Raw genomic sequence first — 144,179 nt, forward strand, 5'->3', positions numbered from 1 at the left:
GATATTAAAATGTTAAAAATTTATGTAAAATAGAACATTTAGTTTCTAAAATTTTGATTCTTTATATCTTCTATCTTATAGATAGATGAAACTTAAAAGATTTTTAAAAATTGAAAATTTAAGCAAAATAGAACAATTTTAAAAAATTGAAAACTTAGGTAAAATAGAAAATTTAGTTTCTAAAAATTTGATTGTATCTCATAGAAATTTTTAAAAATTGAAAATTTCGGTAAAATAGAACAATTTTAAAAAATTGAAAACTTAGGTAAAATAGAAAATTTAGTTTCTAAAAATTTGATTGTATCTCATAGAAAGTTTAGTTCCACATTTAAAATTTTTATTACGTATAATTAAAGTTAGTTTAATTACACATATTTAAATTTTTTATTACATATATTTAAAGTTTATGGATACAAAAATCTAAAATTTAAATAATTAATATTGACATTAGATTGTGTTTATGACATATATTCTAGATCCACCACTGCCTGTACATTCATCATCCAATTATCAATGCATAATTGCACAATAATTATTCTTCTACGAACCTTCTTCGATATTTCTCTAAAAATTCACTTTTTTTTTCATAACCTTTAGATAATTATTATTTTTTAAATTTATACTTTTTTTCATAACTTTAATATAATGGATGTTTGTTTAAAAAAAATAATCTTAACACATATTTAAATTTTTTATTACATATATTTAAAGTTTATGGATACAAAAATTTAAAATTTAAATAATTAATATTGACATTAGATTGTGTTTATGACATATATTCTAGATCCACCACTGCCTGTACATTCATCATCCAATTATCAATGCATACATGCACAATAATTATTCTTCTACGAACCTTCTTCGATATTTCTTTAAAAATTCACTTTTTTTTCATAACTTTAAGATAATTATTATTTTTTAAATTTATACTTTTTTTCATAACTTTAATATAATGGATGTTTGTTTAAAAAAAATAATCTAATAAACAAGTCACAAAATTTCGTACTTAAAGATCTGTTTTTGTTTTGTAAAATTTCATAAACAATTTAATTTGTTATTTAAAAAAAAAAAATAGAGGTCATCACGCAGATATTAAATAAATATTGAGTGTAGCACAAAAAATATAACAAAATTTATATTAAACTCTTGTAATCTTATTTACTACCAGCTATATAAGTATGAACAATAGACTATAATTAATAGTTTATATTGTGTATATATTACTATACACTTAATTATTAATTTTAACCGATCATGATATCATTCTTCAACTAGAATATATATTTTTAAAATATTTTAGATTATTTCTGATTAAGAAAAAGGTGGTGTCTGAATTGAAGGATTTTGCTGCTACTAATTTGTCATAGCTAGTGACTCATTATAGTTGTCGAATAATATTGATGCAAATTTACAATACAATACAGCATATACCTTTAGCGTTCTGAGGCTGCTCTTGATTTCCTTCGGCAATAGCAAGGACAGCTAAGATTAAGAACAACAGACACGCAAACACAACAGCTTTGGACTTCATTTTTTTTTTTTTAGTACTTTGGAACAAGTGTTTTTGATGAGTTGGGATGTGGGGTAAGATTTGAGTCCATTGTATGGTGATGTATTTATATGTAGTGGTTGGCTTATCGCTTTGGTTTGGATGGCAAGAACCTAGGCTATGGGATATGGAAGCTTAGACGACGTGTAGAGTTTTGGGCTGTGTCAAGGGTTCCAACATTGCCAACTGGCAAATAAGAGCTGCCAAATGTTGCCAAGTGTTTCATCCTCTTCTATGTTTCGGTCAGATTGATTTGAGCGACGAATTTCGTGTTTTTATTTTCCTTGTCCTGATGCAGTGTTCAAAGTGTTCAGAAAATTCAAAGTCAAATTTGGTGGGCATGAGCAAATCCAAATAAATATGTGCATAAAACTAAATACTTTTAGATAATTAATTTGTGTAATAATTTGAAACGTAAACATTAAATGAAGATTAGCCCAAAATGTGTAGACCAAAAGTTTTTTTTTTCTTAATATTTTTTTTTCATCCGTTGAATCAAATAAGATTAATTTGACCCAATTTGATATTATTATTTGGGTTCTGAGTCCAAAAATTGACTGAATTTGACCAAAATGTCAAATCAAGTCCAAGTCCAACTAATCAGGCCCATAGACCAACCAAGCCCAAGTCCAACTAATCGGATCCAAGGACCAGGCGCATTGACCAACTAAGCTCAAGCCCACAAGGTCCACCAGAGAACTTTATAAATAGAGGAGCTTTTCTCATTTGTAGGGGTCAACTACTCTACACTCCAGATGACCTAGAGAGAATTCTCCAACGATCAGAACACGCCCTAACTCCTAAAACTGACCACATTTGAAGAAAGTCCTTCGAAGATAGAAGCATTCTTCCAAGACTCCAAGCTCAAGAACATCCACACGTTACGCTTCTATACATCAAGCGTACGCATTCAACCGAGAGAGAATAAGAGGATCAACTATTAGAGATCGTACCACAACGCATCAAATCAACATCTACACCCACAAAAACTCAAGTTCAACTCCATGAAACAAGCTTTTCCAGAAACCTCGTGCGAATAAATTACAAGCACAAAGGTCAATCATCCAAGAAGATCAACCAATTTAAATAATAAAGTTTATTTTGAATGCATCAAAGAATTATTGTGTTAGATATTGTACTTGCTATACTGAAATTGATACAAATATAAAGTTAAAATTCCACGAAATAAGTGTCTCTAGAAACCTCATGCGAACAATAACCTTTGGATGATGTGACTAGACAAAGAGAATCCGTCAAGGACAAGCTTAGAAATCCTATTAGATTTAGGACTATGTTTGACGTCAATCCCAGAACGTCATTGTTGAAAACGGTGTTCAAAGCATAAACAAAAGTAAGAAACATGTGAGCGAACAACCAAGGCCTGTGACCTGGCAAGAATAGTCGTAAACAACTAGCTGAGACGGTGGAATTCAAGGAAGGGCTACTAAACGAACGACAATGAGATTTATGAGTTTCTGTTATTTTGTTTTATTTAGATATATATGTATATATATGTGTGTGTGTGTGTGTATATTCCCGACGAAACTTTTCCTGATGCAAAAAAAAAAGCATCGGACGATCTCATTTCCCCCCACAGTAAATGGAGATGTCGGGAGAAAACCTAATACTGACAGAAAGTTCACTAGCGTCGAGATACAATCTATCTCAACGGTCGATAAACCCAACTTCGGGCTTGTTGAACTATCCTGACGGTCCCATGATCGTCAGAAGATGTTTAGTTTTTTAAAAAATGAGAAAATTGCAGTTTAATGTTCTCTCGACAATCAGAGCAACACCGTCGGGGGAAAGTCCCTTCGCTCGACGGTTCCAAACCGTCAAGAGGTAGCAAAATAGAAAACTAAAAAATATTATGGAAAATTGTAAAATTATCCCAACGGTCCTCGAGCGACAGACGGGAGTGTCTACTTCCACCGACGATGATGCAATTGTCAAGTTATTCTTAATTTAAAAAAGATATTTTTTAGATTTTTTGTTCACCTATCTTCAATTTGGGGAACGCTGTCAAGCGAGATATAAGTTTTAAAAAATAAGAAATATAAATAAAAAAAAATATGGAAAATTTTCAAGTTTTGCCTGACGGTATGTAAGCACACCGTCGGCATATAGTTAAGTTCGTCCGGTGGTATTCAAGCGATTTTCGGGAGTTCGTATTTCAACTGATGGTATTCGAGTGACCATCGAGATATGGGTATTTAAATGGAAAAACTTATGGATAATTGTAAAGGTATGTCGACGGTGTGTAAGAACACAGTCGGGATAAGGTTGAGTTCACTCGATGGTACTCGAACGACCTTCGGGAGTTCGTAATTAGGTCAAGGGTATTCGATTAACCATCGAGATATTGGTATTTATCCCGAAGACTGGCCAAACGACCGTCGGGAAAAGTTTGTTAAAAAAATCCTCCCCGCCTCCATGCCGCCCATAGTTTCTTTTTTTCCTTCTTCTTCCATTTTTTTCTTCTTCTTCGTTCTTTCTTCTCCAAAACCCACAGTCGAGATTCTCCATCCGCTCGTCATTTGCTCACCATCCGATTTTGGTACCATGATTTTTTCCCTCATTTTTTTTCTTTTTCGTTTTTCATTTTCCTTCTTTATTGAGGGATGTGGATGAATGTGATTTTAACGTCATCGTCCACTTCTCGCCGTCCATTTTTTCCGTTTTCATTCTTTGTTTTTTGTTTTTGTTCATTTTCTTCTATTTTAATGATGTTTTGCTATAATTTTTTTATTTGGGGATTAGGGATATCAAAATTATACGACATTTGGCAATACATAGCCTATTGGACATAGCCTATTCAAATTTTTTCCAATTTGTAAATCTTTGGACATAGCCTATTCAACGCAACAAGCTAAGATAATATACTCAAACCTAACCACATCAAATATGAAACAATTGAATATTTGTTTTAGTCACTATTTTTTTCTTAACCGAAGTTGTGGAGTTCTATGGTTAAAAAAGTGAATGAGATTGGGTATGAAAATTGTTATAGTAAGAGTGATTATTTTCTATGGTTTGTTCATATTCAAAATACATTCATGTATTTAGTGATTTGGTTTGTTTATATTCAAAATTGTTATAGTTAAAATAATGTCGGAAATTAACGAAGTTAACTATCCTAATATTTATAATTAGAATTAATGGAGTAGACTAAACTAAAGAGAAATAAGAAAGAGATCGGGAAAGAAAATTATAAGATACAAACATATTATAAAATAGATACCTGTCATTATTTTAGTTTGGCTATCCCATTTTCATATATAAATAAAAAAGAACAGCACAATGTGCTTGTTACTTATTGAAATAGAGGGCATATTATTGTGAAGTAGGGAGAGCCTTCCTTTACTAGTTGTATGTAAGGACAAAGACGTTCAAGGATGTTGATTTCTTTAATTACTTCATTAAGTCATACAAAGGTTTCTATGAATTATTGTGTTATTGACATGTTTAAGTCTAAAAACTATAATCTAGTTGGCACACAACCTACCCTCCATTAAAGGGTTTACTATACCAAAACTAAAATTTTTTTTGGTGGGATTGAAAGACATAAAATAAGAAGCTTTTAGGTTTCATAGACCTTTTTTTATTATATTATTAAAATTACAACTTATTGTCTAAATCATGTAGGTTCAACTTATCGCATATATTATTAAGAATGGATGAAGAATGAACTAAGATTAGGAACAAGTTATCAACTGAGTATACAAAAGGAGAATATTGATATTGACCTACCCAAACACCATCTGTTAGGGGGACACGCCAAAGGTGCCTCGAGGCCGAGGGTAGATCTCACGGTGTGGACTATGAGGGAGAAACGCTAGAGGTGAAAATGAAGCATCAAATGCTCCAAGAATCTCCCACTGAATGTTTTACCTAGGGGTTTATTAACCTAGACTATCCGGCTACTGATAATGATCTAAGTCATTTATTAAGTTTGTTCAAAAAAACAACTTTTGTCTTTGAAATTAAAAAAAAACAAAAAAAAGATCCAAATAGTCACATTAAACTCTTTAATGGACTGGCCTTAATTTGCATGCATGCATCAAATCTATCTAAATTATCTTTCCAGGTAGGTTTCCAAGTAGGGGTGTTCCGTTGCTGTTATCTTAAATACCCCAGCCTAGACAGAACTCGTCTTCGACAAAAGATCTATTGTAGATAGACTTGCTACATATTAATCTTTTACTAATTATTTTAGTTCTAATTTCATTTTATAACCATTTATAAAATAAACAACTAAAATACTCATGCCACATAACGAAATATTTATAACGCATATAAATATAACGTTAAATAAATAAAGCATACATAAATATAACCCTTATATTATATGATGCATGCACTTATGTAAATTAAATCATGCTTCACTAAATCATAACACTTATAATAAAGAGAATATGCATGACCTAAGGTGGGATATATCTATATGTGCATACCCTATGACAAATATATCTATATCTACACATCACATGTATAAAACCATGGATTAATGGACCGAGATGAACCAAAACAAAACCGGAATGAGAAAACAATCTACTTACATAATTCAGCTAAGCAAACCAGTTCACAAGCAAACCGGGTCTTAAACCACCGAGTGAAGCTCCCATCGTATAATAAACGTCTCTAGGTAAATGATCGTGTAGCGCACACTAGACGATGGCGTAAAAGCTAAACGATCGCATAGACAATAATGAGGTCGTGAAGCCTAATCGTCTAGACAATCGCTTAGCACGCTAAAGGTAAACGATTTATCATGTAATTACTCTACAATCGTATAGTTAGTAACTAAGCAATGAGGCTTGCTGAGCTATACGATCGTCTAGTGCGCACGTGCATTAAACGACAGCCGAGCATCCGATACTCAGCCATCCTTTACCTCATCATTTACACGACTCGACCAACATTTGATCATCTTCTTCCACGAAGAAAAGTAACCCTTGCTCCAAACTTCATCAAGAACGACTCAAGACTCAAACCCATCGTATAATAGATGTCTCCAGGTAAACGATTGTGTAGCGCACACTAGTCAATAGCGTAAAAGCTAAACGATCGCATAGACAATAATGAGGTCGTGAAGCCTGATTGTCTAGACGATCGCTTAGCACACAAAAGGTAAACGATTTACCATGCAATTACTCCGCGATCTTATAGTCAGTAACTAAGCGATGAGGTTTGTTGAGCTATACGATCGTCTAGTACGCGTGCGCATTAAACGGATCTTTCCAATTCATTGTGACAGAATTACTACATATACATTCAAAACATACTAATATGCATTCATAATGCTAAAGAGATCAAGAGATCATATCAGATGAAGATTTCTTCTTCACAACTAGTCTAAAACCCAACCGTCTACCTCGAACAATCACCACTCGAACAGAAGAAAACGGAGATGACACCACCACTCAGAGCCCTCAGTATTCTTAGAGTGAGAATCCAAATTATGGCCTTTGTTCGGATTTGGTAGAGGGAAAAAGGAAGAGAGACCATACACAACAATAAATCAAGTGGGAGATGAAATCATCTATCGCGTAGATAAGATGCTTGATCGTTTAGGTGAAGTATACGATCATGTAGGAAAAAGTAAGCAATCGTCTAAATGATCGTGTAGGAAAGGGTAAGCGATCGTCTAAACGATCGTGTAGGAAAAGAGTGAGTGATCATCTAAATGATCGTGTAGGAAAAAATAAGCAATCATCTATACGGTCGTTTAGTAAATATCGGAAGCTAAACGATCACTTAAGAAAAGGTAAACAATTGTTTAGTTAATAGCGCGCAAAGGTGTAATCAGTAAGCGATCGCTTAGCACTATCGTATATGTAAGCAATCGTGCACGCACTATCGTATAGGAACTGATTTTCTAAGCGATGACACTCTCTTTAACACAATGTCCGTGCCTCCATGCTTAACACACCATCAGCTATTTATGCATCTCAAAGTGATCTTTCAATGCACTCATCCGTTATTTAGAACAGAAGAGACGTCATCCCATTTTCTTTATAATCGTCCAATGAATGTGATCTCTTCATATTCATAACAGATAAATTAATATCATATATTAATTATAATATTTTCCTCTACTAGATATAAATCATATTAATATCCAATTTTCTCCAAATTAATGTATCTCATACATAAAGTTAATTATATCATATTTAATTAACTCGTTCAATTATATCATATATAATCGAATTCCCTCTTGTCAATTTGAACATTTCAAACTGACCCAAAAACTGACTCTCAACTTATATCTAAGCTACCAAGTGGACCTTATGGACCTATGGCTCGAAGCTCCAACGGTATGTGAATAGCTGATTAAACTCTTTAGTCACGATATCCACCATCCGTTAACTGCCAGGCATTCCACTAAAGACCGACAGTTGAACTCTTCTTGCCATTGATATATTTCTATGTCCATTGGATATAACCAATCATTAGTACGATGACCCTTTACAGATACTCGTAATTACAATAGGCCAATTTATCGTTTTGCCCCTGTAATTACATCTTCCTCCTTAAGTACCACGGATCCCTCTAATGAACAATACAACATAGTCCTACTATGTGTGAACACCTCTCGGACCATGAAAAGATGTGTGGCACCACATCGTTCAAGCCTCAGGATCAGCTCTTAAGAGAGCAATCTATCTACTTACCCCTACTTTAAGGAAGGAGTGAACTCAATCTTGTGAAGCTGAGTTCCCAGTTCCCAAATCAGACAAATCCCCAAAGTGGTAGGTTTGAGTCGACGCTCTGGCCAGTCGTACCCATGAAAATCAAAGAACCGTCCTCAATGGCAGAAGTTCCCAACTCACTCAGGATTGAGGTCATGTTACCTATGGTCATCCTAGTGAAGTGAAGTCTCTGTCATGAACGGTGTTATACAACGAGACGTTAACACTTCATGGTCAGGTCTTATACAAACTCTTTGTATAGGACGCCCCCGCTCGCATGTCCCCAACACGAATGATCAAGATCAGACCATCTGTGACAAGTCATAACACTTGTGACCATTCCACAAAGCGGGCCACATCCATAGCGTTACCAGGATAAGGTTTCCCTCCTATATCCATATACTACAGACCATTTTGGTTATCACTCAAGACATGATCCACTTGTATGTTAGCACATACATGCTTGAGTCACATATAGATAACCAGAGATTTTATGTTTATTGGTTTGTGGTAAAACAAATAAAATAATTAACCGAGCAAAATACAAGATGAGAAGTAAATATCATATATTAACAACACAAGTGTTCATGCATACTATTTACAAACTACAAGACATGAGACTTTAGGGCATCAACCCCAACAGTGCTATCGTATAGCAGAATTGCTTATCGCATAGAGGATTTACATGATCATGTATGAAAAGCTTAACGATCGTTTAGATAAATCATGAGGTAGACGATCGTTTAGACGGAGAAACAACTATTGTATAAGCTCTCGGATGATCGTTTCACGAATTCTTTTGGGTGGTCGAAGAAATATTGAATGCACGATACAAAATAAAAACTTTTTTCATTTCTAACCCATCGGTTACCATACACTGCCCACTACCCATGTCCGAACGTATAAAAATTGATTAATTATCATATAATTAATCAATTAATTAATTAATTAATATAATCATATTATATTTATATCCTATAGTTTGATATCACATATCTACTATAGTATTTTCTCCTCTACTTGATATAAATCATATTTATATCTAATTTCCTCCAAAATAATGTATCTCATACATTTAGCCAATTATATCATATATAATTGAACTTCCACTTGTCAATTTGAACATTTCAAATTAACCTAAACACTGGTTTTCGACTTTATCCAAGCTACCCAGGGGACCTAATGGACCTGTGGGTTGAAGCTCCAACGGTACATGAATAACTGACTAAACTCTTTAGCCACGAGATCCACCATCCATTAACTGTCAGTGATTCCACTAAAGACCAATAGCTGAACTCTTCTTACCATAGATATATTTCTGTGTCCATTGGATATAACCAATCATGAATACGATGACCCTTAACATATGCTCGTAAGTACACCTGGGCCAATTTACCGTTTTGCCCCGTACTAACATCTCACTCCTTAAGTACCACTGATTCCTCTAATGAACAATACAACATAGTCCAACTATGTGTGAACACCTCTCGGGCCAAGAGAAGATGTGTGGCACCACATCGTTCAAGCACCGAAATCAGCCTTTAAGGGAGCCATCTATCTACTTACCCCTGCCTCGGGGAAGGAGTGAATTCCATCTTGTGTAGCTGAGTTCCCAGCTCCCAAATCAAAAGAATTCCCAAAATGGTAGGTTTGAATCGGCGACTTGGCCACTCGCACCCATACAAATCAAAGGATTGCCCTCAATGGCAGGAGTTCCCAACTCACTCAGGATTGAGGTCATGTTACCTATGGTCATCCTAGTGAAGTGAAGTCTCTGTTATGAACGGTGTTATATAACGAGATGTTAACACTTCGTGGTCGGGTCTTATACAAACTCTTTGTATAGGACGCCCTCGCTCGTATGTCCCCAACATGAATGATCAAGATCAGACCATCTGTGACAAGTCATAACACTTGTGACCATTCAACAAAGCGGGCCACATCCATAGCGTTACCAGGATAAGGTTTCCCTCCTATATCCATATACTATAGACCATTTTGGTTATCACTCAAGACATGATCCACTTGTATGTCACCACATACATGCTTGAGTCACATACAGATAACCAAAGATTTTATGTTTATTAGTTTGTGAAAAAACAAATAAAACAATTAACCGAGCAAAATACAAGATGTGAAGTAAATATCATATATTAACAACACAAGTGTTCATGCATACTGTTTACAAACTACAGAACATGAGACTTTAGGGCATCAACCCCAACAGTCACAACATTTGTAACAATTCCACAAAGCAGGCCACGTCCGTAGTGTTACCAGGATAAGTTTCCCTCTTATATCCAAATACTACAGACTATTTTGGTTGTCACTTAAGACATGATCCACTTGTATGTCACTACATACATGCTCAAGTTACATAAAGACAACTAGGGATATTAAGTTTATTGGTTTGTGGTAAAATAAAAAATATCTAAATGTGCAAAGTCAAGTAGTGAAGTAAATATCATATATATTATACATCACAAGTGTTCGTACAAACTTGTTTTCAAACTACAGGACACAAGACTTTAGGGCACAAACCCCAACAATCTCCCAATTGTCCTAAAACGAAGTGAGGAGTACAAGTAAACAGGTACAAAACAATAAACTAGGGCATAAAAACCTAGTGCAACAAAATCTCCCACTTGCCCTAGTCCAACCGCCGGTGGTTCCATAGACCCATGCTCTGAAGGTAACCCTCAAACACTGTAGCCATGAGAGTCTTTGTAAACGAATCAGCAACATTTTCCTCCGAGGCGATCTTCGTGACGATCACGTCTCCTCGATGCACTATCTCGCGGATTAGATGATACTTCCGCTCTATATGTTTATCACGCCTATGACTCTTGGGCTCTTGGAGTTCGCCACAACACCATTATTGTCACAATAAAGGGTGATGTGCCTAGACATATATGGAACAACTTTCAGCTCTATCAAGAACTTTCTGAGTCAGACGGCCTCTTTAGCAACTTCACAAGCCGATACGTACTCGGCCTTCATCATGGAGTCGGGAATGCATCCCTACTTAGTGCTCCGCCACACTATATCTCCTCCATTAAGAGTAAATACTGACCCTTTAAATGGACTTTCGAGAGTCTTTATCAGTCTGAAAGTAAGAATCCGTTTATCCAGTAAGGATCAAATCCCTAGACCCATACACGAGCATGTACTCCCTCGTTCTCCGAAGATACTTGAGGATGTTCTTAACTGCAGTCCAGTGACCCTGGCCTGGGTTAGACTGATACCTACTAACTATTCCCACAGCATACAGATGTCTAACCTAGTGCAGAGCATCGCATACATTAAACTGCCAACGGCAGATGCATATGAAACCTGTCTCATGTCCTCAACCTCTTGAGGCGTCTTTGGACACATGTCCTTAGACAAAGTGACTCCATGCCTGAATGGTAGTAGGTCCTTTTTGGAGTTCTGCATCGAGTACTTGAGCAAGATTTTGTCAATATACGATGCCTGAGACAGCGCTAGCACTTTGTTCTTACGATCCCGAAAGATCTGTATACTCAGAATAAACTGAGCCTCTCTCAAATCTTTCATTTGGAATTGGGTCGTTATACAGTTTTTAATTGCAATCAGTAGACCTACATCATTCCCAATGAATAGTATATCGTCTACATACAATACTAAGAAAGCTACTGAACTATTGACTATTTTCTTGTAAATAAAAGGTTCATCAATGTTTTGGTCAAAGCCATACGATTTGATTGCAGCATCAAACCAAATATTCCAAGATCAAAACGCCTGCTTCAGCCCATAAATGGACCGATTCAGTTTGAAAAAACTTTTGCACTTGACCTTGGGCAATGAATCCTTTGGGTTGCACCATATAAATGGTCTCTTTAAGATTGCCATTTAGAAAAATTGTCTTGACGTCCATTTTCCAAATCTCATAATTATAATAAGGTGCAATGGATAGGAAGATGTAGATCGACTTTAACGTGGCAACAGGTGAGAAAGTCTCCTCATAGTCGACTCCCTCCACCTGGGTATAACCCTTTGCCACAAGTCGAGCTTTGAAGGTTTGCACCTTCCCATCAGCACCTCGTTTGCGCTTGTAGATCCATTTACAACCTATAGGTCTTACCCCATCAGGCTGATCTACAAGATCCCATACCAAGTTGAAGTACACTCGACTCCCTCTCGAGATTCATGGCTTTGACCCATTCATCCCGGTCAACATCCTCCTTTTCCTTTTTATAGGACAACGGATCCTCAACGTCGCCATTTGTCACCATAGCTAGGATTTTCATGAAACCTAGATAGCGATCAGGTAGGTTTGTGACCCTCCCACTGCGTCGAGGTTCCCTTAAATCTTGAGGTGGAACCGACCTACCAGATGAACTATCATCAACAATTCTGGTTGATGAAGCAAGTCCTTCAATAACTCTTGTTGAAGTTTCAGTAGTTTCTTTGGAAAGCTCACTTAATACGACTTTACTATATAGACTGTGCTCCCTGATATGATCCTCCTCTAGGAAAGTAACGTTCGTGGAAACAAACACCTTGTTTTTGGACAGATCATAAAAGTAACCTCCTCGTGTACCTTTAGGGTAACCTACAAAGAGGCATAACCTCGATCGTGATTCCAACTTCTTGGGATTTTCCTCAAGCATATGTGCTGGGCAACCCCATATGCGGAAATAACGTAAACTAGTTTTACGCCTGTTCCACAACTCCAAAGGTGTTTTTGCAACACTCTTAGAAGGAACACAATTGAGAATGTATATCACAGTCTCTACTACGAAACCCCAAAACGAGTCCGGTAAGAAAGTGTATCTCATCATCGAACGAACCATGTCCAACAAGGTTCGGTTTCTCCTCTCTGCTATACCATTTTACTGAGGTGTACCCGATGCCGAGAGTTGGGAAACGATTCCATGTTCTAATGAATAGTCCTGGAACTCAGAATCCAAAAACTCTCCACGTCGATCTGATCGAAGTGTTTTTATTCGTCTATCCAAAGCGTTCTCAACTTCGGCCTTAAATAATTTGAATTTTTCAAAAGATTCAGACTTTCGTTGCATCAAATAGACATACTCATATCTCGAGTAATCATTAGTAAAACTTATAAAGTACTCATAGCCTTCTCGAGCTCGCACATTCATAAGACCACAAAGGTTAGAATGTACTAACTCAAGAGGCTCTTTGGCTCGATAACCTTTTCCAGTAAAAGGTCGTTTAGTCATCTTACCTTCAAGGCAAGATTCACACACTGGTAAAAAATTTTCCTCTAACTCGCTTAGAAGGTCATTCTTCACCAATCTCTCAATCCTATTGAGATTGATGTGCCCTAATTGAAGGTACCAAAATCGAGAATTTTCTTTTCGAGAAACTCGTTGGCATTTAGATTGAGTTACGGCATATTTAAACATCTCTATATTGTGGAAGGAACTTAAGGCTAAAGGTCTTAGCACATACAAGCTATTTTCCAGTTTAGCTGTACAAATATCAACACCATCCTTATGAATAAATGCTTTATTCAATTTAAAAGAAATAGTGTAATTGAATTGTAACAGACAATTTACAGAAATAAGATTCCTTTTTAGTTCAGGAACTACAAAGACATCTTTTAACATAAGAAACTTATTCTGTAAAGTAAACTGGATGTCTCCAACTACCACAGCTGAGACGATGTGCCTGGTGCCTACTTGCAACGTCATCTCACCAGCCTCCAATTGTCGCTAGGATCTAATCCCCTGAAAAGAAGAACATATATGATTAGTGGTGCTCGAATATACTATCCAAGCAGAATCATCATTCTCCACTAAACAAGTTTCTAATACAAACAAATCATATTTATCTTTGTCTGCCTTGGCCTTAGCCTTGGCAACCTTCTTTTCCTTTAGATAACGAGAACAATTCCTCTTCCAGTGTCTGTCTTTGTTACAGTGAAAACATTTTCCTTTTTCAACTGGCAGTGGACACTTCTTCTGGGCGACAGATGGCGGTTAGCAGGCACATCCCCTTTCCCTTTATCACCCTTCTTCTTCTTCCCCTCTCCAGAGTTAGAAGTTGAAGGTACAGATTTTGTTCCTGAGGTCAAACCTCGATATAACTTTTTAGAAGACGAGACAACATTTGCCTCATCTCTCTTTTTCTCCTTACTTTTTAGCAAGGATTGATAAGTCTACAACTCGTTGAGGAGAGTGGTAAGGGAGTAGTTCACATTGTTAAGAATCGTATTGCTAACAAAGTGGAGGAAACTCTCCGACAATGAATGCAGGATAATGCTAACCTGACTACCCTCATCGATTTTAGACCCATTCATCTCCGCCACGTTAAAGTGGACCATCATATTTAGTACGTGTTCATGAACAGAGGTGCCTTCCTCCATTTTGGAACTAAAGATGTGTTTCAGAGCCTCATGCTTGAGCTATCTAGACGGCTGTCCAAACATTCCCTGCAGGGACTCCATGATCTCACGAGCTGAGACCATGGACTCGTGTTTCTTGGCCAACACATCACTATAACTGGCTAGAATATAGGCCCGGGCCTTCTTGTTTGCTCGAGTCCAATGCTCATACGTCGCCCGAACATTTCGAGTAGTGTCCTGAGGTGGAATAGGAGGACATTCCTCCGTAAGGACAAACTTCAGATCCTCAATGATGAGTATCATCGTGAGCATATATTTCCAACTTGAATAGTTTTGGCCATTCAGTTTTTTGGCGCTAAGTAAATTGATAGTGGTTGATGCCATTAAAAACTGTTGCTGAAAAAAATGAATAACTTTTTATAAGACTTTGCAAAAACCACATTTTTTTAACCAATTAATTTTAGCAAAACAGATTCCAAGTACCCTAAGTGAAAAGGCTTCTATTTTGCAATGATGCCCTAGTGAGGCAAGACAAACGTCATTGGTGGAGTGATCAGATATCCTTTCACTAGGATGAGAAATTCTCAATCATTAGGCAAAACCAACTCTTCGAACTAAACCTAATAGCCACCATTTGTTCGGTCCAGAATAGTTAACCCTTAACAATCCTGCATAAGTGTAACCCCTCGTTTTCGGCCTCAGAGTCCCGCTCTAATGCACCCCACTATAGGGAAAAAAGCATATTAGGAAAAGAGACTAAGTAACCTTATCCTCTTACAGAAGATCAAATAAAGAAACGCACAAAACAGCCATCCTATAAGGGGACACACCCAGGGTGTCACGAGGCGATGCACAGAAACTTTATTCAATCCAATGAGGGAGACTGAAGGATATGTTGTCGCACTTCTCGCTCCCACTTACTATGAACACTCTCTCCATCCACCTTGATATTGACCTACCCAAACACCATCTGTTAGGAGGACACACCAAAGGTGCCTCGAGGCTGAGGGTAGATCTCACGGTGTAGACTATGAAGGAGAAATGAAGCATCAAATGCGCCAAGAACTCTCACTGAATGTTCTACCTAGGGGTTTATTAACCTAGACTATCAGGCTACTGATAATGATCTGAGTCATTTATTAAGTTTGCTCAAAAACAACTTCTGTCTTTGAAATTTAAAAAAAAAAAAAAAACAAATCCAAGTAGTCACATTAAATTCTTTAATGGACTGGCCTTAATTTTCATGCATGCATCAAATCTATCTAAATTACCTTTCCAGGTAGGTTTCCAAGTAGGGGTGTTCCGTTGCTGCCATTTTAAATACCCCAGCCTAGATAGAACCCGCCTTCGACGAAAAGTCTATTATAGATAGACTTGCTACATATTAATCTTTTACTAATTATTTTAGTTCTAATTTCATTTTATAACCATTTATAAAATAAACAACTAAAACACTCATGCCAAATAACGAAGTATTTATAACGCTCATAAATATAACGTTAAATAAATAAAGCATACATAAATATAACCCTTATATTATATGATGCATGAACATGCACTTATGTAAATTAAATCGTGCTTCACTAAAACATGACATTTATAATAAAGAGAATATGCATGACCTAAGGTGGGATTTATCTATATGTGCATACCATATGACAGAATATATATATATATATACATCACATGTATAAAACCATGGATTAATAGACCGGGATGAACCAAAAAAAAATCGGAATGAGAAAACAATCTATTTACATAATTCAGCTGAGCAAATCAGTTCAAAAGCGAACCGGGTCTTGAACCACCGGACGAAGCTCCCATCGTATAATAAATGTCTCCAGGTAAACGATCATGTAGCGCACACTAGACGATAGCGTAAAAGCTAAATGATCGCATAGACAATAATGAGGCCGTGAAGCGTAATCGTCTAGATGACCACTTAGCACGCGAAAGGTAAACGATTTACCATGCAATTACTCCGCGATCATATAGTCAGTAACTAAGCGATGAGGCTTGCTGAGCTATACGATCGTCTAGTGCGCGTGCGCGTTAAATAGATCTTTCCAATTCATTGTGACAGAATTACCACATATACATTCAAAATATACTAATATGCATTCAAAATGCTAAAGAGATCAAGAGATCATGCCGATGAAGATTTCTTCTTCATAGCTAGTCTAAAATCCAATCGTCTACCTCGAACAATCACCACTCGAACGGAAGGAAACAGAGATGACACCACTACTCAGAGCCCTCAGCATTCTTGGAGTGAGAATCCAAAGTGTGGGCTTTGTTCGGATTTGGTAGAAGAAAGGAGGAAGAGAGACCGTATACAATGATCAAGCAAGTGGGAGATGAGGTCGTCTATTGCATAGACAAGATGCTTGATTGTTTAGGTGAAGTATACGATCATGTAGAAAAAGTAAGCGATCAACTAAAAGATCGTGTAGGAATGGGTAAGCGATCGTCTAAACGATCGTGTAGGAAAAGGGTGAGCGATTGTCTAAACGATCGTGTAGGAAAAACTAAGCGATCATCTATACGATCGTTTAGTAAATATCGAAAGTTAAAGGATCGCTTAGGAAAAGGTAAACGATCGTTTAGTTAATAGTGCGTGAAGGTGTAATCGGTAAGTGGTCGCTTAGCAATATTGTATATGTAAGCAATCGTGCAGGTACTATCGTATAGGCACTGATTTTCTAAGTGATAGCACTCTCTTTAACACAATGTCCGCGCCTCCATGCTCAACACACCGTCAGCTATTTATGCATCTCAAAGTGATCTTTCAATACACTCATCCGTTATTTAGAACAAAAGAGATGTCGTCCAATTTCCTTTACAACCATCCAATGAATGTGACCTCATCATATTCATAACAGATAAATTAATATCATATATTAATTATAATATTTTCCCCTGCTAGATATAAATCATATTTATATCCAATTTTCTCCAAATTAATGTATCTCATACATAAAGTTAATTAATCATATTTAATTAAATCATTCAATTATATCATATATAATCAAACTTCTTCTTGTCAATTTGAACATTTCAAACTGACCCAAAAACTGACTCTCAACTTGTATCCAAGCTACCAAGGGGACCTTATGGACATATGGCTCGAAGCTCCAACGGTATGTGAATAGCTGACTAAACTTTTTAGTCACGATATTCACCATCCGTTAACTGTCAGGCATTCCACTAAAGACCGACAGTTGAACTTTTCTTACCATTGATATATTTCTATGTCCATTGGATATAACCAATCATCAATACGATGCCCTTCACAAATGCTCGTAATTACAGTAGGCCAATTTACCATTTTGCACCTATAATTACATCTTCTTCCTTAAGTACCACTGATCCCTCTAATGAACAATACAACATAGTCCTACTATGTGTCAACACCTCTTGGGCCATGAGAAGGTGTGTGGCGCCATATCATTCAAGCCTCGGGATCAGCCCTTAAGAGAGCAATCTATCTACTTACCCTTACTTTGGGGAAGGAGTAAACTCCATCTTATAAAGCTAAGTTCCCAATTCCCAAATCAGACGAATCTCCAAAATGGTAGGTTTGAATCAGCGCTTTGGCCAGTCGCACCCATGCAAATCAAAGGTCCGTCCTCAATGGCAGAAGTTCCCAACTCACTCAGGATTGAGGTCATGTTACCTATGGTCATCCTAGTGAAATGAAATCTCAGTCATGAACGGAGTTATATGACAAGACATTAACACTTCGAGGTCATGTCTTATACAAACTTTTTTTATAGAACGCCCCCGCTCACATATCCACTACACGAATGATCAGGATCAGACCATCTGTGATAAGTCACAACATTCGTAACAATTCCACAAAGCGGGCCACGTTCATAGTGTTACTAGGATAAGGCTTCCGTCCTATATCCATATACTACAGACTATTTTGGTTGTCACTTAAGACATGCTCCACTTATATGTCACTACATACATGCTTAAGTTACATAAAGACAACCAAGGATATTAAGTTTATTGGTTTGTGGTAAAATAAAAAACATCTAAATGTGCAAAGTCAAGTAGTGAAGTAAATATCATATATATTATATATCACAAGTGTTCGTACAAACTTGTTTACAAACTATAGGACACGAGACTTTAGGGCACAAACCCCAACAATGTACACCAATGTCCAAGAAAGAGAAAATAATACAAGGTTATTTGAAGACTTAATAAATGAAGCATGCAACGAGTTGTACCCTGCTTGTACAAATTTCTCTTCGTTGTTGTTCTTGGTAAAGTTGATGCATATTAAGGTTCTTAGCGATTGGACTAACAAGTCATTTGATTTGTTACTTGAATTGTTAAAAGAAGCATTTCCCGTTGGAGCATCCATACCTAGTTCATTTTATGAAGCTAAAAAAAAATTACGTGAATTAGGACTAGGATATGAGTCTATTCATGCTTGCAAATACGATTGCATCCTATATTGGAAAGAATTTGTCGATTTGTAACAATGTCTAGTATGTGGTGAATCTCAGTACAAAGTTGAATCTAGAAAAAAATAAAAAGATTTCAACATAAAATTTTACGACATTTTCCTTTAATACTAAGATTGAAGCGATTATTTGCATCTAAACATATTGCACCTGAAATGAGGTGGCATAAAGATAAACATGTTGAAATTAATGGTGTGTTGTGACATCCAACTGATGTTGAAGTTGAAGCATTTTGATTGTGAGTTTCCTCAGTTTACTTCAGACCCACGAAATGTTCATTTAGGACTAGCTACAGATGACTTCAATCCATTCGGGAAAATGAGTATTTCGTATAGTACGTGGCCAGTGGTGTTCATTCCTTACAATTTACCACCTTGGAAATGCATAAAAGAGATAAATTTCATTGTCTCCCTTCTTATACCTGGGCCAAAATCTCTTGGAAAAGAAATTGATATTTTCTTACAACCATTGATTGAAGAGTTAAAGGAGTTATGGAATGATGGTGTGCACACTTATGATTGTGTTAGCAGCGAATACTTTCAACTACGTGCGAGCTTAGTGGACTATTAATGACTTTCCTACATATGGTGACCTATCTGGATGGAGTACCAAAAGTTACCAAGCATGCACTATTTATAAAGAGGATATATCATCATTGAGGCTGAGAGGAAAGCAATGTTTTATGGGGCATTAATGCGTTATTTTATGATGTGGATTTGCGGATGAAATGCGATGATGAAATTGCATTGAGCACTCAAGTTTTCTCAGCGGAATCCAAGTGAACTCCACTGAGTTTCCTGGTAAGTCCAGGGTCGAATTCAGAGACTTTGGAAAATAGGTTGCGGTGGTAATTTTTAGGAAAACTTTGCAGTAACCAAATAAATAAATAGTTGTTGAGGTTGTTATTTGCGGTAATGAAAAATAAACAAATGCGGCGGAGTTTGAAAAGAGCTGAATAAATGGAAGATGCGATGAGTATGCGGTGAACGGGTTGAGAAAAGTTCCAGCTAACACTTCCTAGGAGCATTCATGTTATGCGATCATGCAACATGCATACAACAGTAAACCACCTCTCGGTGCGAATGCCACGGCTTCTAAGGCTAGAACGCATGTGATATATGCGATATTCTATAGGACCTACACATAAGCCTCTATTCTTATTTATGCAATGACAAAATGACACACACACAAATAAGGCGAACACATAATATCATTCCCATCTCTAGGATGCATGCGATGCAGGTTGACAAACAGAGCTTATCTCTAAGTCCCTATCTCTTGTTTATGCAGTTTTAATCTTGCTCTCTCGAGTCTAGATTCTAACCTAGCTCTCTCGAGTCTTAAGTTTTTTCTTCAGACTCTCTCTCGAGTAGCTCTAAAGGGGTATTTGGCACAGCATAACACAAGATAATCGCAAGCAATGAACTTCCTAGGTCATGTTAGCTTAGTTCTTCTCAACCCATTCGACTAGTTTAGCTACTCATGCGTGCTAAGAGAGTGAACAGATGTGGAATAAGAACTTCCATTGTATAAATATAAAGATGAAGTCCAAAATAACAATGCAATGATAGAATAAAGAGCCTGGTAGCAATCTCTTGCTGCCCAGGCTTTTACATTGTTTTTCTACTCGTGTTCAAAAAAATAATCTCGCTCTCGCGAGAGTCGGCCCACCCTCTGCTTCTACGCCTCGAGGTTCTCTCTCGAGTTGCCCTGAGCGATTTCCGGCGTTTTTACTCTTCTCATGCTCCGCCTTAAAATAAGAAGGAAGAACTATGGACAAAGACGTGCTAAGCTAACTGGTGAATTTTCTAACTGGTGAACCCCTTTTCTAAAGGATGCCTTTGGTATTTATAGAGCTTTGAGGTGAAGGTGGCTTCTCTCTTATGATTGCTCAAATGAGATGGCATTAATTCCCTGACTGATGCGCCGATCATCGAAAAGCTAAATGTATTTGTTATCGTTAGCGGCTGTCAGCTTAATTCGGATTCGACCGTCACTAGCTTTTTGTCCCATCGCGATTAAGTATGCCTTTCACCCAGATGCACCCACCAAGTTGCGCCCACTAAGTTGTGGCAATCCTTCTTGAGAAAATGTTTGCGAACACAATCACCGTAAAGCCTTGCGATAATGCTGCACTCGACCAATGATTTCCTATAATCGCAATTTTTGCCTTGCGTCAACACATATTCTGCATAAAAATACAAAAATCAAATGTTCATATGCGATGAATGCATGCAGCCGCAATATAATAAACTTAATGCTTTTTGGACGCAATCTAACACATTTTATCAACACAAGCCAGCATTGTTTAAGAACTTAGCACTATGATAACGTGCATTTCTGCCCATTATCAGGCATTGACATTATCTTCTAGATAATCACAGTTGGCACAAGAGAAAACAATATGATGGAAAAGTGGAACGCAGACCTCCTCCAGTTTTCATGGATGGAGAAGATATCTTATGAGAGGTGAACTTGTTAAACTTTTCCGTGCTTAGCAAACATCCAGAGAAACGTGATAAAAAATGGAAACAAAGTTTAAATTGGAATAAAAATATATATTTTTCCAACTTTCATATTGATCGAAACTTTTATTGAGACATAAGTTGGATGTTATGCATATTGAATAGAATATTTGTGATAATTTGGTAGGCACATTGTTAAACATTGGGTGAAAGAATAAGGATACAACTAATGCTCGTTTGGATTTAGAAGATCTAAATATATGAAAAGAACTACACCTGCAAAAGGTAGGAGATAAAGTTGTAAAGTCACACGCTGCATACATATTGACTACTAATGACAAGGTTGCATTTTGTAAGTGGATGAAATCAGCAAAATTTCTTGATGGGTTTGTATCAAATATATCAAGATGTGTGAGTGAGAAAGATGGAAAACTATGGGGGCTAAAAACTCACGCTCGCATGTTCTGCTTTAGAGGCTTCTTCCATTTGGTGTTCGAGCATACTTAAAAAAGGACGTGTCCACTGTTGTCGTTGAGTTATGCAAATTTTTATGTGATCTATGTGCAAAAACAATATCAACAGAGGACTTGGATCGATTACAAAGAGACATTATAATCATACTTTGTAAGTTAGAACAAATATTTCTACCGGCATTTTTTTGATGTAATGGTGCACTCTGCCGTCCATTTTCTATATGAAACAAAAGTTGCAGGTCCAGATAGTTATAGTTGGATGTACCCTATCAAAAGAAGCTTACAGACATTGAAATAATATGTAAAAAACAAAGCACGTCCTGAGGGTTCTATAGTAGACGCATATATAATGTCATTGGTATTTTGTTCTTTATACATAACTGGAATTGAGACGAGGTTCAATGGAGATAAAAGAAATGATGATAGACTTCCAAAGAATAAGATATGTGGTGAATTCTCAATGTTCAGACAAAATGCGCGACCATTAGGAGCACCAAGAGTAAGGACATTATTGAGAAAAGAGAAATGCAGTGCACATTGGTACATCTTGAACAATTGCATGGAAATAAAATCTTATCAAAAGTATGTTTTGAACATTCTATTGTAATTGATGATTTTGATACAAAGTGTGAAATAGAAATTTGAGACATGTCTCTTTCTTATAAGCAATATTTGAGACTAATTTGACATAAAGCTCAAAGTTATGATGATTTATACAGAAAGCACCAATGAGGCTTTCCTAATTGGTTCAAATCTCATGTAAGCATGGGTTTAAAAGACAAGTAAAACTTCATTTGAATTAATTCAGGTGAAATTAGATTTTAAGATATACTGCGTTGTACTGAATTAATAGGCTCTTTCATTGCGTGAAAATGGAGATATGTCTGATGATATATATTCACTAGCGATGGGGCCAACTTCAGAAGTGCGCTCATATAGTGGATGTATTGTTAATGGAATACAGTAGTGAGCTTGATAATTGTCGGAGTACACAAAATAACGGGATCATGGTGCTTTCAGAAAGTGAAGGTGGAGGTGATCTCCATAATTTCTATGGTGTTGTCATTGAAGTATTGGACTTCCAGTATGCCAAGAGAAGACATGTAATTATGCTTAAGTGTACCTGGTTCGATATAGACCTTAAAAAGACCAATAGAGTATATGTGGATTTGGGGTATATATATCTATTAATACAGCTTGTCATTGGTTTGTTAACGAGCCTTTTGTATTTGCCAGTCAAGCTAAACAAGTGGTGCAAGTAGTCTAAAACAAGCGTCTGTGGGACATGCCAGACGTAGAAGAGCGTGAGAATGACTAACCTGAGTTATTAGTGTTGGGATTAGTATCCTATTTCTCCCAGAGTCTCGTAGTTTATAAACATTGTACACATTGTTATGAATAAAATAAGATTTATTTTATTTGCATTTACTCATATCCAATAAATAGAGATCCATGGTTATTGTATGTAAACTTAAGCATATATATGAGATATACAAGTGGATCATGCCTTAAGTGATAGCCTAAAAGGTCTGTAGTATAAGGATAAAGAAGGGATACCTTATCCTGGTGACCTACGGATACGACCCACTTTGTAGAGGTTTACAAGTGTTGTGAACTACTACAGATGGTCTGATCCTGACCATGCATATGAAGACATGCGAGTAGGGGTGTCCTATACAAAGGGTTTGTATAAGATCGGACCACAAGTGTATAGTCTCGTTATATAACGTCGTTCATAACAGAGACTTCACTTCACTAAGATGACCATAGGTAACATGACCTTAATCCTGAGTGAGTTGGGAACTCCTGCCTTTAAGGGCAGTCCTTTGATTTTCATGGGTGCGAGTAGCCAGATAGCTGACTCTCAAACCTACTACTTTAGGGATTCGTCTAATTGGGGAGTTAGGAACTCAACTACACAAGATGGAATTCACTCCTTACCCGAAGAAGGGGTAAGTAGATAGATTGCTCCCTTAAGGGTTGATTCCGAGGCTTGAATGATGTGGCGTCAAACCTTCTCATAGCCCGAGAGGTGTCCACTCATAGTAGGACTATGAGATATTGTTCATTAAAGGGATCAGTGGTACTTAAGAAGTTAGATGTAACTATAGCGGCAAAATGGTAAATTGGCCCAGTTGTATTTACGAGCATCTGTGAAAGGTTATCGTACTGTTGACTAGTTATATCTGATGGACACAGAAATATATCTATGGTGAGAAGAGTGCAGCTGTCGGTCTTTAGTGGAGTGTCTGGCAGTTAACAGATGGTGAATCTCGTGACTAAAGAGTTTAGTCAGCTATTCACGTACCATTGAAGCTTCAAGCTACAGGTCCATAAGGTCCATTTGGTAGCTCAATGGATTCAAGTTGAGAATCAGTTTTTGGGCCAGTTTGAAGTGTTTAAATTGACAAGAAGGAGTTTGATTATATATGATATGATTAAACTGGTTCAATTATATATTATATAGATGACATGATGTATGAGATACATTAATTGGAGGAAAATTATGTAAATATGATTTATATCAAGTAAAGGAGAAAAATGACTATGGTTTAAATGTTGTATATGATGTGATATTAAAACTATAGGTTATAAATATAATTTGATAAGTTATTTATTATATTTATTTATAATTAAAACAATTATGAGATAATTGTCAGTGATTTTCTCTATAATCGTGCATGAAACTGTGAGGTTGTATTCAGTTATCATAACTGAACGATGAAATGAAACTTTTTTTCATTTTGGAAAAGAATCGGACTATTGCTTCTTTGGTTGTTCACTGTCTATCGTTTAGCTCACAAGAGCCTACACGACAACTTCAAGTGTTGACTAAACAATCGTGTACGCGTGCATTTGCCTAAATGATCGTATAGCTTTTACTAAGTGATCGCGCGCCTAAGCGAGATTCACTAAACGATCGTGTAAATGATCAAGCCACATTACCTAAATGATCGTGCACCTTTTCTAAACGATCAAGCACAAGTCTATATGATAGGCACAAACCTCTTCCACTTGCTTGGTCCTTGAATACGATCATTGTTTCCTCCTTCCCTCTACCAAATCTAATAGAGCCCACACCTTCTGTATTCTCACTCTGAGAATACTTACTAAGTGATGGTATTCTAGTTGCTGGTTGTTCGTGGAGAAGACTGTTTGTTTGCTAAGCGACAGTGAGAGATTTGGGTAGACGTTCGCAGCGATAGCGAGAGGTGTTGATCCAAACGAGAGCAAGAGAAAGACAGAAGAAGAGTTCTTCAAAGGTGAGTCTCTCGTTCTTTTGTATTTAATTTATTGAAAGCATGCCGTAATTTGTTCTGAAATGCATAACTTGTTTGTATGTTTGTGAATGCTTGTGTTTCTGTCACAATGAATTTGGAACGATCTTGCTTCCGCTCATAGATTCTCTTTGATAAGAGTTCCTTCAATTGGTATCAGAGTCAGGTTCTGATCTTCCAAACCCATTGATATATAGAATAGAATTTACACTCTTTGTGGGTAAAGCATGTCTACATTCTGTTTAAGTGTTGAACATATGTTTGTCGATGTGGATTAATGAAATTTTCTGAGACGGTTGCCTCTGGTTATTTAATTCTTTTACATATAAAGTTGATTGTAAGGTCCACTGTGTTTTTGGGCATATTAACTTGCTATTGAGTCTGTAAATTCAAAGTGTTTAAGTTAGTGAGTCGCGCGTGATGAAGCTTCAAGGCAAGAAGTTGCACTATACTTTGAGGAAGAAGAAGACCAAGCGTTGGCCAGGTCATGTAAACGATAGGGTAAGCGATCATTGAGTATGAGATACTCGGCAGCAAGGTTGAAGCACGTGCACTAAACAATCGTGTAGCTCAACCATCGCTTAGTCACTGACTACACGATCGCGGAGTAAAGGTTACTTAAGTGTTTGCTCTATGATTGTCTAGACGATCGTGCTTCACAGCAACGTCGTCATCTAAACGATCATTTAGACTTGCGCGTTTAATGTTAAAGCACTAAATGATTGAGTGCCTCATGCTTCATTGCAATGTAAATGATACTCGATCATTGCTAAGCGATCGTGGATACTTGGCTAGTTTACTAAACGATCAGGAAGGCTTCGCTCGGGTGGTTCAAGACCCGGTTTGCCTGTGAACTGGTTTGTTCGATGGATTTATGTAATAGATAGAATTTTAACTTTCGGTTTTGAGGCTAATCATCCCAGTCCATTAGTCTTTGGTGAATGTAAATAGGATGTATGTTTGATTATATGCCATATGGTATGTCATATAGTTGAAATCTCACCTTAGGTTATGCATTGGTCATGCATCATCTCTATATTGTTAGTGGTATGATATAGTAGTTTGCATGATTTAAATTACATAAGAGCATGCTCATGCATCATATAATATAAGAGTTATATTTATGCATGCATTAAGCATAGACATGCATCATCTTTATATTATAAGTGTTATAGTATAAAGGTGTATGGAAGCATTACCAAGTATATAAAAGTTATATATAGTAATGAATGGACATTGCATGAAGCATGACTCATAGGTTAAATTTATAAGAGTTATAAATACCTAGTTGTGCATGGTAATGTGAATGGGTTTTGGTTGTTTCTTTTATTAGTATTATAAGGGAAATTAGAACTAAAATCAATAAAAAGACATGCATGGGAACTTAGGCTGGAATCATGGTTTAAAAGAGTTTTAAAACTTGGTGGAGATAGACCTAAGATCACAGTTCTAATGAATTTAATAGGATTAAATTGACTAATAAAAGATTAAAAGTGTAGCAAATTTATCTATAAGGGACCTTTTGTATAAGGCGGGTTCTGTCTAGGCTAGGGTATTTAAGCTGACGGAGACGAAACACCCCTACCTGGGAACCGTCCCCATCCCCGTTTAGCTCACGGGGAATTTTTTTCCCCCACTCCCTCCCCCATTGCCCGCCTAATCAAGGAATCCCACCCCGTTCAGGGCGAGGCCCCATCCCCATGGGGAAATTGAACATCTCTAGTTACATCTAACTTCTTAAGTACCACTTATACCTCTAATGAACATAAGTCATAGTCCTACTATGACCGAGTCCTATCTTCCAAAGAGAAGTTGTATCCACTATGTTCAAGCCCCAGAATCAGCCCTTAAGAGAGCAATCTTTGGGAAATGAATGAATTCCATCTTGTGGATTGAGTTCTCAGCTCCCAAATAAGACAAGTCCCCAAAAAGGTAGGCATATTGAGTTGGCAATCTGGCCACTCTCACCCATACTAATCAAAGGACCGCCCTCAAAGGCAGGAGTTCCCAAAACATTCAGGATTGAGGTCATGTCACCTATGGTCATTTAGGTGAGATGTAAGTCTCTAGTATCAATAGCGTTATATACAGATCAGGATCTACCATCTGTAGTAGTTTACAACACTTACAAACCTCTACAAAGTGGGTCGTATCCGTAGTGTCACCAGGATCAGGTGTCCCACCTTAATCCTTATACTACATACCTATTTAGGTTATCACTTAAGGCATGATCTACTTATATATCACATATACATGCTTAAGTTCACATAAGATAACCATGGAACTTTGTTTATTGGATATGAGTAAATGCCATAATGAAATAACATTTATTTTATTCATCAAACAATGTGAATCATTACAAACAACTAGACTCTGGGAGAATTAGGACACTAATCCCAACACTCTAATTCATGACAAAATATAAAGCACTCTAATTTATTAATTTTGGCAAAATATAAAGCATACTCTTGCAGAAAATAAGTGAGTTTCATGATATACCTTTGTAGAACCTCTTCAAAGCTCATTCTCCAGTTGCAATCTTCTTCAAATCTTGTTGTAGACCCCTCAAGATCTTCCCTACTATTCGTGCTCTAGATTGAGTTGTGGTACTCAAAACAAGCTTGAATCAAGGACTGAAGGAGAATTGCTCACAACAGTAATCTTATTGAAGAACACTTTCTTCAGCACGAATTTTCTCTAAAATTCTCTCTTGATTGCATACCCAAAATTCACTACAATCTCTTCAATATATTGCAACTCATCATGCATGGAAGAGAGCTGCATGAATTGCAGCTCATGCTTGGAGTAAATGGAGAAGAGCAAATGGAAAGTGTGTAAGCATGAAGAAGATGGATAATGGAAAAAGTTGTTTTCCCATTTTGTGTATTGTTTTTCCAATTTTTCAATTTTATCTCAAAATCAAAACTTGATTTTTTAAAATCCATTTTGATTTTAAAACTGAAAATTTTAGTTTTATAAAATTATTTTTTAAATAAAACTTAATTAATTTAATATCAAATATTAAATTAATTTTTACACACATACATCTTTATATATTTAAATCATATTTAAATATAAATTGTCATATTCCGTTTAATTCTCAAATTAAACATGTAATTATATCTCATATAATTACTAATTCCCTTAATTCTAATTTGAACATTTTAAATTAACTTATCACGCTAGTGGCTAAACTCATTAGACTAGATTAATCTCCATTCGTTAACTAATGGGTCACTCCACTAAAGCTCATAGTTGCACTCCCCTCATTGTAGATATATTATGTCCACATGATTTAACCATAATCAGCAAATCGACCCTTCACAGGTTGTTCATAATAACGACTGGATCAAATATTTATTTTACCCCCGAGATTACGTCTTGTTCCTCAAGTTCTTACTGATCCTCTAATGAACAACTGGTTTGTGATCCAATCACTAAATCAAACTCTCTCAACCCAGTGAGATGACGGGACCCTTTGTTCAAGACCTGGATTCCGTTCTTGAGATAACAACTTTTCTCCTATCCCTAAATTGGGTAGGCATGAACTCGTCTTGCACCCTATGTCCCCAGCTATCTATTAGGTCTTACCTTGAAATAGGAGTCTTATTGAGTCGGCACTGTTGAGTCAACCCTCAACTATGCAAATTTAAGGATAATCCCGAATAAACAAGCGTTCATAGTTAGCTCAAGATTAAGATCGAGTCACCTAGGTCATCTAGGTGAAACAATCAATCTTATACAATAAACAGCGTTATAAAGTAAGAGTGATTTATTTCTTGGTCCGAGCTTGTGCAAACTTATTGTATAGGACGCCCCCACTCCTCATGTCATAACATGTACGAACTAGGATCACATCATATGTAGCACTTTACAACTCTTTGTAACAATTATGGAGTAGACCGCATCCAATAGTGTTACTAGAATAAGGTACCCAACCTTATTCATGTAACATAGATCATTTTGACTATTTACTTGAACCTGATCCACTCTTATGTCTCCACGTAAAGTTCAAGTATTCATGCAATAGTCTTAGATCTTAGTTTATTGGATTTAGACTTTCCTACAATTTATGAAATCAATAATAAGTAAATTATTTATAGAAAATGTTTATCATTTTACAAACTGCGAGTTTCAGGACATAAAACCTAACAAACATTAAAGCCCAAAATTCTTGTAGTGAGAATATCATGGATAGCCCCATTGTGTAAAAGAATATCTACATCTCTTTCGATTATGTCCAAATCGTCCACAACGACTACATTCCGTGCGCTTCTTGAACTCTATTTGTAAAGGAATTCTAGTCTTCTAAACAACCAAATGGTCGCTTCTTGAACTCTATTTGTTAAGGAATTCTAGTCTTCTAAACAACCAAATATTCGCTTCATACTGGGTGGGAGGATATTAGTGACTAGGAGCAAAGGGAGAGCCTGTTGCACCTCGTTTTTGTTTGACTGGCCTATGTGCCATTGTCGATGATCGCCTAATTGATGGATTAAGCCTCTATATATTGAACCAAGAGTTATGTTCAAATAGTACGATGAAACATACTGTTTTATAAATAAATGTTTGATGGTCAAAAGAGCACATGCGTGAGAACATGAGATTCGCAAAATATCCCACATCTTGCAAGTACACCTCTTGGTAAGTAAGTGTACAACATATTGATTGCTTCCATCGATCACCTGGTAGTCCATGTTGTTAACTTGATTCACCTACATGTATATATGAAATATAAAGTATGTGTATTATAATGTGTAATATACGCATGTATGTTACAAATACATGTTGGGCAATTATAGCAGACAAACTTTCATCAAACGGCCCCTCTTCATCTGCGGATTTGCTGAACTTGATAACCTGGTACTCTGCTTCATTTCTTCCATCATAAAATCATTGTTGTAACACCATCCTCAATACCTAAGGCATGGATTTTAAGGCTACAAAATTTGGTTTTGATCAGTATATACAGTAACTTTAAGCATTTTCCGTAAAATAACTATATAAATAGTATGATATACAGAATACAGGAGATTCGTCCCAAATGTACAAAGGCGTACTGAAGATGTTGGGGCTTTTAAAACTTACCGATTTTTTAAGCTCGTCGTCGGCAGGGTGTGTGGTTTTCAATGATTCTAGGTTATATATATATATATATATATGAAACCCTCACTTTTCAAGCGAAGTGCTTTTTCATTGATGGGTGTGCATGGAAATCTTAGAAAGATGGAAGAATGGTTTTTCTTCAATTGGAGGTTCAACAACTCCTTTTCATGGTATGTTTGAAAAGAAACAGTTTAGGAAAGAATATCATTCAGCCATGTTCTTCTAATTGTTTCCATCTGTGGAGCGTTTCATATTTCTATTTTTTTTTTTTTTTTTACTGTGATGGGCCTGATTTTTACGAAATATCCTAGCCCATTAAGCTATCCATGAAATAAATGGTAGTTTTGGGCTATTAGCGTAATTCAGCCTATTTAAATAAGCTATTCGTTTAGAAACCCCTTCTAAAAATTCATAGTAAAAATCCTAATAAATAACAAAAAGAATAAATTCAAAAAACCAACAATAAACAAGTAGTAGGGACTAAATTTAAGAATTCTTGAGAATAGGACTAAAATTGTACATTTAAAATTAAACATCCTTGTAAAGTAGGACTAAAATAGTATTTTAACCATAATAATAATAAGAATAATATTAATAAATTATAGTACTTCGTTACATCCCTTTATAGTTTTTCATAAACAATGGCATTCAAGTATAACGTGGGGCCAAAAAAATCAGACAATTTTCAGACATTTTTGTGTGAGAGAGATGCGCAATATTTTTCATTTGATTTATCATAGTTCAGACAATTTACACAACAAATGGAAGTGTTCTCGTAAAACCTCAAAACCTGTAAACCTTACCATGAAGGCATTACTTTATATTCAAATCACAAATGCTTCTCATGTAAAAATGATAGTGAATAACAAACACAATTGAATTAGACATATATTCATGGACTAGCAAACAGAAAATGAAACTTAGAGGAAAACATTACGTATCACAACCCATGATGCCTTGGGCCAAAGAAATCCCAACAGGATATGATCTATGCAATCTTGTTCGTCTTACTGCTACTTTTTCACTATTGTATTTGTCAAAGCTATTTCCCTTCACTCCATTTGGCATTGCGGTGACAGTGGAGTCTTTAGTATCAGCAATGAACTGCAGTCCCTGTTCAAGTATTGAGCACTTCAAATGCTGTCCATAAATAGATACTACTTATCTTGCAATATTTGTGCAGCATTCTCATACCTTGAGGGGATTCTCCTCATATTTAATCGTTGCAATCTTCTTTGCTTCAAGTTCCTGCCAAACATTAATGAAACAAACATCCACTTCAGAGGGAGAAGGATTTGCATTCAGCTTTGAGAGATTGATGAGGGAAGCTACTCACTGGGAAGAATTTTTCGCTTATGCGGTCTTTGACACCTCCTGCAGCTTGACATAGATACCAGAGACCAGAATTTGTGATGTCCTGTTTCCTTTCAAGATCCTCGAGTTTTCCTTCCTGTTTGCCATTTGGGTCAGTAGGGATAAGAACAGCTTGCACTGTGGTTTGGTTTGCATCTTAGAAAAGAGTTTTAAGGTAGTGAGTGACTCACCAATTGTGAGACCATTTGATGAATTGTTTCAACATCGAAACCAATCTGAGAAAGGTTCGATTTAACATCCTCCACCTGCACACAGATAAAAATTCAAATGATGGTGCATTCACTTAATAACCGACGAATATGATTTATTTCACAGGGTCCGTGGTCTCCTTTCTCAGAATTAAGAGAAATTTCAGCTAGATGAAAGGCTTTTATATCAGGAAAGGATGCTTCAACAAGAAATTTTGGGACAGACAGTGATCTTGATATTCTTAGTAGTCATGAAAGTAAAAACGCTAGTGTGATTCCTTACCAGTCCTGGTCAAAAAATCTATACTGGATCAAATAAGATGCTTCATACAATTAAAAATTGGTTCGTGGATGTCTACATCTTTGTGTGCAAAAAGAAAAGCTTAGAATGTTATATCTATCGAGACTTGAAAGTAGGAAGAGGGTAGCTCTTACATTATTTGCTATGAGATTTGTTGTTTCAATCTCCTCATCCAGTCTCCAATCCAAGTTCTCCAACTTCTTTGTCAGATGCCTCCTGGTTGACTGGACACAAAAAATGGTTTAAAATTAAAGTAATGAAATAACCATGAACTAGCTTTCCTGTTGAAGATCATTACACAATGTCTAAGCAGTCACTTACAGCCAGTGCTTCATGCACGTGATCCAATTGTTTTGAGACAGTCGAGACAGCATTTGCCATGTTTTGCTTTGTCACAAACATTATGTCAGAAAATGACAATCCCTGCTAGATCATGAAAAGAAATTTTGTTACCCAAGCCAATCATGCTACAAAAATACATTTTCCCTTTTTCAGTCAACTGAAATCAAAAAGTTTTACCTTCCACCACATGTAGCAATATCCCATTGCTCCAACAGCAGCCGCAGGTACCAAGTAAGAAGCATAATTCCCTGTAAGAAGAAAAGATCAGCATGCCAAGTCTGCATTACAAGCAATTTCTGTGCATGTCCAGATACACCAAACTTCGCTTTTACCAACTCAAAATTAATCTTATTTTTTTCTTTCTATTTCGGAGTACAAAGTTCTTGAATTTTTCTATCTTTGTTTATATTGCTTATCACAGCAGTGAAAATATATATTCATGTTCCATGGGCCAAACACATTAGTGAGAAAAAATAAAGTAGATGCTTTTGTATGGGACTTCATGAGATGCATTGATCTTATTTCCGATCAATTACTTGAATGCCATCTAGAGACTCAATTAAGAGAATTCCAGTATCCATCCACGGCTTGCCCCTTATGAAATTTATGTGAACTTCTACAACTTGGGTCCAAAAAGCCTAGAAGTCTGGATTCCATAAATACATGAAGTGGTTGGGTGAGTATGAAACCAACGGTTTTCTTTCCAAATATCAAGCAAACAGTTCGGAATTCTAAGAAATATGGATATCCTGCAGCCAAATTTCATAAACTTTATTTACATAAACTTAGTCCTCTTTATTGAGACCTCAAAAGAGCCAAGTTTCAGGAATTGATAAAAGGTGAATAGGACAAGTAAAAATCAGGGGTAGAAAATTCAGAGTATACTATCTACCTATACTAGAATGTATGCCTTGTTTCAATTTTTTTTCTAAAACAAGACACTGCTTTCTTTTCAGTGTTTTTCACTGACAACGGATGCCCATTAGGTCAATATACGAATTACGTATTCAAAAACAAGAGCTTGAGATTTTTCAATAAGAGCATTCAAAGAAAGAAGACTGAGAATCATAATCTTAAAACATAGAATCAACAGAAAAGTTATCCATACCGCTAGAAGAGTTCCCATTAAAGACAGTTACAGGACCGGATAATGTCAATTCCCTGATCTCTTGTGTCAGTTGCCGAATCTGAATGAGTTTACAAATCAGTAATCAGAATAATTTTAAATTAACTGAAGCTTTTAAAGCAATGGATCCAACATACAGATAGTAAGCATTCTTTAAAAAAAAAAAAAGAAAATTTTGAGTATTGTTGATTATTTTGATATCACCATATAAGAATACCATCTGCATTCGGAGTTTAACCAGAGGAATAGTTCATATTCAAGTTGCTTCTCCAAATTTTTGGTACATCAATTATCAATAGATGTTCCGTCATTTCTTTTCCCATTAATCCCAATTACCAAACAGAAGCAAAATTTCACTCGTTTTCTTCCCTCACTAAGGTAACATGTACAGGGTACAAACCTGTGCAGCAAGAACAGCAGTATCATACTTGTAAGGGCTGGGAGAGATTTCTTCCTCCGTCACACCCTTCAGTAATTCCTGAAGTTGTGATATCAGATCAGACAATCGTCCACTTCTTAAAACAACAGAACCAGTTAACCCTAATGAATGATAGAGAAACCCAACAATCAGAGAAGAACATCGGATGGTATGGAACTTGGAAATTGCAATTCTGTTTCCAAGGAAACGACATAATTACTTGAAAATACGTAACCAGATTCAGGGATTGTACAATATCAATGAAACCGGGGTTTCCCAATATCCAGAGACATAAATAAGATCGTAAAAGCTAAAAGCTGAATACAGATGAATGATCAAAATAGCAAAGGCGAATGTGAAAAAACCTGCTCCAACGAGGATGAGGACTTTGGAGGTTGAAACCCCAGTTTGTAATGCCATCTTCACAAGCCGCTGATTTTTCGCGCGCTGGGAGATGGGGCAGGAATGTCGTCGATTGCCCTTTATTGGACAGAAGAAACAACTTTCTTTTTAAACCGATAGGTGCAGACGGGGACGAGTGTCCACTAGCCAAGGTCTAAACTTTGACCAGAAGGGCATAAACGCAAAAGGGCAGTAATTGTAAAAACCCCACCAAAAAAAAAAGAACAAGAAGAACAAGAAGCCTTGGCAAAAAAGTGACTTGCTTTCGTTTTGGCTGGAGGTGGGCAATAATGACATTTCACCGATGGCAAATTTCCAAGCTGCCCTCGTTGGCTTTTCATCTGATTTTCTCTCATGCTTCTCCATGCTCAAATTCTCTATGGCTTCAATACTTCTCTTGCTCCTCTGGGTGTCTTTGCTCATCCCGGGAGATGCTAATCCTTCACCGACCCAATCCTTCACATCTGTGGTCATATCCCAAAAGGGTCTTGATTTCCTCAAAGACTTGTTCATTAACAAGGCAATTTCTTCTGTGATTCCGATTAATTTGCCCGAGTCCGAAAAAACTGTCAAAATCCCATTTGTTGGAAACGTTCATATGGTGTTATCGAACACTACCATATACCAAGTTGATGTTCCTTCATCGGATGTTAACCCGGATGAGTCGGGTGTTTCTATTGTTGCTTCAGGAACTACATGCGACTTGAGCATGGATTGGCGCTATTCATATAGTACTTGGCTTGTTCCAGCGGAGATTTCTGATAAAGGACGTGCTTCTGTTCAGGTATATGCCTCGTTGGTAGTAGGGTTTATCATTAGGCTTTGAATGCTGTCAGTATTCAGTCCCAAGTTTGTATAAGTTATCTGGTTTTGTTAACAATGAGGTCTGGGGTGGAGTTGTGTATCTATTTTGCACTAAATTGTGATTAGAGTAAAGGAGATGGAATTGGTTTCCTGTATAAGGATGCATCTAGGTAAGTCCTTTTTTTTTTTTTTTTTTTTTTTTTTTTGGAAATATTGGTATTGACATAAAATGATGTTGGATCGTGGGAGAGTATATTTTCCCCTAGAGTAATGTATTTAAAGCATGTGCGTTGGATATGCTATTAGTTCAAAGTAAATTTATGGCTTAAGAAGGAGATTTCTGCAACTTGAATGAATTGAAAACAGATTTCAGTACTTTTTGTGGGTTTTACTTTGATTACTCTCTTGACGCTGGTTAAGATAAGCATAATGCTTTCTATTTTGTTCTGAGACTGATCAATAAAATTAACAAAAAGAAATCTATATATATGATCATGTTCGAATGTCTATTATTCTTGAAAAGATGATTCGTTGACCATCTGAATATCCATCTCCATCTGTCTCTTTACACATTAAATAGTTCATGAGATAAAATTATTCATGAAACAGGTCGATGGCATGGAAGTTCGACTTACTTTAGGATTGGAGCTTCAAGAAGAAACGATAAAACTATTTCTTCTCGAGTGTGGTTGTTCCGTCCGAGATATATCTATAAAGTTGGATGGAGGAGCATCTTGGCTTTATCAAGGGTATGTAACTCTTTCATGATTGTAGAACTCATCCTGGATTGGGATTTCCTTCTACTTTTATCTTTAGCATGCTTAAAAATCCTTGAATCGTTTCCAATTTGTTACAAAAACCATTCACAAAGAATGAGAAAGAGAACCAATACTGAACAGAAAAAATCAAGGCATCATTCATCAATATTGTTCAAATTATTCTTTATTCTTCCATATGATCAAATATTTACATCTAGCATTCACACTGTTATTTATGCCCAAAAACATGATCATGATCTTATTCTTATGATCCTTTGTCCATTTAAGTTCCCTCATCTCTGTAAAGAAGCAAAATTGATTCGTTCATGTTAGCAATGATGGCGATCAGCAGTATGCTCATTATAGCCATACAGATGTCTTAGCATAGCATTTTTTTAGTTTAAGATGGAATCCTTAGTCATTCCTTTCTGGCAAATGTTTAATTGTAAAGTAGATCAATTGAAATTATGCTTTTCTGCCTTTACGCATAGGTACTGCCCAGTCTATGTCAGATTATACGATAATAATGCCTTTGTATACAACCTGCACCTTTTTCCTGCTTGTTCTAATTTTCTTTTACTGTGTTTTATCCTAGGTTGGTTGATGCATTCGAAGAACAGATAAGTTCTGCTGTTGAAAAGGCGATTTGTAAGAAACTAGGAAAAGGAATCTTGAAAGTTGATTCCTTTTTGCAAGCACTTCCCAAGGAAGTCCAAGTGGATGATAATGCTTCTTTTGATATTACTTTTGCGGAAAAACCCTTACTTAGTAACTCCTCCATTGGTTTAAAGATCAATGGTCTGTTCAGGGCAGGAGAAAAGCTCCCAATACCAGAGTACCACTTTGAAAAATCACCTTCAGCTTCCTGTACGGATCCTTCTAAAATGTTTGGAATAACAATAGATGAAGCAGTCTTTAACTCTGCATTGGCCCTATACTACAATGTTGGTTCAAATATTATTTTGTGCATTTTATCTTTCTTTCTCGCATGGTATTACTTGGCTACACCTACAAAACTAAAATCATCCTATCCTTCATATACAGGCAGATTTTATGCAGTGGAGTTTGAATGAAGTGCCCAACCAGCCGCTTCTAAACACTGCTGGATGGAGATTTATTGTTCCCCAACTGTACAAGAAATATCCTAATGCTGACGTGAGCTTGAATATCACTTTACCTTCTCCACCAATCGTAAGGATTTCAGAGCACCAAATTTTTGCAACCATGGACATAGACCTGATAATTGACGTAGTAGAAGGAGGTGAATTAATACCAGTTGCATGCATCTCATTGGTAAGTTCATTGGTTCAGAATTGGAATATCATTATATACTTGCATGCATATATAGTTTATTGTTATTATTTTTATTTTGAAGAGATTCAGATTCTAGATGCACACTTCAAATTAACTAGACTTTGACAGTGAGCCATCACTAGTCCTAAAGAGGGAAGGGTAAAACTGATGGGAATGGATTTTGGATAAGATTAGGAATATTATTAGGATTTATGGGTATGTTAGTAATTGACTAGAGAAGTGGTCATGCTAGTTTGTTATAAACAACATGGGTGGGGGAAGAAGAAAGTGTTAACTGTTAAGCATTGATTCAGTTGGTCTATATAGTGATCTCAAGAGAGTGAGGATGCAAGTACCTCGAATTATTTGTTTATCTTGTAAGTTCCTTTACCTTTTATATTTCAGTACATTGTTATGGATTTTATCAAGAACCCTGTGTGAATATTTGATCAAATAGTTATCCGGGGGAAACTATAAATCCATAAGTACATTAGTGCACAGACATTGAAGGCCTATTACCTTTGTTTATGGCTTGGAATGATGCTAAAGAGTTGCTACATAACACGCGTGTTGTAAAATGTAGACCTGTCACCTCTCAAATATAATTTATATGCCATCCACTCAGGAGATGATGGAAGGTAGTAAACACAACCTATTAAAGCTCTCTTGAATTTTGAATGCTTCAATGAATTATCTTCCATAAGAACTGCTCTTCAGGCTAAAACATCCCTAGCCATTTGATATGAAGATTAAAGCTGATTTCACCCAGAACTAAGTGTGTGTTTTGGTTTAACCTTTTCAGTGTTTAATTTTGAAATTAAGTCATTTTTTAAAATTGAAGACAACTACTCAAAATAGCTTTTGAAATTTTCTCAAAGTGTATTTTAAACGATTATTATCGAAAGAATTTAAATGAAAATGACTTTTTTTAAAAACATTTTTTTCTCTAGTTAATCTAATCAAGTACTAAGTTTCTTTTTTCTTAATGTATTTGTTTCCAACCGAAGTTATTTAATACAACATGAGATAGATGGTCTCTTGTCTGCATGAAATTATCTTTTAATAGTTTCATGTCCCATCTGCATCATCTTCCAGTGAAAAGATTCTTTTTCATCAAGATTCAACCTTCTTCCTCTTCTTTGCATTTCAGTTGGTTCGTGCCTCCAGTACAGCTAAAATCTTGGGAAACAACCTCATTGGCAACGTCAATTTAAACGATTTCGAGATGTCATTGAAGTGGAGCAATATTGGGAATCTGCATATGGACCTAATTCAGGTATATTAACATTCCATTTATTCTGCAGAATGAAGAACATTCTAAAAGTTATTTTGTTTCAAGTCAACTTATCATCGCTCGACATTGCAAACTTGCAGCCAGTTGTGCAGACTCTAGTCAAAACTACGTTGTTGCCAAATGCCAATGCGTATCTCAAGAAGGGGCTCCCACTGCCCATCATCCATGGTTTCATGCTTCAAAATGCTGAAGTAATCAGCTCAAATTCAAGAATTATGGTGTGCAGCGACATTTTATGGACAGAGGAACATAGTCCTGATCATCTTCACAACTTGTTTAGGTAGAGAACATGATAGGTCTCATATGTCCTGTAAACTTCAGGCAAAGAAGAAAGCACGTTGAATCTCTGTACAGGGTTTATTTTATGGCCGAGGTTAGATGAGTTCCAAACCACCCCATAAAGCGCTTGTTATGGATTTCTCTATGTACATGTGAAATATGTAAAGCTAACGTTTTTATTTGATTAATCATTCAAGGAGGAATTGATTGCTTCTCTTTTGAATGTACTCTGAACTGTGTACTTTACGATCAATGATAAAGATCATTAACTTGATTCGCCAACATAATTATCCGCTCACAATGGTTGGATGCAAGTTCAAAATCTCTCTCTTAATAACCATCTTAGACAAATTTAAAGTATACTTGTTAAAATTTCTCTCCTATAGAATTGCTAGCCACATTGTTCCAACCTAACCAAATTTTCTCATGTTCATCTCACATCTAGCTCTTTCCCAATGCACATATAGAGAGAACTTTTGCTCTACACAACTAACTCAAAATCTATGCACATGAAAATAAAGAAAAGACATCTTGATTCAACTATATCTACTTATTTGACAAAATATACATGAACCAATTTGGTTTAAGTTAATTAAGTGCATTTTGGTTGGTACTAGTAGTTTCAATTTGACTTTATAGATTATTTATTTAGCTAATTCCTATAAAAAAAAAAAAAAAAAAAAAAAAAAAAAAAAAAAAAAAAATTGTTTGTTCAATGTTTGTGAAAGTCACTTTCAACATCAAACTTCATATTCATTACAACACTAGAACATGGTTGAGCAAATAACAAACAAACAAACTAGATTTGGTCAAATGCTGTAAACTTATGAAATCACTAACTGGACATTGTTCTCAAATGTAGATTCTGAATTTGGTTACTGTACCGACAATTCAAATACTAGCTAACAGAAGGAAAAAAATTGAAGTAGGGTGTATTTCAAATGGTCTATATTGAATCGTCCAATGAAAAGCTAGGAAACCAAATTTTGAAAATCTAGGCAAAAATAGTATATGAATCTGGACTTGAAATACAGACGAGCAATGAAAATGGCAAATTCAACATTGTTGCAAACCTTCATGCTATACACGTTGATTGAATATCACCGCCCTAGAAAACAAAACAAGAGGCAGTCAGACAGCAAGAACTGGAAAATTGTATAGGCAAGTTTCACAATAAACCCGAGGTCTCAACTGAAAAGCAAAGATGGCTAATGATCAAAGAGGAGGCAATAGAAAAAGTGCGGTGTTTGGTTTGAAAATTTTCAAAGATTCAAGACTCTCCTATTCAACCATGCATCACTAGCACAGATTTCAAGTCACTTTTGTCGAAGCTTCTACAAAACACAAACCCACTTTTCCAGCAAGAAAACGAAGCTTTCAATTGCTCAATGAACATTCGATGAAGTTAGCATGATCATAGATCACATACAAATGTTAACCATCAATGAGTACTACATAGAGAATCAAGTATATGATGAACATTTTGAGCACTAAAAATTAATTCAGTCTTCAAAACGATAAACCGTTGCCATTGATAAGAAGCTCTTCTTCACAAACCACCATTTGGAGCTCGGAAACCTCTACTTAATAGAAGTCACTGTCCGTATAGAGGATTGGATACAGAACTTCGTCGGATCCTTTTTTTATCACAGATCATCATTGCATGCTGATGAACACAAGTGACCAGTGTGTTATTAATGTCAGTTTGATATTCCAATCAAAAGAAACAAGTTGGGAGGCGATGAGCATGCTCATCAAAGAGATATGTAGATTGACATTTTCCAAGTTTAAACTTAAAAGGTGGAAATTGAGGACCTGATTTTGGGTCATGGAAACTACAAAACATTCATTCTAGTTGGAAGCATTTTTCCAAAGGATATTTCAATGTATCATTCAAAAAGAAGACTTCAATTTTTCATCGGACTACTTCAAACTCCTTTCCATGCTACTTATGGTCAGAGTAATATATTGTTGAATTTGCAACTTCCATCTTTATGAAGTAGTGGAATTGAAAAGATAACAACAAATCAACAGTCCCATTTACTTGATAAACAAAGTAAACTTCGCAAAACAATAATTAAACTATGTAGAAGCCAAATTTATTCTGCAACGATCTAGTAATCCGTAATCCAATATAGTTGCAGAATTAAATTGAATATATAATCTTTCAACACTCTAAAAACAATCATCTACAAACAAAGTGAACGAAATAGGACATCATAGTTTATTATTTCATTCCAAATACAACATCTCATTTAACCTATTGATGGCATCTCCTAGATGTACTTTTTTTTTCTCTTTCTTTTCTTTGTCTTGGGGGTGGGCCGGGGGGTGACATCTCTAGGACTTAAAAGGGAAAATTCAAAAAAACAAATCAAGTCATTCCTTCCTGCTTCTCGATCCTCATCTAGTCTTGTCTTTGCCTACATTGAAAAGAGGGGAATGTACTTTTTTAATTAATAATTTGAATAAAAAATGGAAGGTTTTCGCATAAATGACTCATTCTAGTAACATATAAAATAATAAGATTTATAACAACCGAGTTCAGCAGAAGGACTTCAACTCTGATCAATGGACGGTCATGGAAGGTGGAGGAATGAGACAATGAATCATTATTGTCTGTTAAGCTTGTTTGACTCCTAATTTGAGGAGTATCTACTTGATGTAATTAATTTTCTACTAGGGGGAAAATGATCCAGTTGTTGTGCATGCATGTTATTAGTTATACAATTCCGTTCAATTTTATCAGTCCTAAATGAGTTTACAGGCACCAACTCACCAGAGCAACAAGGCAAGAAGAACATCAATGGGCCTATAAAGTGTGCTAGCTACCTAATTCAAGAGTAAAAAATCCACTAGTTAGACAGCCTAGAAGCAGATCCACTTCTCCTTTCAAAACACAAAAATAAAGAAAATTACGGACTTGGATCAGGTATCTCTATGTTTACAAGTTCTATATCAAGCAGAGAAACCAGAAAGACTCATTAATAAGATAAAAGCTCAAGCAGTGATATCACAAAACTAGCCTAATACATTCAAATTTATGTACACAGGAAATCCTTATGAACAATTATAAGATACTGGCATAAAAATTCATATCAGTACTTAAATTAACCCAAAAGAGAGCTTTTCATGGGGCAGCTTCCGATGATTCATAGACATTAACTACTTCAACCACAGAATACTCACATATATCCTCCGAAGACATCCGATTACTGTGAGCTGATGTAACCCCTAGACCTAAATATAGATATCACTATTTCTACATATAATTGATCATTATCCCCACTCAAACCACTACTCTCTTGATTCATGAAAAACAATTATAAAGCTGAAATTCATCCAACGAAGAACCAAAGCAAATAGAAAACCAACTTCCAGAAAATTATGAACTCTTTTTCTTGTCCACGGAAGAATTCATTCAGAAATTATGGATATGGTTTGAATTCCAAACTATACAAATACATCGTATTGTCCTTCCCTATTTCGATCTAGCTCATGACAGATCAAGAAAGTAAAGAATTAAATTATCAGTTATGCACCTTCGGGAAGCCAACCGCAGCTGTGGCGCGAGATAGAGAGCATTGAAGTCATCAAAGCCGATGACGACGCAGAGTGAAATGGCATCATCGACTCCAAACAGAAGCTCATCACAGGCGCACACCTTCAAGCAAAATAAATTACCTTATTTACTGAAACGTTTCGCCAAACTCTTTATTTTAAATCAGATGAAAGGGAAAGGCTATCTTGTTGTCATTTCAAAATTTTAGAGCGTAATTTCGTAACTAAAACACTGAAGAGAGAAATAAAAATGAAGATTGAACACCGTTTTCGTTTATCTCCTTTTGGTGAGGGGAAAAAAACTCAAAGAGCTCTAGATTCAGAAGCTTTTGCACTTAAAATGGATGCAAAATCATTAAGCAACGCACCTGAAAGTTCGATGAGAGAGGGGCTTGTTAGTTGCCATGCGAAAGGGAGAGGTTGATGACGGCCTGGCTTGAGAACCGATGTGAGCAGCAGCACGGCGTGCAGAACCGGAGAATGACCGAAAAGCAGATCTAGCACCAATTGAGGCCATTGTTTATCAGGAGAAATGAAAGATTCTGAAGGTTGTTCTTGGTAAGGAAGACAAACAAGAACTGACTCTTGCTTCTTGGCTGCTGAGGGTTAAAGCTAAAACCCTACTTTTGGTCTGAGGGGTTTCTGCAACAGTTGGGGTGATTTCGAAATATCTTTTCAAAAGGGGCGCTTTCGAAATGATTCTAAAACTCAGACCTTTCTTTTAGTAAATAATGCGTAAATGAGTTTAGTGTCAGTAAAGACAATATAATATAGTAATATATAAATATAATAAAAAAATTATTAATTAAAATTATTTAAAAAATAATATAAAAATTAGTGGAAATTTGAAGTAAATTTGAAGTAAATTTCTCACCAATGTGTGTGATTTTAAGTTCAACCAAATGACACTATTTATAGGTAAAGTGGCAAGTAGAATGTGGTCTTATACGAACACCAAGTATGGATAACTACAAGGCACATAGACAACATGAAGATTGACACATGGCTTTTAGGACACTAAGTAATTGGTATCTGTTTTTCTAATATTTATAATACTCCCCCTTAGATACCCATATATATATGAAATATGTCTCGTTAAAATCTTACTAGAAAAAACCCAACGAGAAAAAACTCTAGTGAAGGAAAAATCATACATATTTCATATAATATATACTCCTAAAAGAATATAATATATTTACTCCCCTCGTGAAAACATCACTTAAGATCTCTGAGTCGTTGCATTCCAATGTTATGCATTAATTTTTCAAAAGTTGCGATTGGTATTGTCTTTGTAAATAAGTCTCTGCCAAGTTATCATTCGAAAAAATTTATTGTACAGTGATGTCGCCATTTTCTTTAAGATCACGAGTGTAGACAAGTTTTGATTACATATTATTTGTTCTATCTCCTTTAATATATCATCCTTTGATTTGGGTTATACAAGTTGTGTTATATTCATATAATATTGTTGGAAGATTTTTATTAGAAGACAAGTCACATGTTTCATGAATATATTGAGTCATTAATCTTAGTTATATACATTCTCGACTACCCTCATGAATAGTGAGAATTTCAACATGATTTGAGGAAGTGGCCGTTATGGTCTGTTTCACCAATTGTCATGATATAGCAGTTCCTCTACATGTGAACAGATAACCCTATTTGAGATATGTGGATCAAATAAATATCCAGAATCTGCATAATCAACTAGGTCAAAATTTGATTTATTTAAATAAAACCAACCCATATTGATTATTCCTTGAAGATAACAGAGTGTATGCTTAATTTTGTTCCAATGTCTTTTTGTAGAAGAATAACTATATATAGCTAATAAATTTATTGAAAATGCAATATATGGTCTTGTATTATTATCAAGATACATAAGTGCACTAATTGTACTAAGATATGGTACTTCAAGACCAATAAGTTATTTATTATTATCTTGAGGTCGAAATATATATTTCTTTATATCCAATGAACAGGCTTCTATGGGAATATTTAATAGATGTGTTTTGTAATATAAAATCATTTCAAAATTTGCCCAGTATAAGTTGACTGATGAATAAATATTCCATCGGTTAAATGCTCAATTTGCAAACCAAGGTAAAATTTTATTTTTACGAGATCTTTCGACTCAAATTATTTCTTAAGATATTCTATTGCTTTTGAAAGCTCTTCAGGAATTCCAATTATATTCAAGTTATCAACATATATAGTTATTATAACAAATTCAGATTGTGATTTCTTTAAAAACACATAAATATATTGGATTATTTTGATATCTTTCTTTCAATAAATATCCATTCAAGCGATTGTACCACATCCATTCTAATTGTTTCAATCCGTATACTGATATTTATAACTTTATTGAATACAATTTCCAATAATTTGATGTATATGTTTCAGGTACCTTAAATCCTTTTGGGATTCTCATATAAATATCATTATCAGGAGATCCATATAAATATATTGTGACTATATATATATCCAGACTTTCATACACTGTCAGACCAATTAAATATCTTAGCGTAATTGCATCCACCACTGGAGAATATGTCTCCTCATAATTAATACCAGGTCTTTGTGAAAAACCTTGTGCAACTAGTCTTGCTTTGTATCTTGTGACCTTGTTATTTTCATGTATTTTTCTCACAAATACCCATTTGTATCCCACAAGTTTGACACCTTCTGGTGTTCAGACTACTAGTCCAAAAGTCTGTCATTTTGAATGTAAGTTTAATTCTGCCTCGATTGTTTCTTTTCACTGAAGCCAATATTTTCTATGTCGGCATTCTTCAACAGATTTTAATTCAAGATCCTCATTTTCATATATAATATCAAGAGCAATATTATACGTAAAAATGTTGTCAATAATTATATTAGTTTGATTCCATCTTTTTTCTGTCATAACATAGTTTAATGAAATCTCATTATTATCTTTAGGTATTTCACATTCCTCATTAGTCATGTCGAGGATTTTTTATGAGTATTTACATCCTCAACCAAGTCTTTTTTTACTATTAATTGTTTTTCATTTTCGAAGATTTTTATCTTTGGAACCCATTGGTCTACCACGCTCTAGCATGTTCTAGACTCATTAGTGACAATTTGTTGTGTTAGGATATCATTTTTTTATGGAACATTTGCAGCTGGTATATGTTGTTGAGGTTGATGCCCTAAATCTCATAGGGTCCTATAGTTTGTAATTGCAACGTACAAACATTTTATTTATATAAAATATTTGATGTTTTATTTCAAAATTAGTTGCATTAACCACAAACCAATAAACTAACATATAAGGTTATCTTGTAGCTTAAACATGTACGTAGAGACATACTGATGGATCATGTTTAAGTGATAACTTAAATGGTCTATAGTGGATGGACAAGGCTGGATACCTAGCCTTATCTTGGTGACACTACGAGTATGACCCGCTTTGTAGGTGTTACAATTATTGTAAAGTGCTACAAATGATCTGATTTTGATCATTCATGTAAAGACATGTGAACGGGGATATTCTATACAAATGATATTCTATACAAACGGTTGTTCATAATAGAGACTTACATTTCACCAGGAACTGAATTTGAACATTTCAAATTCTCACTTCACCTAGTTCTTCAATTTTGTCTGTAGTAAGCTAAAAGGAAACCAGATGGACCTACAGATCATGGGCTCTAACGATCTGAGACTAACTGTTCAAAATCTTTAATCTAGTTAATCAAGATTTGTTAACTAACAGGACTGTCCACTATAGCTTATAGTTGCACTCCCCTCACTGTAGATATATTATGTGTCTATTTGATATAACCGTCATTAATAAGTTGATCCTTCATAGGTTGTTTATAACTTCAGCTAGGTCAAATACTGAAATATCTTTGAGTTACACATTTTCTCCTTAATTACCACTGTCCCTCTAATGAACATTGATTTAGGATCCTTTGGAAGTCAATTAGATGTCGTAGTTGGGCTTTAACCCCTAAATTTCATTGTGGTTAGGCATGGTTTTTGGTTGATGGCTTCAAGACAATTTTAAAACAAGTGGAAGCTTGGGTAAATCTTTCAAGAACATTTTAGAATTAATTTACAGCATGATTAAGGGTCCTATATGTTGAAATTAAATTTGGTTGATGTTAGGGATTCATTCAAGGTTTCTATATAGAATAATTTACTTCGAATAGCTAATTTCAAGGTAAGTAATCTTAACTAGAACTGCTCTAAAGCTAGGCTATATAGGCTATATGATAGTATTTGATTTGTTTGGATTAATATTGAGAAGCATGATGTAAATAGAACCGTTTTATGAGCATGATAATATTAGAATATGATTGATATGGATATGTGTGGGGTCTTGAGATATGTTCTATGATTTATATCGCGGAGTTCATCGAAAGCATGTTATATGTTATGTTAAGTAGCGACGATTTACTCTCTTAACACTACTATGTTATCGGAAGCCAACGAATTTCCTACTATGTTACCAGAAATCTAGGGGTTTCTTACTATGTTATCAGAAGTCTACGGGTTTCCTACTATGTGACCAAAAGCCAACAAGTTTTCTACTATACTACTAAAAGTCAATGGGTTTTCTACTATGTTACCTAGTGCTGACGGGTCCTCTATTATGTTTGTGTGCTCGGGCCACCAGATGTATGTTAGGATGAGTTAAATCATTCACTAGATGGTCATCCATGATTAGTTGATGTATACATGTCTCGCTAATATGATTATATTTATTGGACATAAATGCACAGCCTGACCCCCGTAATGGGGTCCTTTACTAGGCATATCTTATACTCACATTTTAATATGTTATGTTTTTCAAGTAAAGAAAAGAACGTACTAAAGGCGCTTGATGAGAAGATTTGTTGACGGTGCCATGGAACTAGAGTGGATGCTTTTGCTAAAATTTATGTTTTCATGTTTGTTTTTTTATGTTTCCACTATGAACTAATCAGTTTAGAAATTATCAATTTAAATATATTTTTTAAAAAATAGGGATCCCAAACCAAATCTTATTTTGATTTTAGTAAGAATTTATGTATTTTAGAAAACTCTTATTTTACACCGAAATGTAAAATTAGGTTTGTTTTTTTTTTTTAAAAAAAAAAAAAATATATACATAGTAGTAATGACGCATTCAGAGATTTCAAAAAATTAGGTCGTTATATAAGGAGTAGTTGGTATTTTGGTTTGTGTGTTCTTTGTCTAAAATTTTAAAAAAAAAAAAATGTATTTTAATTTTATCTCTCATGCAACATATTTTTTTCTCTTCCATATATGTATATTTTAATTGTCAATGTCTTTTTTCCAAAACCTAATTTTCTCACGTTTTTAATTATTAGTGCATATTTACATATGTTTTTCTCCTCTTTAAAATTATCGTTGCTTTTTAATTATTATTATTATTTAAATATTCTACTATTTTCTTAGTTTCAAATTTTGTTTTTGTGATTATACCAATATTTAATTATTCAAAGTTTTTTTTTTCTTTTTTATACAGGGAACTTGTAATGGGTGGCAAAGTAGATTAAGTATTTTGTGCAAATATAGCCAAATACACACTTTCAGATTTTTATTTTTATCTCATTCCAATTTTATCATTTTTAACAAAATCCTTATTTTTCTCTCTCTCATTTTCTTCTGATCTGATTCGTTTTTCTTTTTCAAAATTCCAGAGAAAATTAGGGTTCTATGATCCAGGCGAGAAGGGAAATTCATAGGCACTGGAAGGAGGAGAATATCTTACTGGTAACGAATCTGATCGCCTGATCGCATTTGATATCGATAGACATCTTTGATGGCCAAAACTAGGTACAATTAAGTCTCATCTATGCTATTGGTTGAGAAGAACGAGAGAGCGTTTACCTTTGCAGTACTCGAGCCTGAAATTGGAGGTGAGATAAAATTATTTTTCCTACACTGTTCAGAGCCATCTCCACTGTTGCATCTCCCATTCTTACTATTTCTTAGTAGTAAAAATTACAAACATTTTTTAATGGAGAAAAGAAGAAAGGAAGGAAGGGTTTGAGTAGTGGCTCTATTAGTTGTTCGGTTGAAAGAATGACGAGTCTGTCTACAGAAGTTTTGAAAATACAATGAGAAAAATTGGGATTGGGAAGTTTCTTACAATATTCTTTTGTTTGATTTTAATTTCATCTCCTAAACTTTGTTTCCCTCTCTATTTATATATTTCTTACGAAACTTGAATAGTTCTACTGGTGATGAGTTGGACAAGGTCGTCATTTTTTTTTTTAATGCACATTTGTTGGTTTAGTTTTCTTTGCTACAAGTTTTTTAGAAGTTCGATAGAGAGGGATTTGGTTTCTATAAATGGGACTCTTTTCCATTTCTTCATTTTATTAGTAACCAAATAACAATCCATGTAAAATAACAATTAGATAATAATATAGCAAATCAATATTATCATTAACAATCGATATATGATAGCAATAAGATAACAATCATTATTAAATAGCAACCAACATCATGAAAAATCAAATAGACATCAGTATCAGATAGTAATCAAGAAACAATTAAATAGTAATTAGACAACAACCAGTATCATTGCTAATTAGGTAACAACCAATATCAAATAATAATTAGTAACAAATTATCATTATCAAATAATAATCATACAATATTCAAATTACAATTAATATCATTGGCAATCAGTATCAGATAATAATCAAGCAACAATCAGATAGCAATCGACATCATTACAACCAGTTCATATAGTAATCAGGCAACAATGGTATCATTGACGATTAGTATCGAATATCATTTAAATGACAATCAGACAATTGATATAATTAATAATCAGATAACAATAAATATCAAATAGTCAAATAACAACCATATAGCAAATTAGTATCAATAGCCATCCGTATAAAGTATAAAATAGTAATTATATAACAATCAATATCATCAAAAGATAATTAGATGACAATAAGATATAATCACATATTTTAATTCTGAGGGACATTTTGGTCATTCGAATATTTTAAATAAGTTGGGTTTGTTAATTCGGCATTTTTGCAAACTTTAAATTGTTGGACTATAGACTTAATTTTTATTTTATGTTTTGACACTGGTGCAAGTGGCACTTTCATATATATTCTTTTAAAGTATTATTGATGCTTTTTTAAAAAAAAATTCCAAAAATCCAGCGTTTCAAATTTTTTCCCTTTTTTTTCCTTTTTTAAATTATCATAGTTGATTTCTTTTGTTTTCTTTTTTATAAATATATTTAAAAAAAAAAAAGCTTATTGTTTTGCTTTCAAAATTGAATCTCAAGAAAATCAAATATATATATATATATATATATATATATATATATATATATTACCAACAACCATCTTAATCTTATCCCTATCCCATCTTTCATAAAGCTTTGATATGTTTTGTTTCTCAAAGAATATTAGAAGAAACAAAATTTTGTTTGAGCTAATTTAAATTCAGATAAATGAAACAAATTAAATCAATTGGAAAATAACATATTATTCTTATGAATAGAAAGAAATCAAGAAAAATATAGTACTTATCTTATCAATCATATCAAAAAATATAAAATAAACATGTGTAAGAACAAAGCGGGAAAAAAAAACACTTACTCTCGTTTGTTTGGGTATAAAAAAAAATGTTAAAATCGAGAATCTGTATTGAAATCGTTGAAATTATTGTTATGATAAAAGGGAAAAAAATGTAAAGGGACCAATAATTAACAAAGTGGAAAACTAAATTAAAAAATAAAATAAAAACCAACCTGGTGAAATAATGTAGAGGCATTGAAAGAATAAGAACTTGAAGAAAAATGATATAATTAGGAAGGGATATATAACGCAAGAAGGCTTTGAGGATTCCAATTAGTTATTGTAATATAAAAAAGATCTATGAAAAAGATCTAGTTGGTTTTAGTTGACATAATATAAAAAAAGATCTTGTAGGGTAAAATCGGAAAAAAAAAATAGTTTAAAATCACATAATCAGATGGTTTTGGAATGAAAAAATTAGGAAAAAAAAAAAAGAATTGAAATATTAATTGAATTCAAATCGTTTACTATATTATGTTATCCAAATACAAGAGATGATGATTTCAATATTTGAAATCATCCCAGTTTGTGATATGATGTCTAGAATTCATATGTATGTGAAGTTCATATATTTGTAGAGTTCATATATCTATATGTGTGGTGCAGAGTCATTTAGTTTGAGTTCATATGTGTTTGGGGTGCAGAATTGAGTTTATATGTATGGAGTATCTGATACGGTTTTTTGAACTCTAAATAATCTGCTTTTATGTTAACTATTCTTTTAAAAATATTTTTATTCAATATTTCTACCCATTTTCGTTTTGAATAAAGTATGGATTGCAATTTGTGTTCTTTTAATTTTTAAAGTTAGTTTTTTTTTTAATGAAAAAAAATTAACCCACTACATTTCTCGCAAGAATATAGTTAAATAAAAACGGAAAACCAATGAGAAATCAAAACTTTTTATTTCTAATTTTTCTCCAAGCATTTCATCATCATCTTCTTCCTATTGTTGATCTGTATTCTTACTCTGTCATGATTTTTTTTAGTTAAATCTCTTCCATCATTTTAACAGCCAATAGAATGTCACAAAATTTCTTCAACAATTTCACTTCCAGTTCTTCCAAATTTGGAAGATCATCAGAGAACAAATCTCCAACTTTCACTATTTCTTGCCAGAAAATATTCCGGGAAAAAAATCTTCATTTTATAGTTTTTTTTTTGTTATGTGTTACATACTATTCAACTACGTACATACATTTTTCAAATATTATTAATACTAATTTGAATTCAATTAAATAATAATATATTTTACGAATTTCTATGTATAAATATTATATTTAATATAGACAAGATGCTATTTTTAGATAATCAACGACCCTAAAATATACTTTAACAGTCATATGTCTATAATAGTTGAAAGTGGCCGTCGAAGTTGATTATCAAATAAGAGTATAGTTGGAGTTTATAGTTGGATGTGGTTGTCAAAGCTTAAAGTTGGTCACATGAAGGTGATATTAGAGTTAGTAGTTGAATTTTGTTGTCAGAGGTGGTTTTCGAAGCCCAAAGTCGGTCATCGAAGTTAGTCACATGAAGATGGTCGTCGAAGTCGATCATCGAAGATAATTTTCGCTGGATTTTGTAGTTGGAGGTGGTTGTCGAAGCTCAAAGTTGGTCGCATGAAGGTGGTGATGGAATTGGTTGCTAGAGTTTTGTCGTCGGAGGTGGTTGTCGAAGCCCAGAGTTGGACGTCGGAGTTGCTCGCTCGAAAGTGGTCATCAAAGATGATTTTCATCGAAGTTTGTAGTTGAAGATGGTTTTCGGAGTTGGTCATCAGAGTTTATTGTCAAAGATGGTTGCTAGAGCCTAAAATTGGTCGTTGAAGTTAGTCGCGTGAAAGTGGTCGTCGGGGTTGGGTCAATGGAGTTTGTCATCTGCCGAAACCTGAAATTGATCGTCTAAGTTGGTGGCTGAAGTTGTTATCAGAGGTGGTTGTTGGAGCTCAAAGTTTGTTTAGTCCAATCAACACACCAGTCAACAGATTACTTGGCAATTGCAAAAATGGGAAATTTGTGAGGTAGTGAAATTCCAATAGGATCCACTATTGAAAATTTGTTAGAAGGAATTTTCTTCTTCCCCAATAATAGTGTGCCATCTGTATTTTATTATGTAATTTTATTATGTAACTTTGATGATATTTGTTAAACCTTAATGGTAGGTCTTTGTATAAATGGCCAAAGGCCTCTCTATTTCGATATAGAAAATTCCCAAATTAAATGTGTTCTTAAGAACATTCAGTTGGTTGATTAGCCATGAATGGCTAATGGCGGATCCACTGCGACTTCAGCGTTAGCAACCAACACCATGTTCAATAGCCCACCATTGAATCAATTGCTTCATCAGATCACATCAACAAAGCTCGGCAAATAAAATTTTCTTCTTTGGAAAACCCTTGCCAGTCCCCTTGAGTTCATTGAATCATTAGGTGAGAATCAATGCTACCAATGTTGGTGATGTTGCAAGTGTTGAAGGTTTTGAATTGACTTTTGGAAACAGAGCATCGAGCTCAAGATCTGCTAGGATTTTTGATCCTCTATACGAGGCTTGGACGACCATTGACCAATTGTTACTCGGTTGGCTTTATAATGCCATGACTTCTAAAGTCGCCATCCAACTCATGGGTCATGAAAACTTGAAAGATTTGTGGCAAGTCATTCAAGATCTATCGACATCCAATCAAGAGCTGAAAAAGACTATCTTTGGCAAGTTCTCCAGTAGACATGAAAAGGTAACATAAAAATGTTGGGAAATTTCTTAAAACTTGCAGTTCGTAAATGTTAGAAACACATTCTATTTATGAATAAAAGTATTCGGTATTTCATTCAATAAATTTTTATTGATATTGCATTTTATTATAAAAATCAAATAAACAAATTCATGGCTTTAATATGAATACTTTAACTTTATGTGGAGACATAAAAGTGGATAAAGTTTTACTATATAGCCAAAATAGTTTATAAGTAAATGGATGAGATTGGGTACCTCATCTTGGTAACACTATTGGATGCAACCCACTTTGTATACTGATGTAAATGATGTGATCCTAAAATCATTCATGTGGAGGCATCCTGTGCAAAGGATGTTTATATAAGACCAGACCTCGAAATAGTTACCTTTCTTTATGATGACTGTTTACTGTTAAAACTAGATATTTCAAATTCGATGACCTAGGGTAATTTGATCTTAATCCTGGACTAACTATGAACTCCTATTTACTCGAGATTATCCTTTGATCTGCATGGGTGAGAATAGTCTAATAACACTGCTTAATAAACCTCCCATTTTGGGGATAAGACCGGATAGATAGCTAAGGACATAGTCCTGAAAGATGAAATTCACTCCTACTCGATTTAAGGTTAGCCGATAGGTTTCTCTTAAGTACTAATTCCCAGTCTTGAATAACGGGGCTTCGCCCTCTCATGATTGAGAGGGACATGGTTTATTAGTTGGACTATAAACTAATTGTTCAATAAAGGTTTAGTGGGAGCATAAGGAGCAAGATGTATTTATAAGGGTAAAACGGTAATTTTGACCTAGCTGTAAATACGAATAGCTTGTGAATGATTGACTTACTAATTATGGTTAAATTGGACAGAAATATATCTATAGTGAGGAGAGTGCAACTATCAAGCTAAAGTGGTATGTCTTGGTAGTTAACAAATATTGATTAATTCAGTATAAAGAGTTTAGCCAATTAATCTCAAATCGTTGGAGCTCATGATCTATAGGTCCATAAGGTTCTTTTACTAGCTCGTAAAATTATATCTTGGATGAGTGAATTGAGCGCATTTGAAATGTTCAAATTCGAAATTAGGGTTTTAAATTTGAAGTGTTCAAATTCAATTTAGGGTTTGGTTAATTGCATTCGATATAATTAAACATTTAATTTATCGAAATTGAACGAAATCAAAGAGATTAGAATATTTACATATTGGTTTAAATATTGAATTAATATTAACATGATTCATATTTAATTAGGTATTTGATTAGTTTAATATTTGATATTAAATTAGAATTTAATTAAATAATTAAATTGTTTAATTAATTATTTAAATAAAACATTATTGGCAAAGTCTCTCTACCTCTTTGCTATTGGTGAAATGCCTTTGCTACATCTATATTCCTGATAAATGGCCTCATCTCCACTACAATTTGAGGCAAGTCTCTAATTGAGCTTATGTTTAATAACAAATTAAATTTTTCAGGGTTGAAAACATTTGGATGTGCTTGCTTTCCTTGCCTAAGGCCTTATCAAAATCACAAGTTCCAATTATATTCCACAAAATGTGTGTATCTAAGACCAAGCCTACAACACAACGGATACAAATGTGTTGATGAATCGGGGAGGATATACATCTCGAGGCATGTAATTTTAATGAAGATGAATTCCTTTTTTTCACAAGAGTTCAGACTTAACCTTCAATCCTCCGATGATAATCAAGCCCAAAATAATCATGTCCAATTAAATCCTTTACCCAGTAGCCCAGCCTGACCCATTCTGTCTGAAGGATCCACAGTGAAGGGATCCTTGAGCGGAAGCGGATCTTTCGAATCTCATTTTCTCAGAATTGAAAATTTTGACAGAGAACAGAAAATCATACATTTAATTTTAAACATGCAACATGCTTTAGACATAACCAAAGGGGTTTAAAAAACCCTTACCTTTAAAGAACTCAAATCTTCACGTATCATTTCCCACGAACAATCATGAACTGTGAATGGCCAATTGGGCACCACAGTAAGGAAACCTTGGTATTCTCTGGGATAAGAACCCAGGAGGAGTGGGTTCTGGCTATTTTAAATTTAGTGAGGGAAGGGAAATTTTTTGCGAGAGGAAGAGAGATCACACGGGAATTCTACAGAAAGCACTATGCCTCTTATGTTCTTGCAAGAAGAAAAATAACTAACCCATTTCCTTTCCCACTTCCACGATTAGAAGAGAAAAAGGGGGAGGGAGTTACAACTCCCTCCCTCAATTAATTGAAAAAAAATAAATATTAATTAATATATTTAATTAAATAAATAATTTAATATATATTAATATGATAATTATCTTATCATAAACTTTACGTTATATCAATATAACGTATAACATATAGTTTTAATATTGTATCATATACAATATAACCTGTAGTTTCTTTTCTCTCACTAATGACATTTAATATAAATCACATTTATATTAAATTTAATGATATGAATCCAATTCACATAATTAATATTTGAATCATATTCAAACATTTTTTCCTCTAAAATAAACTTTATATTATAATGTATCAAATACATTATAACAATTATATTATATATAATTAATTCCTTCAATAAATTTGAAAAATTCAAATTAATCAAAAATTGATTCTCATTTAATCTTGTTGAGCTACCGAGGGACATCATGCACCTGTAGATTGAAGCTCCAAATGGTACATGAATAATTAATTAAACTCTTTAATTAAATTATTCATCATCTGTTAACTGACGGGCACTCCACAAAAAACTGTCAGGTACACTCTTTCCACTACAAATATATTTATGTGTCTATTGGATATAATCAGTCAACAGTACAATGACCATTCACAAATTGCTCATAAGTAGTTGGGCCAAAAATTACCATTTTTCCCATAGTCACATCTCTCCTTAAGTACCATTGATCCCTCTAATGAACAATAAATCATAGTCCAACTATGATCAAACCTCTCGGGCCAAGAGAGGGTGTGGTGCCACATTATTCAAGCCCCGGAATCAGTCTTTAAGGAAGTAATTCATCAACTTACTCCAACATTGGGGAATGGGTGAATTCCTTCTTGTGTAGTTGTGTTCCCATCTCCCCAATGAGACGAATCCCTAAAATGGTAGGCTAGTTGAGTCGGTAATCTGGCCACTCTCACCCATACAAATCAAATGACCGCCCTCATAGGCAGGAGTTCACAACTCACTCAGGATTCAGATCATGTTTCCTATGGTCATTCTGGTGAAATGTAAGTATCTGTTATGAACGATGTTATATAATGAGACTAAACGTTTAGTGGTCTGGTCTTATACAAACTCCTTTGTATAATATATCACCACTCATATGTCTACACACGAATGGTTAAGATCAGATCATTTGTATAGAATATCATACTAATTGGGAATAATGTAAGTCTACTAACTGAAGTTAAGAACTGGCTAGAGACCTAATTCCAAATGAAATATTTGGGAAAGGCTCAGTTTGTTCTGGGAATTCAAATCTTTAAAGATCAAAAGAACAAAATGCTAATTCTGTCTCAAGCATTGTACATTGACAAAATATATTCGATGCATAACTCCCAGAGAAGTTTCTTACCTTTCAAGCATTGAGTCATATTGTCTAAGGAACAGTATCCCAAGACACCTCAAGAGGTTGAGGAAATGAGATGGATCCCCTATGCATTGGTTGTTGACAGCATGATGTATGCGATGTTATGTACTAGACCTTGAAGGAACCATATGAAGGGCCTTTGAGCGGAAGCAAGATCGTCCTAAAATTTCCAATTTTCACAGAATTGCAATTTTACAGACAATAACAGAAAAAAAATGCATTTACAGTATGCAAACAAAAGAAAGAATTAGGGTTTCAGAAACCCTTACCTTTGAAAACCTTCTTCATCTAAAGTCCCTTCTCTGTACAAATCACAAACGACAACTAAAAAGGCCAATTGGGACACCATCAATTGGAGACCTCAGTATTTTCAAGTAGATAACCTAGGAGGTGTGGGCTCTAGTGATCTTGGTGAAGGAAGGGAGAAGATTAAGAGAAGAGAGGAAGAGGGGACGAAGAAGTAGTAAAACTCACAGAACTATTCTATAAAATACACTAAAAAAAACTTTTGTGATTTTCACATCTCTTTTGCAGGAAGAAGATGAACAAGTTAATAACTCTCCATACAATACGTGGGTTGAGAGATTATTGGGGAGGGAATTTATTTCCCTCCCAATAATTCAAAACAAATTGAATTAAAAATTAATTTAATTTAATATATACATACATACATACATGTGTGTATATATATATATACATATATAACTATATGTTATATCATATGTAACATATAACCTATAGTTTTTATATTGTATTAAATACAATATAACATATAGTTTCAATTATCGCTCACCAAAGGCCTTTAATATAAATCATATTTACATTAAATTAATTTTATGAATCAAACTCATATAATTAATATTTGAATCATATTCAAATATTTATTTTCTCTCATAAATAATATAATGTATCAAATACATTATAGTAATTGTGCCACATATAATTAAAATTTATTTAATTATATCATATATAATTAATTCTCTCAATTAATTTGAGCCATTCAAATTAATCCAAAAACTTATTCTGGTTTAATCCTGTTGAGCTACCGAGGGGATCTCGTGGATTTATAGCTTGAAGCTCCAACCATACGTGAATAATTAATTAAACTCTTTAATTAAATTATTCACCATCCGTTAGTTATCGAACACTCTACTAAAGACCGACAATTACACTCTTTGCACTACAGTTATATTTATGTTTCCATTGGATATAACCAATTAATAGTACGATGACCCTTCACAAATTTTTCGTAAGTACATCTAGGCCAGAATATCGTTTTGCCTTCGTAGTTACACCTAACTCCTTAAGTACCACCGATCCTTCTAATGAACAATAAACCATAGTCCAACTATGATCAAACCCCTCTCGGCTAGGAGAGGGTGTGGCGCCACATTGTTCAAGCCTTGGAATGAGCCCTCAAGGGAGAAATTTATCTACTTACCCCGACAATGGGGAAGGAGTGAATTCCATGTCAACCCCGTACTCCATTTTTCCTACAAAAGTGAGTAACAAATGTGTTAAGTAAAATTATGAAAGGAGGTAAAGGAAGTAGGAAGATGGAGGAAGAAAATTCTAAGTGTTAGAAATACTTAGTCGGGTGAGTTTTAGATAATATAACAAGTAAAAATTTGGCTAATTATGGAAGCAAATTATAGGCATGCGTTGATGGAGAAGTGTGGACGCATGAGATTGCATGTGTAGCAACCAAGGCTTGTAGAGGCTAAGTGTTGAAGACAAGGATAAATTATGCGTTGGTACTAAGGATGAACGCATAAGGCATGATGCGTTGATAAGGCATGCGACAACTTATATCGTGAGAGGTTGGCAAAGCGTGCGACAACCTCAAGTTGACATAGGCACTGGGCGTTGGAGTTGCGCGCACTGGTTGATCGGGTAGTAAAAGGGACAATGCTACCTGATGGTATGCGACCATGCTACCCGATGGTGTGCGACAATGCTACCCGATGGTATGCGGCAACGTTACGCGATGGTGTCATGCGGCAACAGTACTAGACGACGAGCTAGATGATGGAGTATGTGATGCACGCTAAAGTTATGCTATGAAATGAGGAAGGCTTAACGCATGGTTGATATGATAAAACAACTATGCGTAGGCTAGGACATGCGTTGGCTTAGAAGTATGCAACCAAAGAAGGGATGCAATAGTCTCTAAGTGAGCTATGCGTTAGCTAGATTGCACGATACGTTGAGAAGAAGGTATGCAGCCATGTGGTTACAAGCGTTGGCTTGGGAGCTGACCCTTGTGTCGATAACCAAGAGGGAAAGATCATCTTGGTGATTGATCAGCTAAGCCAACTGTCATACTCAGGTTTGATATTATCCTTTAAGGATGAGGTGGCAGCTTAATGTTAAAAGGAGAACATACAACCCTTAGTTTAAAAAGGGGAAGCTCGAATTCAAACAGAGGTTGAGAGAAGTTTGCTCGTGAAAATGAAGTAATTCTAGAGTCATTCAAACCCTGAGTATGTCTAGTTACTGAGGTTGAAATGCCGGAAGGCGATTCTAGCAGAATCAAGCTGAAGTATGAAGAATCCAGCTGGAGGTCGAATTCTGGGGTAAGTTGGGCCAGTCTTGATGATTTGAGGATTCTGACAAAACCACGAGGAATTCTGAGCTAAAATTTTAAGTTAAGCTTGAAGACATTTTAGAGAATGTTTATAGAAGAAAATTTCTTGAGAAAAGGCCAGGAAAATTAGTTATTAAAATTGAAAATTAAATCTGGAATTTTGAGCAAGCAGGCAACTGCTTGGGTTGAACAAGCAAGTAACTTTAAGGGTTTGATGATGCTGATGAGCGCATGCGTTAGAGGTTGAATTGGCGCAAGGACGCGCTGAGAAGCATTAAACTATACAATGCATATTGAAGCCATAAGCGCAAGGTTGCATTGGAGTTTATGGGCGCAACCAGAAGGACGCATGGGGCATGCGTTGATATGCCACAAGATGGGCGCATGTGCTAAACGATGGGCGCAAAGGTTGCTATACGATGGGCAATAGGCGTGAGCTGAAGGCTTGGTCGCATAGGAGGCTTGAACGCCTGATGCAAGGCATTGACGCAAGGCATGGACGCATGATAATGAAGTTGTTGCCTAGGCAAGTTAAGGCCTAAGAATTGGGCTAAGTGTTCAATGCACAGTAAGCATATACATGAAAAGGATTGCCAAAGACTATGAGTGACTCTAAATGCCTTAAATGTTTTAAGTAAATTGCTAATACTTATGAATGTTTAGTAATGCATGTTTATTGAAAGCTATTTATGACAGCTATTCTTAAATAGTTACCAAGCAACACATCTCACATTAATGTTATACTTATGTTATGCATTTCAATGACCATGAGGATGTGTTAGTATAGAATGTTTTGGGCAAGTCATTAAGAGATGAGAATATACAAGTTGAGTATGAGTAGCTCAATACTGAAGTACACAGAGAAGGTACTGAAGCTCAATCTTAGAAATTAAATAGCTCAGTACTAAAGTACACGGAGAAGGTACTGAAGCTTTGCCTTAGAATTTGAATAGCTCGATACTAAAGTACACGGAGAAGGTATCTGAGCAGTAGTACCTAAGGTATGACGGTACTTAAACTATAATTACATGAATGCAAGAAAATTTGTTATTGGTAGTGTCGAGATCACTCCACATTAGCTATGGATTGACGTTGAGGAATTGAGTAAAGGTTCTCCCTCAACTAAGGATGCAAGTTATGATTGTAGGAAGTGAACAAAAAGGGTGTCTTCCCAGTTAAGTAATAATGCGATAAAGAATGATAAGAAGTGAGCAAAAGGGCCACTCTAGACTAACTAAGACATAGTCTAGCAAAGTAAGTAAAGTGCTATGTGATGTTGATGATGACATGAATAATAATTGCCAAGTTTATGTTTTCAGTGAAAGCTTTCAGTTTTAATATGAAATTTATGTATGATCATTATACTTTAAATGTTAGTCACTCATTGGGCTTCTAGTTCATATTTTCATATGTTTTCCTTTCAGGTAGTGGTCAATTCCCAAAAGACTTCTCTGTTGCTGCTCTGCCACTTAAAGAGTCAGGTTGAACGAAGCTTAATTGAAGACCTGTACTAGACATATATCTGTCAGATAGGGACTAGTATCCTAGATGAGGTTCATTAAGTTGTTATATTCATGTATGAAATGCTATAAAACCCTATAATGTAAATGTGTTAAGTTCTGAGTTAATTTGTTCAGTATATTGATGAAATGTATGTATGAGTTTGAGCAAATTCAACAGGTTAGATAGGCAGTAAGTGCTAGCAAAAGGGTTGATAACTGCTGCAGTCACCTTCTCCATCCAGATTAAGAGGGTAATCTAGAGCGGGGTGTGACATTCCATCTTGGGTGTGTTTCCAGCTCCACAGTCAAATGAATCCCTAAAATGGTAGGGTTATTGAGTCGGCGGTTTGACCACTCTCACCTATACAAATCAAAGGATTGCCCTCGTAGACAGGAGTTCACAACTCACTCAGGATTCAGGTCATGTTGCCTATGGTCATCCTGGTGAAATGTAAGTATCTATTATAAACGACATTATATGATGAGACTAAACATTTCGTGGTCTGGTCTTATACAGACTCCTTTGTATAGAATATCTCCGCTCACATATCTCTACATGAATGATCAGGATCAGATCATTTGTGGCACTTTACAACAATTGTAACACCTACAAAGCGGGCCATGCTTGTAGTGTCACCAGGATAAGGTATCCAGCCTTATTCATCTATTACAGACCATTTAGGTCATCACTTAAACATGATTCATCCGTATGTCTCACATACATGTTTAAGCTACAAGATAACCCTGAATGTTAATTTATTGGTTTGTGGTTAATGTAACTAATTTTGAAATAAAACATCAAATATTTTATAATATAAATAAAATGTTTGTACATTACAATTACAAACTATAGGACCCTACGAGATTTAGGGCATCAACCTCAACACTGTCAAACATAAATTTACCCATTACCCCCATTTAAGCCCAACCCCAATAACCCTCTCCACTCCCAAATACTTTTAGACTAATCCATTATTGATCCACCTACTCACCTAATTAACTCGTGGGCCAACCTGCCTTTAACCCACCTTCCTCCACATCCCAACTGACAAGCCCACCCATATATTCATCCTCTAATGTTCCCACGTGCTTTTCACCACCCGACTGTCAACTTCAATCCCCACCATATAATCCTTCTCCTCTTCCATTGTCTTCTTAAGGTAGGAATTTTTAAACTAAAAGCATGACTGTCGAAGTCCTTTATCGATTGGTCTGTTACAGATTCAACAAGGTTAAAGGATGCTATCACCACGCTGTAGTGGAAAAATGCCATGGATTGTGAATATTCTGCTCTCGTAGAAAAATCAAATGTGGCAGCTTGTTCCTCCATCCTATTGTACAATATTGTTGGCAAGAATTGGATTTTTCGGATCAAGTACAAGGCCGATGGATCTATTTAGAGGTATAAAACTTGATGGGTTGTAAAGGGCTTTCATCAAAGCCCGAATGTCAATTTTTTTTAAAACCTTTAGTCTGGTGGTCAAAGCTACGATAATTTGGGTTGTTGTAAGTTTAACGGTAACAAATGGATGGCCACTCTGACAACTTGACTTCAACAATGCATTCTTAAATGACAAACTTGAGAAGGATGTCTATTATTGGGGTTGATGCCCTAAAGTCTCGCGTCCTATAGTTTGTAAACACATTGTACGAACACTTGTGTTGTATAATATATGATATTTACTTCACATCTTGTATTTTTCTCAGTTGCATGTTTTATTTACTTTACCACAAACCAATAAACATAATAAAATCCCTAGTTATCTGTATATAACTTAAGCATATATGTGGTGACATACATATGGATCATGTCTTGAGTGATAACTAAAATGGTCTATAATATATGGATATAGAGGGGAAACCTTATCTTGTACGGATGTGGCCCTCTTTGTGAAATGGTCACAAGTGTTGTGACTTGTCACAGATGGTCTGATCCTGATCATTTGTATAGGGGACATGCGAGCGGGGGCATCCTATACAAAGAGTTTGTATAAGACCTAACCATGAAGTGTTAACGTCTCGTTATATAACACCGTTCATGATAGAGACTTCACTTCACTAGGATGACCATGGTATCATTACCTCAGTCCTGAGTGAGTTGGGAACTCTTGCCATTAAGGGCGGTCTTTTGATTTGTATGGGTGCGAGTGGCTAGGTCGCCGATTCAAACTTACTATTTGGGGATTTATCTGATTTGGGAGCCAGGAACTCAGCTACATAAGATGAAATTTACTCCTTCCTCGATGCAGGGGTAAGTAGATAGATAGCTACCTTAAGGGCTGATTCCAAGGCTTGAATGATGTGGCACCACACAGCTTCTCTTGACCCGAGAGGTGTTCACACATAGTTGGACTATGTTGTATTGTTCATTAGAGAAGTCAATGATATTTAAGGAGTGGGATGTAACTACAGGGCAAAACGGTAAATTGGCCCAGCTGTACTTACGAGCATCTGTGAAGGGTCATCGTACTCATGATTGGTTATACTCGATGGACATAGAAATATATTTGTGGTAAGAAGAGTTTAGCTGTTGGTCTTTAGTGGAATGCTTGGCAGTTAACAGATGGTGGATCTTGACTCTCGTGGCTAAAGAGTTTAGTCAGCTATTCACGGACTATTGGAGCTTCAAGCCACAGGTCTATTAGGTACCCTGGGTAGCTTGGATAAAGTCGAGAATCAGTGTTTGGGTCGGTTTGAAATGTTCAAATTGACTAGAGGGAGGTCGATTATATATGATATAATTGAACTGGTTGATTATATATGATATAATTAAGTAAATGTATAAAATACATTATTTTGGAGGAAATTATATATAAATATGATTTATATCAAGTAGAGGAGAAATTACTATAGTAGATATGTGATATAAACTATAGGGTAAGAATATAATATGATTATATTCATTGATTATTAAATTGGTTAATTATATGATAATTGGCCTAAAACTTCTCTCGGTCCTGCGTTAGTGGGAGTAATCGCATTTGGTTATGGTAACCGATGAATAAAATGAAAATTTGTTTAATTTTGCAAAGGTTCAGAAAAATTGGCATCGGTGTGAAAACGTAATGATCACATAGTTTGAGAGCCCATACGATAGTTGCTCATCGCGATCGCATGCCAGTGTCTAAATGATCGCATGCTAGTCCCTAAACGATCGCTTAGCTTTCCTAAACGATCGCATAATGTGCCAAATTTTCTAAACGATCGTCTACCATTTACTAAACGATCACTTAGTAAACCTACACGATCGTGTAGCTTCTTCTAAATGATAAGCACATGGCTACCTTTTCTCTCCCATTTGCCTATCATCTACACGGTTTGTTCTTTCTCCAACCTCTACCAACTTCACCAAATACCACACTTTGGATTCTCACTCTGAGACTACCAAGTACTCCATTTTGATGGTGTCATCCTCGTTGCTGTTCACTTGTTCGTGATTGATCGTGCTGTTAACGCCGACTGGTTTGCTGGGCGATAAAGTTTGCGTAGAGGTCTTTCGCTGCATCCAAGTTCCAAAGGTTGAAGGGGGTCTTCAATTGGTATGAGAACTCTTTCCTTGTATTTTAGTGTTCAAAGCATGCCTTTAATTAGTGTGAATTTGCATAATTGTATGCTAGAATTTATATGTTGTATTTCGATCATAATGAAATCGAAAAGATCCGAATGCGCTCATGGATGTTCTTCGTTAAGAGCTCATTCAATTGGTATTAGAGCCAGGTTATGATATTCCAATTTCATTGTTGAAACAAATTACATATACATTCTTGGTGGGTGCATGTCTGCTCTGTTTAATTGTTAAATTGCTATGGATGTGCGGATAATGGATGTTTTTGTGGATGTTAGCCTTGATTTGATTTCATTCTTTTACATTTGTGGTTGTCCCTGCGTTTTTGGGCATTAATAATCGTTATCGAGTATGTAATTCAAAGTCTGTTTGAGTCTTGAGTCTTTCGAAAGAAGATTGGAGCAAACGTTGCAGTTATTCGAGGAAGAAGACGATCAAAGGTTGATCGCATTGTGTAGATTATGGGTAAGCGATCGCTAGTATCGAGTCGTGTAGACGATGAGATGCTCATATATCGTTTAACGCGCACACACACTAGATGATCGTTTAGCTCAGCACTACACGATCGCTTAGTAACGTAAGATAAACCGTTTACTTGTCGTCGCATTAAGCGATCCATAGACGATCAGGCTTTGCAGCCTCGTAGTTGTCTACGCGATCGTTTAGCTTTTGCGCCTATCATCTAGTGTGCCCTGGACAATTATCTACCTTTGGCATTTACTCACGATGGAGTCCTCCTGGCGGTTCAAGACTCGGTTTGCTCGATGAAAAATGTAATAGATAGGGTTATTTCATTCCCCTTTTAAGTAAAGGCTTATCCCGATCCATTAATCCTTAATTTAATTACATACGATGTATGATTTTTATATGTCATATGGTATGAACATATAGTAAATCCCACCTTAGGTTATGCATTGGTCATGCATCATCTTTTTATTGTAAATGTTATAATTTAGAGAAACATGATTTAATTATGTAAGAGCATGCTCATACATCATATAATATAAGAGTTATGTTTATGCATGCATAAAAAGCATTGACATGCATCATCTTTATATTATAACTGTTATAGTATAAGGGTGAATGGTAGCATGCTTTCTTGGTTGTTATGCGTATATATAAAAGTTATGTATAATAATGACTGGACATTGCATGAAGCATGACACATAGGTTACTTTATAAATGTTATAAATACATTGTTGTGCACAATGGTTTTTAGTTGTTTCTTTTTAAAAGTTAAAGAGAAATTAGAACTAAAAGAAATAAGAAAGACATGCATGCTCACTTAGGTTTAATTATTGATTTTGAAGTGTTTAAAACTTGGATCACATAAATATAAGATCACGGTTCTAATATTATTAGCAACACTAAGACTTTAATTTTTTAATCAGTTTAATAGGATTGAATTGGCTAATAAAAGATTAAAGTGTAGCAAATCTATCTATAAGAGACTTTTTGTCTAAGGCAGGTTCTGTCTAAGCTGGGGTATTTAAGTTGACGAAAACGTGACACTCTTACTTGGGAACTTACTTGGAAAGGTGAATTAGATAGATTTGATGCATGCATGCAAGTTAAGGACAATCCATTAAAGTGTTTAAATGTGACCACTTGAACTTGTTCGTATTTCATAGACAAATGTTGTTTATGAGCAGAGTTTTAAAAAGACGACTTAGACAAAAATCAGTAGCCGGATTGTCTAGGTTAATGAACCCCTAGGTAGAACATTCAGTGGGAGGTACTTGGGGCATAAGATGCTTCACTTAAACTTTTCACGTATCTCCTAAATAGTCCACACCGTGAGATCTACCCTCGGCCTCGAGGCACCTTTGGCGTGTCCCCCTAACGGATGGTGTTTGGGTAGGTCAATATCAAGGTGGATGGAGATAGTGTTCATAGTAAGTGGGAGTGGGAAGTGCGACAACATATCCCTCGATCTCCCTCATTGGGTTGAATAAAGTTACTGCGCATCGCCTCGAGGCACCCTGGGAGTGTCCCCCTAAAGGATGACAGTTTTGCGCGTTTCTTTATTTGATCTCCTGTAAGAGGATAAGGCAATTTAGTCTCTTGTCCTAATCTGCTTCTTCCCTACGGTGGGACTCTGGCACCGAAAGCGAGGGGTCACACTTACATGGAATTGTTAAATATTAACAGTTCTAGACCGAAAAATGGTGGTTGTTAGCTCATACTATGGTAGTATCACTTTACTATAATAGCAGAGTTGGGAGTCACTTCCAAGATTAAGCCTTTTTTTTCTGGTGTGATGACTTAAGTGTTGGAGCCTTGGTAGTTAATCCCGTATTTTATGCCTGAACAAAACATATAGAGATCAGTGTCCATTTCGTTTGAGAGTAGGTTCTCAAAAGCCTTATTGATGTTTGGTATGTTCCCATTTTAGACCAACTGGTTAACTATCTCACAATACCACTCTCTCATGCTCAGTTCTCTTGTCTTCGGCCCAAACTCGGAGTTCTTCTAGTACCCAATCATTTAAAGGGACATTGAATTCAGTGGTCAAACCAATTTAGTCAGCAATTCAATCAACACACCAACCAGTAGACATACAATTGCAAGAATGATAAATTTGTTTAAGAGGATGAGGCGGTGAAATTCCAAATGGTTCCACTATTGGAAAGTTGTTAGAAGGAATATTCTTCTTCTCCAATAGTAGCGTGCCATCTGTATTTTCTTATATATTTTTATTATGTAACCTTGTCGATATTTGTTACACCTTACTGGTAGAGTCTCTATATAAATGACCTTTCTTTTCAATATAGAAAAAATATATCTAGTGTGAAAAAATTCTCCAAATTAAGCATGTTCTTAAGAACTTTCACTGGAGCGTGGCAGCGATAGTCGTCGACAAGTTGGGTGGTGTCATTGACACATTGGAAGAAAGGAGATTGTGATGAGTTGATAAAATATACCAACTTAACTCCATCAACATTTAAAGTTGGTGGACCAAACATTAAGTTGTTATATTATACCAGATGTTGTTGAGTCAAATACCCGTAAATGTATTCCAATTTTTGTGTAAATACTACGGGCTTGTTGGCTATTGTTGTAACAAATAGTACTTTTTGGCTATTATTCGAGTATGTGCCTTAATTATGGTCTATGTGAAAAACCCAAAATTTGATGGAAAGCTGGGCTGTATGATCCACGAAAATCGGCCGAAGAAGAACGGGCCCTTATGAATTGTGAGGCCCATTACCGAAATGGCCATAGCCAAAGTTAGGGTTTTTAAAATTTTGCCCAGTTCGATTTTGTCTTCCTCTTCCTCTTGCTTTTCCTCTAAATCCATGGCCGCCACCGCGAAATGTTCGAAAATAGTCCACCATCAGCACCATTAGCAGCGTCCGTCCAAGTCTGAAAGGCATTGCCGTTGGTTGAGGCTCGACCGAAGTTTGTTGCTTGCCGATTGCCTTTTCATCGGCGTCGAGAAGAACCTCCAACTCAGCAAGTGTGAGTGTCGTGTCTCTGATGCGAATAGAGGTCGAAAGGCTTTGTAATCCGCAGGAAAACCATTTAGAATGTGAAGGAGAGATTCTTCGTCATCAATTGTAATTCCAGCTGCAGCGAGCTTGTCAACTATTGATCAATTGATTCAGTTGAACGACCTTTCATTAGAACTGCCTCTAATCTCTGCTCCTCTGCTTCTTCCCTTTTCCCTTCTGTTTCTCGCCTTGGGTGATTAACTTCCCAATTTTACAACACTTGATATAAGCGATTTCATTTTGAACCTCTGGTTTGTTGAGTTGATGTCTGCTAGTTGCTCTACCTAAACTGGGTTTCGAGTTTTGGTCCAGATGTTGTTATTCTAGGGCTCATGGCTTCGTTGTTCAAGGTAAATTGCCTTTTTATTTCCATTTTATATAACCAAGATCTTTTCATGCCGTCAATATTTCATTGCTTAGTTAATTCGTTTTCCGCTCCATTAGGGTTTTTGGGTGTTTCAAACATGTCTTTACAAGTCCCCTTTCCAGACATGTTTCATAGTTTATATATATCCATTCTTGGTCATATATGGTTTTATTTCCATTCACTTTATTTGCGAGACCCATTTTGGTGCCAAATGTTGCCATTTAGTTTGAGCGTCGGGGGAGTAGGCGGTTGGTGTTTCAAGTGACGTTAGACCTGTTGTGGTGGCAGTACCTGTTGAATAGATTAAACCTAGTCCCCCAGTCCTGTATAAATTATCTTAACTAATGGTTGTTGTTTCTTATCCCAAAAGGCATGGATTTTGTACCTCGCCATTCTTTTGAGTTAAGTGAAGTTGGTGAAATTTGAACCTCTGACCTTTTGGTTGGTTGAGAATATATGCTAAATCAGTTGCGATGAAGTTGACTATTTTTTGACCATTATGGCCAAGGGTACTCTGATTATTGTTATTTACTGATTGTAGTGTCTTGATGTTAAAACGATGAAAACCATTCAAAGCTCATTGATATTAAAACGATGAAAACCATTCAAAGCTCATTGGTTCAAAAGGAATAATGTCGCATATAAGTAGTTGGACGATGGATGATTTTTCTATGATGCTAAGCCAAGATTCCTGCTTTCAACTTTATCATTTGTAGGACCCAACAAAGCTATCTGTTTATCGGGATAGAAGATTTCATGGAACACAAGATGAATTTGAAGTGGCACTTCAGACTTCAACCACTGTTTATGTGGGAAATATGTCCTTTTATACGACAGAAGAGCAAGTTTATGAGCTTTTTTCTCGAGCTGGAGAAATTAAGAAGATAATCATGGGTTTGGATAAGAATTCAAAAACACCTTGTGGCTTTTGTTTTGTCCTGTAAGACTTCATAATTCTTCCTAATTAGTAGAATATCTTGATATACTTTTTTATCAATATTCAACCATACAATTTTCTAACATTGGAATTAACACTAAACTTATTTATTTATGTCTCTACTGCTCAAAACTGTCTGCTGTTGATAGAATCATACAAGAGTCAGGGGAGGGAGAGAGTAGTCTCTTCTAAACTATCCATATGTGCTACTGACCTTGTGGTTTAATTTTATGATGATTTTTCTTTAGATACTCTAATTTCTATCCGTGGTCCATTAATGCAGTTACTGCTTTGTTCTGTCCATAGATATCACTTCATATGCTCCCATAAGTTTTTTTTTATCCTCATGATTGTCACCTGTTTAGTGAAAATTATTTCAAATACTTGAACGCAGTTGATAATGAGTGATATTATATCTATTTGGGTTGATTTTAACCTTGTGATTGTTTGCTAATCTCATGCCTTGGTACCCACTTGCAAGAAATGCTTTACATATATCTGCCTCTAAGCCTTTCAAATTATGGGGCAAATCTTTTTAAATGGCTGCTTATTTTATCTGTACTTTGTTAGATACTATTCTCGGGAGGATACCGAGGATGCTGTAAAATATATAAGTGGAACAATTCTTGATGATCGTCCCATTCGTGTGGATTTTGATTGGGGATTTCAGGATGGCAGGCAATGGGGCCGTGGTCGAAGTGGTGGACAGGTACTGTTTCTGATCTTTGTCACATTCATTACTTGGACTTTACCATCACTACCTGTTTATTTCCTGATATCCTTCGTTGTTCTCAGGTGCGTGATGAATATCGAACAGACTATGATCCTGATATCCTTTTTTCTTTCAACACTGTTACTTACTACCAACTCAATATTCATTTCTCTTTTCATACATACATACTGTTATATGTGCATATACTTATAGTTTTTTGGCACAATCTAAAGATTCTAAACAAAAGTACATAAATCTGGTTTCATATAGTTAAATTTATTGCAACCCCGAAAGAAAAGACACAAAAATATGTCGATTTTTAAAATAACAGTACATAGATACGTTACACCCTACTCTTTTTATTTAAATAAAATGTGTGTGTATATTTAATACTTCGTAATAGATAAAACATATAAATTTAACAAAAATATAAAATTTACTTCACAAAAGACATGAAGCCAAAGTCAATCTACAAATTACAATATTGAAGGGAAGGAATCATGCAGTTGGAGGCAAAAAGTTAAGTTGACTTGGGCAAAGGATGTTGATTGCAATACATAGTGGCCAGTGGTCGGAAGAGACGGAATAGGATTGAGCCTTTGGTTAATGAGTCGGGAGAAGCTATTAGGAATGTGAAGAAGATTGAGGAAGAAGTTATCTCTTTCTTCTCTAATCTTTATGGGCCTGAAGTTTCTTCTAAACCCTTTGTCCAAGGGATTGATTGGAACCCTATTTCTGATGGAGAAAGGGTTGGCTTATGCGAGCCCTTTATAGTGGAGGAGATTTAGCTTGCTGTTTCTAGGAGTGGCAATTCTAAATCCCTGGGTCAGATGAGTTATCTTTAGCCTTTTATCAAGAAAACTGGACTTTGGTTAAAGAGGATTTATTCAAAGTCTTTCAGGAATTCTTCGAAAGAGGCATTCTAAACAAGTCCATGTCGGAAATGTTTGTTTGTCTGGTCCCGAAGAAGGAGACCGTGACTAGGGTGTAGGATTTTAGACCGATTAGTTTAATCACAAGCATGTACAAAATTCTTGCTGAAGTTTTGGCTAATTCACAAGGGGTTTTGTGGCTGGGAGACAAATCGTAGATCAAGCCCTTATAGCTAATGAGGTGATTGAGTACTATAGAGTCAAAAAGAAGGAAGGAGTTCTCTTCAAGATTGACTTTGAAAAGGCTTATCATGTGGATTGGATGTTTTTGGACAAAGTCTTGGAGAGGATAGGTTTTTGTTATAAATGGTGGTTGTGGATGTGGGGTTGCTTAAGGATGTAAACAAGTCCATGTCGGAAATGTTTGTTAAAGAGGATTTATTCAAAGTCTTTCAGGAATTCTTCGAAAGAGGCATTCTAAACAAGTCCATGTCGGAAATGTTTGTTTGTTTTAGCCTTTTATCAAGAAAACTGGACTTTGGTTAAAGAGGATTTATTCAAAGTCTTTCAGGAATTCTTCGAAAGAGGCATTCTAAACAAGTCCATGTCGGAAATGTTTGTTTGTCTGGTCCCGAAGAAGGAGACCGTGACTAGGGTGTAGGATTTTAGACCGATTAGTTTAATCACAAGCATGTACAAAATTCTTGCTGAAGTTTTGGCTAATTCACAAGGGGTTTTGTGGCTGGGAGACAAATCGTAGATCAAGCCCTTATAGCTAATGAGGTGATTGAGTACTATAGAGTCAAAAAGAAGGAAGGAGTTCTCTTCAAGATTGACTTTGAAAAGGCTTATCATGTGGATTGGATGTTTTTGGACAAAGTCTTGGAGAGGATAGGTTTTTGTTATAAATGGTGGTTGTGGATGTGGGGTTGCTTAAGGATGTAAGTTTCTCCTTCCTCATTTATGGGAGTCCTAGGGGCAAAGTTGTGGCGATGAGAGGCCTCAGGCAGGGAGATCCTCTTTCCCTCTTTCTTTTCCTCCTTATTGTGGATGTCCTAAGTAGGATTGTGAGTAAAAGTTTTGAAGGTGATGTCATTGAGCCTTTTGAGGTGGGGGCGGATCGGGTTACTCTTTCCCATCTTCAATTTATTGATGATACGCTCTTCTTTTGCTTGGGGAAGAAGAGCTTGTTCTTATTGTCGAATCATGTCCTTGCCTTTTTCGAGGAAATATCGGGGTTGAACACCAATAGAGGGAAATGCTGTATTATGGGAATCAATTGTGAGGGGGAGGTGGGTTGAGTGGGTTGGGTGTGAAGTTAGCAGTCTCCCGTGGGTTGATCTTGGCCTTCCTCTTGGAAATAATCCTAAGTTTCTCCTTGTGGAACCTCGTGATGGATAAAGTTAGAAATAGTCTAGCCTCTTGGAAGAAAGGTGTTTTTTTTTTTTTTTTTTTTTCCTTTTCTTTTCTTTTCTTAAAAGCACGTAGGCTTACCTAGATCAAGTCTGTTTTGAGTGGTATCCTTGAATTCGTGTGAGGTTTGTAAGTGTCTAGAGAGGATGATGTGTGACTTCCTCGGGGTAGGGGTTGGTGAAGGTAAAGGCAAAGGCAAAGGTTCTCACTAGATTGGATGGGAGATTATCGAGAGATCGGTTTCTTTAGAGGGTTTGGAAATTGGGAATCTTAGGATATGTAACAAAAGCTTTAGGCTTTAGCCAAATGGTTATGGTGCTTCTCCTTTGAGCCCAATTCTTTGAGGCCCAAAATCATTGCTAGTAAACATGGCCACCATCTTTTTGAATGATTGTCTAAAGGGATTAAAGGTTCTCACTGGAATTTGTGGAATGACATTTTGAAAGAGTTTCCTTCTTTTGCTCATCGGATTCGTTGCGTGGTAGGGAAGGGGAGAGACTCATTTTTGGGAGGATCATCGGATATGGGAGAGACTTCTTTGCGTCATGTTTCCTCGATTGTATCACCTATCGTCTTTTAAAAATCATTTTGTTGTCGATTTTTTAGTTTGGTTCGAGAACTTTTGTTTCTTTTCTTTTGGGTTCTGTCGTTCTCTTTCCGATAGGGAAGCTACGGATGTGGTTGCTTTTCTTTCTTTACTCAAGGGCCACCCCTTTAGATTGGGGGAAAGGGATGTCAGATTTTGGAGGCCCCAATCCTTTAGAAGGGTTCTCTTGCAAGTCTTTCTTTCATTGTTTGGTTGATCTTTCCTCCTTGGGTGAGTCGGCCTTCTTAGTACTTTTAAGGATTAAGGTCCTTAGAAAGATGAGATATTCTTCATAGTCATTGCTAACATGTTGGACAGGCTTGTCAGGAAGATGCCTATGCTTGTTGGGCTTTTTTGTTGTATTCTTTGTTGGAAGGCGAAGGAAGACCTGAATCATATGCTTTGGCGATGTGACTTTGCGAGTGGCGTTTGGTATTCCTTTTTCCAAATGGTTCGGTATGATGAGTGTTCCTTATAGAGATGTCAATGTATGATTGAGGAATTCCTCCTCAATCCGCCTTTTGGGGAGAAAGGCCAGTTTCTTTGGCATGCTAGGGTATGTGCGGTCTTATGGGTTTTGTGGGGCGAGTGGAACAATAGGGTGTTTAAGTGAGTTGAGAGGGATCATAGGGAGCTTCAGTCCGTTGTTTGTTTTCATTTTTTCCTTTGGGCTTCGATTTCGAAGATCTTTTGTAACTATTCTATAGGTGTGATTTTACATAGTTGGAGCCACTTCCTGTAATGGAAGTCCTTCCTTTTTTGTAGGCTTGGTTTTTTGTTCGCTTGTGTATTCTTTCATTTTTTCTCAATTGGAAAGTTGCCCTCCGAAAGGATCCTAATCTTCTCCTTTCATATACCCTTGGTGGACATCCCTTCAAAAAAGGAGACGGATGATTTTGGGAGAATTTTATAAGAGCCTTTTGCTGGATTATATGGAAAGAACGAACCAGCAGAATCTTTCAAGTAAAAGAAGTCTCAATCCATAGATTCTCTTTTATGCTATAGTTAATATGGTTGTAACTTGGTGTAAATGTTCCCCTTATATCACCACTATAGCTTTACCTTGTTCCTTTCCATTTGGAAAGGTCTTTTGTAACTTCCTATTGGGGTCTTTTTCCTCCTGTATTTTCATAACATTTAAGGTTGTGCTTGCATCTCCCTCTTTTTTTTTTTTTTTTTTTTTTGGCACTTTTATGGTTGTGCTTGCATGGACTGGGCTTTATTTTGTTCTGAAACCGTGTCTCTATCATGCTTGTTATTAGGACAAACTCTTTGTAATACTAGATATTTTTTAGCTTGTTGGACACACGGCTAGCGCTATTGTAGACAATCCATGCCCAACACGTCCCACATTGGAACTTGACCTAAAACAGGGTGTTCACGCTTCCTAGATTACAACTAGAGGCAAACATTTCTCAGAGGGATCTATAACCCCATTAGCGAGAATGGCTAACTTGCATGAATTTGTATGGCATCATTAGTCTGTTGAGTTGTGTAACATTGATGATCATCACCCTACTTCTTTGTCTTGTTTGTTCTTCAATTGGCATGTGACACACGTTCTAAACTTTTCTTAAATTTAATATCAACACTCATTCATGTGTAAGTGATTTCTGATGATGTTAATTTTTTATGCTTCTCGTCCTTTAAATTTCACATTTCTTTTTAGTTTCCTTAATTAATTGAACGTAGAGGTGGCTATGGAAAGTTAGTTCAGAAAGAGTTGGAAGCACAGAGGCAGCTTGTGGATTATGGTACTGGTTCGCTAGGTTCTATGCCTGTCATGACTCAGTGTAAGTTGCTTTGAGGGATGCTATGCATAGATATTGTGTATAAACGTGATTTGATGTTGCTTTATTTTCATGATTTTCATTTTCTCCTGCAGATGGAAAACATGGTGGAAGCCATGGACATGGGCATCGTCATGGTAGAGGTATCAAATTTCTAAAGCATTTTAATTATCTGTGAATGGGAACTTATTTTCATTCTGGCATTTTTCTGATATTTATCGGACTACATTATTGTTGTTTCAAAAACTAGATTACCACCATCGTAAGCGCTATCGAGATGATGATCGCCATGCACATGAAAGCTCTAAGAGAACTTCAGATTACGAGTCTAGAAGAAACCCTGATCATGATTCGAGACCGGTAATTTCTAAACAATGCCTCCCTTACACTTTTGAAAGGGAGTTCATACAAATAATTTTGAATGATTTATAGTGAAGGGATTTATTGAAAGTAATTGTTGTATAGTCATTTTAGCATTTGATTCTACACTTTTGAAAGGGAGTTCATACAAAGTAATTTTGATTGAGTTAAATTTTGTGTTTGGGAGTGATTCTGACATGTTAAACTGACTTTTTTCACGTTCCAATCACTCCGGAATTTGCCTTTAGTCTTTCAAAATTAATTTAAATGCAATTTTCATATCATCAAAACATGCTTTTAGAGTGATTTTGAAAATAATAAAAGCGATCTTAACCATTTCAAAATCGCACCCAAAGCATGACCATAGTCATTCCAAAATTACTCCAACCACGTCCTTAAAATTTTCAACAGAGGCACCAGATGCTTACATTACTTTCTTAGATATGCAATTCTGGATGTAGTTAACGAGGTCTGTGGTGGATGTTTGGTCGGTGGGCTTTCATTGCCCTTTTAAGGAATTCCGTTAACTTTGGTTGTCACCAGATATTAGAACCATTATTCCGTGGTTTTGGCTTTATATATGCCGTGCTTCAGTATTTAACAGTTAGACTGTTACAGGAGAAAAATCCAAGGTTCCGGGAGAGTGGCGATTCTGATGAAGAGGATGATGATGACCAAAAGCAGCGACGCTAACCCGAGGGTTATTTTCAGATTATAATGTGAGGAATCATTTACATCGGTGTTTTGTGGTTCAGCATGAAGTGATAAGGGACAATTCATTACTTGTGCATGTCAAAACTAACCAGTTATTATTTTTTCATGCCACTAGGTACTTTGCGCTTTCCTTTAGTGAAGGAATGACTATAAATGGCTGTCTGTACTGTTTATTATTATAAGAATCAAGTGGGCATTCTGTCGGAACTATCTTGAGACAAATGAAGAATCCAATTCTCTTCCAAGTACTTTGAAGTGTGTGTTTTTTTGGATGTATATAACAGAGAGCATTTGCTTGCTCGACATGGAAGCGGGTTTGAAGGAATGATGTTGGTATGTGAAAAGGTGAAATTTGTCGAGTGATTTTCTGTGGTTATCTCTAATTCAACGTTGATCTAGGAAGTCTTAATCGAGTGAAATCATGTGCATGCTGCAAAAATATCGAATTGATTCATCGACCCCCTCACAAGATGTGTGCCATTTAGAATTGTTTTCAAATTTGATTGAATTATGAGCTGGTGGGATTGATAACATGATTAAAGGTTGAAAAGGTTAATAAACTAATTTGATGTAATAGGAAAAGGTCAACTGGAGGCCTGAATTATCAACCCCATATTTCCAGATTCATATCATTCCCATACAGAAAAAGCAAGATTACTAGTTTTGAGGCAATGGAAAATGACTTGTAGGTGTAGGTGGAGGTAGAGTACTGACCACTTGAATTCTACGGCTATGCCCATTTCTTTTATAACATGAAGTTTCCTTGTGACTAGTGACTGGACTGGACAACTACCCAACAAGTAAAATTAATTTAATTACATAAAAGGTAATATTGGATGCATCCATGTTTATGTTTTTTCTCATCACTTATATCAAAAAAGTAATTAAAATATTTCAAGAAAGAGATAAAAAGAATTTGTCACATGGCAAAATATGATTGGATAATTAGGTGGGATGCTCGAAGATAGACATTGTTTTGATTGACCTAAGTATGTTCATTAAACAAAAATATTCTTCGTTAAGCAAAACTAACTCTCCTAAATTTTAGACGTAATTTAATTTCTCTATATTTTAAAAAGTTTCATTTAAATTGAAAATTTTAAAGAGTTCCATTTAAATTGAAAATTCAATTTAATCAAACTTTAAAATTATTTCAAAAACTATTTTTTCTTAAAAAAAATAAAAATAAAAAATGAAAATTTATGCAACCCGACTTAAAGGACGGACATGATATTGGATGCTACAAATGATATCATATATATGTCAATTTCCATTTCTTTGCAGAAAAATGCAAAACTCTTCAAAGATATTTTATTTGAACACATCTAAAGCTCAAATATAAACATAAAACTTTTCAAAGTTGATGAATATTTTTTATAATGTAACCCAAAACGAAAACAACACAAAGTTAGAAACGATAACTTTTTGTTATGAATCTTTTCTGAGACCATAAAGGTGGGAGATTCGAATCAAATACCACATTTGCATATTGGTTGAGCTATACTCATTTTAACTTAAAAATGATAGCTAAAAAAGCGATAAAAGGGCACGGAGTACATATATACTAACATTATTATATATTGGAAAAAGCAGAACATATATGAGAGAAGAGGGAGATGATGAAAAGAAGCAAAAAGCAGAGATGAAGAGAAGGATCCAAAGAAAGTGTGAATTGATATAAGGTAGGGGCAACAAACAAGAAAAGTAAGTCATTGAGGAGACTAAGGACCCATTTATAATATATTTTGAAAGAGAGATCGTTGGATTATATGTGTTTCTGTACACTGAACTGGTCGGAAGGGAACTCAACAGTTTTGTCTAAATAATTATAATTTCTCTTTTTAAAAAAATGGAAGTACACATCAAAATCAAAATGAAACACTCCACTACTAACCATTGATGTTAAATTAAGATAAGAATGATGGATGACACTCCCAGCCTACCATCAATTCCGTTCCGTTTAGGACGGCTCCATTCTAGTTCCATGCCATCATATTTAAACTTGGATTCTAGGTTACTTCCATTTCATATATATATATATATATACACACACACGTGCATGTCGGGAAGAGATAACCATGGTAAAGACGGTTAAAGTAAGCAAAATTCGACGATAATTTACATGAATTTTCTTTTTTGAAATTGGAGGTTTAAAAAAAAACATAGTAAATATATCAAATAGAAATACTTTTATATTTATATTTAATAGGTGTCTAAACTTTAAGAATTTTATGTGAATTCTATATTTGTTGACTATATTTTAATAGGTCTTTAAACATCTTGCACGTGGGAATATTAGTGCATTCTCCAACTTAATCAATGTAGGATTCTAAAAAACCAACTTCTTTTTAAAACATAATTTTCACTAACAGTATGTTTTAGGGCAAATAAGAGAATAGTATTTTTCGACCACAGTATTCTTTGAAAAGGTGATTATTTTTGTTTGCATGTTGTTCTTAAATCTTCATATGGGTTATTCATAAGTTTGTAATCACTTTGTGATTCTATTTATAAGAGTTTGTAGTGAGTAGTCACCTAGACTATGCTATAAGATTTTGTATCGGGTGTTCTATAAAAGAGTCGTATTGTTTTTAATTAGAGACCTATGTTTTATTATCATTCTCATTTCTATTGAAGAAAAGTCAAGAAAAGCTTATACTTAAGGGAGCCTAAAACTATATTCGAGATTACTTTTGAAGGGTCAAAATCAATTCTAAAAGAATCTTAATTCTTTTGTATGTTTGGTTAAACAAATTATTTTTTATTTTTTATTTTTCTAAAATCACTTTTTCAATTTCTTTGTACGTTCAAAAACATTACATACTAACTTTTAGCTTTCCTAGAAATATGTCATTCTCTCTGATTAACTATTTTAAATTAAAGTTTTATCCTTATATATTCTTTTCTTTCCGGTTTCTTTCATCCTATATTAATAAAATTTTGAATGAATCAATATTTTTATAACAACTCCTTTTCCAAATAGGTACAAGTAATTTACGTTAAATAATATTTTATAATTTAATCATGTAATTTTTCTTTTAAAAATTAACTTATATTAAAATAGTTGAATGGAAATATATTGCCATTTCAATTTTCTATAACAATGATTTTTTCTATAATTAACTTATAAACTTATACATAGTGTATAGTATGTTTAATTTAATCTTTATAATTAGGTAACATAAAATCTAGTTTAAATTTATCAAATGTTGTTGCCTGCTTTTTATTTTTAAATTTAAAATTTACCAAACATTAATCTACTTCATATAACAGCTGAGATTTTAAACATAGTTATTAGGAATTATTTTAAAAGCTATAGCAATCCCATACGAAGTTTAAGTAAGTTATTTTGAGCGGATCTCAAACTTACGTTGGGAGTAAAACATTCATGGAAGTCAGTGGATCTCATACTTATAAGTAGAAATTAGGAGTTGGCTACTCGTGAGTCACTATTAAGAGTTTCTTACCGATAAATTCTACGTTGTAATTGTTGAACTTTTCATTAGTGAAATTTCTTGCCACTAGACATAATGCCCTATATATAGGTAATTTTGCATCAAACTAAGTTACCAATTCTTGTGTTTCACTATTTTTATTAGTTTCATCTTGCTATTCATTATGCTATAGCATTGTGTCTCACGTATGGAAAGTAGTTTGATATTCACCTAATTTTTCAGTTACCAAATGTGAGGCCTAAACTTTTTTAAGTTATAGGTTTCTAAACTTAGATGAAAAAAAAAAAACTTTTCACTTTTGTAACTAGTAAGTATTTCTAAAATATATTTTTAAAATCAATAAATCTATTATACATATGTTTTAATTTCATATCTAATACGACATTGAGTAAAAGAAATAAAATAAAATGAATATATCATTTAATGAAATGTCAAATGCCGAAATAAGGAGTATATACGATTGCATTACTTTTTTTTTTTTGGTTAAAATACCATTTTTATTCATGTGCTTTGGAGTTTGTTCAATTTTAATCAATATAATTTTGATATGTCATAAATTTAGTCGTTCAAAATTAAATTTGACCTAAATTGGTTAAATAATAACAATGATTTCATGTAAAAAAAATACAATATATAAATATATTGTTAAAATTTATAGTAAAAATGCATATAGATAACAATTTTTGTTTTAAAAAATCAATAAAAACAAGTAGTTTGAACTAAATTTAAGATTTATTAAAAATAGATATATTAAAAATAAAATATTTACTTCAAAAGTTCAGAAACCAAATTTATCATTTTCCTAAGGTGAGTGGAGGGAAATTGAAAATAGAAAAAGATTAGGGGGCGAAGTGCAAAAATGGAAATAATGAAAAGCAAAGTATCATAGGGGTGGGGCCCAGGAGGGAAGTTTAGTGTGAGAGTTGCTGAAAGCTACAAAACACTGACAACTGGGCTCGGTCCCTTTGCTTGGTCTCTCTCACTCTGCTATTTTCAATCTCTTTAATGCTAACCTATTTCTCTCTATTTTACTTTCTACATTTTAATTTAAATATAAAAAATTATTTTAAATAATAAATTTTTAAAAAATATTATTTATATCTATTATAATATAATATAAAAAATTATGATAGACTGTGAGACTATTATTTATATCTATTATGATATAATATAGATAACAGTCTATCACGATTTATCATAATTAATTTTTACTATATCATATAAATATTTTGCTATTTCTTTGATCTCAAAAACTTCATTGGTTAACTAGAAGTTCTTGCACTGTCTTTGGGTCTACCCTTCCTCACAAGTCACAAATGACATCCTATAATAACATTATGATTATTATTCTGGGGAGTTCTATGTACCATAATTTCTAAGTTTAGTATTTATATTCTACTTCATTAATTAATTATATATATTAACAAAGATTCATTTTCTCCCTTAATGATTATTTGTTTTTTTTTCCTGGTTATTTTAAAATGAGACCTTAACTAATACCTTTTTAGTTTCTATTTTTAAAGAACATCTTTTAAGTAGTAGTAAAATTTAAAATAGTTGAAATTTATTTATCTTTTATTTTAACATTTTGGTTAGGATTTAAAATTTATTCTAAATATAAATATATAATTGAAAAGAGGTAAGAAATTAGGTTAAAATAAGAATAAACTCCCAAACTTTGGAATAGGACGTTTCATTTTTCTTCTTGTTTGGTACTCTTGTGAGAATTTTTTCTTTTTAATTTATAATTTTAAAAATATATGTATTGTTTCCTATCAATTTATTTCATATGGTTTTACATATTTTAAGGAAACACTTCAAGTCATATTCAAATTTTAAAATAAAAATATGTTTTTAAAAACTATTTTTTTCTAATTTTCAAAATTTGTATAGAAAATAGATAACAAAACATTAGAAATTTGTAGATAGTAGTGTTTATAAATTTAATTTAAAGAAATAAATGGTGATGAAATTGGCCTTCCAATGCCTTTCTTCAAAGATAAAAAAGACAAGTCTTTACTAAGTATAAACTGAAAAACAATGAATCAAATTACTTCTACTCGCAAGTCAAACACAAAAATAACCAAAAAGACAGATAAGAGCCAACAAACACATAGAATTGGTAATTCAATTTGGTGTAATCACACCTACGCATGGGAGACACTTAGCTTGAATGAAAAAGTTCCACTAGGAAAAATAAGTGATTACAATAGAAATACTTATATGAAGGACAAGTTATCTTGGTACACAAATAGCCTTCTTCTGATGAGAATTTGGGCTTTCCCTAAACTCAATGCTTCTCCACTTACGAAATTGTTTGATTCCAGCTCCCTCTAAATTCAATGTCTCTATATATGAAACTTCAATAACTCACTTATTCCTCTAAGGAATATTCTTCTAATGAACAATTTATTTATGGTCCAATCATAAACTAAGTCCCTCTCGGACCCGTGGGAGGGTAGGATCCCTTTGTTCAAGACTCGAAATCAACACTTAAGGAAACTACTCATCTAGTTACCCTATATGGGAAAGAGTGAATTCCATCTTGTGAAGTTATGTTCCCAACTCCCCATTTAGTCAAGTTCCCAAAATGGTAAGCTTATCGATGTTAGGTTTTATGTCCTAAAACTCGTGGTTTGTAAACAATTGAACTTATTCTGAAAATTCAATAAAGTTGTTATTGAATATATTGTTTTTTAGAAATCCAATAAACCAAAGTCCCTTGACTATTATATGAGTACTTGAACTTTATGTAAAGACATACAAGTGGATCAGGTTTGAATAAATAGTCAAAATGATTTATAGTGTATGAATAAGGTTAGGTACATTATTCTGGTAACACTATTGGATGCCTACTCTGTGGTTGTTACAAAGAGTTGTAAAGTGCTACAAACAAAGTGATCCTAATTTGTTCCTGTTGGGACACGAGGAGTGGGGGTGTCCTGTGCAAATGAGTTTTGTGCAAGATTGAACCACGAAACTAGTCAATCTTACTTTATAACACTATTTACTGTTTAAGACCGATTATTTCAAAGCGATGACCTAGGTAACTTGACCTTAATCCTGAGCTAATTATGAACTCCTGTTTGTTCGGGATTATCTTTTGATCTGCAAGCGGTGAGAGTAGACCAACTGCCTCTGCTCAATAAGCTTACCATTTTGGGGATAAGACCGGATGAATAGCTGAGAACATAGTGTGCAAGAAGGAATTCACTCATACCCGGTTGGGGTTAGTAGAGAGGTTGTTCTCTTCAAGTGCTGATTCTGGGTCTTGAACAAGAGGCCTCACCCTCTCATTGGCCTAAGAGGGATTCGATTTGTTGATTGGATCACAAATCAATTGTTCATTAGGGGATCGGTGGAGTTTAAGGAACAAGAGGTAATTTCGGAGGTAAAACAGATATTCGACCCAGCCGTTATTACGAGCAACCTGTGAAGGGTTAACTTACTAATCATGGTTATATCGAGTGGACATAATATATCTACAGTGAGGGGAGTTCAACTATGGACTTAATGGACCCATTAGTTAACGAATGGGGGTTAGATCGGTCTAATAAGTTTAGCTAATTAATCTCGGATCATTGGAGCCCATGATATGTAGGTCCGCGAGGTCCCCATACTAGCTCGTAAATGAATTAGCTCTAGAATAGTGTGATAAGTTAATTTGAAGTGTTCAAACTAGAACTAAATGAAATTGGAGAAATAATATTTAAATATGATTTAAATTTGAAGATGGAATTGTGTAAAAATTAATTTAATATTTGATATTAAATTAATTAGAATTATTTAAATTATTTAAATAATTATTTATTAATTTTATTAAAAAAATTAATTTATGAAATTAATTTTGTAAAATTAATAACATTTTCAGTTTTATTAAATAAAATTGATTTATGAAATCAATTTTGATAAAATTGAAAAAGAAAAGAAAAACACAAAGTTGGAAAATTGATTTTTCATTGTCTTCATGTACTAGCTCACCAACAACCCGCTTTAAGTCTTCATTAACTCCAAGCATGAGCTTCATCTCATGCAACAATTCTGTAACGACCTGACCCCCTAGGACTCAAGTTAGGCCGTTACTAAATGTATGCATGCATGGAAGTTAAAATGACACCCTTTTTTTTTATAGTGAAATAAATGCTAAATAAATAAAGTAACTTAAAAGATCCTCATTAAATTCAAATAATAGTGTACCCATAAATCATAAATGGAAATAAATAAGTCTGGAAAAAAATCTTAATAGAAAGTTTCAAACATCAAAACTGAAAGTTGAAAAGCATGAAAAGAAATCTAAATATCATGAGCAGAAGCATAAAACTAGTCCCAATGGCCCGATTACGAATTCCGCTTGTCAATCGCGGTGCATCTCTACCTTTACTTGAAACAACAACATGAGAAAGGATGAGTATAAAATATTCAGTAAGTAACCCCACTACTGGGGTCAGGCTAGGTATTTATGTCCTCTAGATGCCTACCTTTGGTGGAACATATAAACTGTTCTAGTCCTTATGGGATACATACATACATGAAAAACTGATTTCTATCCTACTGTAGTTAAGTATGCCCACTACCTCTAGTAAGTCCTGTAGGACCCACAATCTCTGGTGAATCCCGAAGGAAACACATCCCTTGGTGAATCCTGAAGGAAACACAACATCTAGTGGGCATCTAACTAATAAGTAATGACACTATCACAGTCTCAACATCATAAGTATCACAACATGGTTCTATAACATACATATACACCTCAACATCATGGCTCTACAACATACATATATGCCTCAATATCCTCATATCAAATATAACCTTATGGAATCAAGTATCATCTCATGGTAGCATGCAAGTATCTATGTGCACAAATAAATCTTTCAGATCCTCATACAAGAACATACATCGGTCATACTATACTATCCGTCTATCATGCTATTGTTCTGTCATAATATTCATCTATCATGCTAGCATATATTTAGTGCAGTTCCAGTAATAAGATTACTTACCTCGATACTAGATTCAGATATCAATCCAAGCGACAGTATTCAATAATCAATCTTTGAATTCAATTCTACAACGAAGCCTGAGCAACAACCACTCTCAAGATTCCAATCTCCAAATTCTTCCTTCAATCAGACCATACTTCCAACTTTTAATCCTTTTCTCTTGTAAAATTTTCATTTCACAAAGAATTTAACTCACCCCTTTCCACAATGAAATTAATTCTTGACATTAATCTCAAATTAAATTTGTGTGACATTAAAAGTTCAATTTCCATAACTTCCCTCCGATTAAACCATTAAATTGAAACACTACTTCCTTCCAAAATGAAGTTAATTCCTGCCATTAATTTCCAAATTGAATAATTTCAATGTAAATCCATTAATTTACAAATCAAATAATTTCAACTTCAATTCATTAATTTTCAAATTGAATAATTTCAATGTCAATAATTAAATTCCCGCAATTACACTTAAGTCCAAAAATTCCAAAAATGCTCTCAATTAATAAAAATTACTGAAATTACATAAATAATAAAAATACAGGGTGTTACAAAATCTCTTTGCATGAATGTCTGTAATATATTGAAGAGTTTGGAGTGTTTTGAAGGTAATGAAACTGAACAAATTTTTGAGAAAAATTCGTGAGAGAAGAGAAACTGTTCTTCTGCTGGGTTGCTACTGTGAGCTTCTCCAAATTTCCTTAATTCCAGCTTATTTTGAATACCACTACTCAATCTTGAGTACCAAGAGAATCGTAGGGAAGATCTTGGGTGGTTTACAACAAGATTTAGAGGAGATTTACTGCTGGTTTCAAGCTTAGAGGAAGTTCTTCAAAGGTACGTCATGAAACACATTTATTTTTATTGAAACATGTTTTCTTTTCTGCCAAAATTAATGAATTAGAGTGCTTATGGATCACTTCCGCTGCGCATTGGTACCTTCCAAAAACTGGTATCAGAGCATCATATAAGCATTCAATTCGGTTTAATTTTGGTTTGGTGGGTGTTTTATATGAGTAATATGAGACTGCTGTACTGATATGGTTCTTTGAGTTTTGGCTTTTAATTTTTCTTTGATTTCTCAATTAAATTTGTATTGGCTCTTTCTTGATGAGCTTTAATGTGTTTCCAAGAGTTTTTAATTTATTTGGAGTCATTAGAATTGAAATTAAACTGTAAATCGAAGAAACAAGCGAAGAGGCCGAGTTATAGATTCCAGAAAATCAGCTTCTATTCATATCGTCGTTGAGCTTCATGCATTAGACGATGTGAATAAAAGCTAAACGATCGTGTAGCGTCAAGCGTTGATCGTTGAGGTGTTGTGTGCTAGACGATCGTGTACCTGCAAGAGCTAAGCGATGCGTTGTATTACTATGCGATGGCACTACACGATCGTGTAGCTTCGGGTGGGAGCTAAGATTTGCGGTGAAGAGCTATGCGATAACGTTGAGCAATCGCTTACCACGATCGTTTACCTTTGATTGGGAGCTAAACGATGTCTTGAGATACTAAGCGATGGCACTACATGATTGTTTACCTCTATGCGGTAGCTAAGCGATGCGTCGAGACGCTAAGCGAAAGCACTACGTGATCGCTTACCTATGTGCGGTAGCTGGGCGATGCGTTGATTGCTATACGATAGCGTTAAGTGATCACTCACCTTTTGTGCACGCTAAACGATAAGCTTCAGGCGTTAGACGATGGAGCTAAGCGATCATGTAGTAAATTATTCGTGCTAAACGATGGAGCTACGCAATAGTGTTAGACACTAAGCGATCGTGTAGCTTCCTTCGACACTAGACGATGACACTATGCGATTAGAAGAAAAATACTACATGATCGTGTAGCTTTTCTAAATGATCAAGAAAATACTAAACGATTAAGCAAAATGCAAGACGATGGTCGTCGTTGCTAAACAATGAGACTTAGAGAGATGTTGAACATGAGCGAGAGTTGTCGGTTCGACCGGTTCTCTTGTGGTCTGGTCCGATTCAATCTTGAATGTTTTTTGGTTGGTTCGGTTCAGACGGTTTGGGTTTGGTTCAAGCTACTTGAGTTCATTTTGGAGCAGTTCGAACGGTCCGGAAGTGGTTCAGAAGTTGTTTTGTAATAATTAGGTTTTTGTTTGCTTGTTTATGTCAAAACTAAAGCCATATCAGTTAGTGTTTAATTATTTATGTATGTGATGTATGTTATATAAATAAATCTTGTATGTGCATATAGTATGCCATGTAGATTTAAAATCCCACCGTAGGAAGCATGCTACATGTATTGAAAGTATGTTACAAAATGTTATAATATATAGTATGCATGTTAGGTTTTCTTTTATTTAATATAATAGGTATATTAGATATTGAATGCCTTTGTTGTTTGTCGTGGATGTTTAACATGTCTAAAATTTTGTAAGCTGTTATAAAATTGGGTTAGATGTTTAAAATCTATAACAAAGAACAGCTGCATGCTCACTTAGGTTAACCACTTATTTTAATAGTTAAAATAGGCCGTTAAAACTTGTAAAACTAGGGTTACAAACTCAACCGGTATATAATCCTGTCGAAGACTGGGGGTATTTAAGTTGACGGTCTACGGAACACCTCTTACCTGGGGATTATAGTCACATTGTTGAGCATTGGTAACCGGTTTTATGAGCATTCGTAAGCAGTGTGAGGTAATAAAAATGGTTTATCACCTAGACATCGTAGGTTTAAAATCCATTTATAAGTGTTATACTTGGATAAACCACATAGACTTAGGGTTGTTTTTATTAGCCGAAAAGAACCTGAGTATAAATATAACCAAACATTTAGAACACTTTATTGGGAGAAAGTTATTAGCTCTCACATCCTCAAGAGTTCACACCGTGAGATCCATGCTTGTCTTCTTGTCGATTTTACCTCGAATGCTCTATACGGAAAGTGTTTGCATGGGTCAATAACAAGGTGAATGAGGGAAGTCGTTCATAGTAAGTGGGTGAAGAAAATGTGTCAACATTGTTTTGTGGTTTCCTCCATTAGTTTGAATCGTGAGATTCTTATGTTGCCCATGTTGTCGTTTTTATGCGGCACTAACTGGTCGTTAATCGTGGTGATCCCTACAGAGGGTTGTAACATAGGATTCGGAACAACCCAAGCTTCAGTAAAATGAATAGGGTCTTATAGTTTCGTCTTGGGTATTGTCTTCTATTTTGGAGGCATACTCATACCGTTCTATAAGATCTGAAAATAGCGGGTCTACACTCACAAAACTTACCAAGTGTTAGTAATGATCTTGACTAAAAAGGATAACTAAATGACTATCGGAAGATGAGTTATTCTAGAGATAGTATTTAGTCAAGAATTGTCTTGCTTTTGTGAAGGAATTCTTGACTGCCCTATGGAAGCATTTGTTCTAAATCACTTAAGTATCGTTGCAAAAATAATGATTATGGGTACATTATCAAGTTTCTAAAACTCACTTAAGTATCGTTGCAAAAATAATGATTATGGGTACATTATCAAGTTTCTAAAACTTGATTGGATTTGAAAGCAATTCACTTATAAAATTTGTTTATAATTTCAAAATTATGAGTTCAATTATACAATTGTTGGCTTCGGACAAATTGATTGGGGATAACTATGTCACTTGGAAATCGAATTTAAACACAATACTTACGATAGACGATTTGAGATTTGTCTTAACAGAGGAATGTCCTTCCATTCCTAGCTCAAATTCCAACCGAACTGTTCAGGAAGCATTTGATAGATGGATAAGGGAAAATGATAAAGCCTGTGCTTATATCCTCGCCAGCCTATTTGATGTTTTGGCGAAAAAACACGAGGATATGTGTACTGCTAAAGAGATTATGGAATCTCTGAGAGGGATGTTTAGACAACCATCCTTCACCCTGAGGCATGATGCTATCATATATGTTTACAATAGTTGCATGAAAGAGAGGACTAATGTTCGTGAACATGTTCTGGACATGATGGTCCATTTTAATGTGGCTCAGTAAACGGCGTTGTGGTGGACGAGAGAAGTCAAGTTGGCTTTATTCTAGAATCTTTTCCGAAGAGTTTTCTGCAATTCTATACGAATGCATGGATGAATAAAATTGAATACAACTTGACAACTCTACTGAATGAGCTACAGGCTTTCCAGACCATGTTGAGAACTAAGGGTTTGGAACCAGAAGTAAATGTTGCTTCTGCTGAGAAGAGAGAAATGTCCTCTAAGCCTGATATTACCTCTTCACAGAGTAAGAGTATTCCAGCAAAGAAAGACAAAGGGAAAGAGAAGAAGAAGAAGCCTACTGGCAAGAAGAGCAAGAAAACCGCTGTAGAGAAAGAGAAATGTTTCCATGGCAACGAACAAAGGCACTGGAAGAGAAATTGTCCTAAATATCTTGCAGAGAAGAGAGCAGAGAAAGGTAAACATACTAACTAGTTCCTAGAGACTGTTTGCTCAGCTCATCTAGTAGGAGAAGTTATTGATGAAGATGTAATTACTTGTTTTTGTTAATCTTGTAATGAACTTATTGTACATAGTTTTGTTTTGAATGAAATGTTCATTTTCAGAAAATATGTTTGTTCTATCTCATAGAAATTTCGGTAAAGAATCAAATTGTTAAAAGCCATTTGCAAATATTCAGATATTTAACGGCTAAGATTGAAGTATAATAAATTTAAAGATTTCTAGATCAGACTGTTAATAAGAGTTGTTAAGGCAGGTCAGACGCATCTTAATCAAAGATTTGAGAATACCTCAATATAGTGGGAGGAGAGTGTACTTCCTGGCCATTATTGAGAATTAGATGCATTCCTCATATAGTTTAATAAGAAGCCTATTGTACACTAATATGTTTACAATATTTCTCTCGACTAAAGTATTTAAGAATCATCTATTAAGACTAGAAATACCAGGGGTTAATAACCTAGGGCAAGTGGGACAAATATCGGGTATGGGATATCGAATGGATAAACCATGGGTATGAGATGCCCTAGTTTATTGTATTTCTCTATAAAACTCAGAAACTTAGTCTTATAAATTGGATATATAAGTTACCCTGGAGTTTTAGTCCAAGTGAGAGTTTGTTGGGTTTTATGTCCTAAAACTCGTGGTTTGTAAACAAAAGAACTTATTCTGAAAATTCAATAAAGTTGTTATTGAATATATTGTTTTTTTAGAAATCCAATAAACCAAAGTCCCTTGACTATTATATGAGTACTTGAACTTTATGTGGAGACATGCAAGTGGATCAGGTTTGAGTAAATAGTCAAAATGATCTATAATATATGAATAAGGTTGGGTATCTTATTTTGGTAACACTATTGGATGTGACATACTCTGTAGTTGTTACAAAGAGTTATAAAGTGCTACAAATGAAGTGATCCTAATTTGTTCATGTTGGGACATGAGAAGTGCAGGTGTCCTGTGTAAGATCGGACCACGAAACCAATCACTCTTACTTTATAACGATGTTTATTGTTTAAGACTGACTATTTCAAAGCGATGACCTAGGTAACTTGACCTTAATCCTGAGCTAACTATGAACTCCTGTTTGTTCAGGATTATCCTTTAATCTGAAAATGGTGAGAGTAGACCAACTACCTCTGCTCAATAAGCTTACCATTTTGGGGATAAGATCGGAGGAATAGCTGGGTGAAGGATCTCATACCGAGAGTTCCATGAGCACTTTCAGATCGCTCCAATCTCACCGTGACCGAAATATAACATTATACATTTAACACATACAGTTATGCAAATAAACTCTAATTAACGGCATGCTATGAACAACAAAATCATAAAGGAAATAGTTCCATACTAGTTGAACGCTATCTTCAAACTTCAGAACTCCAACATTGCAAAAACTCTCCAATTGATCTACTAACGCCACGCAGAAATGTCGACTGCAGCAGCACGATCAACACGAACTCATGACCGTAACAGGGATGACACCACCACTAATGAGCCCTAGGTATTCTCGGAATGAAAACCCAAAGAGTGGGTTTTGGTGAATTTGGTAGAGGAAGGAGGAACACAAATCGTGTAGGCGATAAGTAAGTGGGAGGAAAAACAACGTTATCGCATAGCAGAAGTGCTTATCGTCTAGAGGAGCTACACGATCGTGTAGGATTTGTTGAAGATCGTTTAGGAAAAGGTATACGATCGTTTAGCTAAATTGGCACACTATACAATCGTTTAGAGAAGCTATTCGATTGTGTAAGCGAAAGTGTGCGATCGTTTAGCGCGAGGTAGACGATCGTTTAGGCGAAGAAGAGACTATCGTATAGGCTCTCGAGCGATCGTTTTCTTTCACCAACGCGCGCATCATGAAATCTTTTGGGAAAATGACCGACTATCGATTGCACGATTCAAAAATGAAAACTATTTTCATTTTAACCCATCGGTTACCATAACCGACGTTGCCCACTAACCCACGCCCAAACGTGATATTAGGATTAATTATCATATAATTAATTAATTAATTAATTAATAAATATAATCATATTATATTTTTATCCTACAGTTTGATATCACATATCTACTATAGTATTTTCTCCTTTACTTGATATAAATCATATTTATATCTAATTTTCTCCATAATAATGTATCTCATACATTTAGCCAATTATATCATATATAATTAACCAGTCCAATTATATCATATATAATCGAACTTCCTCTTGTCAATTTGAACATTTCAAATTAACCCAAACACTGGTTCTCGACTTTATCCAAGCTATCTAGGGGACCTAATGGACTTGTGGCTTGAAGCTCCAACGGTTCGTAAATAGATGACTAAACTCTTTAGCCATGAGATCCACCATCCATTAACTGTCAGGCATTCCATTAAAGACCAACAAGTGAACTCTTCTTACCACAGATATATTTCTGTGTCCATCGAATATAACCAATCATGAGTATGATGACCCTTCACAGAGGCTCGTAAGTACAATTGGGCCAAATTACCGTTTTGCCCCTATAGTTATCTCACTCCTTAAGTACCATTGATTCCTCTAATGAACAATACAACATAGTCCTACTATGTGTGAACACCTCTTAGGCCAAGAGAAGATGTGTGGCGCCACATCGTTCAAGCCCCAGAATCAGCCTTTAAGGGAGCTATCTATCTACTTACCCTTGCCTCGGGAAAGGAGTGAATTCCATCTTGTGTAGCTGAGTTCCCAGCTCCTAAATCAGACAAATTCTCAAAATGGTAGGTTCTAATCGACGACCTGGCCACTCGCACCCATACAAATCAAAGGACCGCCTTCAATGGCAGGGTTTTTCAACTCACTCAGGATTGAGGTCATGTTACTTATGGTCATCTTAGTGAAGTGAAGTCTCTGTCATGAACGGTGTTATATAACGAGACGTTAACACTTTGTGGTTAGGTCTTATACAAACTCTTTGTATAGGACTTCTCCGCTCACATGTCCCCAACACGAATGATGAGGATTAGATCATCTGTGACAAGTCACAACACTTGTGACCATTCCATAAAGCGGGCCGCATCTGCAGCTTTACTAGGATAAGGTTTCCCTCCTTTATCCATATACTATAGACCATTTTGGTTAACACTCAAGACATGATTCACTTATATGTCACCACATACATGCTTGAGTCACATAAAGATAACCAGAGATTTTATGTTTATTGGTTTGTGGTAAAGCAAATAAAACAAGTAACTAAGCAAAAATACAAGATGTGAAGTAAATATCATATATTAACAACACAAGCGTTCGTACAAACTGTTTACAAACAACAAGACACGAGACTTTAAGACATCAACCCCAACACTGGGAACATAGGGTGCAAGAGGGATTCACTCCTACCCGGTTAGGATTAGTAGAGAGGTTGTTCCCTTCAAGTGCTGATTTTGGGTCTTGAACAAAAGGCCTCACCCTCTCATTGGCCTGAGAGGGATTCAATTTGTTGTTTGGATAACGAATCAATTATTCATTAGGGGATTAGTGGAACTTAAGGAACAAGAAGTAATTTCGGGGGTAAAACAGAGATTCGACCCAATCATTATTACGAGCAACCTGTGAAGGGTAACGTACTAATCATGGTTATATCGAGTAGACATAATATATCTATAGTGAGGGGAGTTCAGCTATGGGCTTTAGTAGAATCACCCACTAGTTAAGAAATGAGGGTTAGATCGGTCTAATGAGTTTAGCTGATTAATCTCAGATCGTTGGAGCCCATGATCTGTAGGTCCGCGAGGTCCCCTTACTAGCTCGTAAATGGATTAGCTCTAGAATAGTGTGATAAGTTAATTCGAAGTGTTCAAATTGGAATGACATGAAATTGGAGAAATAATGTTTAAATATGATTTAAATATTTGAAGATGGAGTTGTGTAAAAATCAATTTAATATTTGATATTAATTTTATAAATATTATTAAGAAAATTAATTTATAAAATTAATTTTATAAAAGTAATAATATTTTTAGTTTTATTAAATAAAATTGATTTAGGAAATCAATTTTGATAAAATTGAAAAAGAAAAGAAAAACACAAAGTTGGAAAATTGATTTTCCATTGTCTTCATGTACTAGCTTACCAACAACCTGCTTTAAGTCTTCATTAACTCCAAACATGAGCTGCATCTCATGCAGGAAATCTTTTTGCATGAATGTCTACAATATATTGAAGAGATTGGAGTGTTTTGAAGGTTATGCAACCAAACAATTTTTTGAGAAAAAATCGTGAGAGATGAAGCTGTTCTTCTATTGGGTTACTGCTGTGAGCTTCTCCAAATTCCCTTAATTCCAGCTTATTTTGAGTCCCACCACTCAATCTTGAGCACCAAGAGGATAGTCGGGAAGATCTTGGGGGTGGTCTACAATAAGATTCAGAGGAGATTTGCAGCTGGTTTCAAGCTTAGAGGAAGTTCTTCAAAAGTATGTCATGAAACCCATTTATTTCTATTGAAGCATGTTTTATTTTCTGCCAAAATCAAGAAATTAGAGTGCTTATGGATCCTGGTAACTTCCGTTGCGCATTGGTACCTTCCAACAATTGAGTCGACAACCCGAGCCACTCTCGCCCATGTAAATCAAAATATTGACCTCATAGATAGGAGTTCATAAATCACTCAGGATTAAGATCGAGCTGCACATGATCATCCTATGAAATTTTAATCTCATCATTTAACTGATTTACAAAGAGAGGTTAAATATTTCGCGATTCGTCTTATACAAACTCTTTGTATAGGATACCTCCACTTACATGTCTCCACATAAACGGTTTGATCAATCCATTTGTAACTATTACAAAGTGTTTCGTATTTATAGTGTCATCAGGATAAAATATCCAACCTTTTCTATATACTATAAACCTTTAGATTATTTCTTGAACATGATCCACTCGTATGTCAACAATATACATGTTCAAGACTTCATACAATAAATCTGGCTTTTTTGGTTTATTGGATAATGTTTTGCAAAACAAGTAATTAACATGAAATGAAATAACAACTTATTTTATTAATTGATAAATAGTTTATCTACAAAACTGAGTTTTAGGGCATAAATCCCAACAACTTCAGTGGTAGATAAGGAGAAACAATTTTGTTTCTTGCTGAACTAGGATACTAGATTATTTCTTAAGAAGAAAGAACCCCCTTTTTTTTTCTATCTTTTGAATTTTCAGCCCAATTGGCATCACAATATACAACAAGAACATTATTTGTATCAAATGTGTATAGTAGGCCATAGTCAATTGGTCTTTATGTATTTAAGAATCCATTTTACACTCGCTGGATGACTTGGTTTGGGATTCGACTGATATCGAGTGCACATACCAACTACATAAGCAATATTAGGTCGACTTGTTGTAAGATATAGTAAGCTCCCAATCATGCTTCTGTATAAGCTTTCATCAATATTTTCTACATCAGAATCTTTGGTTAGTTTAGCATGAGTGGGTATAGGGGTACATTTAAATCTAACCTTTTCAAGCCCAAATTTCTTGACCATTTTTTTTGGCATATTTACTTTGAGAAATAAAAGCACTATCCTTCATTTATTTGATTTGGAAGCCAAGAAAATATGTCAATTCTCACACCATACTTATTTCAACTCAGCCTTTATTTGATCAACAAACAAATCTGCCAATTTTTTGGACATCCCCTTCGAAGACAATATCATCAACATAGATTTGAGCAATAAAGAGATCCCTCTCATATTATTATTATTACTTTTTTTTTATTATTTTTATTTTTATAAAAAGAGTTTTAATCACACCACCTATTTTGTATCCATTTCTGACAAAAAACTTAGCAAGTCCTTAATACCAGGCTCTTGGAGCCTGCTTTAACCCATTTAATGCTTTCTAAAGTTTGTACATGTGTTTGGGACGTGAGGGGTCGATAAAGCCTTCAGGTCATTCAACAAACACTTCCTCAGCTAAGTAACCATTTAGAAAGGCACTTTTAACATCCATTTGAAAGAGTTTAAATTTAAGCATACATAAAACACTTAGCAAAAGACAAATAGTCTCTAATCTGGCAATAAGGGCTATCAAAGTCAACACCTTCTATTTGAAAATATCCCTGAGCGACCAGGTGAACCTTATTGCGAGTGACAGATCCATGCTCATCAGATTTATTCTTGAACACCCATTTGGTACCTACATTCACATAATCAAGATGTGGAACTAGTTTCCAGACTTGGTTTCGTTCAAACTGCCCAAGTTCCTCTTGTATAGTAATCACCCAGAACTCATCCTTCAAGGCTTCATTTAGATTCTTGGGTTCAATTAGAGAACTGAAACACATGTTCAATCATCTTTAGATAATCTACTCTGTCTTTCTTTTGAGTGATAATCCCAAACTCCATATCTCCTATAATATTACTTGTAGAGTGATTCTTCTAAATCTTGATAGTTGAATTTGATGTCTTACTAAGATCAGATTCTTTTGAGTCAGACTCACTGCACTTATTTTCTCTAGAAACACAAATGTTAGTATTCTTGTCAATCACATATGTTACCTTTTGAGGAAAAACAACCAAGTCTCATCAAACTGACTATTATGGTTATCTGTTAGTATATCATCAATAACAATATTTATTGATTCCATCACATTGCGAATGCGATTATTATACACTTTATACGCTCTATGTTTCCCGAATAACCAAGAAAGATGCCCTCTTTAGCTTTGGAGTCCCATTTTCTGCGAGCCTCTCTATCAGTAAGAATATAACATGGACTACCAAAAATATTAAAATATTTACCTTAAGTTTCCTTCCTCTACAAATTTCATAATTTGTGATGATAGTGTTGGGGTTGGTGACCTAAACTCTCGTAGGGTTCTGTAGTTTGTAAACACCTGTATGAACAAACGCTTGTGATTTAATAATATGAGATATTTTCTTCACTGTTGTCTATGAAATTTGAGATATTTTATTTTCATTTACCACAAACCAATAAACTAAGATCCCTGGTTTTCGTTATCAGTAAGAATATAACATGGATTTTTTTGCCGGTGTATGGAATGGATGAAGAGAAGAAATTTCCTCTCAGGCTTGCTCGTCCGGTAGAAGTGACCTTGGTACAGAGCTTCAACGATGGGGATTGAAAGAATTTTCCTTGAGACTCACCTCTCGGCCTTTTCTCTTGAATCTTCCCAAATCTTCTCCGATCAGGCTCTTCAGACCAGTTTCTCTCTCAATATACAAATATCAAAATATGCCCGTATCAAGTATATTTTCCAATAGAATTTCAGAGGCTATTTATAGGCTCAGTTTTGACTCTCTGCAGTGCGGACCCCACTTTATTGTTATGGCAATTCCGGAAATGGTGGAGTGAATATTCCTTCTGTTATGCGATCAATCCCGTCAGAAATGCACAACGGTCAGTTGTCACGTGTCTGGATCCTCCGCAATTGCGTTGCTCTTTTGCATCTTCGATCGTTTGTTCGCATGCGGTGTTGTTTTTGATTACTGCACGCGGTTGAGATTGCGGTAATCGCTTAGTTCTTGATCGATTGTCACATGCGCCATCATTGCGTTGATCATCTATTCATTCCTGAATGATGGGCACAATGCGATGTAAATGCGTTGTTCAAATTATCTTGAGTCATGAACGCATGCGGTGACTTGATTTCCTGCAAAACAGAATGGAAACATCCTTTTCTACCATCGCAATGGTGTCAGTGGGTGTATTGGCGAAAATTTATAATTCTCGCATTTCTTAGCTAATTTTCATACAATTGACGCAACTTTCCTCTCTTTTGGCCGCAATATCTAAATAAAGCAGTATAAATAACTTGTATTTCTACAAGTTATCAATGACCTAAACTCTCGTAGGGTCCTGTAGTTTGTAAACACCTGCATGAACAAACGCTTGTGACTTAATAATATGAGATATTTTCTTCACTGTTGTCTATGAAATATGAGATATTTTATTTTCATTTACCACAAACCAATAAACTAAGGTCCCTTAGCGTTGAGAACCTATATAATAGTGCCCGTTTTCCTAAACGATCGCGCGCCCACATACTGCTCGCGATTTCTGAACAATCACTTATGTTTTCTACACAACTGCTTAGCGCGTGGAGCAGACCTAAACGATCGCTTAGCTAAACCTACATGATCGTGTACCTTGACAAGCACCCGACTATATGATAGTCTTCTACTATCTTCCACTTGCTTGTCCGTACTACATGATTGTCTTTTTTCCTTCCCTCTACCAATTCCATCAAAGTCCACCCTTTGGATTCTCACTCCAAGAATACCGTGAGCTTCGAGTGGTGGTGTCATCCTTGGTTGCTGTTGGTTCGTGCACTGCTAATCATGTAGACGACCGTGGTGCTGGTAGGCAACTTTTTGCTGGACGATAAGGAATGTGAGGAGTTCACTTCCGCTGGACTGAGTATGATTGAAGAAAGTCTTTGACTGGTATGCTTACTCGGTCTTTTGTATTTTATTTGTTAAAGCATGCTAGTATAGTGTTACAATGCATATCTTTTTGTTAAAATATATGTGTGGTAATTCTATCACAATGAAATCAGAAAGATCCACTTCCACTCATGAATACTCTTGTTTAAGAGTTCCTTCAGGAGCACAGTCCACGTAGTAAAATCGTGTTGCGTGAACTTTCCAACGAAACTATTGAAACTTCAACAAGAGTTGTTGAAGGGCCTGCTCCGTCAACAAGAGTTGTCGATGGACGTTCATCTAGTAGATCAGTTCCACCTCAAGAGTTGAGGGAATCTCGACGTAGTGGAAGGGTTGCGAACCCACTTGTTCACAATGGGTTTAATTGAAATTCTGGCTATGGTATCCGATGGCGAGGTTGAGGATCCGTTGTCTTATCAAAAGGCAATGAAGGTTGTTGATTGGGATGAATGGGTCAAAGCCATGGATCTCGAGATGGAGTCAATGTACTTCAACTCAGTATGGGATCTTGTAGATCAACCTGATCGAGTAAAACCTATAGGTTGTAAATGGATCTACAAGAGGAAATGGGGTGCTGATAGGAAGGTGCAAACCTTCAAGGCTAGACTTGTGGCAAAGGGTTATACCCAGGTAGAGGGAGTCGACTATGAGGAGACTTTCTTGCCTATTGCCATGTTAAAGTCTATCCGCATCTTCCTATCCATTGCCTCATATTATGGCTATGTGATATGGCAAATGGGCATCAAGATTGCCTTTCTAAATGGTAATCTTGAGAGACCATTTATATGGTGCAGCCCGAGGGATTTATAGCCCAAGGTCAAGAGCAAAAAATTTGCAAACTGAATCAGTCCATTTATTGGTTGAAACAGGCGTCTCGATCTTGGAACATTTTGATACTGCGATCAAATCGTATGGTTTTGAACAAAATGTTGATGAACCTTGTGTATACAAGAAAATAATCAATAGTTCAGTAGCTTTCCTAGTGTTGTATGTAGACGATATTCTACTCATTGGGAATGATGTAGGTCTATTGAAATCAGTTAAGAACTGACTAGCGACCTAATTCCAAATGAAAGCTTTGGGAGAGGCTCAGTTTGTTCTAGGTATTCAGATCTTTTGGGATCGAAAGAACAAAGTGCTAGCATTGTCTCAGGCATCGTACATTGACAAGATGTTGCTCAAGTACTCGATGCAGAACTTTAAAAAGGGGCCTACTGCCTTTTCGGCATGGAGTTACATTGTCTAAGGAAATGTGTCCTAGGCAACCTCAAGAGGATGAAGAGATGAGATGGGTCCCCTATGTATCTGCCATTGGCAGTTTGATGTATGCGATGTTATGTACTGGACCAAACATCTGCTATGCTGTGGGATAGTTAGAAGATATCAGTCTAATCCAGGACAAGATCACTGGACCGCAATCAAGAACATCCTCAATTATCTTTGGAGAATGAGGGACTATATGCTCGTGTATGGATCTAAGGATTTAATCCTAACTGAATACACAAATTCTAACTTTTAGACTGATAAGGATTCTCGGAAATCCACTTCAGGCTCAGTGTTCACTCTAAACGGAGGAGCTGTAGTGTGGCAAAGCACTAAGCAGGGATACATCACCAACTCCATGATGGAGACCAAGTATGTAGCGGCTTATGAAGCTGCTAAGGAGGCCGTTTGGCTCAGGATGTTTCTAATTGATCTGGAAGTTTTTCTAGACATGTATAGGCTCATCACCCTTTATTATGATAAAAGTGGTGCTGTGGCAAACTCCAGGGAGCCTAGGAGTGACAAGCGCGACAAATATATAGAGCGGAAGTATCATCTCATCCGCGAGATAGTGCATCGAGGGGATGTGATAGTCACGAAGATCGCTTCGGAGCACAACGTTGCTAACCCATTTTTGAGGGTCACCTTCAGAGCATGGGTCTACGGACCCCCTTACGGTCGGACTAGGGCAAGTGAGAGATTTTTGTACTAGGCCTTAGTGCCCTAGTTTATTGTTTTGTACTTTTTATAATCTTGTACATCCACTTACTTTAGAACGAGTGAGAGATTGTTAGGGTTGATGCCCTAAACTCTCGTAGGGTCCTATAGTTTGTAAACACCTGTATGAACAAACGCTTGTGATGTAATAATATGAGATATTTTCTTCACTATTGTCTATGATCCTTAGTTGTTGTTGTAACTTAAGCATGCATGTAGAGACATAGAAGTGGATCATGCCTTAAGTGATAACCTTAATAGTCTGTAGTATATGGATATAGGAGGGAAATCTTATCCTGGTGACACTACGAATATGACCCGATTTGTAGATAGTTACGAGTGTTGTGACATGCTATAGATGGTATGATCTTGATCATTCATGTGGAGACATGCGAGCGAGGGTGTCCTATATAAAGGAGTTTATATAAAACCAAACCACAAAGTGTTTAGTCTCATTATATAATGCCGTTCATAACAGAGACTTCATTTCACTAGGATGACCATAGGTAACATGACCTTAATCCTAAGTGAGTTGGGAATTCCTGCTTTTGAGGGTAGTCCTTTGATTTCCATGGGTGCGAGTGGCCAGATTACCAACTCAAATCGACCACTTTGGAGATTCATCTGATTGAGGAGCTGGGAACTCAGCTACACAAGATGGAATTCACTCTTTCCTCGAAGTAGAGGTAAGTAGATAGATTGCTCCTTTAAGGGCTGATTCTGGGGCTTGAACAATGTGGCACCACATACCTTCTAATGGCCCGAGAGGTGTCCACTCATAGTAGGACTATGATGTATTGTTTATTAGAGGGATTAGTGGTACTTAAGGAGATAAATGTAACTACAGGGGAAAAACAATAAATTGGCCCAGCTGTACTTACGAGCATCTGTGAAGGGTTATCGTACTATTGACTGGTTATATCTGATAGACACAAAAATATATCTTTAGTGAGAAGAGTGCAGCCGTCGGTCTTTAGTGGATTGTCCGACAGTTAACGGATGGTAGATCTCATGACTAAAGAGTTTAGTCAGCTATTCACGTACCATTGGAGCTTCGAGCTACAAGTCCATAAGGTCCCCTTGGTAGCTCAATGGATTCAAGTTGAGAATAAGTTTTTGGGTCAGTTTGAAGTGTTCAAATTGACAAGAGGGAGTTTGATTATATATGATATAATTAAACTAGTTCAATTATATGTCATATAGTTGACTTGATGTATGAGATACATTAATTGAAGGAATATGATATTAGTATGATTTATATCAAGCAAAGGAGAAAAGGACTATGGTTTAAATGTTACATTTGATGTGATATTAAAACTATAGGTTATAAATATAATATGATAAGTTAGTTTTTATATTTATTTATAATTAAAACAATTATGAGATAATTTTGAGTGGTTTCTCCTTTAACCGTGTGAAAGTGAGAGGTTTTATTTAGTTTTCATAACTAAAGAATAAAATGAAAAATGTTTTCATTTTGTAAATCATCGCTTAATTTGAGTACACAGCCAATCGTTTAGCTCACGAGAGACAACACGATAGCCTTCAAGTGTTTGTCTAAACGATCGTGTACACACGCCATTCTTTAAACGATTGTGTAGATTTTTACTAAACGATCACGTGGCAAACGAACTTCACTAAACGATTGCGTAAACGATCAACCCTATTTTTCCTAAACGATTGTGTACCTGCTGTGACACTAAACGATCAAGCATAAAGTATGTACAATAGACACTATACTCTCCCACTTGCTTGGTTGTTGAGTTCGATTGTTGTATCCTCCAACTCTCTACTAAATTCATAACAGAGCCCACAGCTCATGGATTCTCACTCCGAGAATACCAAGGTTAATGAGTGGTAATGGAGAAATTTGTTCATGACTACTGGACAATTGGGTAGACAATCTGGGTAAGAATGAGAGATCTATAGAAGAAGAGTTCTTCAAAGGTAAGTCTGTCACTCCTTTTGTATTTAATTTCTAAAGCATGCCGTGATTTTATTAAAAATGCATAACTAGTTTGTATGTTTATGAATGCTTGTAATTCTGTCACAATGAATTTAGATCGATCGTGCTTCCGCTCATGGGTTCTCTTTGATAAGAGTTATTTCAGATAGTGTTAGGGTGAAAAGCAATGCCATTGTGAATGTAACAGGCGGTATTAAGAGCTTCAACCGAAAAGTGAAGATGAAGTTTCTTGGCATGTAGCATGGCACAAGCCATTTCTTGTAAGGTACGGATCTTTCGCTTAACAATCTCATTTTGTTGGCGTGTAATAGGAGAAAATAATTCATGATGAATTCCCTATGAAGTGTAGAAATTAGCAAATGGAGATTTTTCAAATATTAGTGTGAATCCGAATAATATGTCTACTTTTGTTGTGCTACAACTGAAGGCATAAAGTTTGACATACATGAAAATTGTCTGATTTCTCATGGATAAATAGAACCCACGTATAGCGAGAGAAATAATCGATGCAGACAAAAGCATATCGCTTGCCTTAAAACTTTCCATTTACATGAGACCCATTAAGTCCATATGAAGTAATTCGAACACACAATCAATCATACAATGAGATAGTTTCTTGTGAGCAACTTTAATCTACTTACTTGCCATACAGTTGTTGCATACAATATCACTATCTATAGTCAAGGAAGGTATTCCAAGGATAGGCTTTTCAGCAACAACCTTCTTGACAGTGCAAAGACTAACATGCCTAAGTTGCTTGTGCCATATGTTAGCTTCAATGTTCCTAGCAATGTGATAGACATTGGAAACAACATTAAGAGTTCAGAGATAACAATTATCTGAAGAACGTGTACCTAACATAATGAAGACATTGTCTTTATCTTTCATCATACATTGATCTTTAGAAAAATTTACAACAATTGACTGATGCTGATTAGGTTTGTGTCAAACCTTTTACAAGCATGGCATCTTCTAACTTTGGGAGACCATGACACACCATTTTTCCTTTACGAAGAACGTTTCCTTTTGCTCCACCATCTAATGTAATATGTTCATGTCTGTAGGGATTCAGATTCATAATGTATGATTTTTCTCCAGTCATACGTTGAGAGCACCCATTGTCAAAGTACTAGTTTTTTTTAGAAGACAAACGGAAAGATGTAACTGCCACGTTGTGTCCTTTATATGGAAATAAGAGACCAAGGCCAAGTGTAGTGTGGTGTAGTAGTAGGCACTTATAGGCCTTTTCCGACTACAGGATCACTCTAGTGCTTTAACTACTATGAACCCTCTGTCATCCATTGCAGCGGAGTCGTTTAGATTCAATATTTTTCACCCTTATTCAAGTCTCTGTTCAGGCACTTTTTGAGTAATATTAGGGGAAACAAAATTTCTCCATCGAGTTTGTTGTAAAAATATTTCATAAAGACGAAAACAGAAAGGTCAAATATGACCCTCTTTTCCACAGTGGTGATGGATCCACCTCTATTGATTATAATTACTATTGAGGTGAGATGTCTTTGGACATGCCTCTGGGATGACATTCAACACGTGACAATTTTGACTAGGAGTAAAGAGTATAGGTTTGAAGCACCTTTACTCATATGCTTCTCATAATAATTAAATCCAACCCTACGCTTGTCAGATATTTGTTTCCTTTTCGACAAGATTTGATTAAGATCATTTGTGCTAGAGTTTAGCATTCTTATAGATTTTGATATTGATTCCAATTCCACTTTTGCACATCTTATTTCTTTCTTCAATTCAGATACAATGCTCATCATGCAATGATATCTTTAATCAACTTCTTAATTCATTCCTTCTAAGCAACCAGCATATGAGAATCTTCTATCAATCTTTGATAAAGATCTTCAAAAGATAGTTTATCTATTGAATTAGTGGTAGATCCCGCAATCTTTAATTCTTCCTTTGATGATCCTTTTTCATCAGAAACTTTGAGAAAAATACTCCCTAATAATGCTTGGAGTTCATCATCAGATTCATTACAAAACTCTGGTTCTTCATTAGATAAGGTGGTAAAATACCCTTTATTCTGTCTCTTGAGATAATTAGGACATTCGACTTGAAAGTGACCAAAGCTTTCACATTCTCTGCATCTAAAGCTTCGATCTTTCGTGATCTAAGAACTTCTACCACCTCTTTCGTTCTCTTTCTGACGTCTTGTAAATTTGGAGTTTTTCTAAAAGCTATCGTTATTACTGAAGGAAATCAAGCATGAGGATTTCGATGAGCAGCGGAAGAGATCATTCCAAATTCCATTCGAGTTGAACATAAACAATTACAGTACAAGAATGGAAACTAACAGGTCATGCACAAAATAAAATTATAGCATGCTAAGATAGAATTCAAGGGATAAAGTATGCGTACCTTTGAAGAAACATTCTTCAAGAATCCCTCGAATAATCTCCCAATGCGTCCAAACAGCAGCACACGAACGCAACGATTGGAACAATACGATTAATAGCACAAACATAACGAACGACCAATAACTCCTCGAACTCAATCGAGTCACACTCAATTCACGAAGTGAGTGAGGATACCACCACAATGGTTACCTTGGTATTCTCGGTGTAAGAATCCAGGAGTTGTGGGCTGTGTATGATCTTGGCTTGAGGAAGAGACTGGAGGACAATGATCGTGTAGATGATCGAGCAAGTGGGAGATAGGAAGCTGTCTATCGTATAGATGATGTGCTCGATCGTTTAGTAAATGGCAGCCTATCGTATAAACTTAGCCACTCGAAATGTTTATTGGATTTTCATAATAGAATGAAAAATCAACAACTTTATTGAATAAGTTACTCAATAATATTTTATTGATAAATAAAATGTTTAACACGAACTGCGAGTTCTAGGACATTCTCAACAATCTCCCAGTTGGACTAAAACTCCAGTGAGAACAAATATATACAATATAATGTTGAGAAACATAAAGGAAAAATACAATAACCAGAGCATCTCTAATACCATAGATATTCTCTCACTTGCCTTAGATTACTCTACTCGGAGTCCTAGTCAAACCAAGTGGCCCTCGAACACTTTAGTCGAGAGGGCCTTTGTAAATGGATTAGTAAGGTTGTCTTCAGAGGCTATCTTTTTGACAATCACATCTCCTCGTGTACTATCTCTATGATGAGATTGTACTTTCTCTCAATATGTTTTCCATGTGTTGTGACACATTGGTTCTTTTGAGTTGGCAATAACACCACTTTTGTCATAATACAGTGTGATAGGTAGGTGCATATCTGGAACTACTTCCAAATCAGCCAAGAATTTGCATAGCCATACTGCTTCTTTAGCAGCTTCACATGCAGCCACATGTTTTGCTTCCATTGTGGAGTCACGATACAAATTTTCTTAATGCTTTTCTAAACTATAGCTCCTCCATTGAGAGTGAAAACTGATCCTGAAGTAGATTTCCTTAAATCTACCTCAGTCTGGAAATCAGAATTAGTGTATCCTGTAAGGATCAAATCCTTAGGTCCGTACACAAGCATATAGTCCCTCGTTTTCCTTAGATACTTAAGGATGTTTTTGACAGCAGTCCAGACTGTGTTCTGGATTGGATTGGAACCTGTTGACGATTCCAACTGCAAAGCATATGTTAGGGCATGTACATAACATTGCGTACATCAAACTCCCAACTGCAGATGCATTTGGAATTCTTGTCATTTCCTCAACATCTTGAGGTGTCTTAGGACACTGTTCCTTTGACAAATGAATTCCATGTCTAAAAGGTAATATACCTCTTTTGGAATTTTGCATATTATATTTTGACAACATCTTGTCAATATAAAATGCCTGAGATAGTGCTAGAGTTCTATTCTTTCGATTCTGAAAGATCTATATTCCTAGAACGTATTGAGCATCACCCAAATATTTCATTTGGAATTTTGTTGCTAACCATTTCTTTATGTCAGTAAGGAAACTTGTCTCATTCCCAATGAGTAAGATATCATCAAATAAAGAACTAAGAATGCTACAGTCTTGTTGACTATCTTCTTGTATACACAAGGTTTGTCAACATTCTGTTCAAAGCTATAAGATTTGATCGCAATATCAAATCTTATGTTCCAGGATCTTGATGCTTGTTTCAATCGATAAATGGATCGTTTAAGCTTACAGACTTTCTATTCCTGTCTTTTTTCAATGAACCTTTCTGATTGAGACATAAAAATACTTTCATCAAGATAGCCGTTTAGAAAAGCTCTCTTGACATCCATTTTTTCATATTTCATAGTTAGAATATGTGGCAATGGAAAGAAGTATTCTTATTGACTTTATCATGGCAACGGGAGAAAAAGTTTCTTCATAATCAACTTCTTCTTTTTGGGTAAAACCTTTTGCCACGAGTCTAGCTTTATAGGTTTGCACCTTGCTAGTTTGTTTTTGTTTCCTCTTATAAATCCATTTGCAACCTATAGGTGTAACCCCATGTTGTTGATCTACAAGTTCCCAAATAGAGTTGAAGTACATAGGCTCCATTTCAACATCCATGGCTTTTATCCACTATTCCCTGTCAACATCGTCCATTGCCTTTTTAAAGGTTAATGGATCTTCTAAACCATCATCCTGTATGATGTTTTGAGTTTCTGTTAAACCCATATAGCATTCAGGTTATTGAATAACCCTCCCACTACGCTGAGGCATCCTCAACTCTTGGGATGGACGTGACAGGACAACAACAATTATTGATGGATTAGCTTGATCAACACCTCTTGTTGATATTTCTATAGTATCTCTGGTCATTTCTTGCCATATTAGTTTACTGCGAGGTAGATGATTTTTTATATGATATTCTTCCAAGAATATAGCATTTGTCGAAACAAATACTCTGTCTTCTTGGAGATCATAAAACAATCATCCTTTTGTTTTTTTGGGTATCCTACAAAAAGGCATAATTTCGAACGTGTTTCCAATTTCTTAGGGTTTTGTACCAACACATGTGATGAACAACCCCAGATAAACTAGTTCTGCGTCCTTTCCATAATTCATATGGTGTTTCCGAAACACTTTTTGAAGGAACAACGTTTAGAATAAATAGTGCAGTCTATACTGCATATCCCTAAAAAGATTGAGGTAACTGAGGATAACTCATCATTGATCAGACCATGTCTAACAAGGTTCGATTTCTCCTTTCTGCAACACCGTTTTGTTGTGGTGTTTTAGGTGTTGCGAGCTCAGATTGAATTCCATGGTCTACTAGATAGTTATGGAATTGTAAATCCATATACTCACCACCTTGATCAGATCGAAATGTTTTAATTCCTTTACTTTACAAATTTTTTGTGTCAGTCTTAAATTCTTTGAACTTTTCAAGAGTTTCAGACTTATGATTGATTAAGTAAATGTAGCCATATATAGAGTAATCATCAATAAAATTGACGAAACACTGATAGCCTCCTCGTGCTGTTATATTCATTGGACCACATAAGTCTGAATGTATAAGTTCGAGAGGCTCTTTGGCACGAAGACATTTGTCATTTTTCTCTCAAGACATGATTCACATGAAGGTAAAGAACTATCTTCTAACTTATTTAGATGACCGCTTTTACCAATCTCTCAATCCTGTTGAGATTAATATGACCAAGTCTGAGGTGCCAAAGATAGGCGTTAGGAGAAATTTTTTCGTTTCTTATTTTGAGTCTCGACCGTTTTAAACATCTCTATATTTAGAATGACCTTTGCTTCAGTTGGTTTTAATATGTACAAGTTATTTTCGAGTCTAGCAGAACAAATATGAACACCTCTTGAATAAATAAATACTTCATTAGATTTAAAAGATATTATGTACATATTTTCTAGCAGACAAGAAATGGAGATCAAGTTTCTTTTCATCTTAGGTACATAATATACATTCCTAAGTAAGATAAAAGACACTCCAAAATATAGCTTGACATCTCCCACTGCATGAGCTAAAATGACTTCACCCGTTCCCACCTTGAAAGTCATTTCCTATTTAGAAAGTTTTCTCCAAGAACTAGTTTTCTATAGAAAAATGAAAACATGATTAGCGGCGCTTGAATCCAATATTCAGGTAAGGTGAGTATTCTCCACTAGACATGTTTCAACTACTAGTAAATCAGATTTACCTTGTTTCGCCTTTTCCGCTTTCTTTTTAGCCAAATACTTTGGACAATTACGCTTCCATTGCCCATCTTCTCCGCAATGGAAACATTTTCCTTTAGGAGTTTTGTTTTTGTTTCTGTTTTTCTTAACGGTGGTTTTCTTTTTCCCTTTTCCTTTCTTCTTCATTTGTATGGATTTGTCTTTCGAAGAAGAAGAAATAGACTTCTTGTTATCAGTGGGTTTTGTTCCAGACGTAGACCCTTTAAAAAACTTTTTAGGTTTAGAAATAACATTTATTTCTTTCTCCTTCAATTTCATCATCGACTGATATATCTGTAACTCGTTCAACAACATGGTCAGATTATAAGTAATTTTGTTCATAACAGCATTGGTTCTGAATGGCAGATAACTCTCTGGGAGAGATTCCATTATCATACTTGACTCGTTTCATTTATCATCACCCCATGAGCCTCAACAACATTAAAATAGACCATCATATCGAGAACATGTTCTCTAACGTTGGTTCCATCTTTCATGCAAGTAACGTAGACATACTTAATGGCTTCATGTCGAACAGAGGATGAAGGTTGCCCGAAGATCTCCTGAAGCGATGCCATTATCTCATGAGCGGTGGGCATAACCTCATGTTTCTTATTAAGTACATCAGATATACTTGCTAAGATGTAGGCCCGAGCTTTCTCATTAGCCCTTACCCACCTATCATAGATGTCCCAAACATTTCGGTTTGCTGTTGTATTGGGAACCAGTCCTCCGTCAACACAAACCTTAAATCATCCACAACTAACATTGTATTGATGTTGGATTTCCAGTTTGAATATCCTTCACCGTTAGATTTATCGGAAGCTAGCAATTGTATGATTGAATTTGACATTGCTGAATAATTGTTCCAAATTCTATTAAATAATTATGCATCTAAATCCATTTTTAGCAAAATAGTAAAGTACCCAATAAATCTTTATCTATTTGCAACAATACTTTAGTGATTTAGAACAATTGCTACCGAGGGGCAGTCAAGAATTCCTTCACTGAAGCAAGACAATTCTTGACCAAATACTATATTAGACTAACTCTTTACTTCTATAGTTCTTTTGGTTATCATTTTTGGCCAAGATCTTTACTAACAATTAATAATTCTTGTAAGTGTGACTCGCCATTTTCAGATCTTATAGAACAGTATGAATATGCCCCCGAAATAAAAGACAATACCCAAGACGGAACTATAAAACCCTGTTTATTTTACTGAAGCCTGGATTGTTCCGAATCCTATGTTACAACCCTCCAAGGGGATCATCGTGGTTAAAGACTAGCTAGTGCCGCCTAAAAACGATAGTAGGTGCAACATAGGAATCTCACGATTCAAACTAATGGAGGAGACCGTAGGACAATATTGACACATTTCCTTCACCCACTTACTATGAACTACTTCCCTCATTCACCTTGTTATTGACCCATGCAAACACTTTCCGAATAGAGTAGTCGCAGTAAAAGCGACACGAAGCTGAGCATGGATCTCACGGTGTGAACTCTTGAGGACGTGAGAGCTAATAACTATATATCGAATATAGTGTTAATCTCCCACTAAAGTGTTCTATATGTTTGGGTATTTAATTAGGTACAAAATGGCTAAATTTAAACAACCTAAGTCAAGTATAACAATAATATTTGGATATAACCTTATGATGTCTAAGTATTTAAACCATTTTTAAACCTCACACCGCTCACGCAAGCTCATAAAATCAGTTAACAACGCTCAATCTTTCGGTCATAATCCCCAGGTAGGAGGTGTTCTGTAGACCATCAACTTAAGTACCCCAGCCTTAGACAGGTTTATGAACCGATTTGAGTCTATAACCAAATTTTATAAGGTAACAATCTATTTTAACGATTAAAACTAGTTGTTAACCTAAGTGAGCATGCAACTGTTCTTTGTTATAGATTTTAAATGTTTAACCCAATTTTCTAACAGCGTACAACAATTTAGACATGCTAAACATCCACAACATACAACAAAGGTATTCAATATCTAATATAACAGTTATATTAAATAAAAGAACTTTAACTTGCATACTATATATTATAACATTTTATAACATACTTTCAATGCATGTAACATACTTCCTATGGTGGGGTTTTAAATCTACATGGCATACTGTATGCATATACATGATTTATTTAATTATTACATACATCACATGCATAAACAATTAAACACAAACTGATATGATTTTAGTTTTGGCATAAACAAGCAAACAAATGCCTAATTATTATAAAACAACTTCAAAACCGCTTTTGAACCACTCGAACCACTCCAAACCGAGCCCAAACAATTTGAGCCAGAATGGAAAACTCTGAACTGTACTAGCCGAAAACCTTTTGAGGTTGAACCGGACAGGACCACGAGAAAACTGGTCGAACCGGCTGCTCTCGGTCCAAGCTCGAAATCTCACTAAGACTTATCATGTAACACTGATGTCTATCGTCTAGTGCCAGGCAGAGCTACACGATCGCCATCGCCTTGCAACTATCGTGTACCTCCATCATCTAGTGCGATCGTCATCGTCTAGTGCCGGGTAGAGCTACACGATCACCTAGCGTCTGCCAATTATTGTGTATCGTCATCGTCTAGTGCGATCGTCATCGTCTAGTGTTGGGCAGAGCTACACGATCGTGTAGTGCTAACGTTTAGCGTCTGTTGACATCGTTGAGTGCCCGCACAAAGCTACACGATCAGTTAGTGCTATCGTATAGTACCGGTTGCTACATGATCATTTAGAGTCTACACCTCAACGAAGATATTTGAACAGAAGCTGAAAAACTGGAATGCAACTTGACCTTCTTCATTTGTTTCTTCAATTACATCTTAATTTCAACTCTAATGACTCCAAATAAATTACAGACTTTTGATAACACATATAAGCTCATGAATCAAGAACCAATTACAAATTTAATCAATAAATTAAAGAGAAATTAAATGCCAAAACTGAGAAAACCATATAAGTGCACCATGTTCATATAACTCATGAAAAACACCCACCACACCAAAATTAAACCAAATTGAGTGCTTAAATGATGCTCTAATACCAATTGTAAGGGTATATCAGCATGCAACGAAAGGAACAAGGATCAATAAGCACTCTAATTCATTAATTTTGGCAGAAACTGAAGCATACCCATCTAACATAAGAGGGTTTGAAGCTATACCTTTGTAGAACTCTCAACTATTATCTTCTCCGAAATTTACTGTGAACCACTTCAAGATCTTCCCCATTATATTCTTGGAGCTTTAGAATGAGTTGTGGGACTCAAGAACAACTTGAACGAAAGAAAACTTGGAGAGAAGTTCACTGCTACAATCCTTTTGAAGAACAGTTTCTTTAGCCCAAATTTTTTTGTAAAAATTCTTTGAATGCATGTCTCAATTCCACTCCAATCTTCTTTATTTATTGTAGGCTATCATGCAAACTGCATGAGATGTAGGTCATGCTTGGAGTTATTGAAGCTAAATGAAAATGGGTTTTGTGTGAGCTAGTTGAAGAGTTAATGGAAAGATCCATCTTTCCATTTTGTGTAAATTTTCCAATTTTCCAATTTTTCATCAAACGATTTAATAATCAATTTGATTTTAAAAATTGAAAATATTATTATTTTTGTAAAATTAATTTCATAAATTAATTTTATTTAATAAATAATTATTTAAACAATTCAATTAATTCTAATTAATTTAATATCAAATATTAAATTAATTTTACACAAATCCAACTTTATATATTTAAATCATATTTAAATATAAATTTTCTTATTCCGTTAGTTCTAATTTGAACGTTTCAAATTAACTTATCATGTTACTCTAAAGCTAATCCATTTACGAGCTAGTAGGAGGACCTTGCAGACCTACAGATCATGGGCTCCAACGAACCAAGATTAATTGGCTAAACTCATTACACTGAATTAACCCCCCAATTTATTAACTAATGGGTCACTCCACTAAACCCCATAGTTGAACTTCCCTCACTGTAGATATATTATGTCTACTTGATATAACCATGATTAGTAAGTCGATCTTTCACAGGTTGTTCGTAATCACAGCTGGGTCAAGATCACTGTTTTACCCCTATGAATACATCTCGTTTCTTAAGTTTCTACTGACCCTCTAATGAACAATTTTGATTCATAATACCTATGAATCAAGTAATTTCTCTATCAAGAGAAGGCGGGGCCCCGATTGTTCAAGACCTGGAATCAGTACTTAAAAGAACAACCTATTTGCTAATCCTAAATAAGGTAGAAGCGAATTCCATATTGTAGGGCTATGTCCCCAACTATTCATCTGGTCTTATCCCCAAAATGGAAGGCTTATTGAGCAGTGCTGTTAGACTACTGTCACCCATGCAGATCAAAGGATAATCTTGAACAAAAGAAGTTCATAGCTAGCTTAGGATTAAGATCGAGTTAACCTAGGTTACTTAATAATGAAATAGTCAGTTTTAACAGTAAACGGTCGTTATAAAGAAAAGTGACTATTTTCGTGGTCCAGTCTATATGCAAACTCATTGCATAGGATGCCCCCACTTACATATCTCTATATGAATGATCTGTGGATCACATCATTTGTATTACCTCAAAATGGTCCACATCCAATAGTGTTACTAGGATGAGATACCCAATTTTATCAATATATTTATTAGACCATTTAGGCTATATACTATTAACTTGATCCTGTTATGTCATCACATAAAGTTAAAGTATTCACCCTATAGCTATGGATATGTTTATTGGATTTTCATAATAGAATGTAAAATCAACAACTTTATTGAATAAATTACTCACTAATATTTTATTGATAAATAGAATGTTTAATACAAACTGCGAGTTCTAGAACATTCCTAACATTTTCGATGTAGAATACTCCCTTTCAGGTATGGAGTTATATTGTCGAAGGAACAGTGTCCTAAGACATCTCAAGAAGTCGAGGAAATGAGACGAATCGTCTATGCATCGGTTGTTGGCAGCCTGATGTATGCGATGTTATATACTAGACCTGACATCTGCTATGCAGTGGAGATAGTCAGTAGATATCAATCTAATCCAGAATCTGATCACTATACCACCGTTAAGAACATTCTTAAGTATCTATAGAGAATGAGGAACTACATGTTCGTGTATGGTTCTAAGGATTTGATCCTTACAGGATACACAGACTCTGATTTTCAGACTAATAAGGATTCTACAAAATCCACATCAGGATTAGTATTCACTTTAAATGGAGGAGCAATAGTCTAGAGGAGCACTAAGCAAAAGTGCATTTCTAATGCCACCATGAAGGCTAAGTACGTAGAGACTTGTGAAACTACTAAGGAAGGATTGTGGCTTAGGAAATTCATGACTGATCTGGAAGTGGTTCCATATATGTCAAAGCCCATCACCCTTTATTGTGATAACAGTGGTACCGTGGCTAACTTCCAAGAGCCTTGGAGTCACAAATACGGGAAGCATTTAGAGCAAAAGTATTATCTCATCAGAAAGATTGTGCATTGAGGGGATGTGATCGTTATGTAGATAGCTTTGGAGCACAACATTGTTGATCCATTTACAAAGGCACTCACAACTAAAGTGTTTGAGAGTCACCTGCAGAGTATGAGTCAACGGGACAGGCCACATATAGTCTAGAGAAAGTGGAAGATTTTGTATTGGCCGCGTTTTATGCTCTAGTTTATTGATTTGTGTACTTGTATATTAGTATGACATGTATATTATACACTCCACTAGCTTTAGGACAATTGGGAGATTGTTGGGGTTGATGTCCTAAATCTCGTAGGGTCCTGTAGTTTGTAATTGTATTGTACAAACTTTTTATTTATTTAATAAAATATGAGATGCTTTATTTGACATTTAGTAGCATTAAACCCACAAACCAATAAACTAACATCCAAGGTTATCATCTGTTGCTTAAACATGTATGTAGAGACGTACAGGTGGATCATGTTTAAGTGATAACCTAAATGGTCTGTAGTAGATGGATAAGGCCGGATACCTTATCGTGGTGACACTATGAGTATGAGTCGCTTTGTAATTGTTACAATTGTTGTAAGTACTACAAATGATCTGATCTCGATCATTCATGTGGAGACATGTGAGTGGGAGTATTCTATACAAAGAAGTTTGTATAAGATCGGACCACGAAATAACTAGTCTCATTATATAACGCCATTCATAATTGAGACTTACATTTCACTAGGATGACCATAAATGACATAACCTAAATCCTAAGTGAGTTGTGAACTCCTGCTTATGAGGGTGGTCTTTTGATTTGTATGGGTGAGAGTGTCCTGATCGTTGAATCAACAACCTACCATTTTGGGGATTCGTCTGATTGAAGAGCGAGGAACACAGCTACACAAGACGATATTCACTATTTCCCCAACGTCGGAGAAAGTAGATAAATTGTTCCCTTAAGAGCTGATTTTGGGGCTTGAATAATGTGATGCCACACCCTTTCCTGGCCCGAGGGGCTTGGTCATAGTTGGACTATGATTTATTGTTCATTAAAGGGATCAATGGTATTTAAGGAGTTAGATGTAACTATAGGGGCAAAACAGTAATTTTGGTCCAGCTGTGCTTACGAGCAATTTGTGAAGGGTCATCGCACTGTTGACTGGTTATATCCAATGAACACAGAAATATATCTGTAGTGCGAAGAGTGCAGCTGTCGATCTTTAGTAAAGTGCCTGACAGTTAATGGATGTTGAATAATATAATTAAAGAAGTTTAATTAATTATTCAAGTACCATCGGAGCTTCAAGCTATAGGTCTATGAGGTCCCTTCTGTAGCTCTACAGGGATTAAATGAAAATCAATTTTAGATTAGTTTAAATTGTTCAAATTAATTAAGGAAATTAATTATATGTGATATAAATAATTTAATTTAATTATATATGATATAATTACTAAAATGTAAATGATACATTATAATATAAACTTTATTTGAGAGGAAATAAATAATTGAATATAGATTCAAATATTAATTATGTGAATTGTATTCATATAATTAAATTTAGTATAAACGGGATTTACATTAAATATTGTGGATTAATGAGAGAATGAAAACTATATGTTATATTGTATTTGATACAATATTAAAATATAGGTTATATGTTATATTTGAGATAACATATAGTTTAATATATATTATATGATAATGTGGTTATCATATAAATATATATTATTATTTTATTAAAATAAATTTTATTTTATTTATTTTATTTTTAAAAATTATTTTGGGAGGGAATTCCCACTTTTTCTCTCAATCAACTCCTTCCCACTTTTTCTCTCAATTACGTGCTTTTGTGGGAAGTGATGTAGAGAGGTTGTTACTATCATCTTCTTCCCTATTTTGAATTTTACAGAGAACTCTCTCTGCAAGAAAAACCCTGAGAAAAGTTCTCAAGTTTTTCTCTCATTCTCTTCCTCTTAATTTTTCCTCTCTTCCAAAATACCAAGAACCCATAACTCCTTGGATTCTCATCCTAGAGAATACAAGAGAAGCCTTCGTGGTGGTAGCCAATTAGGGTTTTGAGTTCGTTGCAATTTTGGAGGAAGAATTATACTGAAGATCGGATCTTTAGGGGTGAGTTCCTCTTTATTTCTCTTTTCTCTTTTTCATATTAGCATGCTGTAAAATTTAAATTAAATGCATTATGTTTTTATATGATTATGTAAAATTGGAATTTGGGTCCGATCCCCCTTCCGCTCACGAACCTTAATTGGTTCCTTCAACAAAAATGTTCGAAATAAGAAAAAGGTTATTGAGCAAATGTTTGCCGGATTGAAATTAAGAAAATATTTCTTTAAAGAAGTGACCGGGCCCAAGAGAATAATGTGGCTTGAGAAAAGAGTGCAAGTAAAAAGCATTCTGAGAAGCAAGTCAGTGCAGCTTAGAGGTGTAGAATAAGTTTGACTTTCCTTAGTATAAGATATGCTTGAGCATTATGCGCTAATAATACTAGGAATTCATGCTTAAAAATATATACTAAGGAATATACTTCTTATAAGTTTGAGTATTATTCTAAATTTAGGGGTGTGATAACTTGTAGAAATATAAGTTATTGTAGCCTTTTTCTTAGAATAATGAGGTTAGATAAGCAAAATATGTGTTAATAATACTAGAAATTAATGCTTAAAAATATATTTACGCTGAAGTACAATTAAATCTTTGTTGACTACATATCATCAGTTAATTTACGCCATAGTGCTATATTTCGCAGCTGATCGCAGGAAGTATTCGCATGTGCCGAGCTCACACCCGAAGAAAAAGCGGTTGATCATATGCTCTGGGATCTTTGATGTAATCCCAGTGAATATTTTGCCATAACTTAGAATGATGACCATGACAACAATGTTGACATTTTCATATACCTGGATAGGGATAGTGACTAATCATTGCGGGATCCCTGAAGTCATTAGCAGATGGCTGTATAAATAGAGCCTTGATGCCAATGTCAAGGAATTTGGATTTTTTATTTGAGAATTCTATAATCCTGAGCAAGAGCACAATCAAGCATTCCTTTGAGAATCCTTCACTCTAAAAAACCACCTCCAACTACCGCTAGAACTTCATTGGAGAAAGAGCTTGAGAAGGCCTTCTCCACTCCATACCACCATTTTTTCACCAACAGCCTTGACATTCCATCTGTTTGATACAAGAGATTGCTAAGAACTGACCTATCATCATTTTCTTTTATCTTATTGTTGTGTTACATTGTGTACTTAAGAAATTAATCATTTTGTAAACAACACTTTTATTTTGATCTATATATCATCATGTATACTCCCATTATCTCTTCTATCTTTATCATCACTTTTGAATTTACCATAAGTAACTAATCTCAATAGGGTAAGGGAGCAGTTTAATGCTATGAACTAAGTTGAGTCTTTAAGGGTTAATCATGTTTGCTTAATGTATGACTAATTAAATACTTACCTATGATCACTCGTTGAGTCAAGTAGCTATAACTAACTATTCGAGAGGGTAAGTAGTTGTGGATTTGACTAAGCAAAATAAGAAGTATTTCTAGAGATAGACATAATCTTATGCTCAACGCAACATCTTTCATGCATCACAGACCAAGAGGTGTGCGATGACGAATGTTGCGAGCTTGGATTACCCTTGAAGTTAAACTTCAGAACTAGGCATAGACTTCTCTCTTAAATCTTGCTTCTCCATACATTTTTTTACAAATGTTAAAACTGCTTTCTATCTAAATTTTCTCAGAATTAAACTTGAAGTGTTCACTGCCTGTTTAGATAATTTCATCGCATAGTTTCTTTAATTGAATGATTTTTGACTTTACTACAATTACTTTAGTCCCTGCCACATACATATTACTTTTCGGACATTTGTAGTTATAAATCCTTGCTTTCGAGCTCGGCTCACACCAAGAAACTTGTAGTTTGTTTATACTTGACAAACTATAAGAAAACTTGTGATCAGTGCATGATTAACTACAACTTGGCGCATAGTTAGTTCAATGCATGGCAATTCTTTAACAGTTTATGTTAACCACATTGAATGCAACACCCGTTGTCAAGAAGCCAACTATAAAAGTAATTCTTGCTCTTGCTATTCAAATTGATTCTTAACTCAATTAGATGTAAAAAATGCTTTTCTCCATGGACTCAAGGAAACATTTATATATCTCAACCTTGAATTTCATATATCTGATTTCAGCCTCTTAAAGTACTTTCTTGTTCCCAAAATTCACTCTTTGACTGATGGTATCTTTGTCAATCAAGCTAAATATCTCACTGATCTACTTAACACTTCACGCATGTCTTCTCCAAAATCATGTTCAACACCATGTCTACTACAGTTGATCCTTATGCCACTGCACCACAATTTAATGATCCATAGCTTTCCTGTCAGCTTGTTGGCTCCTTATAGTACCTCACATTTAATCGTCCTGATATTGCCGTTTCTGTAAATCGTGTAAGTCAGTTTATGCAACTCAACTGTTGTTCTTTTTTTAGTCGTCAAGCGCATTCTTTGGTATCTATGTGGCACTGAGACACTTGGTATTATTTTTCGCAAAGTTGCTTTGTCTCTCAAGGCCTTTTGTGACTTTGATTGTGTAGGAGACACATCTAATTGTCGCTCTACTTCTGGGTTCATTGCATTTCTTGGATCTAGCCCCATCTCTTGTCTTCTAAAAAGCAACCCACAGTATCTCGCTCTTCCACAGAAGCAGAATATCATTCACTTGCCACAACAATTGCAAATCTTTACTGGATACGGCAGCTCCTATGTGATCTTCATGTTTCGTTGCATACTCCTTCAACTTTATATTGTGATAATGTTTCGATAATATTTCTGGCTAATAATCCTGTCTTCCATGCTTGAACTAAATATATTGAGATTGATTATCATTTTGTTTGCAAAAAGGTGATTTGCAAGAACATTTGATATCTTCACTTCATTTCATCCAAAAATCAACTTGCAGATCTACTTACGAAGTCCTTGTCATCTCAAACCTTCTTATCTCTCAAGGACAAACTTCTTGACTTCTCTACAATCTTCAATTTAAGGGAGGATATCAGAGGATATTCCAGCATCATTCTTAATCACCAAATATGATCACCTCCTTGACTTATGCCCTTAAATTATGCCCTAATTATAAATTTGATTTTACTATTAACTTTTTCATATGTGTGGATGACATCATTGTCACTGGGCCTAACTCCTCTTATATTGTAAAGGTATATAAATGCCTGTATTGTATCAAGCAATTATCAAGTCAATACATTCTTCAAATACTTTCTTGTGAGTTGTTTCAGTTTCAATAACCCTTTTCATTTATCGATTGAACAACATTCAACCAGAAATCTTATACCACAAGTATCGCACTAGAGATTTTATGAATCAAGTATCTTCAATAAACTATGCTTTGTAATCTCTCTGGCACACGTTCAGAAGGTAAAGACAAAACTCTCAACAATATCACAAACTTCGTTAGTCTTCACAAAAATGCAACTACGACTACTAAAGCAAACTCTCAAGAATAATGGCAGCAAATACATTAATCATCCACATAAGGAAGGATACAAAATCGGTAAGAATAATAACAGTCATCATAAAGAAAATGTAAAATCTGCAACAGAAAAGGAAAGAAAAATTGATCCCCCAAATCACACAATACACTAGGAACAAGAAGTCCAAGAAGACAAATAAAAGAAAATAATACTAGCCAACACAAACAATAACATAAACTATGAAGAGGGAATTAATAAAATTACAACTAATTTTTTTGTTTACCTGTGAAGTAAGGATATAGGCCATTGCTTGAACCATTCAACAACATTCTTTTGTTTTATATATGTTTTGTCGATTTATCTGTTTGTCTTTTCTCTTCTCGAAAAATGTACACTATAAATATAATTGACATTGGTCTAACTTCTACGGACTTTTTTTATATTTATTTCAATATTTTAGAAAAATAAATTTAAATTCATTTACCTATCTAAAAAGTATTTCAAATTTATCAAATAATAGTACCACAAGCACAATTAAGTATATTAAAACGTCTTACTTTCATATATTTTATTTAGTTTTATATTTGTTCTTTATTTATTTAACTTAAAAAGGGAAAAAGTACTCGCCTTAGTAATTTTATATAATACAAATGGGTAATTTAATAAACTGAGTAAAACAAGAGAAATACGAAGTATATGAAATAAGAAGCTATATTATAATCTCATTCCAATTTTTTTCTGGTTGTAAAAGTTAAATCAAGAAATAACTTAAGAAGTTAGTAAAAAAAAAGCGTCTCTCTCTCTCTCTCTTACATAAAATTCTATCTTATTTATTCTTTCTGGAATTTTAATTCAACTCAAAGCCTAATGGTTGTATAGCTTTAATTAACTCATATAAAGATGGATTATCTATATGTAAACACATATAAATTTCAACTCAAAGCCTAATAGTATAGCCTAATTGGATTATTAGGTTGGTCTAACAACTAATTGACTTATAGACTTGTATAATTTAAGGGCAAATTAACTAGTTAAGGTAAATACCTGGACATGAAAAAGATTTATTGAATTATTCGTAGAAGACGCATGATATAATTTCAAAATTCATTTGTATCTCCTCTAATTAACTACAACATACACATATTCTGTTTGGTAATATTTTTTTTCTAGGTATTAAATTGTGTAAAACTACAAATTAATCACATTATTCCGCTCTCATCGAATAATAATTTGTCAACAAATATTCACTTTGTTTTAGTTAATCTTTATGTAAATTATTATGTATGGACGCTTCATTTTTATGAATATAGTTGCATTCTCTAACTTCGGATGAGACTGTAATAATAGTTGGTTTATTCTTTCTTCTATTTATTTGTTATTGGATAAACAAAACACATAAAACCATAATATTCATATACAAGAAACTATCTAAATCCAACAATTTTACCTCGTCTTCTTAAGAAAAATTTACTCATCTTAATGCTTGAGTTTAGAGAGTAAAGGTCTACCAGAATAGAACAAATTACTTTTCCTATGCATCACGTCCACAAGATTAACAAACTAAACTTTGAAGATATACCGAATTTCAACCAATTTTTAAGGAAGAAAAATGCTATAAAAAAAGGTAAAGAAATCAAATTGAAGAAATGACATATTTATAGACTAATTCGTGACCGTTCGAATAGTCGTGTCCTAATTTCTTCAATTTGGTTATTTATGAAACGATGCAATCATTCGGGAAGGAACACAACTTATGGAATTGAAAAGATAACCCTATATGAAGAGTTACATACCATTTATTCCAACATTATTAATAGTCACTTTTCTTATATTATCAATGTTGAAAATGTAATTAAAGTTTTACATTGATTAGATAAGGTGATGATCATAAAATATATAAGTGAAAGTAACTATCTCCAATTATATATGATAACTTTTTGTGAAAGTTTACGTCCAAAATAAACAATATCCTAAACTGAACAATATCATAACGTTTAGGTGAGAAATAAAAAGGTTGGTGGGGAAAAAGTCTCTAATTATTAATATTTATTCGTTATTAGTGTTGGAATTATTATTACAAAAAAGAAGAAAAGAAAAAGAAAAAGAAAAAGTTTCTCTAGCTAATGTTAATACAAGATACAATAATAATAATATAATAATTAAGCAAAGTGGCGAGAATAGGGTAATAGTAGTAGTAGATGCATTTAGAAAAGATAATATATGCAAAATGCAGCAGAGAGAGAGATGTCGTCAAATTAATGGAAGAGCTAGCTTTAGGGAAAATGAAATTCCAGCTCGTTGGGATGATGATAATGATGATGATGAAGAAGCTAAGCAGCACAAGTGGGTGGTATTTTAGGAATGCCTTGTCGTTGGAGTTCCACTTTCACACTGTCTAAAGACGGAGGCTTTAATCCAAGAGGAAGTGGTAGCCATGGCTTTGCTAAAACATCTCCGATCGCTGAGTCAACACTCTCTTTTGACTGCCAAATCCACCACTTTTAATTATTTCTATTTCGTTATGTAAAAATTTTAAATTTATTCATTTTCATGATTTTATATCCAAACGGGATATAGAGCTTACTGGATACGAGTCGAGGGGCGGGTGAGACGGAGAACGGCCGACGGTGGTGGTACTGCTGGTGGGCTCTGCTTTGTACATCGGATGAGGCGGTGGGATTACCGAGAAACCTGCCCCACCAAATCTCTGCAACCAAAAAAAACATAATACATTAATTTTTTTTTATCCAAACTTCTTAAAGAAAAATACTTAGATATATCTTTCGAATAATATCTATCTTTGTGTCTAATTTGATTTATCACGTAGTAAATTTTTCTTATTTCTTTATAAAAATATTTTAATCTTTTTTTGGTGCAAGTGATGAGAGAAGATGGGACCCAAGTATTTCCTCTTTCAAAAACTATTATTTCTACTGCCTACCATCTCACTTCTTGTAAATATCCTTACCAAGTCATGTCATGACGAATCAAATTTTCTTTTTTATATTTTTGCATAAACCCTTTCATTTAAATGGGAACTGAAGATCAAGAAAAATATTTCATTTCATATGATATATGTATTATAGAAAGAGTATCCATGTATTTAAAGATGTATATGAGAAACATACAAGTAGTTAGAAAACAAGAGTGGGCTCAAATTAGAGGAAAATAGGGAAGTTGGAAAAAAAAAACCTAGCTATAAAAACCAAACTTATCAGTACTAACAGAACAAGAATTTTAACCAACAAATCCAATCTAGAAAACTATTCCACCAGTTGAGAACAAGCCTAATTGAATATTTTAAAATAATTAGCTAAGTCCTCATTTGGTAACCATTTGATATTTGGTTTTTGTTTTTGAAATGAAGTCTATTTCATCCACATTTCTTACGAAAGCTTGTATATTTCTGACGTACAATGATTGAATTCGTAGCCAAATTCCAAAAACAAAAACAACTTTTTGAAAACTTATTTTCTTAGTTCTCAGATTTGGAAAGATGAAACCGAATTTTGAGAACTAAAAAATGTAGTTTTCAAAAAGTTGTTTTTATTTTTGAAATTTGCCTATGAATTCCACTCTTATATTTAAAAAAGATGCAAATCATTATAAGGAATATAGACGAATTAAGATTAATTTTAAAAAACAAAAACAAAAACAAAAAATTAAGTAGTTATCAAACATCGTAAGAGGACTAAAACTGCCCACTTTCCTACTTCTTACTCCAACTCTACATATGGGTTTGTGTGGACATTCAAACTTCTTTAACATCTTGATTAATGTAAATCTTAATTAATTGACACAGCATAGAAAAGAAATGATTTTCATAAACTTATTCATTGAGCACAACAAAACTAACGAATACAAATAAAACCCACATCAAAAAATTATGAAGCGATTATATTTCTATATTATCTTATATGGTTAGAAAATTCATGTTTTAAATGGAATCCAAAATGTTGCAAATGCAAAGAGACAGATAGAAAAACTCCAAGGAACATGAGTCAGAAAAGAACACAGATAAATTACCGTGGTCGGAATTGGCTGTGGGAAGCATGGCGTTCCTGGGGTTAAACCGTTTGGAACCTACACAAAATACCAAAAATATGAAAATAAAAAGTTTGTACAACTCGTGAGTGAGAGAAAAAAAAAACATTACAAAAAAAAAAAAGAAAAAAAATGAGTTCATTTTTTTTTTTAAAAAAATATTATACCCGTTGGTGGTGGTGGTGGTGCCAGTAAGAAGGGTCAGGGGGAGGAGGAACGGCGGCGTGTGACCATGAAGATGGCGGAGAAGTGGATGGAGGTGGCGGAGATGGTGAATGTGGGAGGTGCTTAGGCCACACGTGCATTAGAGATTGATCCATAGAAGGATGACCCCACACGTGTAAAGGCCTAAAATGAGGGTGCATGGGCGTCATGGGCGGAAATCCCATGGTGGGTGCAACCCATGGACTCACCTCTCTCTTCCCTCCTCCACCACCTCCACCGCCGCCGTACATCTGCCGCCTTTGACTCCAACTCGCCGCCTCCGCCTCACGAGCCAACAAATGTTTTCGATGCGACCTATATTTCTGCCAAAAATAAAACACACACACACATGTTTTTAACCTTCATTTCTCCAAATTCATTAATTATTACAACCTAACAACCTAAGAAATTTAAATACACTCATTAAATTTTCTTCCACTGAAAAAAAAAAAAAAATTATAGAGAGAGTGAAATTACTTGAAGATGGCTAGCAACGTTATGGCGAGTGAGACATTCAATTCCCATAAGCTCCAATATTCTAGAAGGAACTGCCTTATCCACTCCCAATTGCTCAACGGCTTGCACAAACCGCCGGTGCAGCTCCGGAGTCCAATCCACCTACACCAGAAAAAACATACATATAATTCCTTTAAATTTCCCAACTTTTTTGCAAATAGAAAGAAACCCTTATCTTGAAATATCAAATTATTACCTTAACTTTTCTCTTGCCTTGAGAATTTTTGGATTGAGAAGAACACTTTTGGGGTTTAAGAATTTTATCGCCACCATCTTTCACCAAAGGGTTGCCTTCTTCAATAATATTAGTTGGTGTGGCCAATTCATCATCTCGTCTACTCAAAATCTCTTGATCCACCACTTGTTCACAAGATCTCGAATCCAAATCTTTCTCATCTTCATCATCATCTTTATTATTATCAATAATCTTTAATGTATTGTCGTCGAATTTTTCTAAACATACCGATGAAGCGTTGACTTCCGACTCCTCACCACCACTAACGGAGAATTCAGCGAGGAGTTCAGGATCCATCTCCAAATCAGGCAACACATCTCCATCGTTGATTCCCACAAAAAGATCATCGAAGTTGATGCTGTCAAGCAAATTTGTATCATCATCAAAGTTGGGAAAATCATCAAACCTCTCCATGTCTCCTTGTTTCTCATCTTTGTTGCCACTCCTAATAGGTGACAAGGCAAGCATTATAAATTTCTCAACCCTATTTTTTTTCCCACTTCTTTCTTAAAATAGAAGTAGATAGAGTACACAATCCCAAAAACAAAAATTTGCCCTAAAGTTTCAAACTTTGCATAAAATTTACAAAAGGACTCAATTGGGTAATCTTGCTTTCTATTGATGTGAAGAAGATTGATCAAAAAAAGGAAACTTTTTTTTTTTCCTTCGTTCTTCTAATTGGTGTGAATTAGAAGAACTTGGAGTAAAGGGGTGGTTTAATTTAGAAGAAAAGAAGAGAAGAGAGGTAGCTAAGGGCTTTGGATCTCGGCCACAACTTGAGTATTTTAGATCTCTAGCAATGTCAGAGATTTTGTTTTAGCGTTTTTGTTCTGTTTCAAGAATTTCCTCTTTCAATTTTTCCCCTTTTGAAAAACTCTTGCTTGTGGATGCCCTTTTTTTGATTTTTTTTTTTTTTGGGAGGAAGTGCTTGCTCGTGAACTAAATAATTGTTTTGCCAAAAAGCTTTGAATGAGGAAGAAAGGAGAGAGAGAGAGAGAGAGAGAGAGAGAGAGAGAGAGAGAGAGAGAGAGAGAGAGATGTCAGAGAGGATTAGAATGGGAAGTTGATTGACATAGAATCATATAATGTATATATCTATTGTACAGTGAAACAAGAAAGCGATGTTATCATGTGGGCAAACCCAATTGAACAAATTGACCTTTGTATTTATTTATGTTCTTTTTTCTTTTAATTGTGTGGATAACAAATAACAAAATACAATTTTCTTTTCTTTCTTTATGTTCATAATATACCTTAAATAATAAGAGGGTGTTTGAGGCACGGAGTTGATTATTATAGTCAGTGGATTATAATAGTTAGTTGGTTGTATAGTTAATATTTAGATTGTAGATTATTTTAGTCCAAGTTATAATAGTTAGGAGGCGTTTGGTGCAATGAATTAGTTATTATAGCCTTAGGTTATTATAGTTGGATTATAATAGTTTGTGTTTGGGGTGTAAATTATTTTAGTTTAGGTTATAATAGTATATGTTCGAGATGTAAACTATCTCAGTTTGAGAAAGAAATAGTAAACACTCTAGCAAAGAAAAAAATGATAAATGTAAAAATAGTAAAAACTATAGCTAATAACTTGTAGAATTACAAGTTATTGTACTCTCGAAGTTGGAATAATTAGGATCTTTAGTGATATAAATGCATTCATTATGAAAGAAAATGCATGAAATTCTATACATGTGATAAATACGTACAAAAGTATCCTTTTTAGCAAAAAGCTGTTTCACTAACGTATTTCAACATAGGAGTCAAAGAAATTTACTAAGTGTTGCAGTTAAGGCCAATGCAAAAGGTATATGTCCGAGAATGTTCGAGCATGAAAGTTACACTTGGCTTGTGAAGTTCGTGTCAAATCACCACTTGTAGGCATGGGCATCTGATTGACGGCGTCTGAGCATTTCAAAAGTAGCATGTGGTTGTCTCAGGATATGGATATTAATGCAGTCAAATCACTAAATTGATGATATTTTCCTATAAAAGGAGAAGCCACCTGCAAAATCAGAGTTAGACACTTTTGAGCCCAGATAGTTAGAAATTCTCTTAAACCAATAGTTAGAGTCCTCTGTCAGAGACAACATTTTCACCGTTGATCAAGAGGAACTATAGGAGAGAAGCTTGAAAAAGAAATCTTCCTCAACTCCTTCACCAAGTTGGTGTAGCAAGCATTAAAATAAGTCAAAGGGGACAAGAAATTGAACTCTGCGGCTTGACTTCTTCTTTTTTATCTTTCATTTCCATTCACCATTTCATTTCATTAAGCTGAGATTGTTTGTATAAACACTTGTTATCTTTAACTCAATCTTATCTTTGTCATTTATCACTTCTCCATTTGTTTACCTTCAAAATTGTGTATATTTGTGAATTTTCTGACTTAATGAGAGCATGAAATCTATAGCTTAAATCTTCCTGATTAGTTGATTAAAGTGATTAAGTAGTTAAGTCACTCAAGAGAGCAATTTAACTATTGAACGCATTAAGCCAAGGTGCGAAAAGAAGTCTAGAGATAGAGTTGCTCATGTCTTTTATTTGTTCTTTATGACCAACACATGCACCCTAGAGATAGGACTACACTTGGCTTTCGCATCAAGAGATGTTGAACTTAGCATGAACTAAAAAACAGAATTTTCAATGCATAGCACACACATTTAGATTATAAACAAACATCTACACCATCTTCATTTCATCTCCATTGTGCTCATCTAGGCTTGCTATTTCTGCTAGAAAATGAAAGCATACCACTGCAGTTTAAACCATTCATCCATAAACCCCTTTCTCTCTTTGAACTTCTATTTCTTCTTGCATGCATGCTGTAGATTAGTATAAATAACCAACACTTCAGTTAATTAGGAAAAATCTGCATCAGATCTAAATCAATGTTAGAACATTCTAGAGTCCTTGCATCGACCCTGGACTTACCAGGAAACTTAAGTTAGATTTATACTTGGGTTTGACTTGAGAGAACTTGTACACATTCATAAAGTGTGCATGCATCCACTACCAATGCATCGCCTGATTTTCTTACCAAGAAAGAAATCGATCCCTCATCCATCTCTATTCATCATAGCCATTTATCACCATTCTCCCTCATCATTTTAAGCACTTTGAGAATCAAAATCATGGGGTGAACAAGTTTTGGTGCCGTTGCCGGGGTTTCTAGCAACGAAGCTAACCAGAATTTGGCTTTTGTATCTTTTGCAGAAACTTTCAATCAAATGAGTATTACAAGTTGAGCCTTGACTTGTGAACGTTTTATAAGCAGCGAGAGTACTCCTAAACTCATATTTGACCCTAAAATTGAAAGAACCTCCAAACGAAGAAATGGATCAAATTGATGTCAGAGGATAAGGCAACCACAACAACAACACATATGGCAGACAACTAGATGAATCAGAACTTGGCTTAGAAACTAGCAAACGCTGCACTAAACCTGATCCTAATGGCGAACAACGGCACACGTCCAATACGTGAGTATGTGTCACCAGTGTTATATGACTTTTCATCAAGGATCATCTACCCAACGTCAGTTATGATCCAAATGTTATAAATATCAAGGCAATTTGGAGGAGCCTACGACGAGGATCTCCATGCCCATATGAAACACATCTTAGAAACTTGCAACTCATTCGTGATTCCTAAAATCATGCTAAAAGCTATCAGATTGACCTTGTTTCCCTACTTACTCTATGATGATATCAAACAATGGGCAAGCTCTTTAGAGCCTGACGAGATAACAACATGGGATAAGTTAGTGGAGAAATTCATGTAGAAATATTTTTCTCCCATTATCAACGCAAGGAGGCATCGGGAGATCATGAATTTCGCGCAAGGAGAGTTTGAAACACTTAACGTTGCATGGGGGAGATTTAAAAGGTTGGTAAAAAATTGTCCCAACCATGGACTACCTTTGACTGTACAAATGGAAACTTTCTATGGAGGACTAAACAAACCTTCCTAAATGGCAGCAAATGTAGCCGTCGTAGGCGGCATTATGGATAAATAATATAATGAAGCGAAGGAAATTTTAGATTAGATTGCAAAGCATAACATGGAATGGGTTGATGACACCTATGACCACAGAACAGACAGTAGAAGGCGATCATAAAATACTATTGACTGACACAGTGGCCACTTTGTCAACACAAGTAGTTGTGATGACTATCAATTGAAAAATCTAACGATGACTAACATATTGAAAAATCTAACGAAGGATTCTAGCTTACGCTGTAGCAACCTCAACATCAAAATTTTAACAGAGGAGGCAACGTGTTGAGCTCATCATCACCGCTTGAAAACCTGTTAAAAGAATATATAGTTCAAAATGATGTGTTTCTGAAAAGCCAAGCATCATTGATCAAGAACTTGGAGATGCAAGTTGGGTAGATTGCCAGTGAGTTGATGAATCGACCACATGAAGTATTGCCTAGTATACTAAAGCGTCAGGAAATAATGACGGTAAGGAGCAATGTCACACGGTGACATTGTACAATGGTCGACTACTGGTAGAAGAGAAGAGGAATCCAAGAAAAAACCTTCATCCTTTAACATTTGAGGATACAACGCAAGTAACTATGACATTTGAGAAATAGCAACAAGAAAGAGTGCCTGACTTTGTAAGTCATTCTCAGCCGAGCACATCAAATGCAAGAGAGCCTGAGGTGCATCTGAATGCACCATTTTTCCGACGCCTACATAAAAAGAATGACGAGAAGTTGTTCAAACGCTTCATTGAGGTTCTTAAACAATTACATAACAACATCCCTCTCATTGAAGTGTTGGAGCAAATGCCTAGTTATGTAATTTTTTTAAGGATGTTTTGAAGAAGAAAAAAAGGATTGGTGAGCTTCATGGCATTAGCGCAGGAATGCAATGCATTGATCAACGGTAAAATTCCCGAAAAACAGAGGGATGCAGGCAGTTTCACTGTCCCTTGTTCCGTAGGAGGAATAGACGTGGGATATGCGTTGTGTGATTTAGGAGTGAATATTAATCTCATGTCCCTCTCAATTTTAAGAAACTTAGGATTGGTGAAGCTAGGCCAATCACAGTAACGCTCTAGCTAGCCGATAGATCAATCATTTATCCAGAAGGAAATATTGAAGATGTTCTCGTGAAGGTTGACAAGTTCATATTTCCGGAAAATTTCATTATTTTAAATCATGAAGCTGCTAGGAATGTTCTAATCATTCTTGGATGCCTGTTCCTAGCCACTGAAAAAGTTTTGATTGATGTACACAAGGGGGAACTCACAATGCGTGTGGACAATCGGGAAGTGAAATTCAACGTGTTAAACACACTGAAGTTCCCAAACGATGAAGAGCCTTTGATGAGGGAAAAATAGTTTTGATTGATGTTAAACGCATTTATTTGGGCAGGAAATAGTAAGTACTATAGAAAAGAAGAAAAGAGATGATGAGGGAAAAATAGTAAATACTGTGGTAAGGAGGGTTTTGAAATAATATTTATTATACTTAATTGTAGGTTATAAATAGTGGTACATACACACCACTATTATATTTAGTGTCGCAAATATTGAGTGGACTATAATAATCCACTCCACCATCTTCTAATTGGTACCCGAAACGGTTCCTAAGTGCATAATACTATATAAACCCTAAACTGCAATTTTCTTAATTTGATTGTAAAATTGTCTCCATCAATCAATGGATATATAACAAGTTGGGCAAGATTCACGTAGATTTCATATCGTATTCACATAATATTATGATGAGACAATGAAACATAGAATTTTAAAAAATTAATTTTATAATCTTATCTAAATACATTATGCAAATAAATTAAGCAAAGAAGTAAAATTTCAATATTTGCTAATAGACAAATATGAATAAAATCTTCTATTTATGTCAGTTAAAATTTTATATTAGAATGAACAATACTTAAAAGAAAACAATTGAGAGGAAAAGACAACATGTATGATATGTTCTGTACAGTAGATTTGGCTTGTATATGAGCTTCAAAAAATTTCAAACACTTGTCAGTAGTAAGAGAGAAAAAGAGCCCCCAGTAATCCAAATTCTCTAAATAATTGAATTGGGGCAAAAAAAAAAGTTTTAATTTGTATTATGTATGTTTGGGTTCTTTTCAATGTTAATCTGTATAAGAATTTACATGTATTATTTCTTTTGATGAAGTTGGAGATTTAAATTTCTCATATTCATGGTAAAAAAAATTATTTTATATTAACTGATAATAACTAATTAAAATATAAGATACACAGCTAACAGATATTAATATAACTTTTATGGGATCGACAATCGTTAATATACAATATTATTGAATCTAAATTGTAAAGGTCCTATATGATAATAATTTGGTATTTGATTTCGGATTTTAGAAATTGTGATTATTAACTTCAACTTTTGTACCATATATTTTTTTAAAAATATTTTGTGAGTAAACATGTGAGTTTTTAATCAAATTTAAAAAAAAATAAAGCAAGTTTCTACAATTATAAATTTTGAAAACACTAGTAGATTAAAAGTAAAAAAGTAAAAGTAGTTTTAACTTATAAGCTTAATTTTCACTAACTAAAAAAAAAAAAAAATTGGGTGCTTGGGATAGAAAGTTGATTATTATAAGCATAGGTTATTGTAATTGGGTTATAATAGTTTGTGCTTGGGATGTAGATTATTTTAGTTTGAGTTATAACCGTATATGTTTGAGGTATAAACTATTTTAGTTTGAAAAGGAAATAGTAAACACTGTAACAAAAAATAAAAAATGATGAATGTAAAATAGTAAAAACTGTAGTAAATAGTAAATACCGTAGAAAATGAGAATTTTGAAATAATGTTGGTTGTAGCTAATTGAGGACTACAAAATAGTATTTACTAGAGTAAGAGATGATTATTATAGTTTTTGGATAGTATTTGCCCCAAACGATTCCTAAATAGTTATAAAGACAACCTAAGATATTTAATGACATGAGATTCTAATTAGCATCTAAGCTAATAGAAATATAAGTACTTAGCAGTAATTGACGTAATTTTTTACTTTGAATTTTGAGATTCAAATTCTTACCTCCCATATTTATTATACTTAAAATTTTTCTCCCACATCCATTGTATCTTAAAAAAAAGTATGAAAGGCAAAGGAAAGATGACACATGGGAATGAGAAAAGGAATCTTGATATGGTGAAGGATGAATGCAACTATACAAAAGGAAAGTAAATATGACTGAAACTTTTGGGAATCGAGCAATTAATGTCACTATCTGTTGCCCATCTCCCTTTTCCTCTAACGGAAGCTTTTTACATTATTAACAATCTTTCATGAAAAATGTTTATTTAACCATTTTTTTATTTTACCCAATTGGTCAAACCAAACCTACCATTTTGGGTTTTTTCCCATTATATTAGAGTAAACAAGACAAAGAAACAACCCTATTTTATGCTAAAATTACATAGGTTTCTACTTTGAAGAACATAAACAAAATGATACCTTATATTGAAATAAGTCTATATGTTATATTTATACTCGAAAAAAATAAGAAACAAAATTTTGCATATTTGACCCTCCGATAAAGAATGCTTTTTCTAAACGGTTGAAGTTGATAGTGGAGTACATTATTTATTCCTCTATATGAAATATAGTAGTTAACTGTCACGTGATTCGGTCAAAATTTAGGGTATATTAATTTTGGAGTACTTTTAAGGGATTAAATTTAGGGAAATCTTCCATATAGGAAAAATGTCAAATTATTTATAAAAATAGTAAAAAGACACGGATAGAAACAGATAGAGTTTTATCAACCTCTATCAATGATAGACTTGTATCAGTTTTTATCACAAATAATATTAATGACAGACTTCTATTAGTTTCTATCACTGATAGATACTGATAGACTTCTATATTTCAGTGTCTATCCATGATAGACTTGTATAAATTTCTACTACTGATAAACGCTGATAAATTTCTATCAACGTCTATTTGTGATAGACATTGATAACAATGTCTATCACAACTATAATTAAATTTTGCTATTTGTGTAAATATTTTTCCTGTTGTGAACTTGAAGAGCACAACGAAAATACAAATACCAATAAAATATAATATTAAATATAATATAATAATAATAATAAAATAAATAAATATTAAAATAAATTAAACACAATATATAAATAAATAAAATAAATTAGAAAATATAAAATAAGAAATTTCTCTAAATTATCCACTTCCTCCAATTTTCATAGACTTTGTCCAATGTATCTGTGCCTTCCAAAACCCAGAGAATGCCACTATTTATAGGCAACTTGGAAGTAAGAGGTGGATTACATGTACACTAATAGTGTGTAATCTTGTGACACATGGACGACACATAGGGTAATGGATAAGTGATACATGGCCAACAGAATCTAATAATGGGCATCTACATTATACCTAGTTTAACATATTTATAATACTTCCCCTTAGATGCCCATTATATATGAAATATGCCTCATTAAAACTTTACTAGGAAAAACCCACTGGAAAAAAATTCTAGTGAAGGAAAAAGAGTACATATTTCATATAATATGAAAATGTATATTTACTCCTCCTCATAGAAACATCACTTGAGATCTTTGAGTCACTGCATTCCAATGTCGTGCACCAATTTTTCAAAGGTTGCAGTACGTAATGTCTTTCTAAATAACTCTTTCAGGTTAACTTTCGAACAAATTTGTTGTACATTGATGTCGTCATTTTCTTCAAGACCATGAGTGTAGAAAAGCTTCGGTGAAATATGTTTTGTTCTATCTTCTTTCATATATCCTTCTTTGATTTGGGATATGCATGCTATGTTGTCTTCGTATAATATCGTTGGAAAATTTTTACTAGAAGACAAACCACATGTTCCATAAATGTGTTGAGTCATTGATCTTAGCCAAACACATTTTTGACTAGCAAGTTGAATTACAAGAATTTCAACATGATTTGAGGAAGTGGCGGTTATGGTCTGTTTCACCAATCATCATGATATAGCAGTTCGACCACATGTGAACAACTAACCTGTTTAAGATCTAGCTTTGTGTGGATCAGATAAATATCTAGAATCTGCATAACCAATTAGATCAAAATCCGATATATTTGAATAAAAAAAACCCTTATCAATGTTCCTTGGAGATAACATAGTATATGCTTAATTCCGTTCCAATGTCTTTTTGTTAGAGAAGAACTATATCTTGCTAATAAATTTACTAAAAATGCAATATCTGGTCTTGTATTATTAACAAGATAACATAAGTGCACCAATTGCACTAAGATATGGTACTTCAGTACCAAGAAGCTCTTCATTATCATCTCGAGGTCGAAATATATCTTTCTTCACATCTAGTCAACGAACTTCCATTGGAATGTTCAATGGATGTGCTTTGTTCATATAGAACCTGTTCAAAACTTTTCCTGTACAAATTGATTGATGAACAAATATCCTATCTACTAAATGCTCAATTTGTAAGCCAAGACAAAATTTTGTTTTTCCGAGATCTTTCATCTCAAATTCTTTCTTAAGATATTCTATTGCCCTTGAAAGCTCTTCAGGAATTCCAATTATATTTAAATCATTAACATATAAAGTTATAATAGCAAATCTTGATTGTGATTTCTTTATAAAAACACATGGACATGTAGGATTATGTTCCAATTATATTCCACTTAGGTGATATTGTACCACATTCGTCCTGATTATTTCATTTCATATGACGATCTCTGTAACTTTATTAAATACAATTCCTGGGAATTTGATTTACATATTTCAGGTACTTTAAAATCTTCTGAGATTCTTATATAAATATCATTATCAAGGGATCCATATAAATATGTTGTCACTACATCCATAAGATGCATATCCAGACTTTCACACAGTCAGACCAATTAAATATCTTAGTGTAATTGGATCCAGAATCGAAGAATATGTCTCCTCATAATCAATATCAGGTCTTTGTGAGAAACCTTGTGCAACTAGTCTTGCTTTATATCTTGTGATCACATTATTTTCATTTCTTTTCCTCATAAATACCCATTTATATCCCACAGGTTTGACACATTTAGTGTTTGAACTATTGATCCAAAAACCTGACGTTTTGAAATTGAGTTTAATTTTGCTTCGATTGCTTCTTTCATTGAAGCCAATATTTTATATGTCGTCATTCTTTAACAAATTTTGGTTCAAAATACTCATTTTCAGATATAATATCAAGAGCAACATTATACGCAAAAAATGTTGTCAATAACTACATTAGTTCGGTTCCATCTTTTTCCTATCAAGACATAGTTGATTGAAATCTTATTACTATCTTTATGTATTCCACTTTCCTCATTAGTCATATCGTGAATTTCTTCATGGGTATTTAAATCCTCAACAAAGTTTTTTTTTACTATTAATTATTTTTCTTTTCTGAGGATTTTTATCTTTAGAACCTACTGGTTTACCACGCTTCTGACGTGTTCCAGACTCATTAGTGACAACTTGCTGTGTTGAGAAATCAATTTTCTATGAAATATTTGCACCTGGTATATGTGAATTAGTTACTTTCTTTGCATCTATAAATGCATCTAGTAACCGAGTTTCTATATTTTGCAAATGAATTATCTTTTGAACTTCATGTTCACATTGATCTGTGTGGGGATTTAAATGAGACAATAGTGATGCATTCCATATAATTTCTTTTTTTCAGCTTCTTAATTTCTTCCCATAATTTTGGAAAATTTGTCTCATTAAAATGACAATAAGCAAATCGTTCAGTAAATACACCACTCATCAAAGGTTCAAGATATTTGATAATTGATGAGGAATTATATATTCCTAACCTCCTTTGAGGACTCATCTTAGTATGTTGTGGTGAAACAATTGGAACATATACTACACATCCAAAAATTATGAGAAGGGAAAAATATTTTGCTCACGGCCATAAGCTAATTTTAATGGCGAGTACTTATGATAAGATATTGGCCTAAAACATACAAGTGATGTTGCATGCAAAATAGCATGTCTCCATATAAATGTAGCAAGCTTGGCTCTCATAAGCAATGGTCTAGCAATTAATTGCAAACATTTTATGAATGATTATGCTAAATTATTTTGTGTATGAACATGAGGTACAAGATATTCAACACTTATCCCAATTGACATACAATATTTATCAAAAGCTTAGAATGTAAATTCACTAACATTATCAAGACGAACGATCTTAATTGTATAATCAAACAATTGTGTTCTTAACTTAATTATTTGAGCAAGTAATCTTGCAAATGCATGATTTCAACTTGATAATAAGCACACGTGTGACCATCTGCTAGATGCATTTCACTTGGTGGGTTAATAGATCCACATATATTACCATGAGTTCGTTCTAAAAATACAGGTGATTCAGTCTCCACTTTGACTAGTGATGGTCTAATGATTAATTTTCCTTGAGAGCAAGCATCACATGATAATTCATTAGATTGAAGAATTTTCTACCTCTTCAATGGATGTCCATTTGAATTCTCAATAATTCTTCTCATCATTATAAATCCTGGATGACCTAATTTGTCATGTCAAACTATAAATATGCTGGATTATGAACTTCAGGTTCATTATGGTATATGTTTCAATTACTCGTATATGAGTATAATATAATCCAAAAGATAAAGCATGAAACTCTCTTAGTATACGTTTTTCATATGAGACAGTAGATATGATATAAAGATACTTCATATTATTCTTTCTATCAGTCACAATATGATAACTATTGCAACGTATATCTTTAAAACTAAGCAGATTTCTCTTTGATTGACTAGAGAACAATGCATTGTCAATTGTAAATTTTGTTCCTATAGGAAAAATAATATTTGTTTTTCTAAACCTTTCAATCAGGTTTGTAGAATCTGATATTGTATTGACTTTTGCTTTCAGCATTGCCAGTTTGGAAAAATATTTTCTACCTGTAAATATTGTACACTATAAGAAATCTACTATTTAGCGATGAAAAGCTAGCCACTAAAAATACATCGACGCATCTCTAGGGACCAAATGCATTTTTCGTTCCAAAAGTTACGGTGAATACATAAAAAATCACAAACTTGCGACTATAAAACCTGTTCATCACACAGCTCATGCGACTAAAAAGTAACAGTCGCATAGTAAGGTGCAACTATTGCCATTTATGTCGCACTATGCAACGAAACGTGGGAAAAGTCGTTGGCCCAGATTGCGATTAAACCTTAATTAGTCGTAAATTGCGACTCTTTCTACCTTTGTTGCAAGCCCAATTAATTGGACGGGATATAATGGCGCAATAAGGTATATGACGAAACCACATTTAGTAGCATGATGCGATGATTCGGGCCATAGTTGCAAATCGTAAATCTTTTCCCCAATTTCCTTTTCTTCTTCGTTTGCCGCATCATTCTTTAGGGTTTGGTTTTCTTCTTCTTCTAACCCAAAACCTCACTGCCATCTGTCCGGGTTTATTTCTTCTCTCTCTCTCTCTCTCTCTCTCTCTCTCTTTCGTTCACCACCATTACCGTCGGCATGCCTCCGGTAGCCTTCTGTGCACCATACATCACTGTCATAGGTGGGTTTCTTCCACATCTCTCTTTATTCCATTTCTATATCCTCTTTTGTCACGTCTCTCATCCCCACTGTCGTAGGTCTTCATAGTCTACCGAAAGTCACAGCTACCGAGCACCTTTCCGCTGCCGCCGAATTTGTACTTGAAACCATTGAATTCATAGTAGAATCCATCATCGTCAATGGGTATTTACATTTATTATGTCATTTGATGTTTTTTCATATGATATTTGAGTTTATTTTGTATTTAAAATGTAACTTGGAGAATGGTTGAAAGTTTTTATGTGTTTGAAGAATGGTTGTGACTCCATTGTAAGCTTGATTTTCTTTTTGGTTAAGCCCCTTGAATGTAATTTAGAGAATGGTTGTGTAGTTTATATGTGTTTAAGTGAGTTTTGGAGGATATTTTGTGTGTTCAAAGTGTGGATTGGAAGTCATTATGTGATTGTAGATGGATGAGTTTATTTTGTGAGTTGGAATCATTGAAATTTTGGCAAGTAAATAGAGTTACTCTATTTACTTGATTTATGTGACTCCATTGTAAGCTTGATTTTGTTCTTAATTAAGCCCCTTGAAAGTTTTTAGGTCCTTTTATTATGTTGAAAGTAATTGATTATTCTTATTATGATGGAACATAGAAAGCTATACACATTTTTGTTTACTTTAAATAAATTTATGATAAGTTTCTATATATCATTTGATGCTTGTTCATAGGATATTTGAGTTTATTATGTATTTAAAATGTAATTTGGAGAACAGTTGTTACTTGAGTTTGTTAATCATTTATTGTCAGGTTTGTTATCTTTTTGTGGTAGCAACTGAAAGAGCTATGTAGTTATGTTATGATTGCAAAATGTATTGTTGATTGCAAAACACCACTGAAAGAGTTTTTGCATATGGTTCTTCCTATATTCATTCTCTTTGCATCGTCATTTATTCTCCTATTTGTCTTCTTGACTACCTCTTTCCATGATCGTTCGTGATAATCATGTAACTTAATTATGTTTGAAAATAGTTTGATATGTGTATATTTATGTGTGTAGGACTAAATTGAAATTTGATGATAAATATTCACAATTTCTAGAAGAATGCATTTGGTTTTGTATATTCTAAACTAAATCATGAACTTATTGGTACATATCATGATTCAAACTTTGATGGAAATTATTTCTTTTTGTTGTAGTAGTTATTAAAGATTCTATAGACATATAGTAGTATGATATAATGGAAGATGTTGCACACTTTTAGTTCCAACTGGTATGATATTAAGGACAATTTCGTTATTTAATAATATTGCATATGATGTTTGCAACAAGGATAATGTTTGAAATGAATAATATTTTTGGAAATATTATTTTGCGACAAAAATTATAACATTGTAAGATTAATGCATTGAAAACAAATGAACAAACAAACAAGTATTGCAATATGCAACAAATGAACAATTTCGTTGCACATTGCGACTACAAAATAGACGTCGCATCTTGTGACAAAATAAAAAAGTAACATATTGCGACTAAAAAAATATATTGCATGATTCGACGAAGCAGAAACGTCACATAAGGGACTGCGGCAGAAAGTCGCATAATGCAACTACAACAAAAGTTGCACAATGCGACCAACAAAGAAAGTCGCATATTGCGACTATTTAACTAACTCGCATTATGTGGCGATAATGTGCGATGCTTCTCTAATTGTCGCTTATTGCGACATTTTGCATATAAACGATGCAAAAACCTTTCACCGATTAACATTTAGTGACGATTGGTTGCGCTAATATTTTTAGTCACAAATAGGTTTTTGCAACGATTTTTTTTCTTTAGAGATATATTTTTTTCGTCTCTAAATACCAATTTTCTTGTAGTGGTATGTGTAGTTGCACTATCTCTACCAAATATAGATCTTCTTTACTCATTTTTAAGTCACCGAACATATGAAAATGATCTAGGTTTCTTCATTAACAGAAAATATTACAATAAGAAAAACAACATTTGGAATATACGAAGGTTAACATCTACTAAAAGGAAAAAAACATGGAGATGAATAAAAAAACAACATTAAGTCTGATATTTTCAAACTCAAATGAAATATTTGACCCTCAATTCTACAAATTTTCTCTTGAGGAGATTTAAAAAAGTCTACCACATCCAAAATTTTCATATGGGACGGGTCAAATATGTCATTATCTTGGTATACAAAATTTGCTTCCACATTTTTCTCTTTTTCCTTCAGTGATGCTTGATAGAGATCAACTAATTATTTTGACGTATGACATGTAAGTGACTAATGCTCAGTCATTTCGCATCAGAATAATTTATTTTCAACACTTTTTGAACTCTTATCTTGTGGAGCTTTTCCTTTGTGATCGTCATATTGTATGGTTTTTTTTTTAAAAAAAATTAAATGATTAGAACGACCACCACAAAAATAATAATTATTTCTTCTTTTGCCACGATCACGACCTCGACCACGATTATTATTAAAATTCACAGCATTCACTTCAGGAAATGGTATAATCTCGGTTTGTCAAGATTCATGATTTTTTTTTTTATTAATAACTCATTATTTTGTTTGGCCACGAGAAGACATGAAATTAGTTCCGAATATTGTTTAAAAATTTTCTCTTGATATTGTTGCTACAGGAGCATATTCGAGACATGAAATGTAAAAAATGTATTCTACAACATATCAACATCAATAATTTTCTCTCTGCATAACAATAATTTATAATTGATTTTAAATAATGCGGAGTTGTAATCACTTACTAATTAAAAATCTTATAGCCTCAAGTTGCATCCACTAATAATGAGCTTTAAGAAGAATAATTATTTTTTTATGATCATACCTTTGTTTCAAAATTTTTCACAAGATAAAATGATCTTTTATTGTAAGATACTCTATTTTCAATTCCTTGTGGAGATGATGATGAAGGAAAATCATAGTTTTTGCTTTATCATAACTTGATGTCGTATTTTCTTTTTTAATAGTCTCTCTAAGATTCATAGCATCCATGTGGATTTCGGCATCAAGCACCTCATGATAAATAATTATTGTTGTTAATATCAAGGGCGAAAAATTCTAATTTTATGACATTTGTCATGGCAACACTATCACAAAATATTGTATTTATATTAGAAATTTAATATATATTAAATATGCAAAATAATGGTAAATTTATTAATTATAACAAAGAAGAAAAAAACGACATATCTTTATGATCTACTTTTAGCGGAGAAAACTATAGGAGCTCATGCTGATAATGTGTCGTGAACTTGAGGATTACAATGAAAATACGGATACCAATAACATATAATATTAAAAGAAATATAATATAATAATAAAATAAATAAATATTAAAATACATAAAACAACAAAAAGTGAATTTATCTATTTTCTCCAATCTTTTTAGATTGATCACCGATATGTATGTCTTTAAAAACCCAAAAAATACACTATTTATAGACAATTAGGCAAATAGGAGATGAATTACATGGATGCTAATAGTGTTATTCTTGAGACACATAGATAACACATGAGATAATGATAAGTGACACATGAACACTAATAATAGACATCTATATTACATATTTATAATATTTTCTTTTATTTTTAATTTTTGAATATTCTACTTAAATTTACTGTTAAAGTATCAATATAATTAAAAAGATTTTTAAGTGGGTCTTCTATATTATACCTGTGCACGTCGTTTTCAAGTACAAGATTGTAAGAAATATTTTCTTGTTAAAAGAATAATACCCAATCAGAAGCTGCGTACTAAGTTTAATTAATAAATTGCAGAGATAAGGCAATCTTAAATTCTTTATTTGACTGGACAATTTTCAGATTACTCTTATCTATTAGCAAACCCATTTAAATAATGAACATGAAAAATTCAAATAATGATTGGTAATAGTTTATGCATCAAATGATTGAAATGACATGAAGTAGTTCACAAGGTGACTTTTTGATGGGACTTGAGTTTGGTGCGATAGAATTCATGCATTCTTACTTTTCCCGACACATACCTTCGCCTTAGGGTATCTTTTAAATTATATGTGCAAGTAACATTCTAATCTCGTTATTGATAAAATATGCCAAGCTTCCTTTTTTTTTTTTTCCTCTCCTTCTCCTAAAGTGAGATTCGGAATATTTATTAATCTGTAATCAAAATTGCTGCAATCGTATTAAATTTACATTCATGTACAATAATAATAGACCTCAATTGAAAAGAGAATAAAATTCATTTGATTATGTTTACTACATAATGATGCAATTGTAATAAAAAAATCTATTAGTATTGTTTTAGTTTCAAAGAAAAATGTAATAAAAAGGGTAAATGATGAAACATTTGTAAAAAAGAGGATATGGGTTTGATGTGCCGAAACTTGCTGCTACCACAAGTGCACGAGTCAAGTTATAATAAAACGATCAAGAGACTGATTATCGTTTTTTAGAGATCAAATGCCTGAATTATGCCTAGCTATTCTAGAACTGTGTTGATTTTATCTAAAGAATGATCTTGCGATGATCATTTTAATTTTTGAAAATAAAGAAAGCAAAGAATATATAAATATAAAATTTAAGAGTTAATGGAATTCAAGAGTGTTAGATTTCCTTAATTATTTCATTAGGTTAGTAAAGTATTTCTATAGATCATCATGCTAAAGATGTGTTTAAGTTTAGAAACTAATGTCTAGATTATTATCTTTCAATAACAACATTTTCTCATGCAAACTTAACTGAATACTAATTTCTTGAAACCAAATTAAGAAACATGGCATTGGGGTTAGTCATAATCAACTTTCACTAGCAACCTAACTATTTCATGATAGATTAACTAACGATCCAATATTATAGGTTCAATTAAATATGCAATCTTTCTAATTGATCATTCAACCAATCATACATCTATGATCAATCGATGTAATAAGCACAATAATATTGAAAAACAATCAATAACACACTTCCATAGAAAATACTAATGCATTAACTTAAATCAATAAAAAAGTTCATCAATACACTAGAACTAAAGCATTTAGCCATACATCAATGCTTCATATCCTTATACATTGCAATAACCATATTCAATAAAGAAAAATCAAGGAAATGAAGAAACAATACTCTGCCGTTGAAGCCTATCAATCTCGCTTTGATTTGCATTTCGAGATCTTGAACAACCTAAAAAAGAACTTCTATTTTTTTTTCTCAATTTTTCTAGACTAAAAACTCTCTCTAACACTCTAAATTTTGTGACGTGTAGTGTGATAAAATCGGTAGCCTAAACCCTAGGACATTATATAGAGAAGAATTTCTGAAAATCACATTTTTTTTCCATAAATGTACTAGCGCTGCGGCACTCTATGGTAGCACCGCGGTGCTGCCCTCTTGTCTGCCCGTGTATGCCCTTCAACTACTGTAGCCCGTGGCTCTCCCACCCATCACTGAGGCGCTAGGGTCGGCGCTGTGCAACTTTCAATTTCTTCACCTCCCGGGTTTTAGAGCCGGGAGTAGTGTCATGGGGCTTTCGCAGCACTGCCCTATTTTTAGGCAACTCTTGATCTTTTCCACCTGGCTCAAATTTGACTTCCACGAGCTTACTTGGGTAATTTTTAACTCATTTTGGCATTGGATCTCTACCATGAGCATAACCTAAAGATCACTAGCAAATAATATTATATCTAACAAAATCATATTAAAAACTATCCTAATTCAATGACAAAGAATGCACATTTTAGGTGCGTTTCAGGGTCCTACCTAATAATCAAACATAATTGGATTGATGACCCTCTTCTCCGCAATAGAATTATGTTTCTTGATTACAAGTTTTATAGTAGGGTCCATATTTCCTTTCGATTACAAAATATTAGTAATTAACGATGAATATAGTCAGATAGAACTGACCACTTTTCAGATTACGATTGATAGATTAAGTTTATAGAGAAATAAACATGATCTTACTTCAATTAACATAAATCATATATAAATTAACAATAAAGGGGTCTCTAGTTTGGGTTTTCTAAATTATATTAAAAAATGCAATGCTTCTGCCACTTTCCTTTTTCCTTACTTTTCATATAATAGAAAGTTAAAGTCGGATAATCTATTGTTAATTAATGACAATTAGACCAGGTTAAATTTAAACTTCGTAATATATATTTAACATCATATAGTTTTGATTTTTTATATAAAAAGATGGAAGCATTTGGAAACAACTCAAAATATCCTTTTAAAAAATAATTTTGAGTAATAAGAGGGAAGGAAATACTTGAATTCAAATTCTAGGAAAATGTTTTTATTATCTAATAGAGAATTTATTCTAAATTTTGATGATATATGAAAATGACAACAATTAGTATCTTCACGCTACTTCACTTCCCCATGGTTGCTACCCGTGCCAACAATCACCATCGTAGGCTGAGACACCAACAACAATCGCCATTATCGTTCGTTACTAGCCATCGTCACCAACAAGCTCCACCATTGTTGAGAATTGTCATCCACCGTCGACTAGCAAAGACCACCACTAACCACCACTAACCACCACTTCGACAATTGGTCGTAGTGTTTTAATAAATACATGTTTAAAGTTATTAGTTCATAGAATCTGTAACAGAAAGAACAGAAGACAAAAGATGTAGTGGGCAGTTTATCGTTGTCTTCTTCATTCTGTTTTGTTTGTTGTAACCACCAGAGCTTCTTCCATTGAAAATGAGAGCCTGAAGAAGCAATAAAGATATCCTTCCTTTTTGCACCGTGGACGTAAACCTTTGGCCAAACCACTTAAATTCTTATGTTCTTTCTTTCTCTTAAGTATCGTCTACACGATCGCTTAGTTCCTCTTGCATCGTCTAAACGATCGTCTAGCTCCACTTTGTATCGTCTATACGATCGTCTAATTCCTCAACTATTATCTATACGATTGTTCAGTTCCACTCAACTATCGTCTACATGTTCGCCTAGTACTTCTTAGTGTTGTCTACACTATTGAACTATCGTCTAGTTCCTCTGAGCTTCGTCAACAGGTAAACAATTGAAGATTTTGAAATGAAAGGATATCATCTTTCCTGAGTCTTAAAGTGAATTAGATCATTTATGCTGAGTGGTTTGAGCCTGCAAACAAGAGAATATAGTTAATCTGGGGCCACAGAATTTTATAATCATTCTGATAGTAATCTAATATTTATATAAACATTTTGTATGCAGAAATACTTTTGAGAAAATATATCTAAACATATGAGAGTTATAAATTCAAAGCAATTTTTATAAAAAAAAAAAATGCTTACAGAAAATAGATTTTTTTCGCAAGCAATCCAAACCAATCTTAATCTCTTGCCATATATTACTATACTAAAGTAATCCAAACCAACCTTAATCCCTCCATATATTACTATACTAAATAACTTTCTCCATTATGTTGTTGCCAATATTTTGAATATTTCTCATTAGGGAAATATATGGTGAAAGAGGAAATCTTTTTTGGTATACTACAAAAACCTTGGATAAAAACATGCACCACATCCCAAGTAAAGACAACATAAAAAAAAAATCATACCCAAACAGCAACATAAAGCAAACTTCCATACTCATTCAATTATTTGCTTGGATTAATTTCACCAATTTACTTTCACGTTTGACTCTCATCAATCCAATAAATTATGGTATGATTGAAGAGTGAATGACATTACAAAGACAATTGTTTGAACACAAAATTTCAAGAATTGAACTCAAAGCCTTGAACTCGCAAAAAAACCGACCACACGAGATGAAATTCAAAGTTAAATTGAGGGCTAATTATAGGAAAGGAATATGGATATAGAGGAGGAGAAAATTGAATAGTACAACTCTAAAAAGGGACATAGATATCTTAATTAATGGTCCGGGGTAGACATAGACATACTTGTTGGTGTAGTGTGTAAAAATGGGTCCTATAAAACCTACAATAATTGTTGTTGTTGCTGATTATATTTTGTTGTAAATATGAGTTTGGCTTTCATTATCATCGACGTCTTTCTCAGTTTTTGAGGTCCCCTCAAGCCTTTAAATTCAATCCAAAAATTTCACCTTCACCCCTTCTCAAATCTGAATAATTCATTCATTTCCTTATACTGTACTAAAAACCAAATAGTTACCAATCGAGACCTATAAATTTAAAAAGATTTACATTTGAACTTTTATACTGTATATACTTCAATTAATTATTATATTTTCTTGCTCTACTCTCATATGCATTCCATTATTTGCCTTGGTTTCATTCAATAACTATTTTAAATTTTATTTTTGAAGCTTATTAAAATACTATACTTCTACTTCTACATATGAGTTTCCATATTTTATTTACCTTCTACAAATTTTTTTAAAATTCAACTTAATTTTTAACAAAAAAATTTAGTTAAGAATTCAAATAATTCTTTTAAAAAAATTTTAAAAAATCATTGTAAAGAAATTTGAAAAGTATACTCACAACTTGTAAAAATAAAATATTATCCAATGGAGTCATAATTTTTTAATAATAATACGTACATAATTAATCAATTTAAATATTTGAATTTGGTAGTGATTTAATTGGTACGGTATTAGAACAAAAAAAAAAAAAGTCTAGTGGATAACTATAATTGGGTTGTATCAAATTATACTTGATTATTACATCTCTGACAATTATGTAGTTGCTTTTATGGATTGGATGTATACATACTTTCTATGTATGTATACTATTCTAAAATTGTCAATTTCTCTTAAGTTCAAATACTATTTTTCAATTTTAGTTATTATATTTTTAATAAATAGTAAATGTAGTCATTTAAATAACTTGTAATGAAATTAGATAAATAATAACTAACTTTTTGGGAAGAAAATATACTATGTA

The 144,179-nt window shown here is 34.6% G+C and overlaps 6 protein-coding genes across 13 annotated transcripts in view; 2 read left to right on the forward strand and 4 right to left on the reverse strand.

Moving 5' to 3' along the window:
- Positions 1 to 1,611, reverse strand: part of LOC120089386 (uncharacterized) — a 2,575-nt gene extending 964 nt beyond the window's left edge. For both annotated transcript variants that reach the window (XM_039046839.2, XM_039046838.2), the window contains exon 1: positions 1,432 to 1,611. In XM_039046839.2, coding sequence (XP_038902767.2) covers positions 1,432 to 1,531 — 100 coding nt within the window. In that variant the 5' untranslated portion in view covers positions 1,532 to 1,611. The remainder of the gene's footprint in view (positions 1 to 1,431) is intronic.
- Positions 1,612 to 31,064: 29,453 nt separating this feature from the next.
- LOC120088108 (golgin family A protein (DUF1664)) lies at positions 31,065 to 34,754 on the reverse strand. Its single transcript, XM_039045174.2, has 10 exons — positions 34,487 to 34,754; positions 34,104 to 34,243; positions 33,686 to 33,764; positions 32,755 to 32,825; positions 32,557 to 32,658; positions 32,370 to 32,459; positions 31,917 to 31,991; positions 31,709 to 31,822; positions 31,567 to 31,620; positions 31,065 to 31,485 (listed from the first exon to the last, which is right to left on the reverse strand). The coding sequence occupies exons 1-10, from the start codon at positions 34,539 to 34,541 to the stop codon at positions 31,306 to 31,308; spliced, it is 960 nt and encodes a 319-aa protein (XP_038901102.1). The 5' UTR covers positions 34,542 to 34,754; the 3' UTR covers positions 31,065 to 31,305.
- LOC120088107 (lipid-binding serum glycoprotein family protein) lies at positions 34,445 to 39,238 on the forward strand. Its single transcript, XM_039045173.2, has 6 exons — positions 34,445 to 35,307; positions 35,937 to 36,076; positions 36,681 to 37,029; positions 37,130 to 37,378; positions 38,529 to 38,654; positions 38,753 to 39,238. The coding sequence occupies exons 1-6, from the start codon at positions 34,828 to 34,830 to the stop codon at positions 38,954 to 38,956; spliced, it is 1,548 nt and encodes a 515-aa protein (XP_038901101.2). The 5' UTR covers positions 34,445 to 34,827; the 3' UTR covers positions 38,957 to 39,238.
- A 517-nt stretch (positions 39,239 to 39,755) lies between these two features.
- On the reverse strand, positions 39,756 to 43,253 carry LOC120088109 (protein NUCLEAR FUSION DEFECTIVE 6, mitochondrial-like). 6 transcript variants are annotated; one of them, XM_090305950.1, is made up of 4 exons: positions 42,881 to 43,253; positions 42,494 to 42,615; positions 41,731 to 41,783; positions 39,756 to 40,059 (listed from the first exon to the last, which is right to left on the reverse strand). In XM_090305950.1, exons 1-3 carry the CDS (start codon positions 43,027 to 43,029, stop codon positions 41,776 to 41,778), a joined length of 279 nt encoding a protein of 92 aa, XP_090162076.1. In that variant the 5' UTR covers positions 43,030 to 43,253; the 3' UTR covers positions 39,756 to 40,059; positions 41,731 to 41,775. The 6 variants fall into 6 exon arrangements, with proteins under 6 accessions (XP_090162076.1, XP_038901106.2, XP_090162077.1 ...); XM_090305951.1 differs by lacking the exon at positions 39,756 to 40,059 and adding an exon at positions 40,305 to 40,617; XM_090305949.1 differs by lacking the exon at positions 39,756 to 40,059 and adding an exon at positions 40,305 to 41,374.
- Positions 43,254 to 67,186: 23,933 nt separating this feature from the next.
- CBP20 (CAP-binding protein 20) lies at positions 67,187 to 75,585 on the forward strand. Of its 2 annotated transcripts, XM_039044416.2 has the most exons (9): positions 67,187 to 67,936; positions 68,670 to 68,893; positions 69,461 to 69,599; positions 69,686 to 69,719; positions 74,162 to 74,266; positions 74,359 to 74,406; positions 74,514 to 74,623; positions 75,242 to 75,342; positions 75,453 to 75,585. In XM_039044416.2, the coding sequence occupies exons 1-8, from the start codon at positions 67,919 to 67,921 to the stop codon at positions 75,314 to 75,316; spliced, it is 753 nt and encodes a 250-aa protein (XP_038900344.1). In that variant the 5' UTR covers positions 67,187 to 67,918; the 3' UTR covers positions 75,317 to 75,342; positions 75,453 to 75,585. The 2 variants fall into 2 exon arrangements, with proteins under 2 accessions (XP_038900344.1, XP_038900343.1); XM_039044415.2 differs by having other exon boundaries at positions 67,275 to 67,936; positions 75,242 to 75,585.
- A 44,181-nt stretch (positions 75,586 to 119,766) lies between these two features.
- Positions 119,767 to 123,816, reverse strand: GLK2 (GOLDEN2-like 2). Its single transcript, XM_039046748.2, has 6 exons — positions 122,713 to 123,816; positions 122,478 to 122,618; positions 121,964 to 122,323; positions 121,779 to 121,835; positions 120,337 to 120,459; positions 119,767 to 120,235 (listed from the first exon to the last, which is right to left on the reverse strand). The coding sequence occupies exons 1-6, from the start codon at positions 123,217 to 123,219 to the stop codon at positions 120,083 to 120,085; spliced, it is 1,341 nt and encodes a 446-aa protein (XP_038902676.2). The 5' UTR covers positions 123,220 to 123,816; the 3' UTR covers positions 119,767 to 120,082.
- Positions 123,817 to 144,179: the final 20,363 nt, after the last annotated feature.

Source organism: Benincasa hispida, chromosome 10 (assembly GCF_027475165.1).
Source record: "Benincasa hispida cultivar pf3 chromosome 10, pf3_genome.v1.1, whole genome shotgun sequence".
NCBI lineage: Eukaryota > Viridiplantae > Streptophyta > Magnoliopsida > Cucurbitales > Cucurbitaceae > Benincasa > Benincasa hispida.

Coding starts and splice junctions, on each gene's coding strand:
- LOC120088108 (XM_039045174.2), bottom strand. CDS start 34,541: ATGGCATTACAAACTGGGGTTTCAACCTCCAAAGTCCTCATCCTCGTT. Junction 34,244..34,486: donor CCTCATCCTCGTTGGAGCAG/GTTTTTTCACAT, acceptor ATCATTCATTAG/GGTTAACTGGTTCTGTTGTT. Junction 32,826..33,685: donor TAATGGGAACTCTTCTAGCG/GTATGGATAACT, acceptor TTCTTCTTACAG/GGAATTATGCTTCTTACTTG.
- LOC120088109 (XM_039045177.2), bottom strand. CDS start 43,029: ATGGCCTCAATTGGTGCTAGATCTGCTTTTCGGTCATTCTCCGGTTCT. Junction 42,616..42,880: donor CTCTCTCATCGAACTTTCAG/GTGCGTTGCTTA, acceptor TTTTGCTTGAAG/GTGTGCGCCTGTGATGAGCT. Junction 40,618..42,493: donor CTGCGGTTGGCTTCCCGAAG/GTGCATAACTGA, acceptor TGTGTTCATCAG/CATGCAATGATGATCTGTGA.
- GLK2 (XM_039046748.2), bottom strand. CDS start 123,219: ATGCTTGCCTTGTCACCTATTAGGAGTGGCAACAAAGATGAGAAACAA. Junction 121,836..121,963: donor ACCACCACCACCACCAACGG/GTATAATATTTT, acceptor TATTTTGTGTAG/GTTCCAAACGGTTTAACCCC. Junction 120,236..120,336: donor CGCCCCTCGACTCGTATCCA/GTAAGCTCTATA, acceptor TGGATTTGGCAG/TCAAAAGAGAGTGTTGACTC.
- LOC120088107 (XM_039045173.2), top strand. CDS start 34,828: ATGGCAAATTTCCAAGCTGCCCTCGTTGGCTTTTCATCTGATTTTCTC. Junction 37,379..38,528: donor CAGTTGCATGCATCTCATTG/GTAAGTTCATTG, acceptor TTTGCATTTCAG/TTGGTTCGTGCCTCCAGTAC. Junction 38,655..38,752: donor TGCATATGGACCTAATTCAG/GTATATTAACAT, acceptor GCAAACTTGCAG/CCAGTTGTGCAGACTCTAGT.
- CBP20 (XM_039044416.2), top strand. Junction 69,600..69,685: donor GTGGTCGAAGTGGTGGACAG/GTACTGTTTCTG, acceptor CGTTGTTCTCAG/GTGCGTGATGAATATCGAAC. Junction 69,720..74,161: donor TCGAACAGACTATGATCCTG/ATATCCTTTTTT, acceptor AATTAATTGAAC/GTAGAGGTGGCTATGGAAAG.